Genomic DNA, 144,179 nt, shown 5'->3' with positions numbered 1-144,179 from the left:
TCAGAGACAATGAAAATAAATAAAACAAACTACTTACCTTTGAGAATTTCAGTGCAAAAGCTATGCTTTCTTGACACTGTTCTGATTCTTTTAGTGCTGTAATAAGGGGTATATGCCTCTCTGCAGATCAGTGTCATTAGAAACCCCAACCAAGACTGGCCACAGATAGAGAAATGAAAGCTTGTAAAAAGCACTGGAATTGAACAAAAATGATAGTAATGAAAAGGTAGGAAGACAAACAGCATTTCAGCAATTACATTGTTCTGCACAGGAAGCTGCCCAGCATCAAATACTGGCCTCTTTATGTTGTCATGCAAACATCTAATTGCACCATTTACCTTCTATAGTGCTGAAGAGAGACCAAACAAGCCAAATGCCATTTCTTTACTGTCATTTGCCATGGATTCTAACACTCAAAGAAAGGAGTAGAGATTATATAAAACTGCAAGAATCTACTCTGTTCTAATACTGGTGAAGATAAATATGCATCCCTGGAAAAACCCTTGGCATCCAGATAGAATGTGGGGTTGGGAACAGCAGAAGTGAGTGAAGGAGGCATGGGATGAACTCCCAGGGCCTGACTCATGGAAAATGCGGGAAGGACTCAAATGGCTCCATTTAAAAGTAATCAAATATGAATATTTTTCACAGGAAAAAATTTTACTCACTTTTAAAAAGAAATGCCTCCCATATCTTTGACTCAGCTATCCCACTTCTAGGAATTTACCTAAGAAGGAAACACACACACATACACACAAACACAAACCCATATGTGATCATCTCAACACACATATGCACACACACGCACACACACCTACATGTGATAAAAGTCTTGGTTGAGATTGAGGAGGGTGTCAGAGGAAGACAACGAAGGGTTGAAAGAGATTTAATTTTTACTATAGCCTTTTGTACCTTTGGATTTTTGTCCAATTGAACACCTATAACCTATATAAGAAATTAACTAATTAAACAAAAAAAATTTTAATCCATGCTTCAAATACACATACTCTATAACCCAGAAATATCTCCTTTAAAAATATTTACAAATAAGCCCCAAGAAGTCTATACAAGGATATTTGGTGCAGTAACATTTGTAATACAAAAGATTAGATGGAATCTAACTTCCTTTCCATCAATAGGAGAATGGTTCAATAAATTCCAGCACTTCCATTCAATGTAAAACTCTGCAGCCATGAAAAAGAATAATATATCCACATGCAAAATACTCTGCAAAATAAATTGTTTTTTTAAAGCCAAGTGAAGAACAACATGTATAGCTTACTACCATTTTTTGTGAAAATAGAGAATATATAAATATAAACATTCCTGTATATACTTTCTATATAGAAGGAGACTAAGGAAACTAGTAACAGTGGTTAACAGTTGGGAGGGTTTCTGAGAGGTTGATGGTTTTCGGTGTATACCTTTTTTTTGTTTTTAATTTTTAGTCTTGGTATGCATTAATTTTTCAATCAAAAAAAGATCTTTTAAAAATCAGTGCCTCACCACAATGACACAAAGAAAACCCACAGCAGCTACCTTTATCAGTGAACTTTGTTCTTTATTCACGAATCTGAGTAGACAATCAAGCATTATCTAAGGAACAGCAAGAATCCAAAAGAGAAGGACCAAGACGAGCAAAGAAAACAACTGACCTGATACAAAAGAAAGCTACTTAGTACTCCCAGAGATATTTGAGATGATATTATAACCTTCTCCCTCCAAAAAAGAAAGGAAATAGAAACCAAATTGTTCTTGGAAACTAAAAATATGACTGAGAAATATAAAAAGTTCACACACATCATACAATCAAAAGAAAAGAGAAAATATGAAAGAAAAGTTGATACATAGAGGATAAATCCTCAAGAACACATATTTATCTCATAAAAGCTCCAGAAAGTAAGAAAAAAGAAATAGAGATAAAATAATGAAATATATGATTGAAAAAAATCTCCCAGAGCTGAAGAAAGACATGAGTCTTCATATGGGAGTCCCAGTGAAAGCCAAGCAGAAAACATGAACAAATCCTTATGAAATTCAAGAATCCCAAGGATAAAGAGAAGGTTCCAAAAGACCTTCCTGAGGATGAAACAAACCAACAAAAGTTTCATACACAGGAATGAGAAACAGAATGGCATCAGATTTACCATCAGTCACACTAAATGTTAGAAGACAGCCAAACAATGGCCTCAAATTCAGAGGAAGTAATATTGAACCTGAAATTCAATACCCAAGAATCCTATCAAATATGAGGGTAAGATAGATATAGTTTGAGACATAAAAAAATGAGAAAGTTTATTTCCCTTGTACCCTAATATGGTACCCTTGCACCTAATATGGTTAATCTATATTAAAGAAAAATTACGGTTAAGCAGCTAGGCAATCTTAAGATATGATGCTTTCTTGCATAAAAAAGAAAAATAAAGTGTCAGGAGAAACAAATATGGAAAAGAATGAGGTCTAAATAAACAGTGGCATGATCTTGAAAAACTGACAGTGTTAAAAAAAAAAAAGTCCATCTGAGCTTTGTGCTTAGAACATTCTTTATGAACAACACTAGTTTTGTGACATTAAGATTATATCTTCTCCACAAGTCCAATCATACTATTTGGTTTTGCAAAGAAAATATTTATATAATCATAATATTATCAAAACTCTTTATTTATTTTCCATTTTCAGAATCGACCTACAGACCAACATGTAAGATATAAATATGTATTACCAAACAGAATATAAATATATCTTGACAATGTAAAAGTAATATATGTGATGATAGTTGGGAGTTGGTTATATGGGAAGGGGAATTGGAAAGGATAGGAGTGCTACTTTCCTCATGTCAATCACAGGGAGCATGATTTTGTCTAAATCAGATCAAGAAATAGGGCTTAGGTGTATAATCTAAAGTTATAAAAGTAATCAATAGAAAAACTAAAATGTAATTAACCCAAATGAAGTTAGTGTGGCGGAGGTAGAAAGAAAATGTGAAAACAGACCTACATTCACCAATTTTTATGGCATGGGGTCAACTGACACTGTTCAAAGTTGACAGACCACCTTAATGAATGTTTGGGAGACATTTTACATAAAAATTAATTTTTTTTATTTTTTTATTTTGTGTGTGTGTGTGCTTTAAATATTTGTTTGGGGGGAGGGGAACACACACTTCTACTCAATTAAGAGAAACATTTATACCGTCCAGGTCTTTTATTTTCTTTACACCCATCATGCCATGAATTCATAGGGAATGGGCTCCAACAGTTCAGGCTCCTTTCCATCGGTTCTCACGAAGTGTGCTTCTCTGGGTGGCGCAGGCTGGCGCTTCAGTTGAACCCAAGTACCTTTCTCTTTGGCTTCCTTCTTTTTCTGATCATTTTCCTTCACCCGTTTCAGGAAGCTATCTCGGCTCGTAGAGTGCTTAATATGATCGACACGCACATTAATTCTCTTGGCAAGAATCTTGTCCTTAACTTGTTTGTTTACAAGGATGCCAATAGCATGCTGGGTAACACTGTAGACTCTCTCAGTTTTGCCATGGTAACATTTGTGGGGCATTCCTTTTTGAACAGTGCCCATTCCCTCGCTATCTACAGTATCACCTTTCTTGTAGATTCGCATGTATGTGGCCAAAGGAACAACTCCATGTGTTCTAAAAGGCCTAGAGAACATGTAGCAGGTGCCCCTCCTCTTTCCCTTTGTGTTGGCCATTTTGGCGAATTACTGGAAGATAGCGGTTCTGGCCGAAAGGAAAAATTAATTTTTAAACATTTCTCAGTGGCTTCCTCTGGGAAGTAAAGTTAGGCTGTAGGCCAAATAAGTCTTTTCATTTTTGTTTTATCCACATTTATGCTATTTGAATTTTCACTTCAATGTTCTTACGCTTTTTTATAATTTTTTAAATGTGCTTCTTGTACAAATGGGCTGCCCCATAAACTCTAATCAAGACGTTTATATAAGTATTATTATGACTGATTCTAACAATAATGAATAATAAATATATTTTACTGAGGGCATTTTATGTGCTAAAGGTTTAGTGAGCACTCCAATTGAATCATCACAACAATCATGTTATAGACACTATTATCTCCTTTATTTCATGCACAAGGAAACTAAGACTTAAGAGGTTAAGTAATTTTCCACAGTAACGCATCAAATAAGAAGCAAAGGGAGCTATGGCTTAAACTAAGGACTGTCTGACTTCAAAGTTCATGCTTAAAACCACTAAACCCCACTGCCTGTACTCATACTATGATTTTGAACTAGCAACTTGCAGACTCCATTTTCTCTATCGACTATATCAGCTCTGAGAGATCTTTATTTGAATTCCAGGGTAGCTCCTTTGACTGAAGACAATTTCCAAGACCAACACTTTATATACCAGTTGCAGTAAATGCTAGAAGGTAGCAAAGCAATGGCCACAAATTCTGAGAGCAGAGAATTCTGACTAAAATTCAACACACAAGGATCCCGTCAAATGTAAGGTGAGATAGAGATATTTTTCAGACATAAAAAGGACTGAGAAAAAAGGATGCATTTTGTGCTATCTTAATAATATGTCTTATCCTGAGGCTTGTTTGAAGTTGGTAAATAGAAACATGTAGTTCCAAAAGAGATTTTGGTGTATATACCTATAAATTTTATTTCCTTTGTACCCTTTCACAAAAAATCACATGAAGATTTATTTCAGAAAGGGGGAATACACATCTCTGCACAATTGGACCATTAGAGTTAAAAAAAAAAAAATTCTGTCATTCCACTTCCTACAAGCTTTACAATTAGGAATACAAAGAAAAAGTCAACACCCATTACTTCATGTGACAAGTAACTTAGTTTCTGCTTTTGGCAAACGGGAATAGATTCTGGTTATTCGGTCATTCAACTAGTGTTTGGAATCACATTGCTTTGTGCTAGGAGATGACAGTGAACTATGGACATAGTTTTGAGTTGCTCACCGTAAACCAAGAAGTGACTGGAGGGGTGCCTGAGGCCCCACCATCTCAACCAGCACCCTCATGCTTACCCTCACTGCCATTCTTCTGATTGTTCATGATGATTTTAGTACTGGGAAAACAAAACTTCAAGCCCTCCATACATTCTTCCCCTTCAAAGAGATTGCAGTCCCAAAGCCATCCTATGTAAAAATTCAGAGACCATCAGGAGAGCTTAGAGTCTTGTGGGGATACACAAGCAATTAACCAGAATTACATAATCCATTACACATACATGGGTCATGAGGTAAAGGGTTCTGAGGGTTTTTTTTTTTTTATTTATAAGGTTTTATTGTTATATTAAGTAGAAGAGCAGGAAGTTATGGACCAAGCTATGCAACATAGTTTCAAAGTAAAGGATTAGAATAATCAGTCACATTTCTTATCTACCATATACTTTGATAAGCTATATATTGTATTTTTACATTTCAAAAGTATTTTAAATTTCCACGTGTCTCGTATAGGTATATACACCAAAATCTCTTTTGGAACTACATGTTTCTACTTACCAACTTCAAACAAGCCTCAGGATAAGACATATCGTTAAGATAACACAAAATGCATCCTTTTTTCAGAATCCTTTTCGTAAACTCCACAGCCAGATATTTTGCAGAAGTCTCTTCAGCTTAAAATAGAAATTCTCTTCTATAGATAGCTAAAAAGATTTGAGATGAAGAAGGTTAACTGCTCTTTTGTGGGTCACAGCACTGATGTGCTTCAGCCCTCAGAGCACAGCTGAACTTTTACTCATTGACTGAGTTAGTTACCACTTTCTTTCCCTCAATGTCTTTAAGCTGAGTTTGTTTTGGCACATTGGTTTATTAACACATGGACCCATATATGATAAATTCATTTGATAGCTCCTCCCAATCCCTTGATACTAAATATTGAAGTTTGATTAGAGATGGAAAAATGATGGTACTCATAGTAGAAGAGACGAAAATCCAGTCCTCTCTTCCCCTTTTGCTAAAAAGATGCGTACGTTATTTGGGTGTCTCCTCTCCTCTGCACATCCTGGTGCTCAGAAGAGGGAGGGGGGGCCCACTCCACACTGCCTGGTTTCCTGTTCTTATTATCAAGGATTAGTTTGGACATGGGCATGAGGTATAATTCGAGATACTATGATGTGTGGGAAATCTGGGAAAGGCTCTCTCTCCTTACTAACAAAAAAGATAGTTGGGGATAAACATCCCCTGTGCCCAGTGTCATTGTGTTCATGACCATTCCTGGAGCTGTGGCAGCCATCTTGCAACCATGTGGGGAACTAAGTCAACAGGTCCAAGAGGGTAGAACAGAAAGATGCAGAGAACTTATATTCCTGCTCTGTTGAGCAACTGAATCGACCATTGAGTCAGTCAACAATCTGCAGCATTCACATTTGGACTTCGTGTTATGTGAGATAATAAATATTCCTCATGTGTAAGCCATTTTGAGTCAGGGTTTTCTGTTACTTAGCAGATAAACACATCCAAACTGGTCCATATAGATTAGTTCTCTCTGTTTTCCCTTTCTTCCTCCACCCAGCCACCATTCTTAACATAATTTAATTGGTATTAACATTTTTACACAGGTAGATTTAGCTTTCTTCGGTGATAAATTTAAATTTCTCCTCATGTTTTAAACTTTACCTTGGCAATCTAGTTTAAGAAACTGGTCTTATCAAAGATGTCTGGTTACCATACCCATGGGGCACTAATAATATTCTTAAGGTCATGGAAGTAGCAGTATGAGGCTACAATGTTTTTTGATAGCCTAACATATCTGTTTTGACCAAAGACTCTTTTCCCTATTTAAAAAAAAAAGAAAAAAAAGAAATGAAAAAACTGAGTTATATGTGGAAGATTTCTAATTCTTATCCCAATTTTTTTTTTTTGATAGACTTTCATTACAGCTACTCCTTAAAGCCTGACTCTTTGGCTTTCACAGTTTAATTTCTCGGCTTTGAGTTAATATTATTCCCTTAATCTCACTAATCCTCTAAGAAAGATGAACATAATGGTGAACTTCATGTAAGAAATATTCTATTAAATTTTTAAATGATTAAATTGTACACATAAAAATAAAATATGAATTTACATTGAATTTACATAACTTCCTGCCCAAATTCCTGAATTTTAAGCCATCTTTTCACCAATACCACTTCCAAATGTCTCTCTACGTGAGCTTTATCAAGACAAGTGTCAGAATTCATAAAATCAACGAAAGCAACTGAAAGGCCTATGCTAATAATAAATCATAACACAAGTCAAGGTTAATTACAATTAGATTTTAAATATTTTGCTTGAGGACACTAAGCTTATTTAGTCTGGAACATAGTTTTAAAATGAAATGCTTATATATTGATATAAAAGATATAACAGTATAGTACAGCTGCGGGGTAGAGGGAGGAAACACTACGTAGCACTATTTAAATACTACATATTAATCTCAAAAATAACAAAAATAAGCAGTTTGACCGTAAATTATTCTCAGGACTTTAGCTTTAAAAAAAAAATAAAAGTAAAGGCCATAATCTCTTAAGCACTTCAGGGCAATGACAATTTTTTAAAATTGTAACTGGGAGGAAGCTAAAATGCCAACATTCATTTCTGGATTTTGCAGCCAACTTTGTCATACAAGTGCTTTGCTAATACTTTTTTTCATACTTGTGTTCTAAAAGGCGTTCTCCGAAATAAAGCCTTAAGTTTAAATCAAAGACAAATTATTCAGAACCCACCCCACCATATTTGTAGTGGCTCTCTAGCTCCTTATAAGGAAAAATACTGGAGATGAGGTTAGAAATTTTAAAAGTAAATGTGAGGATGTGGTAAAGAATGATCTTATCCAGTCTGTAAAGTGGGTATGGGATTTTTAAAGTCCAAGAATAGTGGATAGTCTAATATGAAAGTGAATAAAGATACTCCTTAAGCAAAAAAAGAAACCCTTTTTTTTTAAGGAAAGCTTGAAGGAATTTTGAGAATTGTACTTTGGCTAAGGAAGATATAAACATCTGGGGGATCTGAGTGGAGGATATGCAGAGTTCTTATTTTTAGTAATTTTTCAAAAAGTCTAAAATTATTACAAAATGATAGGTTTTAAAATATTTTAAAATTATTACTATTTGGCATGAGAAATTAATTCAGTTGTCTAAAATGTTTATTTTCTGAGCAGGGTCATAATAGTTAAGAAGATTATTGTGCTGGAAAAAGCTTCAATAAGTAGTCCATGGCCTCAATTCCTATCCTGGTTCTCAGTGATATTTAAAGACATCAATCTCCATAGATAGATTTTTACTTTCACACAGCTGAGTTCTACATAGAAGAAATAATTTAAAAGCTCCATGTAACATATGTCAATTATTTTTCAATAAAACTGGAAAAAAAAACTCCATGGACATTCACCTGAGTTTTGTTGGTATTTCAAAGCTGACTTAAATACACTGCTCTTCTATTCGGTGGCTTATCAGTTCCTGTCAAATTCCTTCATAACATTTCTATTTTTTTGGTTCCTTAAAAATAAAATGCAAAATTATCGACCTAAAATGCCCTATAATTATAGACTCATAGACTCTCAGAGCTCAAAACAATATTATAGATAATCCTACACTACACAGGGATGTAAAGGAACTTACCCAAAGCCACACAGTACAACCTAACATATCACATCACAAAACACAACACACCAGCCAACTGCAATGTGGGAACCTAGACTGGCTTATAAAAAGACATTCTTGTAACAACTAGAGAAATTTAAATATGGAATGGCTGCTAAATAATGTTTATGATTACTATTAACTTCCTTAAGTATAATAAAGTATTTCCATTGTCTTTATTCTTAGATGATACATGTTGAAATATTTATAACTTTTGAACTTACTACAAATTTTCAAATGGTACAGGATATGTGTTTGTGTGTGTTAATATATGTGTGTGTTACTACACTGAGCGGGCGAGATAAAGAAATTATGGCAAAATGTTAACAATTATTTAGGTGGAGAGCATATGGGAATTCAAATTTTCTGTATGTTTAAATATACACAGTAGTCAGGAATTCCCTGGTGGTCCAGTGGTTAGAGCTCTGCACTTTCATTGCTGAGGGTTCGATCCCTGGTCGTGGAACTAAGATCCCGTAAGCCGTGCGGAGCAGACAAAAAAAAGAAAGAAAAAAAAAAAATACACAGTAGCCCTGTACTTCACCAAAAGCTATAGCTCTCACAAAAATTGTACTAAGGACTTTGTTTAGAGCCTTATCGACTCTTTTTAAGCAGGCAGTTCTTAATGAAGTTGACTTTTCTGTTTTTCTTTAATACAACAGACTAGAAGCAAAAGTTAAAAGAGAGAGAAACGGATATTAGAGACAGTCACGATCCACTTGACAAACATTTATAAACAGTCTACCAGATTTGGGAGACAGCAATGGCCACAATATGATCCTGGCCCTAAAGAAGCCCACAGTCCAGCTGGTGACAAAGATATGCAAACAATTAGCCATAATGATAACTAAGATACCTGATACAGAGAAAGAATATGAAGCAGTAGAAACAACTGTGTTAGTAACCAGTGCACCAACTCAAAACGATCACCACAAGCCATAAGGAAAATGTCAAATTTTATTTCATATACATTGAGAAAGTTAGAGAAATTAACATTACACTTTATAAATATTATTGTGAAAGTATTTTATTATGTAAAGTTTTAAAGCTTACAGAGAAATGTTTACATATCAAAAAATTTATTTCCCTGGTTAGGAAGAGTCAATATTCTTAAGATATCAATTCTTCCCAACTTGACCTATAGATTCAATACAATCCCAGTCAAAATCCTAGCAAGTTATTTTGTGTGGACAAAAATATAAACTAAAGCTCCTATGAAAAGACAAAAGACCCAGCATAACCAACACAATACTGAAGACAAATAAAGTCTGAGGATTGACATTACCTGACTTCAAGACATACATTAAGCTACAATAATTACCAAGACAGTGTGGTATTGGTGAAAGAACTGACAAACAGATCAATGGAACAGAACAGAGACCCCAAAAATAGACCCACACAAATATAGTCAACTAATCTTTGACAAAGAAACAAGGGCAATTCAGTGGAAAAATGACAGTCTTTTCAACAAATGGTGTAATAATGGACATCCACATGCAGAAAAAAAAAAGAATCTAGACACTGGCCTTACACATGTTGCAAAAACACTCAAATGGATAATAGGCCTAAATGTAAAATGCAAAACTATAAAACTTCTAGAAGATAACACTGGAGAAAATCTAGGTAACTTCGGGTTTGGCGATGAGTTTTTATATAAAACACCTAAAGCACAATCTATGAAGGAAAAAATTGGTAAGCTGGACTGCAAGAAAATCAAAAACTTCTCTTATGCAAAAGAGACTGTTAAGGAAAATAAAAAGACAAGCCAAAGACTGAGATAAATATTTATAAAACATATCTGATGAAGAACTTGTACCCAAAGTATACAAAGAACTCTTAAAATGCAACAATAAGAAAACAACCTAGGGACTTCCCTGGTGGCACAGTGGTTAAGAATCTGCCTGTCAATGCAAGGGACACAGGTTCAAGCCCTGGTCCAGGAAAATCCCACATGCCGCGGAGCAACTAAGCCCGTGCGCCACAACTACTGAGCCCATGTGCCACAACTACTGAAGCCCGCAAGCCTAGAGCCTGTGTTCCACAACAAGAGAAGTCACCCGAATAAGAAGACCATGCACTGCAACGAAGAGTAGTCCCCGCTCGCCGCAACTAGAGAAAGCCCGCACGCAGCAACAAAGACCCAATGCAGCCAAAAATAAATAAATTAATAATTTTTAAAAATTTTTAAATAAATAAAAAAAAATCCCAATCACAAAACAGGCAAAAGATCCAACCAGATAAACCAGATCCAACCTCACTAAAGAAGATATACCGATGGCAAATGAGCATATAAAAAGATGTTCAACATCATATGTCATTAGATAATTGCAAATTATTATAAAACATCAATTGGATACCACTACATACCTATTAAAGTGGCAAAAATCAAAAAAATGAACAATATCAGATGCTGGCATGGATGTGGAACAATAGGAATTCTCATTCATTGCTGATGGGAATGCAAAATGATACAGCCACTTTATAAAAACAGTTTGGCAGATCCTTACAAAATTAAATATAGTTTTACCATACAATCCAGAAATCACACTCCTAAGTATTTAGTCAAATGAGCCGAAAGTCACATCCAGACAAAAACCTGCGTACAAATGTTTATAGCAGCTTTATTCATAATTGCCCCAAACTGGAAGCAAACAAGATAGCCTCCAGAAAGTGAATGGATAAACAAACTGTGGGACATCCATACAATGGAGCATTATTCAGCAATAAAAAGGAATAAGCTATCAAGCCACTAAAAGGCATAAAGGAATCTTAAATGCATATTGCTTAGTGAAAAGAACCAGTCTGAAAAGTCTACATACTATATGATTACAACTATATGACACTCTGGAAAAGCCAAAACTATAGTGACAATGAAAAGACCAGTGGTTGCCAAGAGTTCAGGGAGGGGGGTGGGAAAGGGATGAATAGGTGGAGCACAGGATTTTTTACAGCAGTGAAACTATTCTGTAGGATACTATAATAATGGACACAAGACATGATGCATGTGTCAAAACCCATAGAACTGTATGACACAAAGAATGAACCCTAATGTAAACTACAGACTTTAGTTAATAATAATGTACCAATATTGGTTCAGTTGTAACAAATGTACCACACTAATGCAAGATGTTAACAAGAGGGGAAACTCTGAGCAGGGCAGAGAGGGAACTCTGTACTACCTCCTCAATTTTCTGCAAACCTAAACTGCTTTAAAAAATAAAGCCTGTTAATTTTTAAAAATTTTTTTTGTGTGTAATACTCATTTGCCCCAAATGCCAAATAACGAAGCTCTATTAGAGTAAGCATGTGTTGCTCGCGGTTAAGTCTTTACCTACACTAAACTGGCTTTTTGTGAATTGTCAGTCACTTTCAGAAATGCTCAAATAATGAGCACATAAATTATGGGTAGACCCTGGGCAGGGTTTCGAAAAGTGTGGTCTTCAAACCACCCGCACCAAAATCATTTGGTTGCTTGTTAAAAATCATATCCCTACTAAATCATAACCTCGAGGGGTGGGCAATCTGCATTTTTAACAAGTTCCCTGGGGATTGTGATGCATGACAAGTGTGAGAAGCACTGCATTAACAGTGTATAAGGATACTTAAGGACTACTTTTATTTTACTGCTTATAAAAAGCAAACAATTAAAACATACCAGCTGCCCAGTAATTGAGAACAGGTTTCCCTTCATCTCCCTGGCACAAGATGACAACCAGTGACTTATTTTGCAGTTTCAGGAATTCCAGCCATAAGGACTAAATTCTCCAGAAACACTTTATTATATAACACCATGTTTTTTAAAACGCTGGTTTTTCAAGAAAGAAATAACGAGACAGTGAAAACTAGTATGATGCTTATGGCCCTTCTGTGTTTTTTTTAACTGAAGACTTTTGAATCATACTTTTAATAAAGGATTAAAGAAGAAGCTTTCTGAGGCTTTTATCATTTATTATTCCCCAAATTGAAAAAATATTTTTAAATAAAATTCTCAGAGGACATTGTCAATTCCTTTTATCTGCGAAAATTAATTTCTTTGAAATAATTTTGGTTTTGCCCTTTTCAGGAAGGTATCATTTTACTGCATCTATATCAAAGAAGGTCAGTCACAGAGTCAGAACACAGGGCAACGCTTCATGACCATGTCCCACAACAATCATAGAGTGTGCCTGATCAATCCTGGCTGTCATCATTTCTTTGACTCTCCACCTTGCCCTTTTGTGACCTTGGCAATCCAGCTTTAAGCTGTATGATATTGTTATTGCCCCAATTTATCCAGTGGTCAAACTTCAAGCAATCTTAGCCATTCTGAACACAGCAGAGACATGTGTCTTTTAAATCTTTGCCTTGTCTTTCTGCATCCTTTCCCTCTTCAGCCAACAAATCATTTATAGTCCTTCCTTAGTGGAAACAATCTGATGTTAGTCATTTATACTTATAATCTAAGGCAGTGCTGGCTCAAACTTGAGCATGCATCACAATCATCTGGAGGGCTTGTTAAAAGACAGATTGCTGGGCCCTACCCCCAGCTTCTGATTCAGCGGGTCTGGGATGGGGCCCAAGAATTTGCATTTCTAATGCATTTCCATCAGGTGGCGCTGATGCTGTTAGTCCAGAGACCACGCTTTGAGAACCACGGATATAAGATAATTTGCCACCTTACTTCTGGTATTTGCACCAGATCATGTTGTGACAGGTACGGTAATTATATAAGTTGTTCCAAGACTCATCAGAGTGAGAATCCTAATTAACCACCCATAGATAGTATATGACAGACGATGCAAATTGACAATTCCTTTTGACAGTGGTCAAGGCCACCATATATAATTGCTTTTCTACTGTCCTAGAGAAGATCATGCAACAAAAATCTCAAGTTAGCATGTGAGCGCTCTTGCCTTTTATCTATTAATCAACTCTTAACTAGCTAAGCTGCTCATCTGTCCCTGCCCTAAGCACTTTCACTCAACTTTCAATTGCCTGCCTTGTAGTCTTGGCTAATCTATTGGACTTGGACCCACTCCATGAAGACCTACCTCTTCCCATCAGAGACCCACACCCCCACTGCCACCCTGCAGAACCCAACCTGCCTTTCTGACCTCTAGTCATGGATCCTCTCCATCTTGGCTCCCAACCTGCCTTTCTGACCTCTAGTCATGGATCCTCTCCATCCTGAGGACCTGAGGAGTTTCAGCCCAATTCCTTCCTGGTCTCCTAGGCTTCTAGATGTGTGATATACCTCTGGCATCAGTCCTCTTGGCTGCCTCCCTCGGCATGACTTGGAGAAGAGAGTTTATTCTCTTTTAAAGGTTACTAGGAGAATGCCAGAGCCAAGGTGAGGCCAGGGCCACTCTGGGACCTGGGTAATGAAAGTGTCCCTCAGTAGATGGCAGGAGAAACGGGAGCCTTCACACACAGGAGTATATGATTGAAGAAATATCAAATCCTACATTCTTTGATTTTCTCTGATATTTTCCTTAGTGCAGTGCCAACCAGAATGGTTTCTCACCTTCAGATAAGAGTTGCACACTCTGCTGAAAGATGTTGCGCTAGGAAGATCAAGATTAAATCCAGAAGAAACCAAGCAACGAGAAAAATGGGCTACTTGGCCAGCAGAGGGCGGCAGACCACATCACAAGAGGGACGCCATCCCCAAGCAGCTCTTCCCATAGGAAGTCCAGGTCTGTAACTGCCGGGCAACTAATGGGGATTCTAAAGGGAGTACATTGGAATATTATTAATTACTTCCATGTTATTACTCCTCATAACAAGATGCTAACAAGAAAATGTCAACATTGTATAAGAAAAGAGCATCGGACCTGGAGTCTGAAAAGCCAGATTCTAGCATTTTCTGTTTGACTTGGCCAACAACTCAGAGCTTCCATTTTCTTACCAGTGAAATGGAGGGAAAAAGTAATAAAAGCAATCAATACCAATCACCTGTGGCCCATCAACCTTACAGGTTCGTTGTGGGAGCGGATAAGTAAAAGGAAAAAATCTATATGCACAAACATTAGTCATTTCCCAGGTTGTGAACTCAAAACAAAAGAAGTATGTTAACCCCAAAAGGTCACCTCAGCTCTTCGTTCCACAGGTCCCGATGCCGAGGAATACTTTAACCTTATCATCACAATTGTGGAGAGAGATTTTAGGCACTGGTCTGCAGGGATAGAGGGGATTTCTGGAGTAGGAGCCCATTCAGGGAGGCACTAAACCCCACTCCGTAATTAATGGCACAGACCACTCCACCCCAGTCCCAGGTACTTAAGTGAGGCTGGCAAAAGAGAAGCCAGGAGCCACAGTGCAGAGAATTGAGGGAGGAAAGATTAAAGAGAGAGACTAAATCTAGGGCTGTCTTTCCCAAACAATTACTGGAAAATTGCAGAACCAGTCTGCCCCAGGGAACCTCAGGGAAAATATTACTTTGATTGTGTGATGGCATCTTTCACAGAGCACACAAGAGCCCTGGCCAGCATGGCAAGGCAGAAGCTAAGAGCTCTGGTAGGTATATTATGCCTTTATGGAGTTGCTATGCTAAATGTTGAAAGACGCACAAAATTTAACTGTCAAAGTTAAAATCACAAATTCTGGACTAAACGACAAGACAGAATTCCAGATGATTTCATTCTATTTTTGTGTGACAGGCTATTAATTGCCATCACTGCACAGAATTTTTATTTTAGGACAGCTAAGATTTCTCTTGCCTCAAGTCCCAACCAACACTGTCCTCTCTGCTGCAGAAATTTCTCTAACCAATCTTCCTGTCATTTGCTTCACGGGCTTGTTCAAATTGACACTTGAGAGTTAATTTACACCTTCCTATTTCACAAAAACAATCCCAGAAGAACGTACCAGATGATCTATCCCATTTGAATTAAAATTCTGATTTTCAGTCTCTGCTATGGATTATATACATGGGAATCCTTGAGGGGGACCCTCACAGGAACTAGGAAATGTTTTCTATCCTTTAAATTATTTTCTCAACATATCCATGCTGGTTACTTTTAAATCTATCTATTCTTTAAAATCTAGCTAACAAACAAATCATTATAAATACTGCCATTTTAGGGAAACAAATCATAAAACCATTGAATTCTTCTACAAGGAAGTCATTAATTCAGATAACTAAATTCGAACAAGTTTTGGAGCGGTCATATCTTTTCTGAACCTTAGAACAGATCTAGGGCCCTTTTTAAGTTGTAGCTAATATGTATTGGAATTTTTTAAAGCTAACATATACAAAGACAACATAGGTTTCTTTTGAATACACATGGTATTAAGCTATCCACTGACACTGCCTGTTGCCTGCCTGCCTGACACATGGTAATAACACATTTCCCTGTCCAAGTAAAATGAGACAGGGCCAAGTGAATTGCTTTGGCCAATGAAATGAGAGAAGACATGCGCTCATCACTTTCAGGGAGAAGGCTATAAGAGCCCATGCCCGATTGGCCCGTTCGCTCTCCCAGTCACCCTGTCCAATTATCTAGCCTGGATTCTGAGTGAATAAACCATGAATCAGAGACCCCTTGGAGGCAAAATGGACATGTGATGCCAAGGGTTAGAAACAATAAATCTTTGCTGTCTTAAACCACCGAGATTTTGGCATAATCCAGCCTAATCCAGCCTATCCTGACAGGCCAGATTCAAAATCTGGCTCTGATACTTATTATCCTTGACTGCACAGGCAAGTTCTTAAAACTCTCTGAGCCTCAGTTTCCGCCATCATAAAAATGAGGATAATAATACCTTTCTTAAATGAGAAGCTACGCGCAAAATACCTTTTACATAGTAAATTTTCAATATAGATTAATAATAGCTGCTATTATTACCACTTGTTCTTATAGAAGAGAATCTGAAAACGGGCAGTGCAAGAGCAGAATAAACATTTCCACTTGTTCTTCTTTGAAAAATGTTAGGTTAAGGACTGCCACTTACATTTTCTAGTTAAACAAGCCCTGTACAGGAAATACAAATATTATTAATAGCAGTACTGGCATCTTATGAATGCAGAAAATAATGAATATATAGATGTTAAGTACACAGCAAGTCAATGATAGAGAGGGATTTATTTATTTACTCAATTTATGACATTGTGACCTTGAAACTCTTATGCAAAAAATCCATTAATTCCAATTTGTAAAGTACATGAAACTAGCAACAGGGTGGTAATATGGATAAAGGACAACACATGAAGAATTAGAATGGCTTTTAAAGCAACATTTGTCTGCTCGCTTCTCATTAAACCTGTTTTAAAAGGTGAGGTATGTCCCTGACCCTAAAAATTAAAATTCTTCGCCCCAATCAGTCTGGGTTTGTACATTGAGATATATTGCCTTCCTCCACAAGCACTAAAAGATTTAATAAACCCCAGGGTAGCCAGAGATAAATTTCTTAATAGAAATTCAATTTGCAGGGTTTAGATATTATTTACTTCCTGATTGGAGAGCAATTTGTGAACCTTACCCAACATGGCTGCATAACTTCTTCCTCTGGCAATGGGAGTAAAATTGATTGGATCTTTTCATGGAATAATATATGGATTGATATAAATTTTTTGCTCTCACATCTCAATATCACCTTGCTATTTACTTTTTGTCAAAATAATCCTAGCATGCCAGCCACCAGGCAAAACATAGATTTTTATGTAAAAATTTTCGTCTTTTGTTTAGCAAATGATTCTGTCTGTAACAGATTCTTTCTGCTCGCCACATTCACAGAGGAGAAAAAAAGATAACTGAGGCTTGTCCATTTATCCCATCTTTGTCAAAAATCTGCTGACACAAGTCCTTGCTTCTCATTTGTACTAAGAACTCCGTGCCTCATTTTGCACTTCCAGAGCTATTAGTTCTCTTCAGTAATCACTCAGGACTTAATTATACCCTCAGAGCCAGAAAAGATGCATCTACTAGCCATGACCACGTGCCTGCCTGTCAGTTACACAGGCCAGTTGGAGGCCTTGGCTCTTTGGACCTGGCTGTGTTTCATGCAGCACTGGCAAGACAAGATAGTCCATGTGGGCACTGCAACACAGGACTTTCAGAGCCTAAAGGAAAAAAAATCCTATTACGTTCTCTCTGAATGTATCAGTTCAGGTCATAAATACTTGGACACAGCCTCTCTTTCCCATGAGGGAGTCGCTGCTGGGAATGGGAAGCATGAACACATGTGGCTCTGCAGTGCCATTCCCAGTAAGCTGTGCCCCCTGAATGACCTCTCTGACCAACTGTTAATCATTCAGCTACACTTAAATTGAGAGGGAAAATAACAATAATAAAACTAAAACACTCAACTTTCATAGCACATTATAGGATAATTTCATGCAGGACCCAGGAGCCCGATAACATGGAGAGGGTATTTCAAAGTTGAAAACTGCCTTTGATTCTCTCTGGGGATAGGACAGAGGACACAGTAAAGGAGACACCTAATTGAAACTGCCCAGAAGCCTCCAAGGGCTTCAGGCTGAAAGTCACCAAGCACGATGTGGAAAATGGCTGGGTAGCCTGCATTTCCTTTGGACCACACACCCTGAATCTGGTTGTAATCATGGTCATTACTGATCAGAACCGGATTTTAGTTGATGGCATACGAAGTGGTACAAGGACATGGGCACTTGTGTGCCAATGTACACAGTTCATAGACTTTACACTCAAATTCCCACACTGTGCTCATCAAAACAGTATAGGAGCTGACCCAAAGAGGAATATTCATCCAAAACAGTCAGTTACAAGATAGGCCAAGGAAACTGCAGCCAGAGGAAGGAATTCTAACATTACAGATGTTTGACTGTTGTAAGTGCAGAAAAGCAAAGAAAATAAGAAACAGAAGCACGAAGCTGAGGTTGGAAAGTTTTCTCTCCTGAAGGCCTTGCCCACAACAGGAGCTCTTCAGAAAGCACAAACTGCCACAAAGGCACCTCTGAGAAGATAATCAACAAGAAGGGTTCACCCCCACTGCTAAAGATCGGAAAGCTGCAGACATCCTGGTCCCAGCCTAGAACATCACAGATCAGAGAGACCTGGCTTAGAAGGCTTAGGTAAGAAATAATCATAGTTCATTTTGAAAACATACACCCCAAATAAAGATGTGCCTCCTCCTGCTTTAGGACCAGCATCATTAGAGACCTATTTTTAAAACAATCAAACAAAAGCCTAACTCTGAAGGTTTTCATTAAGGGGAGCTGTTTGGGGAGCCACAGAGGTATAAATTACAATATACAACACACAGTAACACTCTAAAAATTCTCCTGACTCATCTCTGTCCCCCAAGTCCTACTTCTTGGAACAGCTGCCCCTGTTCTTATTCTCTCTCTTAAAATATTCCAGCATCAGTAAGCTCTACTTCTCACTAAGCTGTCAGCATCTTTCCTTTATTACTCAGATAGTTTCAGGCTCTGTCTTACATTCAGTCCACCAATCTTCTGCAGCTTCTTCAGTTTTTATCTCCAAACATGTCCCCAACTAGATCCAGTAGTTCTACAAGGAAGAATCTTGCTTCTTGACAAGACACAAGAAGGAAAAGTTTTATATAAATTGCATTTTGAATATTCATTTTTCGGTGTAGAAGATACACAGAGACTCTCATACACCACAGTTATAGGCTATATGCAGAAGCTAAAGTCATTAAAATATTTACTGATGAACTGATTCTGTTTATCCCACACTTCTCACAACTTCATCTATCACTCCCGTGCTCTCTGAGGTCAGGATTTGGGGTATCTGGCTGTATTCGTTTCTTATTACTACACTAAGTCCCTTAAAACAACATGCATTTATTCTTTTACAAATCTGGAGGTCAGAAGTCTGAAATGAGTCTTGAGGGGCTAATAACAAAGTGTTAGCAGGGCTTCTTCCTTCTGGAGGTTCCAGGGGAGAATCCGTTCCTTGCCTCTTCTAACTTCTAAAAGGAGGCAGGCTTTCCTTGGCTGGTGGCTGCATCGTGGCAATCTCTTTTTTTTTTTTTTAACATCTTTATTGGAGTATAATTGCTTTACTACTGGGCATATACCCTGAGAAAACCATAATTCACAAACAGTCATGTACCACAATGTTCACTGCAGCTCTATTTACAATAGCCAGGACATGGAAGCAACCTAAGTGTCCATCGACAGACGAATGGATAAAGAAGATGTGGCACATATATACAATGGAATATTACTCAGCCGTAAAAAGAAACTAAATTGAGTTATTTGTAGTGAGGTGGATGGACCTAGAGTCTGTCATACAGAGTGAAGAAAGTCAGAAAGAGAAAAACAAATACTGTATGCTAACACATATATATGCAATCTAAAAAAATATGGTTCTGATGAACCTAGGGCCAGGACAGGAATAAAGACACAGATGTAGAGAATGAACTTGAGGACACGTGAGGTGGAGGGGAAGGGGAAGCTCTTGCTTCCATCATAGCAGCTACTACTAACACTGATCTCCTGCCTTTCTCTCATAATGACCTTTGTGACTGCATCAGACCTACCCCAATAATCCAGGATAAGATCCTATCTCAAGAGCCTTAACTTAATCATATCTGCAAAGTCCCTTTTGCCATATAAGGTGACATTCACAAGTTCTGTGGGTTAGGATGCAGACGCCCTTGGTGGGGGACGTGGGAAGGGGGGCTATCCACACTATCAGATGTCACAAACTGTATAAAAACTCAGTACAAATTCAGTGCAAGACAACATAAGTTGCCAGACTTGCAAAAGATGAATGAATTCATTAAGTCAACAAAAGTTATGATTGAGAACTGCTGGAATTATGAGCAAAGCTATTGACAAATCATAATTCAGCAGAGATAGAACCCTTTACAATTGAAAAATATAGAAAATCACTAGGGATAATAACAGCTGGGTACAGCAAAGAAAAAATTATTTAACTACCACCCGATTAAGAGAGAATCTTTGGAAAACTGATAAAGCTGTCAAATTTTTTTGTTCATGATGCAAAAATGTGAAATGAATGATATCATGTATATGATCATACAGTTGTCTTAGAAGAAAATTTTTTTACCAAAAATGAATCAATCTTGATGAATTCCTTGTTCATTTTAAGTTTATAGTTGTAATTATTGTTAATGTTATTCCAATAAGGAAACTTATTTTCATAAGTTTTAGTTTCAGTTTTCAAAACAAGTAACTAGTTTAAACTTTTTTCACTAGGTACAGAATGTACATTCCAGGAACAGGGGAGGAAATAGCAAAGTCATGGAGGAGGGACTTCCCTGGTGGCACAGTGGTTGAGAAACTGCCTGCCAATGCAGGGGACACGGGAAGATCCCACATGCTGCAGAGCAACTAAGCCTGTGTGCCACAACTACTAAGCCTGTGCTCTAGAGACCGCAAGTCTCAACTGCTGAGCCTGCGCGTCACAACTACTGAAGCCCACACGCTCTAGGGCCCGAGTGCCTCAACTACTGATGCTCGCACGCCTAGAGCCTGTGCTCCGCAACAAGATAAGCCACTGCAATGAGAAGCCCCCGCTCGCCGCAACCAGGGAAAGCCCACGCGCAGCAACAAAGACCCAACACAACCAAAAATAAATAAAAATAAATATTAAAAAAAAATTTACCAAAAAAAAAAAAAAGTCATGGAGGAACTGAAGTCTTCCCCACCCTAAAGCTATTTTTACTATGCTGTGTTTCTGAGCATGGTTGTATGCCATGACAGGTGTACTCCAGGACCTGCCTCTCCCTGTCATAAGGGGATAGATGAGACTGACTAGATGTGTAAAGAGTGAACTGTGACAGAAAGATCAACAGTATAAGGGAGAAAATCTGGTCCTAGGCTCTTTTCAAGACTTGTCATTTTTGTGACTTTGAGGAATGAGGATGTTTGGAACCTCTCAGAAGATCTCTGCTTCCTCTATAAAATGAGAGTATTATTCATACTTGTCTTCATACATTTGTTAACTTCAAGAAAATTCACCTTAGGACTTCCCTGGTGGCACAGCAGTTGAGAATCCACCTGCCAATGCAGGGGACATGGGTTCAATGCCTGGTCCAGGAAGATCCCACATGCTGTGGAGAAACTAAGCCCATGTGCCACAACTACTGAGCCCGTGTGCCACAACCACTGAGCCCGTGCGCCACAACTACTGAAGCCCACACGCCTAGAGCCCATGCTCTGCAACAAGAGAAGCCACCACAATGAGAAGCCCGCGCACTGCAACAAAGAGCAGCCCCCGCTCGCCACAACTAGAGAAAAGCCCGTGCAGCAGCAACAAAGACCCAATGCAGCCAAAAATAAATAAATAAATTTATTTTTAAAAAAAAGAAAACTCACCTTAAAATTCAGATGAATAGCTTGTAAGACTCAGTATTAAATTAAAGATGCCATTTAATGCTACCCCAGTAAAGACACCAACAGGAATATTTGGAATGAAACAAGCTAATCCTAAAGTAAGTAAAAAATAAACTCACAAAATAGTCAAGAATATTCTGAGAAAGGACAGTAATGAGAAGGTAAGCCCAACCAGAGAGAAAAAGATACTATAAAGCTATAATAATTAAAGCAGTATGGTATTACGCCTGAAAGTACAGAACAATAGAGCAGAACAGAGAGTTCTGAAATGGACTCAAATACATACAGGCATTTAAGATATAATAAAAGCGTCCTTCTAAATCAGTAGGTGAAAGATGAATTGTCCAATAAATGTTGTCAGAACAACTGAGTAGCCACCTGGGGAGAAATATATTTCTACTTTTTACCTTTCACAAAAATAAATTAAGGATGGATAGAAGCTTTCAACATACAAAATGAAACCATTATAATTACTAAAAGAAAACATGGCAGAAATTTTTACTATCTCAGATTAGGATGGTCTTGAAACTACTTTAAAACTATAACATAAAAAATGATGAATTTGACTATATAACAATTTTTAATTTCTATTTGAAAAGAAATCACAAAGCGGAGAATGATAGCCCCACTGTTCTTTCTATTCTTCTTGCATGACTCAGGATATTTTCACTTTCTATTCCCTCTGCCTGAAAATGCTCTTTCTCCAGCTCGCAAATAACAAACAGAACACATTTGCAATACATATAAAGACTCTAACAAATCAATAAGAAAATATCAACATCTCAAAGGAAAAAATGGACAAAAACAGTGAGTCACAGAAAATGAAATACAAATAAATGGCTTTCCAGCATATTAAAAGGTAGTCAACCTTACTGAAAATAAGTGAAACTCACTTATGATTCCACTTTTTAACTATCAGACTGGAGAAAAACAGAAATTTGACTGTATATTATATTGAAGAGGTGAAACAAATACTCTTCCACAATGTTGGTGGGCATATAAGTAAAACAACTGTTGGTTCGTAACCTCGGGAATTCCCAGGTGAAATCAGACATTGGTCCCTGTACAGGGAGGGCAAGGAGAGACTGAAGAAAGAGGCAGACCACTCCAGATTAGTAGGTGGCAGGTTTAATAAGCAAGGGAACTTACATATGAGGCTTGTCTTGGGTGGCCACAAGACAAGTGGATCTCCACACCCACCCACCAGATTCTTAAAAGTTTATACAGAGGCCTTAACTGCATTCAGTCACACATAATGTCCAGATGTCTCAACAGCCCATTACTCTTTCAAGGCTGCGCTGCGTCCTTGAAAACAGCTCCAGCTATGGGAACAGTGGGCAGAATGTATGTTCCAGGGACATGGGTGAGGGTGAGGAGCCTGCTATTGCCCAGGTCCAGCTTGCAGGTCAACCAGTGGTCACACCCTCTCAATGACCTCTTCCAACAACAACCTCTTTACAGAGATATTTGGGAATATCTTTAAAAACATAAATGCACAAATTTTTGACACATTAAATGTCTATGAAAATTTTACAGATACAAATTCTGACACTAATATACCCTATAAAAATACTCTCACATGTATAGAAATAAGTATGTAAAGGAAAATTAAAATGTAACATTTTATTGGTGATAGAAAACAATCAGATAAAAATCAAATATCCTGGGACTTTCCTGGTGGAGCAGTGGTTAAGAATCCACCTGCCAATGCAGGGGACACAGGTTCAAGCCCTGGTCCGGGAAGATCCCACATGCCGTGGAGCAACTAAGCCTGTGCGCCACAACTACTGAGCCTGTGCTCTAGAGCCCACAAGCCACACTACTGAGCCCACGTGCTGCAACTACTGAAGCCCAGGTGCCTAGAGCCCGTGCTCCGCAACAAGAGAAGCCACTGCAATGAGAAGCCCGCGCACCGCAACGAAGAGTAGCCCCCGCTCGCCTCAACTAGAGAAAGCCCGCGCGCAGCAACGAAGACCCAATGCAGCCAAAAAAATAAATAAATAAAAAATAAAAAAAATCAAATATCCTTCAGTCAAGGACTGGTTAAATAAGTGATAGCACATACATACAATGAAATATTCTGCCGTTGATAATAGGAGTGAGATACCTCTAAGAGAATAAGAATATTGTTATATGAAACAAATCAAGGTGCAGAATAGAACATATGGCATGCTACCACATTTGAGTGTTTTTAAGGGATATATGTATACAGTTACATGTGTACATTGTAGGATCAAGGATGGAGGAAAACTTTTGAATTTTTAATCATGTTTATATATTATCTATTCCAAAAATTAAGAAAAAAATGTTCAAGCAAGGCCTTGAAATATTTAGCCAATTATCTGTGATTTAGCATTGCTGGCACAACTGAGCCCGGTTGTTGACATAGATAATGAGGAACTGACTATATATAATCTTTCATTGTTCATCAAGCACTGAATTCAGTGAAGTCTGAAGTTCAGTGGGAGAAAGAACGATGCAGTACGAATGCACAGCAAGTATTTGGAGTTAGAAGACGTGGGTTCAGTTTCCAGCTCCATATCTTAAAAGCTGACTGATCTGGAAAACTCACTTACATTTTGAACCTCGGTTTTCTCAACTATCAGGAGGGACAGATACTGTAAGGGTTTCTTGTGAGTTTCCAATTGGGTAATGATAAAATTGAAAGTGACAGGTAAACAAAGTGACATAAACATGCTAGTTAATATCTAACTAATACCTAAGAATTCAGTGCCATATAAACAAAGTAACATAAACAAGCTAGTTAATATGAAATTAATTTTTAAAAATTAAGAAACTCAGTGGCCTGAGTAGAAGACAATAATGTGGAAAGTCTTGATGAAGATCACACGACAATGAGGAATAAATAGAAAAACCCTCCTCGGTTGCAGGCAAAGATGTTCAATGTGCCCAAGTAGAGGGCACTGTTCACATATTTGGCCAAAGAGTGGCATTGTGTGTGTGCCTGTGTGTGTCTGTGTGTCTGTGTCTATGTTTATGTGTGTATTGAGAGCAGGGGACATATATATTTTTTCCTTTCAGCTTGAACCCCACTCAAGAAGTTTTTCTTCCTCTTGGAGAAATTCAATGAATTCAACCCCTCCCTCTGCCCTGGCAGATGCTGAGCACAAAGGGACACAGCCCAGAGGCAGCTGGCCACACAGCCCAGACCTCAGTGAAAGGCAGGAAACTCTGACAAGCCATCTCCAGGTGGGCCAGAAGCATTTCATGAAGTAAATTTGAGAGTCATAATTCCATATAATGGCTAAAGACATATTGCTTAAAATCTATATTTGACTAACCTCAAATAAAAACTGAAAAAAAAAAATCTACAAATAGTACTAAGGACCCTCATCTAAGGAAAGGATAACACACATGCAGCAAGAATGAAGAGAATGATGCGCAGAACACAGAAAAGTCCAAAAAATGCGGAATCAGAGGAATCTGGATGTGAGCATTTTAGTTCATGTCTGCAAATTCTCTGACACTCCTGTCATCACAAGGCAGGTTTCTATGTTCCCTGCCCTTGAATCTGGGTTGACCTTAGTGATGGGTTCACCAATAGTGTATGATGAGAGGGACACTACGTGACTTTCACAGTTGTGGGACCTATGAAGTCATAGAGGGCCACGTGCTTAGAAGGGCCCCTCACTTGGTTTACTGCTCTGCTACTGCAGTCTTGACATTCTTGTAATTTTTGAACAAGGCACCACATTTTCATTTTGCACAAGGCCCCACAAATTATAGAGACAGTCCTGCCTCTGACCCTGAGTCATAAAGGCACTTGTACTTGGTTTGCTCGAACATGCATGCCAGAGTCCTAAGCCACCACATGGGCATTATAAATTACCCTGAGGCCACCATGCTGTGAGGAAACCAAACTATCCCAACCAGGGGGACCACAAGTGCTGAGGCTACAGGAAGAGAGAGGTGCCCAGCCAGCACCCAGCTACTCTAGGCTCCTCAGTTCCAGTTCCAGCTCCAGCCACTGTCTGATGTGATCACATGAGAGACCCAGAGCCACGACTGCCCAGCTGAGCCCTCCCCATATCCCTGATCAGAAACTGTCAGATGATAAAATGGCTGCTGATGTTCTGAGTCTTTACATTTAGGCCACATTTTTTTTTTTTTTTTACAAACCAACAGTTAACTGGAACACTGGAATATTCTAGACTAGATTTACTTCCTTAAACCATACCTTCTTCATCTTTTTTTATGCAACAAAGGGGAGAGGAGCAGGTAAGAAAGAGTAGAGACACCTTCTCTAGACCTTTTCTCTAGCTATTAGCCATTAAACAAGAAAGGGAGGTAGTTTAGGGGAGCAACTGGGCCTGGGACGCAGGAAACAAGGCACATCCTGACCAGTCAGTGCCTGGTTGGAGCCCTGACCTGGAGCCTGGTGAGCCAGGGGTGCACAACTCCATGAGCCTAATTGAATGAGGTAATGAGAGTGAAAAGAGACCGCATCCTATTAACCTAACTAATCTCTATCAGGTTTGTGTGTCTCATGGGATCAACCATCACACTGCTGAATCCTTCTGCAACTCCAACCTCTGACGGGGTTTGCAGGGCTCAGGGATAATGGCGACCATTCACCAAGGACGCAGCGTGAGCCCGACTCTCCACCTACACCAGCTCTAATTCCGCGAACAACTCCACGGAGAGGGTTTTACTGTCCCCATTCGAGGATTTAGGAAACGGAGCTTAGAGTCAAGAAGTAACTTTATAAAGCTGACGTCTATCGAGTGTTGATTACATGCAGGCTCTACCGCCACTCCATATGCAGTATCCTACGGACTGCTCACAGCTGCGCTCTAAAGTAGGGAATAGCATCATCCCCGTTTGCAACAGATGATACCTAGTTTCACAAAGGTTAGGTAACTTGCCCAGGGTCACAGAGTAGCCTTGAGAAAGCAGGGTTTCGCTGTTTTGATGTCCTGCTCAGAGCCCCTCTGCTATGGTAACTGGCCCCAGGGGACATGCCCCTCACTCCCAAGGTCCTGTAATTAGATTATTGAAATGCACAATCTTCACAGGTTGGGAGATGCATGAGGCCTATTTTATAACAGATATCAGCGTGAAACTTCAGTGAGTTCATCTTGTGCCCCACAAGTCTCCCATCAATGGAATGTGCCATTCAGATTACATGTAGCAAATAGTATAGTATACGATTTGGCAGTGGCCCGGGGAAAGCGCTCTGGAAACACGGGCTCACCTTGCCTGTACTTGCATAAAATGTCTTTCTGTGTCTATACACAACTGTTGTTTGGCTCCACTTCTCTCAGGCCAGCAAGGCAGTACTGCTTAAAACAAGCAACCACCTGTACCACTCAGGCCGGGGCCTGTCACCATTACGCGGGTGATGTGGAGCCACACAGAACCTAAGCTTTTCCTGTCTTTTTGGCTTATATTCACAAGTGTTTGATAGCTTTCAGAGCCAATTTTGCTGGCAGTTCCTAAGGTGAGCAATATCACCCCCGTCAGACACCTCTCTTCCATCTCCTAGATGGGATCTTACACCATCTGTTCCCAATCATTGCTTCTTGCTCATTGTGTAAATTGCATTTATCACTCTAAAAGGACTTGAGACATCTTGACTGTTTCCTTCTATGTGGAACTTGAAATGCATCGATTTCTGTTGCTACAGCCCTATAGCTACATGTTTACTATCTGTCAGTTCTAGTTTACTCAGAAGTTGCCTCTACAGAACTGAACAGTCTAAAACCAGCTCACAAAATAAGAGAATCAAAAGCCATATTTCATCCACATGTGGACACCTGCCATCCACCCTCCCACTTCTACTCAACAAGATTCTACCAGAAAGGTCCCCAGTATCCATCCTTCAGTGGCCAGCAGAAAAGCCCTCTAAAAGCTTCCAGTGCTAGAAGAGAACAAAGTTGTCACTTCTTGAGATCAAATTCAGCACTTCCTGTTATTCCTGCCACCATCATGAATGTATGGGACACAGAAAAGCCATGTGGGCCTGAGTCCCAGGACTCCCATAAAGCCAGGAATAAAATGATCTCCAGGCAGGTCTAGAGGGCAGAGGGTGGGCTTTGGAGCCACACAGATGTGGTGTTGGAAAAGTCATTTAACTTTTCTTGAGGGGTAGTTTTCTTCTCCATAAATGGTGAAGATCATACCTCACTTGCAGGGTTCATGTAAAAATTAGAAATAATGTCTGAAAAAACTTCTTTTCATGCCTAACAGAACAACCTCAGTAAACAGTAGCTATTATTGTTAGGAAAAGAAACTAACATAATAGCTTTCTTTAAAATAGTTTTTTTTTTTTTAACAAATTTACACATGTGCATATTTTAAATGGTCAAATGGGGAAATCAGCCTTCTTATAAAAAAACTACCCCTTACATTAGACCTACTTTCCCCTCCACATGTAATGCCAAATTGGTTTGATCCATTGATATTCCCACAAGTCCATGGGCTCTCTGAACCTGGAAATTCTTGCCCTTCAATACTGGAATGTTTTAAAAATTATTTTTTGGTCTACCTTCTGGCTTATTTCCTCAACTTTATCTTTCCACCCTTGCACTGAATTTTCATTTCTTCTCTCATAGTTTAAATTTTTAGGATCACTTATTGTTTTCTGAATGTTACTTTTTATAGCCACTATTTTTTGTCCACGGCTGCAGTATCTTCTTCCATCCCTGACTATAGTAATTTCTTCTGGTTCTATTTTCTTCTTCTATTGCTTTCCTAGTGCTTATTCCCTCCAAGGTGCTTTTTTAGGTTGTTTCTGTCTCTGTCTGCCTTACTGGACGCTTTCTTAAAATGTATGAACATCTCTGGTTGTCTGCCTCTATTTAGAAGTGTTGTACTAACAAGTTTATTGAAGCTCTGTATGCTTGGAGGAGGTTTGGTAACTTTGTTCTTCTGTGTAGTCATCTGCCAGAGGCCCATTCACTGACTGTCAGCAGATGAAGGCCTTTCTCTTGGGCTGGTCAGATTTTTTTGGATAGGACTCTTCCAAGTCTCCTGCATATAGGTAAAGCCTGACTCTCTATTCTGGGAACCGGCAGGAGAAGAAGTGAAGGGGGAATTGGAGCCACACTATCAGTATGTAAACATGCACTTAATCTCCCTATTTTTAATACAGTCCTGGATAAATAAACCTCCAGTCTTCTGCCAGGGTAGGCAAGAAACAGTCACCCGGTTGTGCAGAGTTGGAGAGAAGGTCCAAAGATCTGTTTCTATGTTAATTAGGAAGATACTTTATTTTTCTCTCAAAAAATAGTTCAGAAGTAGACAGATGGTCCTGGATGGGTAGGCTGTGCTTCATGAGGAGAAAAAAAAAAAAAAAAATCCAGGTGCATTGTATCTGTCGCTCCACCTTCTCCTAGGAGGTCCTCTTCATGTGTATGGGCACGGTCAAGGTTAACTCATCGCATGCTATCTACATTCCAGCCCACAGAAAGAGAGAAGAGAGAAACTGAAGGGCAATTAACTTCTTTTCTAAAAGCCTGACCCATCACATCCCATTAGCTAAAACTGATTCATGTAGCCATCTCTCCCTGCAAAAAAAAAGCCCAAGAAATGTCATTGCTAACTGGGCAGCACATGCTCACCTAAAACTTGGTGATGAAGGGGTTCTGTTCCAAAAGGAAGCAAGGGAGATTGGATCTGAGGACAGCAGCTTTCTCTGCCACCGCTTACTAGATAGATTTTCAATCAGTCTCCCCGTCCTTGGCCCACCTCCACCTCTCCTTCTAGAACATGTAACACCACTTGGGGGCTTTACTGGGGTTTTGCAGTGCTAATCAGAATGCTTTTCTTTTTTTTTTTTTTTTTTTATTATTATTTTTTTTTAATGCTATTCTTGTCTGCTTACATTCTTTTTATGTATGTTTGTATGTATGTATGTATGGCTGTGTTGGGTCTCCGTTTCTGTGCGAGGGCTTTCTCTAGTTGTGGCAAGCGGGGGCCACTCTTCATCGCGTTGTGCGGGCCTCTCACTATCGCGGCCTCTCTTGTTGCGGAGCACAGGCTCCAGACGCGCAGGCTCAGTAATTGTGGCTCACGGGCCGAGTTGCTCTGCGGCATGTGGGATCTTCCCAGACCAGGGCTCGAACCTGCGTCCCCTGCATTGGCAGGCAGATTCTCAACCACTGCGCCACCAGGGAAGCCCCAGAATGCTTTTTTAACTTTCGCAACTCTGGGCCAGGGTTCAGACTTCCCAAATCTGCTTCAGCGTTTGCAACGACTCCACCTGCTCTCCAGCGTCCGGAATTTCATGGCTGTTGTCTCCTCCTGATGTCCTTTCCCTTGAAGATGTATTCCTTGTTAAATAAAACCTTTTACTCTTATTATAGTGGAATTGGGGGAGGGAGCGATGGTTAAAAATGTGTGCTCAGGGACTTCCCACGGTCCAGTGGTTAAGACTCCACACTTCCAATGCAGGGGGCATGGGTTCGATCCCTGGTTGGGGAACAAAGATCTCACATGCCGCGTCGTGCAGCCCAAAAAAAAAAAAAAAAAAACCCACAATGTGTGCTCAATCAGCCAATTTTAAATAATTCTGATTTCACCAATTCTGATTTTTAATCAGGATGAAAGGTGACGGACATCTACTTTTGGTCCATTCATTGGTCATATTTCATATACTCATTAATTAATTCCACAAGTATCTATTAAGTGTCTGCCATATGGCAGTCATTTTGTGCTAGACACTAGAGAGACAATGGCTTTATCAACCACATAGCCCAAGGCAAAAAGAGATAATAAGTAGATTTTTAGGAGGTAAACATGAAGTAAAAATTAAGAAACATGTAATAAAGAAAACAAACATTACAGTGGGATAGAAAATAAAGAAGTAAGAGAAGGCCTCTGAAGTGATCACATTTGAGATGAGATTTGCAGAAGACCTAGAAGCCACCAAAGCAAGGAACAGGCACTAAATGTGCTTTGTTTTAGGAACTAAAAAGATGCTACTATGTTTTTATGGCTTCTTATCTTTACAACGTCTTACCTGGTGACTTCTAAATAGTCCCATAAAGTTTTTCTTGCTTTTTTTTCTCAGCTTACAGTTGGTGATGGTATAATAAATAGAACATTATCCTTTGACTCAAAAGACAGGGGTTCAAATTCCAGCTCTGCCGTTTTCCAGCTGTGTGACTCAGCCAAATTATTCAACTTCGTTGAACTTAATGTCCTCAGTTGAAAAGTGAAACATTATAAGAGGCTTATTTCTAGCGAGACTCAAATTAGATAATTCATGTGGAAGTGCTGGCATTTAGTAGGAACTCAAATTGTTTGTTGAAACAAAATCTGAACATTGAACAGGTTCTCTGCTAACATTAAACTTGGATTCTCCCCAACACTGGCAGAAGACTCATGAATTAGTTTTCCACTCAGATAATAAGGAAAATAAATAAATACCATCAGTGCATGTTACAAACAAGTATACTAGGTAATGAAATCAGAATGACTGGGTCGGGTCCCTGGCTTCCCCCACTTAGAGCTGCATCTGCTGGTGACATCCAGATCCAGTTTGTGTGAGGCAGCGGTTATGCACCCTGACATCTGTTTCAAGGGTAGGGATGTAACATGCCTTAACACTCTCCCCTCCCATAGCCTATTACAGAACTACAGCTAATGGACTTACCTAATGTGTTTTTAGTAATTCTGTTTTTTCAGCACATATGAAGTCTTGGAAGGCATAAGCTCCATAAGTTTGGATTTGGAGTACTCTTGTTTATTTTTCCATAACTTAATGTCTTGAATATCATGAAGTGTTCCTAGTGGTATTATTTAGACTTAATTCAACAAATTTTATCCTTTGCTTCCTCGACACACAATACTGTGTTGATATAGTGGGAGGAATACAAAGATGATCTGAATATTTGTGGTCTAGAATATAATAAAATACAGATAAGTCTAAGGTCTGTTTTCAGTGATTCAGAGGGAGCTTTATGATCTTACAACATCCCAGAGTCATCATTATGGACGTCAGTTACTATTCTATATGATCACGCTTATAAGGAAAGGCTGAATAAGGTCTATAAGATACAAAATAGTGGCAAAAGAGTGAGTTGCTTTCTTCATGCTCCCACAGAGAGCACTCAGCTCTGCATGGAACTTGGAGATTTGTAGTAACTCAAATACAGAGAGAACTGTCCTCCAGATTCTGATGTGTTTAATGGCCAGGTCTCTGTCCTGTCCATTTCTGCATCCTCAGTACCTAAAATCAGGTGAGGCACGTAGTGCACACTCAATAAATGTGGAGTGTCGGCTAGAGGGATGGATATATAAGGCTTTCTCTATTTGTTGCCCTAGAAACTATACAATGGTAAATGTTGATATTAAAGACACTCTACTAGCACACTGAAGCTTGGCATTAGCATCGCATCTAGTGATGCTACCATTTCTACAGCAGCATATATGACTGTGAGTAAAGGGTTAACGTCAGGCCTGGCTGAGGCAGGCCTGCCTGAGAATGACCTCGGTCTCCCAAGGCCCTGTTTCCTAGGAAACAGTGGAGTTAAGATAAATAGGGAACAGTTGTGTCTCCCTCTGTATTGTGTGAAACAAAAACCTGGGGTGGGAATCTGCAAGCTGGCATGCAGACCTCAGGCTTGATGAAAACCATATACCAGACTGATGGGGGAAGGGGGCTGTGGCCTCTTTGTGACAAGATGACCCCACACACCTTGGCTCTCACACCTTGGCCCTGCGTGGGTGAGGTGGCAAAAAAAAAGCTGCTACTAGGGGAGCTGCTGCGCCTCCCCATGAGTTGATGATGCTGCATCTCCTTGCTATGTCTCCTGCTGTCTTCCCTTCCAGAAGGCTCAGTAAGAGGAGTGTTAGATTAAAGCCTGTCTGTGTCTCCCGAGTTTGATTTGCCAACTCGGACTCATAACGGCAGCGGATGCGCTGTCACAGTCAGTAACCTTCATACCTGTTCTCCTGCTTCCAAATGTCACTCTCGGCACAGAGAAGAGGCAGTTTAAAAGGAAGAACAAAAGAGAAGCAAAATCTTCAATGCTATGCCCATGAGGATGAAAATAAAATGTTTATATATTTGGGGTTGCTGTGAACCCCGGGCAAAACCCAGACCGGCTCCCAAGAGGTCAGCACACTTGATGATCGTGTCCCAGCAAGACCAGAATGGAGGGGATTATAATTAATGCAAGTGGCAATGTCTGGAGTAGGCACTGCACAATTTAAACTGCATCACCAAAGAAAGGCCATCTGGGAAAGGAAGCGCAAAAGAGAAAAAGCAGGATGAGGGTAATTTGATGACTAGGAAAAGGTCAAAGGGGCATATGCGCTAACGGTCCCTCTGGATCAGTGAAACAGGATGGAATAAAAGCATATGCATGTTCATTGAAATTAAAAACCCTTTCAGGTTGTCCTCTCTGCTAAATTCTTATGGCTTGAAAATGACTTTAAATTCCTGAAAGCAACTCCTTCCCCTCTGAGTGAATGCGTAGCCACTTTAAGATGCTTTGCCTGGGAGTTTCATATGTGCCTTCAGCCAGGAAAAGTTTTAACGGGGTCTACTATTCCCTTCAGACATACGGATTTTTTCAAGCACCAAACAGAGTCCACAAGCTAACAATGCCTAAAAAGGCCACATGGGTGACATCAGACAGAGTACCACCCAAAGCACCAGGCTAAGAGCCCTCAGAACTCACGTCCACTAGGCTGACCACCTTCACTATCCTTCATTATCATTCTTTTTTTTATTGCATTGAGAGCCCACCATGAGCAAATCAAAGTGGCCCTACCATGTCTTTTACTTCATTTATTCCATGTGTTTATTTCCAAAGAGAAGTGTACTACAGGTCATTACTCTCCGTATATTTTAAAACATCTAAACAACTTTCAGTAGGTCAATTCTAAAAAATATTGATAGTTTTAGTTACATCAACATAATACTAAGGTAGATGTCTGTGAAATCATGCATCCTCCTCCAATAAAATCCTAAATGCAATATATTTAAAGTAGTCTACATATACTAATATTATTTTAAGTAAAATTGCTTATATTGCTGTAGTCCTTTATATGTCTAAACATTTTGCATAAATCATCTCATTTGATATTCTCAATAACCTGTGATATAGTAAGGCCAATATTTTTATTACTATTCAGCTCTCTTAGAAAGAGAAAGTGGTTTAAAAATGTCCGTAAGACACAGCATTTTTGAATGACCTTAAACTACATCCCAGATAGTCTGACTTCTAGCAAAATACTCTATTACAGAACTTAATAAAAATTAATGCAAATTTTTTTCAGTTCATTTCTTCAAAATTTCAGTCAGTTAAAACAATAAAAATTGTTAAACACATTTCCTTCCCTCAGTAATAAGGTAACTAATTCGTCTGTAAGTAATTATGTAAAAATTCAAACTTTTGAAAAACATGTAGCCATTTTTGTGAAGCTACTGGGTAAGGAACTTACCCTATTTCTTTTTTTATTTTTCAGGAGGGATTTGTTAGACAAATACCAAGTTTAAAAATTCATATAGCTCAAGCACAAGTTCAAAAAATTTAATCCCAGCAATATGAATACTCTAACTTCCTTGGAAGAAAAATTTTTTTAAAATCAAAATTTGGACCCACTTCCTTTACTACTCATTCTAATAGTTCACCAAGCTTCAAATTTTGTTTCAGAACAATTCCAGTGGGCAGTCCAACCCGGTGGGGTAATCTTGAGATTTGATTTAAATTCTTCTGGAAGATTCATACTTTTATAGTTGGGAAAGGAAATTAATGACTTCTATAAAGGATAGAAAAAAAGTATTTATAATGGGATTTCGGGGCAGGAGCTTTGCAATTAAAAATACGATTTAAACATTTTACTTAAATCCAACCAAACTGGAGTGTCAGCAAAATTCTATTCGTTAATTTTGACATGATTTACTGAGTATAATCCCCTTAAGTCAGAAGCTGACCTCCACAGCATTCAAGCTTCCTGTGGGATCAAAAGGAATAATAAGAAACATGTTACTACTGTAAAATAAGCAAGTCTGGTGCTGTGTGCAGGTTTGTTCCTATGTTGTCAAATAGACAAGCATGCAGCAAATACTCAGCAATAACAAAATAAATGTCCGGAGACCTTTTCCCAACCAACCAAGCCGACAACTCAGCAACTTCAAACAGAGTTTTTTTCTTTCAGAGCCAATTCACTTGCAGTGTAGGCTGATAAAGCAGTATTAATCTCCTGCTTTAAATCAAGTTTCTGTCACTGGGCTCCATTAATCTCCCCCCTGTTATCAAGTGTCTCCATGGCAGGAAATTATATTTCTAAATTGAATTTTGTTCTGTTTCGATGTAGTAAGAAATATTTTCCAGACTACTAATAGGTTGCATAAAGATTGTGACTCTGACAATGCCGTTAAATAAATACAAGCTATAAATTAAAACCACCTTCACTCACTATCCAGCAGAATAGAATAGAAAGCATTGATTACCTGGAAAGAGTAATCAAATAAAAGATTTTAAATGAAAAGTGAGGTAGCAGATGGTTAACTTTTTAATTTACCTTTTTATAGCAATTGCCCATAAAGGTAAAAAGGAAAAAAAATCAATCCAATGAGTCTCTCGGTGCTAATAAAACACATATTGATTCTTAGTGCATATGCTTACTCTACAAGATGCTAGAACTTGGTTCTACCACCCGTAATGGAAGGAGATACTGTTTATGAGCACTTCAGTGGAGACAAATTTACAGTAAAGAAATATCTTTGGACTAGATTTATTATCAAAGAACAAAAACTTATAACCACAAGAACAAAGAGATTTCATTTTACGGGCAGGGATCCACTCATAGTAGGCCAGGACAATTCAGCCAAATGGCAGTTCAGTCACTGGAAAAGGTCTTCAAAATTACAGTCTCCTTTTTTTGTTCGTGAGCAATATAGTGATTTCAACAAAGTTTAGATTTTTTTCATCAATATAAATTGCTTTGTACTACCTCCTTTAACACAGGTCTAGGTTCTCCTTGACAGTAGCAATGTGGGGAAAGTCTCTTCAACCTGCTATTGAAAGGATGCTCCCAAGGTGGGCCATTTAAAACTCCCCATATTTAAAGGAACATTGCATGAAAGAAGCTTTTCATTGGGCATCAACATAAGAAGCTTGTGGAACATGTAATGAATGCTACCTATCCTAAGATGCTTGAAAGATAAGTAGGATTTAACAAATGTACAAAAGAAAGGTGGAAAAGTTTTCCAGACAGAGGAGAGAGGAATGGATACCAGCACCTCTTTCCTACTCTAACCTATAGATTTGGCCTGAATAGATAAGATATTCAGAGCAAATCACATCTACCCTCTTTAAGTTCAAATTCAGAATATTTCAAACAGAATTATCATGGTAGACTGAAACCACTGTTACACATACTATCTTCATCAATTTAAGTATTTTGAAGCTCCATTAGATTAAATACATAAAGGTTATTTATAATGGGTAAAGAAATAATAATCTGAAATCATGGATCTTAAGGTTTGCAAAAGTAAAACTAAGAATCGGATGAAAATTATAAAGAATACCTTCAAAATAAGAAATAAATATTAACCAGAACTGGAAAGCACACTGAAATGGAATAAATTACTTTCAGAAGAGGAAGAAATACAACATGTTCTTTTTTATAAATAAAAGCAGGTGGTAAAACGGAAGTCAGCATTTGAAAAACATACATCCTCCTCCTTTATCCTTTGAGCGGATCTTACCTATGCGCGTGAAAAAGAAAGAAACTGCAGCATCACAAAGTAGAGATAAGTCACATTCCCTAAGAACAACCAACTGGTAATGGTAGGTTTGAAACCCTGTGAAGCTTATCTATTATTATTATTATTGTCATTTAACATAATTTTGACTAGTGAGCAGAAAATAATATGCTCCTGGGAGGAATGGCAGCAAAAGAGAACCAACGATCATTATTTTTCTATAGGCTGCAATTTGACAATATATTTTGCATAAACACCACCACCAGGTGTCTAGCCTCTGGGCTCACTTTTTATCAGAAATGTCAGCCAACTCATCCAGTGTGATGTACATTTCAAACATTAATACCATGCTCCATTTAATGCCAAAAGTTTTGGTGGGGTTCCACATGGAATTAAGATCCTGAAAGCTAGCTTAGGACATTCTCAATTTTAATCTAAGTCCAGCTGCTGAAGAGTTGCTTCACACATGAAATGTACTTGCTAGTGGCTAATTTTCAGAGGCATCTCATAGTCACCTTACTGGCACATAAAATGTATACTTCAATTGCTTGTTCATTAAGGGAGAAAAAAATCTATATTGCCTAAATGGGGTACAAAACAGAAGTCACACACAAGGGAGGAAAAGCACTTCAGTCTTTCAGCAAGAGAGTCTTACACCACATTTTTAAAAAATTTTCCAGCACCAGGCATTCTCCTGGGCTAATTGTTCAAGATTTCCATTTTTACCATTAAACAGTCCCATTTTAAAAAGACTGCTTTACTTGGCAAAACATATTTAGACACCCAGTTGCGTTGGTTCAAAGGCTTCTAGTTCTAAATGTTTATAGGTAGAAAAGAGAAGGGTTAGGAGCCTACTTCACCTTGCCTTTTCCTGAGATTTGTAAAAGACTGGCCACACACCAGAATGACAGGATGTGGCCAGAGGGCTTCATTCTTTTGCTATGAGACAAAGTTTCCCCAGGAAGGAAATCTCAAGTAAGAAAGGAATCAGGAAACTAAGGACCATGGCAGTCATCTGTAAAGAGCTCAAAACACTTCCGAGAGCAAAATGCTCAACCCAGCTCTTTTTCTGAACAGAGAAATCAAATCCCAAGATCAACCAAGAAGAAAAAGATCACAAGGGATATTCTATCTCTAGCTATAAAAAAAAAAAAAAAAGGACCCATTCTCAATTTTTTAAATGCATCTTTAGTCACTTCCAAGTATAGCTTTAAATATATTGAGAGCTTTAAATATATTGCTTTGAATAATGGTGCTGGATTTTCCATGGGCATGTATCCCAGGCCGTTCACCTTGAATGTCAAAGTGCCCAGGATGCTTCTTTACAAGAGCCTCGCTTCCAGAACATACCAGTCCTTAAAACTTGAGCTGAGTAGGAGAATAAATGCTTGATTTTAAGGCATTTTGTCAAGTTCCAGCTGAGTAAAAGGGACAACTCCCAGGGCTAACATAAAGAGTCTTTAAAGATCCAACTTTATAAATAACTGGCTAATCAAGTGTGAAAGCTTAAAGAGGGAAGAAAGTTCACTGACATAGCTTCTTAATACCTATCTGGTTCCAAATAGCCAATATTTATACTAAAAAGCTAAAGCTAATAATTTTTTTCTTGTCTGTGTCAGTGTTAAGATATAATCTCCTAGAACTCCTTCAATTATATTCTTTAGCTACATCTATCACCAATCCACAGCATGCTGAAGACAAAGCAGGCTACAAATAAACTAAAACAGCAGGGCCCCTGATCTTAACAGAGTTTTAAAAGTTTTTAATTCATTGCTGCCATTTAAAAATTTGGAGATTTCCCATAAATTTCCAGATTTCCTTTTTTTTTTCAATTGGAAGATCCAGCATCACTAGGCCCTCAGTCCAGTCTAGCAATAATTGACTGGCACTGAGCGGCTGCTGTGTAATCCCTGAGCCAGATAATCTCCAAAATCCTTCCAGAAACAAAATTCTGAGTGTCTAAACATGACTGTAGAAAGTTTGTTAAACTTTCCATTCAAATTGCATTAGCAAAATCGACTTCATAAGTGTGAAGCTCAGTACACTTCTTTGAACTTGAAGTGAATTCCAGAATTGTGATTATTTAAAATGACTGGGCAGTTCCTCTTATACTAAACAGGATTACCATGGCAACAACACATCATCAGTAGGGTGAAACTCACCTGTCTCACGACGGAGAAATCCCAGCTCACGTTCCCTGTTAGTGGGTGAACAATCCAATGCTTGGTAAATTGTGCTTCACAATGATAGGAAGAGCCAACGGCAAAGGACGGAAAAGCAGCATCGCTATGAATGCTTAGCCACCACAAGTCAGTTATATACCTCTGGTAACTTTTCTGACACCTCCTACTTAAAACTCAAAAGGTCAGGAGGATTGTGAGGCCCCACTTTCACAGTCTGTATTCATACTGAAAATCAAGATCAAGCGAGTTTTTGCCCCTCTGCCCTGCTGGCCCCAGTGCCGATGTGCTTGTTGAAGGAGATGCTGGGGGATGGGAGGCCAGTCCTAGTACTGGATCATGTCGAAAGGGGTCTGAGGCATCATGTTCATCCAGGCTCATCTGCTCGTCTACTTGTTCCTCTTCCTGCTCTGCTCACCTTCCTCCAGGTCTACTACAGCCTGTGGCAAAAGCTGCTGAAGGTAGCTGGAGGGGCCTACGCGACGCTGGTACTCATTGCTGTCTACACCTTCCAGCTCCGGGGCTTCCCCACGATGGAGCACATCTGTGCCAAGCACGAGAAGCACAGGCAGGGCCGGGCTGGCCGTGGCCCCTGCAGATCCCCTGGACCCCAGCCAGGAGCCAGGGCCCGACAGTCTCCAGGGGGATCTTCCCTGCCAGAGATAGCGGTGGCGGCTGTGGCTGGACCACGCCACAGTCATCCACTCCCGGGCGTGCTTCCTTTTCGAGTCTGGAGGAGAAAGCCCAGACCGAAAACCCCAGGCCATCGGCACAGAGCGCCTTCCAGATGGACTACCAGGCGTGGGTGGCCATGGCCCAGAAGGTGCCGAGGCACCGCGTTAGGAGCGGCCAGGGCAGCTGCCCGTGGGAGCCGGCCTGAGCCAGGAGGCGGAGCCGGCGGTGGGCCCGGAGGACAAGGTGGCGCGGGCCGCGGCCACCTGATGCAGCGAGTGCTGAGCACCGGGCAGCTGCTGGGGCTACTGGGGCGGGCGCCGGTGGACCGGGTGGCGGGCTGGCTGCCCACCTTCACGCGGCACCAGGGCGTGGGCTGCAGTGAGCCTCCTCGCGGGAGCCCCTCGGGGGCGATAGGTGCACAGGACCAGCTGTAGGTGAGCGAAGCGGCGGAGGCCACGTTCCTAGGCCCCGCGGAGGCCACGTTCCTAGGCCCCTCGGAGGCCCGCGACGCGCCGAGCTCTGCGCCCAGAGGGCTGGAGGCCGAGGAGCTGCTGAGCAGCCCCCCTGAGCCTCCGCTACAGCCCCCGCAGAAGCAGCAGCAGCAGCAGCGAGGAGACAGTCCCCCAGCCCTGGGCTTCCCGCGCGCCTTCCGGGAGCTTTGGGCCCCGCACTCGCACGCAGACGCACTGGGCCCCCGAGCGGCTCATCGCAGGGCGCCTGCGCATCCAGAGCTGGAGGAGGCCGAGCGGCTCGTGGAGGGGCAGGGCCGGAGCTGCCGCTGCGTTGGGCGGTGGACGAGTGGGTGTCGCGCTTCTCAGAACTGCTCTGCTACTTGGTCATTGTCCTCCACCACGTGGCCACCGCCTCGCCGCCTCCCTGGTGCTGCCCGCACTGTCTGCCCGCGGGCCAGGCTGTTTCAGACTCAGTGAGTGGTCCTTTGTTCTGCTCAGTGGCCCTCAGGTGCACCCCCAGCTTTCAGTATTTCAGACCCACAGAGGCGGGGTTGAGGTTCTTCTGCTGTGGGCCGAGATGGGTGTGTGAAGGCCGACTGCCGTGTGTCAGCTGCTGCAGGGGCAGCCCTAGCCAGAAGTGCCCGGCGTTTCCTGTTAGAGCTCGTCTCGCTGCTCCATCTATGCTGTGTGAGTAAAAGCTTGGCTCCGTGCAGCACTTGACAGTGTTGTGTTTTCCTTGGTGACTCTGATACCAAGATGCAGTGGGCAGAAGTGTTTGGACTTCTCTTCCCGGTGGCTGGCACTGTGATGATCTTTGCTATGCTCCGTGTAGATGGCGCTCTCCCCTGGCATTCATTCCTGGTACACAGTGCTCCGCTCAGCACGCTGCTGATGGATGCCTGGGTTCCTTTGGGGTGATGAAGATGGTCTAAACGCAGTCATCATGATGGTCACACAGCTCGACACATATACTAATAGATGGACGTGGTAATGTTGCTCTTTGTTGACAAAAATTCACTACAAATTCACTAAAATTAAAACTGTATAACCAAGGCTTTCTGTAGCCTAGGTCCGTGTGCGGATTATACTCTCAGGGGACTTAGACTCCTAAGAAAGTAGATAGGAGCCCATCAAGCGAGGCTTCTCATCTCTTCTCTCAGGCAGCCTCCACATTCAACGAGATCAGGGAGCCTAACTATAAAAGGAAGCTGTGATAAAAGCGATGGTATGAGACTTTCCTCTTACTCATACTCGTGTCACTCTATTTTGCCCATCCACCAGAGATAGGTTGGATGTCAGCTTAATGTCATCTCAGCCTCTTTTTTTTTTTTACCTACAGCTCACGCAGGCTGGGAATGTAATGTCAGGCATTAGGCTTAAATTTCACTTAAATGAGATATTCCACTCATTTTTTTAAAAGATGATTTAAATCTTATCATACTGCTATTTCATTCTCCTTGATAATATTGTTTCTTCTATTAAATTCCTGGGTCCATTCAGAAAGGGGGAAGTGTGAGACACCTGCCTGTATCCCCAAATAATTTCCATTGTTCAGCCAGAAGATGAGTCCTTCCTACTCCAGTTCTAACGGTGGTCAGTGTTGTATGAATGTGGAGCAGAGTGGTACCTCACACATCCATCACCACCTTCCCAGTACATTGGGCACAGATATAGTTGCTATTAAAAGCAAAGTACCCTTCCCCCCCTCACATATGCCTAGGGTCACTTTCGTTTGGCATTTACACTCCTTCATGTTATTACAAAACCATACCCCGGAGTACTGCTAACTCAGTTTTCTCTTCACTACATTCAATGTAATTTTCACATCAAGGTGTTTCTATAGACTGGACAGAGTTAGAGTTCAGCTTCTTCTAGCCAAAGTGCTAAAATTTGACTAGAGAGCAGCAATTGCTTTTTAATCTAAGCAAACTGATCTGTCAAAGGCAATCAACTCGGGGAAGTTATTCCTGGAGGATCCTAAAAATCCTGATGAATCACACTGCCCTATGTGAAACTCAGCTGCTGAACTCTTGACATAGCATGTCACGAGTGCTTAGAGGGATAAGTACATACAGCCGAACTCTGTGTTGACACACAAACTCTAGCCTCTTGTGCATAGGTTAATGATCACTGCTTTCGGTCTGGTGGAGGAGTACCCTCCTGTGTGTGGTGATGTCAATTCATATTTAATGATATTCCATCCACTAGGCTTCATGTCATATAACCCACTATCCTCACAAGCACCTACCAACAGTGTGCTCCATTCCTCAAGATGTAAATAAACCTTTGCCTTGTTTTTTGTTTTTTTTTAAAATTAATTAATTTATTTATTTTTGGCTGTGTTGGGTCTTCGTTTCTGTGCGAGGGCTTTCTCTAGTTGCGGCAAGTGGGTGCCACTCTTCATCGCGGTGCGCGGGCCTCTCACTGTCGCGGCCTCGCTTGTTGCGGAGCACAGGCTCCAGACGCGCAGGCTCAGTAGTTGTGGCTCACGGGCCCAGTTGCTCCGCGGCATGTGGGATCTTCCCAGACCAGGGCTCGAACCCGTGTCCCCTGCATTGGCAGGTGGATTGTTAACCACTGCGCCACCAGGGAAGCCCCCTGCCTTGTTGTTTTTAATGACCTCCTATCCTTTAAACAAGGGTTCCCAACCTCTTAATAATGCCCGTACCAATTTAGGGCTTTACTGTTTCCAAGATCTTTAAGTACTTTATCTTGTTTAGTTATCACAACAACACTAAGAGGTCAATAGAGATGGTAGCATCATTTACGTCATTAGTAACTCACAGGGCTGAGACTCAAACCTAGATCTGATGACTTCAAGTTTTGAGGTCTTCCCAATGCCAGAAATCTTGTTACTGGAGCTTTTGTGCTAGTGTTCGTCTAGGGTGGCTGGGTTAGGGAGGGACAGCAGTGGTGACGTCCTGTCCTGAGTAGGGCAGCACTGTCAGGGCCCCTCTGCTCCCTACAGAGAACTCTTTCACACTTGAGATAAGGAAACAGCAGATGTGGAGGCAGCACTAAATGTGTGGGGTCTGGTAGAGGGCAGTGCTGAAAATTCTCCAATTCTCCCTAAGTGATAGGACAAGTGTTCTTTGAGAGTGACTTCCACTTATTAACAGTTGGAGGAGAGCTTTAAGAAAAATACTGACACGTAGTCAGTGTAATCAAAGGGCAATGAAAAAGTAGATTGGCTAGAAGGTATATGAAAGAATGATAATAATGGGAGTAGTAAGAGCTAGGGAGTTCCCTGGTGGCCTAGTGATTAGGATTCTGGGCTTTCATTGCTGTGGGCCTGGGTTCAGTCCCTGGTCGGGGAACTGAGATCCTGCAAGACATGCGGCATGGCCAAAAAAAAAAAAAAACTTATGTATAATGTATCGAGCACTTAATGTTTTCCACTATTGTAAATGCTTTATGTATATTTATTAAATTCTCATCATAACCCTATGAAATAGCTACTGTTCTTCTGAGGAGAAAACTGAAGCAACGAGAGGTTCATTAACTTACCTGTGACCACACAGCTAGTAAATGTTAAAATTAAGATTCCAGTCTAGGCAAACTGATTCTCCAACTTGTGCTCTGATTATTGTGTGGCAATAATGATGAATTTGGGAAGACTTCTGAATTCTGAGAAATTTCATTAATTTTTCTGACTAAAAACAATAATGAGTATTTCCACGTCAGGCCATAGTACAGCCTAGATAGTCAGTCTAACTGATCCTCTCACTGAAAAACACCTAAAATGGATGCATAAAATTAAAAGGAAAAAACTTTTAAAAACATGCTAACAAGCTGGCAAGAAAGTAAGGAGGGGCCTCCCTGGTGGCTCAGTGGTTAAGAATCTGCCTGCCAATGCAGGGGACACGGGTTCAAGCCCTGGTCCGGGAAGATCCCACATGCCGCGGAGCAACTAAGCCCGTGCACCACAACTACTGAGCCTGCGCTCTAGAGCCTATGAGCCACAACTACTGAAGCCCGCATGCCTAGAGCCCATGCTCCGCAACAAGAGAAGCCACCGCAATAAGAAGCCCGCGCACCGCAACGAAGAGTAGCCCCCACTCGCCACAACTAGAGAAAGCCCGCACACGGCAACGAAGACCCAACACAGCCAAAAATAAATTAATTTTTTTTAATTTAAAAAAGAAAAGGAAGGAATACTGAGGTGCCTACAATTACAAGAAAATGTGGGCCTAGAGAGGCAAGCTGAATGGTAAAGTCTGACAATATTCACCGATCCTGAGGACCTGGCTCTCTGATTTCATAGGGTCGTGGGGTTGGAGACACAAGTCAAAGTGCAGGGCCTGACCAAGGTGGGGAGTGGGAGACCTCAGTGACCCGCAGATCCACTGCCCCCTACGTCAGAGATAATAAGAAAGACTAATTTCTCAATCCCTAGTGCTAGGAGAGGAGGAAAAAAGTCTCTGCTAAGAATTCATAACCACAAAACAGACCTTCATTTGGGTTTCTAGCCCAAATGCACATCACTGGAGTGGTACCAAAGAAACGTCAGGATAGGAATAGGGTTTAGAACGGTTCTGGGTTGGTGGTGCACCCAGATGCCTGGCAGAATCAAAAGCAGCCCCACTCTAAAGGAGCCAACCTTAGAGTCAGATGCCACGACATCGAAGTGTCCCTTGAAAGTGAGAGTAGCTGTCTGCAGAGACACCTGTAACTCAGTGGCTCTCAACTAGAGGCAATTTTGTCTCCCAGGGGACAGTTGGCAATGTGTGCAGGCATTTTTGATTGTCATGACTCGGGGGCAGATACTACTGACGTCTAGTGGGTAGAGGCCAGGGATGCTGCTAAACATCCTACGGTGCCCAAGACAGCCCCTATAGCAAAGAAGTATCCAGTCAAAAATGTCAATAGTACCAAGGTTGAGAAACCCTGCTCTACCTGGATATATACTCCATATGTAGCCTGAGAAGAAAAATACAGTATGACTACTATCTCTCTTTGGCAAGAAACAAAGATGGTTATTAATGCAGCTAGATACTTCGCTGACTATTTAGCATTCATCCGTGTCACACTGTTGGCTTTTATGAAGCTACTTAGTGGTCACCGAAAATCCTCAGGGTAGTTTCCCCCTCATTAATTACTCTCAAGCCACATGTTCCCTATATTTTTCAACTTTTGGAATCAAGATATAAAACTTTACATTTAGCTGTTTAAGTTTCATCTTGTTTTTTCTTATTTTTCCAATCCAGAGATATCTTTTTAAAAATTGAGATGTAATTGACATATAACATTATATGTTTCAGATGTAAAACATATTGATTCAATATTTGTATATATTGCAAAATGATCACCACAGTAAGTCTAGTTAACATCTGTCACCATAGTTACAAATATTTTTCTTGCGATAACTTTTAAGATCAATTCTTTTAGCAACTTTAAAATAAGCAATACAATATTATGAACTATAGTCACCATGATGTACTTTACATCCCCATGACTTATTTACTTTAGAAGTTTATACCTTTTGACCCTCTTCACCCATTTTCTCCACCCTCCACCCTCCTGCCTCTTGCAACCACCAATCTGTTCTGAGAACTTGTTTTGTTTTTCAAGACTCCTCATATAATTGAGATCATACGGTGTTCATCTTTCTGGCTTACTTCACTTAGCATAATGCCCTCAAGGTCCATCCATGTTGTCACAAATGGCAAGACCTCATTTGTTTTTATGGCTGAAGAATATTCCACTGTATATATGTACCACATTTTCCTTATCCATTTATCCATCTATGGACACTTAGATTGCTTCCATATCTTGGCTATTGTAAATAATGCTGCAATGAACATGGGGGTACAGATTTCTTTTCGAGTGTTTTAATTTTCTTCAGATAAATATCCAGAAGTGGAACTGCTGGATCATATGGTGGTTCTATTTCTTATTTTCTGAGGAACCTTCATACTATTTTAGAATTTGACTGAGAATATTAATTTTACTTGAATACTGTATAGACATCACTTCAAGCACTCTTCCCCACTTTTTCAATAAGCTTATCAAAAAGAATCAGATATTGCCACTCTTCTCAGAAAAATGTAGAGCCATGTAGACACAACAGCCTCCAAATCATGAAAGCCGCCAGATCAGAATTCTCAAGGAATAACCAGAACATGGAACTGAGCAAGCTAATAATACACTAATTAAAAATTTTAGAACAACTCAATGACTAGCACACATTAGTTTTTTTTCTAAGTTTATCATGTTTAAGCTTTTCAGTTAGTTGCTCAATCAACAGGCTAATCAATTTATTTGTCTCCAAATCTAGAGGGCAATTTAATAATTCAATTAGGCCAGATGCTTAAAGCTGCCTTGGACACTCAGTCTATATTAAACCCTTCTTCCCCTGCACCAATACTTTTCTGTAGCTGGTTTTTACACTTAATCATATGCTACACAGCACAGTTTTAAAACCTGGTCAAGTAAGCCTTCCATCTGCCCAACTGAATTTTATTTCCTTTGAGGGGAGGGCCTGGTCACAGTCCCTAACCCAGTATTGAATACATAGAAGGCATTAAAGGGAATTTGTTGAATTGATTTGAAAAGTTTTCTACACTAACTGTATAACCAGCACCCACCTAGGACTACTTCCCCTCCATTTCACTCAGCTAGACTCGATGCACTCACACAAGTACACCATTATAGTCATTATATTCTCAGTTTATGGTTTTAATGGTTTTGCAACATTAGAGGCACAATGTCTTTCCAAGCACCAAGTATGCTTGAAACTGAACATTTTTATAAAGATAATAAAAGTTAATGACTACCCATGATCTACAATCTGATATCTGTTCTTTTTCATCCTGAGATGGTAAAATACCCGCCCTAGCTTATTGTGGCATAGTGGGAGAAAAGAAATATAGTCCAATTAATCACTCTTAACCATCAGCTTATTAAGTTATAGTTTCCCAACAGGTTTGTCTTACATGTAGTAGGCTGCAGGTGTTTTTCTAAAAGTGTTTTTATAAATGCGGTTATGTCATAAAGAGACAGCATGGAGTAAAAGAAAACCTAATGGACTAAAAATCAGAAAATCTAGCTTCTAAATCCTAGCTTGGTTAAGTAGTCATGAAACGTTAAGGAAGTCATCACCTCTCCGGTCTCAAATTTTCTCATCTTTAAAATGAAAGGACTGATTTTAAATTAATTTGTGCCGATTTGCACCGGACCAATAGACAAGTAACCATAATCCAAGACCTAAGAATTTCACAAAGGACATTCTAACAGAAATCTTGTCCACATTAAAATATCTTAAACCAAACCATAAAATTGGGGTTTCTGTTACTATTGTTAACCTTAAGTTTGTTGCCTAACAACTGTGAAATACGTTAGGAAACGGGGGAACATGTTTCACACAAAAAAACAACTGTGACTATAGATATACATAGATATGCCTAAATTGTGGTGAAAATAACCAAAATTTTAATATTAGCTAAATGCCCACTCATAAAGACAGCTATTACACTTTCTCCAGTTGACAAAAAGGTTGCACTCCAAAAGACTGTAAGTCCATTTTGGGGAAACTTTATAAATGGAGGCTAAGTTTTTAGTTTAACCCATAAGCACGTAAGTGACCCTTGACGTAGCTGAACTATATAACATAACATTAAATGCTTGAGTTCTGGGTCCTGCGACTGGGGCTTGTATCACATAGAAGATGAATTTCCTTCCCTATTCTTGGGAAGAAGACTGGAAGTAAGCAATTATTAAAACTAATCTACCTTTGTCACAGCTTTCTACCTCCTTCTAACCCTTCTACATTCTGGGAGGGTACATAGCCCTAATCATGCTGTTGGAACAATCGTATCAGTCCTGCTTAAGGGTTCTCTGTTCCAACAGCCCCTGCCTGAGCCTTCGAACAGTAATTCCACAACTATGGAGCAATTGATGAACATTTCAACAAATAACCCAGAAAATGTTACTACTCTGAGACTATAACTAGTGTTGAAAGAGGCCACCTTTTATAAAAGCAAAAACTATTAGAAATCTAAGTGTTAAAAATTTTAGAGATATGATCAAGTAAATTATGAAACATCTGTATAACAGAATATCATGCCATCATTTTTTAAAAAGTTTACAAATAAGCTGTAATAACATAGGAAATGTTTAATATATAATGCTGAATAAAGAAGATACTAAATGCTATGTTCTTTATGAACACAACTATTGAAAAAATGCATTGAGAAAGATTAGAAGGAAATACAATTGTTGGGTAGTATAATTTATTGCTTTTTTCAAGTCAGTACATGAATCCATGATTTCCAGATTTTCCCATGTTAAATAAGTACCACTTTTTGTTATTTTAAAAAAAGGAAAATTGGGGGAAGTGTAAATTCAAATAAATAATTAATAGAATTTGAGAGAGCTATGAACAGTGCTAATTATCAGGCAATATGGAAACAGTTTTGTGGGCAAAGGAGCATTCCTTTCTTTGACTATGTTACCAAGAGTTTAATTAGGATACTCATTTTAAATTAATCATATTATAAAATAAGTTTGGTGATTATGAAAATATTACTTATCACTACTGCTATGGCATTTTATAGATTCAATAAAACCTATTACTGAGTCTTCTCTTGATTTAGGATTCTGGACATTTTATATATATCATATAGAAAATAACACAGGGTTGTGATTTAGACAAACAGGAAAAAAAGGTTATATAGTGAAAAAGTCTTAATCCCATCTTACGTTTTCCCAGATATTGCAAGTCTCTGGGCCACAAACTTTTCTTGCATATAACCCTATGTATACTGTATTTACACACTAATAACACTTCTATACACCTTATTTCACTTAATGTACCTTAGAAACATTTACGAATCAGTATGTATACATCCACTGCATTCTTTGTAAATACTAATTTTCTATTGTATTTATGTAACACAATTAGCAACCCCTTACCGATATTTAAATTATTTCTATTTTTCTCTATAACAAACAAGTCTTTAGTGAACATTCTTGTACAAATATGTACGGGAATAAGTATCTCCATAGATAAATTCTTAGAAGTAAAATTGTTGATTCAAAGACTATGGTGTACATTTTAAAAATCTGATATTGCCAAATCACCTTCCAAAGAATTTGTATCACTTTACACGCCAGGGGAACATTTCTAATCAACACAGATTTTTTTTTTTAAAGCAAACTCCGATGCTGTCAACGGCCAGGAAAATAAATTAGTGAAGCAGGCTGGGGTAAGAAAATGGCAAACTGGAGAGCATGTTCAGTCATTGCAAGAAGCAGCTTCTACTCAATTCCAGCCTACTAATAATGCCTTCTAGGAATCTCTGCCCAATGTTAAACTGTCTGATTTCTCAAAAGCCAAAAATCTGGACTTCTGCATGAAATCTCCAGATTTTTAAAATGTTGACAACTCATGAAAAATTTAGAATTGGTGTAACAAACAAAACACATGTGTGAGTGGGACTCATCTGTTGAGCCTCCAACGTGTGACCTCTGTTTAAAGCTATCATTCCCCCACCAAAGCCAACAAAGACGTCACCACAACCGGCTGTGTTTAGCATCCTGTTGTAAAACTAGGATTTCATTAGATTACATTACATTTTGTTTTTGGATGAATTAGAAGATGGGTTTTATTAACTACGTGGTCACTATCCCCACAAACTATTTAAATAACTTAATCTACTCTTGCCCAGGTGTTTTCATTAATCAGTTTCCTACAGTATGCTCCCTTGCCTTCTAGTTTCATTCCTGTAAAGTACTGTACTTCTGTCTTCTTCCTTATATGAAACTACCACATGTTGTAAGAGTTATTTTCCTATTAGTGTAATCTTCTTTTACCCAAAGGAGAAGAAAATCTCTAATCATTTTTTTATATTTGCATTCAACATATCCATCTACTTACAGAAGAAATTGTGGGAATAGAATAAATTAAAAAGACTTGCTGCCTCTAGTTTAAATAGGATTTTTAATCCATATAAAATCTTTCTATATTAGCTAAATTCTTATAGTTTAGAAACTAAAGATAATATAAAAGAATAAACCCTAAAATTGCTAGCTCTATATAAAAAAATATTCATATTCATGGATATAAAACTATGAGATTTTTAATGTTTTATCTCCTCTCCATAAATACTTGCAAAAGGACCAATCTGACAAAGCCAATGTATGATTATAAACAGAAATAAATGTTTGTAAATACTAAAATTATAAGCAATGTAATATTAAATAAATCAGTTACCTATCTGAAGTTAGAAGGCAATGACCTCTTGTACAATTAAATTTCAAAAACCAACATTTTAAAAATTATTAGCTTCATTTTATGTAAATAATGCATCTGAATCCTAATTTTAGGGCTAATAGTAATTTTAAAAGATTTCTTAGTTTTTAATGTAATCTGTTGAGAGATGTTTTCTTAATATTAAAAAAAAAAACACACAATAACAAGAGGACCAAAAAACATGTATTAAAGAAGTTTTATGACTTAGCAAAGCTTTCAACGTATATGCCTATATACATGTATATACAATACATATTTGCCTATATTGACATATACATTGTCTACATTTGTCAGTGACAAATACAGTGGCTGCTCATATGAGAAAATATGCATATAAGAGTCATTTTACCAATAATGATGCCACTGGATAATCTATTTTTAGTTTCCAAAGGCAAGGTCCTAAACATTACAAATTCCCCTATTAGCATTTTTAAATGTCTGAGTGTTCCTACTTCCCCTAAAAGGTATGCTGTAACTACTCAACTGTGTCTTTTCAAAGACACCCTAAAATTAAAAAACCCACTGCTTTGTATTACGTATACATCACTTGAACTCAACATTCTAATAATAAAAAGCAAATTTAAGGAAAAATTACAAACTTAAATTGTAATCTGCACATCAGATTACGTTTTCAAATGTATCATTAGCGCTCACAGATAAAACAATAGTAACAAAAAGAAACCCAGTAAAATACCGTATTTTAATTTTATCTAAAATATAAATTAAAATAAGGCATAAGAAAAACTTTGAGACAATATATGTATGTGAAAAACTGACCACTGAAAGATGCAAATAATTCATACAATATAGCATAAGCTTTAATATATAAATTAGATGTCATTTCATCAGCTGTTTATTAGTCACCAGTCTAAACTTTACATATTAAAATATTGAAAGGCTAGAAAACATCACTGCAATATAGATTCAATATGGGAAAATACATATTTGTGGCTTTATATACAATGTAAATTAGTCCATTCTATACAATAGTTTTCCAAAATATAAACGGCACTTTACATGCAATAGGACATACCAGGCTGGATGTCCTAATATAATTTACTATATAGAAAAATAAAAGAGACAACACCTTTTTAACAGAACAGTTACATAGCAGACATGGAATGTAGAATAAGATTCTGCCTTAACACACTCTTGGATAAGATTAAAGAAATATGAAAAAGGACAGTTTCTACTATTTTCAATTAGCATTTTTTAAATGAAGACTACTGTGATTTATATTTTCTAATTGTATCACAAACTGAGAAAACATAAAAGGGAAAAGAGAGGGGGAAGAAAGGAAACCTGATCCTTTATGAATTTTAAACATCAGCCCTGCCTATGGGCTGCATTTAGGCTGCTTTTCTGTTGACGGTTTCCTAAATTACTTCTGCGACTCTGCATTGCACATCAGCAGTCAGATGAATTTTCCAGACTTCATTATGCCATTGTGTAACCATAGCTGCCACAATGTAGTGCCACAAGAAGCCTGTCCTTGAGTATTTCTTTACTTGGGTATTCAGGTAACTTGAGCATGTTGATGCTTTAAAAGAAAAATATACCACTATTAACAAAGAAATCTCTGAAATTTTTTATTGTTTTGTCTAGCAGTGAAAACACTACTCAAAATTAATGTAAGACCACCCTCTTAAATTTGCATTCAAATTGGAAAACCCTGAAGTAGTATTTAAAAAGGAAAAAAAAAACAAAACCCTGCTGCATTGCAGTTTCCTTTAGCATGCAAATGTAGTAGAAGAAAATAAGTTCCCTTCAGCCTAAAATAAATAAGCAATAGGGCAATTTAGTTTGAAATGATGGTGTAACTCAGTGATACTTATGCCAGTGTAACTTTAGTGATACTTGAACTATATATATTCAATTAGAGTATAGGTAGGTAGTTTCCTCAAACATTTTCCCTACCAAAAAAGGGGAAGGCAAGAAACTATGTAGCTACTTATTTATCAGTGATTACAAAATGTTGAATAGAGATCACTGTTGAGATTTTCCTCTCAATGCAGCAATACAGTAGTTAGACCTTTGATCATTCAAAATTAATCAGAACAATTTGCAATGCATTTAAATAAACCAATTTAACATACCATGTGCTTGAAGTCGGTAGAAGATTTGGAGTATATGGCACAGCAGCAATTGTAAAGTTTTGCAATCCACTTCCACCCATGATATTAGCAAATCCACCATGTGGGACCCTGGAACTAAGAGTTCATATCTTAGTAAGTTGTAATCATGCAAGGAAAACCTTGGTAACAGGTATATTTCAAATTAGCAAAATGACTAGTATCTAGTAGATGTTCATTAAATATTTGCTGAATAAATAAATGGCTTACTTGATTAATTCAAGCAACAGAGGCTGTTACATGTTATCCAAATGATCTCCCTGTCTGTGAAAAATATCTAGAGTCAAACGGTTTTTGTTTTGTATTGTTTTACATGGTGGGAAAACTAGAAAATTATTTACACTTCTCTTTCCAGAGATTTACATCGGTTGTATTTTTTTTAAATGTCCCCTAACATAGTGAGACCACAGGAAGGTGAACAAACTCAGAAGTCTCACAGTTCCTAATTTCCACACTTAAAACTACAAAACTGCAGTCACCAAAACAGTGTGGCACTGGCATAAAGACAGATACATAGACCAATGGAATAGAGAACCTCAAAATAAACCCTTAAATATATGGCCAAATGATTTTTGACAAGAGTGCTAAGAACCTCCAATGGAAAAAGGACAGTCTTTTCAACAAATTGTGTTGAGAAAACTGGATATCCACTACAAAAAAATGAAGTCGGACCCTTACCTAACACCATATACAAAAAGTTAACTCAAAATGAATCAAAGACCTAAATGAAGAGCTAAAGCTATAAAATTCTTAGAAGAAAATACAGGGGAAAAACTTCATGACACTGGATTTGGTAATGATTTCTTGGATATGACACCAAAGGCACAGGCAACAAAAGAAAAATAAATTAGACATCATCAAAATTAAAAACGTGTGCCAAAGGACACCATGAACTGAGTGAAAATGTGAGCCACAGGAGAAAATATTTTTAAATCATAAATATGACAAGGAATTAATATCAAGAAAATATATAGAACTCCTACAACTTAACAACAAAAAATAGGGACAATTTTTAAAAGTTAAAAAATAGGGACAGGACTCAAATAGACATTTCTCCTAAGAAGATACACAAATGGCTTATAAGCATTCGAAAAGATGCTCAATCAACATCACTTGTCATTAGGGAAATGCAAATCAAAACCTCATTGAGATAACCACCTCATAGGCATTAAGATAACTATTAAAAAAAAAAGATCACTAGAAAATAACAAGTATTGGAAAGGACATGCAAAAATTGAAACCCTTATGCAATTGCTGGTGGAAATGTAAAATTGTGCAGCCACTGTGGAAAACATTATCACAGATTCTCAAAAAATTAACCATAGAATTACAGTAAATATCCAAAAGAATAGAAAGTAGAGACTCAAACAGATATTTGTACATCCATGTTCATAGCAGCATTACTCACAATAGCCAAATAGTGGACTCAACACAAGTAACTGTCCATGGATGAAAGGATAAGCAAACTGTGGTAAACATACAATGGAATACTATTCAGCCTTTAAAAGGAAGGGAATTCTGACATATGCTACAATATGGATGAATCTCGAGGACATTATGCTAGGTGAAATAAGCCAGTCACAAAAAGACAAATAATGTATGATTCCACTTACATAAGGGACCTAAAGTAATCAAATTCATAGAGGGACTTCCCTGGTGGCGCAGTGGTTAAGAAGCCACCTGTCAATGCAGGGGACCCAGGTTCGAGCCCTGGTCTGGGAGGATCCCACATGCCGCGGAGCAACTAAGCCTGTGCACCACAACTACTGAGACTACTGAGCCTGCGCTCTAGAGCCCACAAGCCACAACTACTGGGCCCATGAGCCACAACTACTGGGCCCACGTGCCACAACTACTGAAGCCCATGCGCCTAAAACCCATGTGCCTAGAGCCCGTGCTCCACAGCAAGAGAAGCCACCACAATGAGAAGCACGCGCACCACAATGAAGAGTAGCCCCCACTCAACGCAACTAGAGAAAGCCCACGAGCAGCAATGAAGACCCAACACAGCCAAAAATAAATAAATAAAAATAAATAAATCTATTTAAAAAATTATAAAATTCATAGAGACAGAAAGTAGAACAGTGGTTGCCAGAAGCTGGGGGTAGGGGAAATGGAAAGTTAGTGTTTAATAGGTACAATTTCAACTGAGAAAGATAAAAAGCTCAGGAGATGAATGGTGGTGATGGCTGCACAAATATGTGACTGTACACAGAACTGTACACTTAAAAATGATTAAAATGTTTAATGTTAAGTATGTTTTACCACACACACTAAAAAAAACTGTCGAATAATGCACCAGGATTTTCTGTCTGAAATCACAGATGATATGTTTACAATCACAGGGAAAAAAAACAATCCAATATAAATAGATCTCTTCCCAGCATTTTTCTTTTCTAGCTGGGAAGTAGTTTGGTTGCTATTAAACACTTTATTGATGAAATGCCTAAGCTTACTTTAGAAATCCAAGTCAATGTTAAAAGGATGCCTGCATCTTGCTAACAAAACACTAACACATGAGCAATTCCTACGTAGGGAAAAAGAATATCTAAAGACCTGAGTATGTCTGTAAACTGAAACATTACTTTCTGCATATTTACCTTTGCCTAAAAAATTAACAAAGGTGACCAAAAATGAAAAGGAATAAAAGGCAAGCTGTTTACAATTTCCTACAGAGGCAGACTTTAAAAACAAGTATTCCACTTCACCAGGACAAGGTGAGAAGATGAGCCTTGACACTGATTCTTACACAAATTATAGCACAGTATTTCAATAACAGAATGATCTAATGTCTTTCATATAAATAAATTTTGAAAAATAAGCTTAAAAAATCAGATGATCCCCCAATTTTCATATCTAAATTGAAATTATTCTGTAAACTGATATTCACAAACAATCTCTGAAACCTTACTCCTCTTCCTCTAAACTACAATGACTGGGCCCCATACTTGAATAACCAGTGGATCTTAGCTAAGATTATGGCTCATCAAGCTTAAGCGTGTATGAGAAAAATAAATGGTCTTTGGTTGAGTATTATGACACCTGACTTATACAATGTAAAATTACAGTTAATAAAAATGAAATATTTCTATTTTATACATAAAGAAATCATCAAGTCTGACTTTCATTATTCTTAAGAGATAATGAAACAAGAGTAAGACATTTAAGACAGCCTTGTAGATAAACAAAATATTGTCACCACCATAAAAATATTTTAAAGTTACTGTTGATACAGATTCTTGCTTCTACAACTGGAACACATTTGACTCTTTAGTAAGATTGTTCTAAATTATACTATGGACACAGAGAAAGACATTTTACAATCTAAATATAAATGATAGAATTTTCCAAAAAGTGGAAAAAAAAAAACACACTCTAGGTCTAGAATGGCAAATGCTATACCTATTGATAACTGGGTCTAGTGTAAAAGGAAAGTTAAGGTTTAAAAGAACTTAAGACTTAGTTTGAATTCAAAACAAGGACTCCATGTAGACTAAGTGCTGAAAACTGGATTCTTCAACCTGAAGATAAAGCTTAGCTCCGTGTAGTTTCCCCTCAGCTTCCTTGGCTTCTACTCTTTTTTTTTTTAACCTCATTATAATTGCTTTACAATGGTGTGTTAGTTTCTGCTTTATAACAAAGTGAATCAGCTATACATATACATATATCCCCATATCTCCTCCCTCTTGGCTTCTACTCTTTACCCACATCCTTCATCTCAGTTTAAATGGACTCGCAGCTACACTTCTCAACCAATTAAACAGCAAACAGAGCAGTTCTTTTCAGCATTGCTAACTATGACTGTACTATTGACACAGGAGACGTACTGTGTATTACTAATCGAAGTGTTTTTTATTCTACAAGAGCAGCAATCTAACAGACATTTTTAGTACTAAAGAACTTGAATAATTGTTTCCTACATCTTAAAGATTCATACCAACCGAATCATGAAGGAAAATATAATAATTTAGTAAATGGTGTTTAAATATAAACTGCTTAGAAAAATAATCAAAGAGCCCTGCCTTATAACATAAACCAAAATAAAGTCCAGATGGCTTAAAAATTGGTATGTAAAAACAGAAACTACAAAAAAGTTACAGAAAAAAAGGTAGATAAACATATATATACAAAATCTTGGGAGTAGGGAAGAATTTATTTAAAAAAACATAAGGAAAGTACTGATAATCAACTTGCAACCTAATTTAGCACTTTCATTATATAATTTTTATAAATTAAATTTATAATCTAAATTACAGGGAAATCTGTATGTTTAACTTAATATAATTAAAAGGCAAATGATAAACTGGAAAAGATATTTGCAGAGTTAATGTCCCTATATATAAAGAACATTTAAAACCAAATTTTTGAAAATGATGGTAGAATAATGTGTAAAAAATAAAGGAAATCCACACCACACAAAGTATACATATATGAAATTATGAAAATAAAAATGATTACATCCTGTATTGATAGAATAAAAGAAATAGGCTGAGGTGAATACTGATATCTTTCTGAAGGTTAAATGAACAATGTCTCAAGGTAATAAAAATTTATATACTTTTGTATCTAAAAATTTCCCTTCTAAGAATTTATCCTATATTTTTATCCTATATATCCTATATATTACATTTATCCTATAATTTATAAATAATCAAACTGGGCTGCAAGTGTATAAAGCACAAGAATTCCTTATTTGTTCAGCATTATTCATAAACAGGAAAATTTAGCAATAAAGGACAATATCAATTAAGGGAGGTCCATAGACTGAAGAATAGACAGCCATTTAAAAAACTAGATCTATAAATGAAACAATTTTTAATGATACATTGCTAAATTCAAAAGTTATAAAATAGGAACAATGTTTTTTAGAAATAAAAATTTATATATGAGAAAAATTCTGGAAGAATAACCAAAATGTTAAGTGATTATATTCAGAGACGGATATTAAAGGTGATTTTTTTAAAAATTTGAATTGTCTAACCTTCCTACATAGAAAAAATAATTTTTGTTTAACGCTTTTTATTAAATTACTCAAATCTCTAGGTATTTCCTGGCACTAAGTAGCCAAAAAAAAAAAAAAAAAAAACTGACAAGATTTTCTTTCATATCTTTAGTCTATAATCTGTGAATAATTCATGTTTTATTTATTCTTTGAAATTAGGTATATAGTATATATTATATAGGTATATAGTGTATATTTTTCTAATTATATACCTAAAAAACTAAGAAAATACAGCAAAGTATTAATAGTGTTATCTCTAAATAGTGTAATTACTTAATGGGATTTTCATTTTCTTCTATCTATAGTCTCCATTTTCAAAATTTTCTATAATGGTTATGAACTACTTTAAAAATAAAACAGTTGACTTTAAATTACATATATATAAGATAGATATATATTCACACTATGTTTTTAAAACACGTAGGAAAAAATACATCAATTTATTTACAGTGCTTATTGCTGGCAGGTGATGGTTTTTCTATTTCTTCTAATTTTCTGTGTTCCAACTTTCTTAGAAGAACCATGTACATTTATAATGGAATGACTGAACTATATTTTCATAAATAGAAGGACACAGATGAAATTCTAAGTTATCAAGAATGAAAATCAGGAATTCCCTGGTGGCGCAGTGGTTAAGAATCCGCCTGCCGGGCTTCCCTGGTGGCGCAGTGGTTGAGAATCTGCCTGCCAATGCAGGCGACGCGGGTTCGAGCCCTGGTCTGGGAAGATCCCACATGCCGCGGAGCAACTCGGCCCGTGAGCCACAATTACTGAGCCTGCGCGTCTGGAGCCTGTGCTCGGCAACGAGAGGCCGCGATAGTGAGAGGCCCGCGCACCGCGATGAAGAGTGGCCCCCGCACCGCGATGAAGAGTGGCCCCCGCTTGCCACAACTAGAGAAAGCCCTCACACAGAAACGAAGACCCAACACAGCCATACATACATACATAAAAAGAATGTAAGCAGACAAGAATAGCATTAAAAAAAAAAAATTAAAAAAAAAAAAAAAAAAAGAATCCGCCTGCCCATGCAGGGGACACGGGTTCGAGCCCTGGTCCGGGAAGATCCCACATGCCGCGGAGCAACTAGGCCCGTGCACCACATCTACTGAGCCTGCGCTCTAGAGCCCGTGAGCCGCAACTACTGAGCCCGCACACCTAGAGCCTGTGGTCTGCAACAAGAGAAGCCACCGCAATGAGAAGCCCGCGCACCGCAACAAAGAGTAGCTCCTGCTCACCGCAACTAGAGAAAGCCCGTGCACAGCAATGAAGACCCAATGCAGCCAAAAATAAATAAATAAAAAATAAATTAATTAATTAAAAAAAAAAAGAATGAAAATCAGACCTTTTCTTTTACATCTTTCAGAACTGTAAGTTAAAAGAGGTTTAAATCATCTAGTTTTCTAATATCTATGATATTTAATTGGTTCCAAAAGTAGACTTTTCAAAGTGTGGTATCACAAATTATTTTTCAGGCCACAAATCTTAAGACTTTAAAGTTTGATAAGAATTGGAGAAAAACTGCTGTGTATGGGTATTATTATGTATTGTGTGCATGTGTGTGTATGTTGTCCCAGCAACAAATGTTGGCTACTATCATTGACTTACCTGCAGAATGAAAAGACTACCAAGTTATAAAATATAATATACATGCTGATAGTCCTGACTGGAACAGTTTATCTTTTATACCTTAAATAAACATTTATTGAACACTACTATATGTTTTAACTTTAATGCCTAAATAAACCTTTAATATCTAAAAAAATGGAAAAGGAGGTGAGAAATTGATAATTCAGAGTAATAATTCATTTTGAGTTATGTCTAAGCCATTAGAAATGGAGTCTATTAAATTCTTTCCACATTATCATAAAAACACTTCTTACCTGCCAGTAACAAACTGCAACAGAAGAACTCTCTCCTCTGGAGTAATATCTTCCACAACTTCCCAGAACCACTAAAAACAACAATAAAAAACTTAGCTCATATTTCAGACCAACTGCAGGCTTCTTAGTACCAGAGAAATATGCAATATTCATAAAGCATATTTTATTCCATGAAACTCATTTATCAAAAAAGATTTCATACAAAGCATTCATATGCAATTCCCATGAGAAGATTTAGGGAAAAACTAAACTTTGTTAATTAATGTAGGTTTTCATCCAATAGTGCTGAAAAGCTTACAAGATTAAATAGCAAAACTTAACTTCATTCTAAGCTCTAGAGAGACTTTACCTGAATAACTGGATCTTCTCTTTCATAGCCACTTGTGTATTCAGTATTTTTTATCCAATCACTCACATCAATTTCTGGCATGCCAGAAAGCAGTAGCTCCTTTGGGGAAGAAGAAAAATATTTCATTAATCTTCTCTGGGAAAAAAAAGTGATTACATTTAAATAGTAAATTTGCCTTAATTAGAAACTAATCCCATGTAAAACTGATTTATTTTTGTAACAGTGTCTGCAAGTCATCAATAACAAGTACTACCTGAGAGAGAACCCTTGATACTAATAATCTCAAATATTGTGAGATGTGGAGATGTCTCTACACTGATACAATTTAATTAAAACATGAGATAACAGTTTACCTTTATATAGAAACACATATGCCACAACAGTTTATATGTGCAATAATTTTGTGAACATTATTATCTTTGGTTTATATATATTTTATGAATTTGTTAAATTCTATAAAAATACTGTACTCAGTATGAAAGTGAAAACAAAGACCTAAATAAATCTGGGTTAAGCAATGGAAAAGATCAAGAAACCCTAATCACTAGAAAAAAAAGGAGTTATTATAATAAAAATAGTTATTATTTTTTAAAAAACCAAAACAGATTTAGGCCTTTGAAGAACTCTATTCTGGAATAATTCCAATCCAACTTTCAAGTCAAATTTCTCCAAGGTGAAAAAAAAAATGCAATTTTCCTACTAATGACTTTTGGTATCCTTTTTTCCAGGAAGATCATCAAACAAACAAAATATCAATCCAATAACTAAGAATGAAATTAATAATGGCAAAAGTATTTACCATCATGTTCCCCAAAAGAAAAGAGAACATGAAAAAGGCTTGCCCAAATCTCTGAATCAGCCAGTATTTCACAGTTGGACGTGTTTACACAGTAAAGCGAGGTAATAACTAGCCTAAGCTTAACACCGACAAGCCAGAACAGCAGACTTTGTTATTGCTGTTAGATGAGATAGATACCATGTGGTTCAAAATCACTTCTCCTACAGCAACTCCTCATAATATATACCTGACTAGTATAGAGTATGCTCTAAAAAATACTAATGAAGGTCAGTCTAAGGTGGTGTCTCAGAACTCTTGGGTGTTTCTGGGATCTATTTAAGGAGTCTGCAAGGTTCTCCCTTTTCCAACTTATCTGAGGCTGGATTTTCTCCATATAGTTCAACCAAGCAACATATCACAACAGATTATAAGCAGAAGCAGATATGAGAACCCAGTTTCTCCTACTAAGCCAGACGTTAAAGAAACTTGCAAAGATGTAAAACAATGCCACTTTTCCCACGATTTCTGTTTTATTCTGGAAAATGCAGTTTTAATTTCTTAAATGTTTTATTTATGTTAATATGTAATGAATTGTTATTTTTATGTGAATTAATAAAATACTTTACTTTCTGTTTGAATTTCAAATACAGTTAAGTATCAATTACTATAAACCACATAAACAAACTCTTTTCTTGTAAGGGGTCCTAAGACCAAAAAGTTTGAGAACTGCCTGTCTAGGGTGTGTTTTAGTCCTCCTTGCCATAGTATTATAAAATACTTTAACTAGATGAAGGCATTCTGGTAGGGTGCATTTTATCACCCCCAAATACATTCTCCATCTTCCTTTGCACATTCTGTGCCCCAAGAGGCTGATCCCTGCAGACTGGCTCTCTTGCCTGTTGGTTTCAGGTTGGGTTCCATCACTGGGAAACAGGCAGGAGTCTGCAGGTAAGAGTATTTTCTGCTCCCTCCCTGCTTCAGTACATCTTTGCAGTAGCTATGTCTCCTCAACTAGAGCTGCCACCTGGTGGCCCCTGGTGGTTCAGGCTCTCACCAGGCTCCTCACAGTAATTCCTCCACTTGTCTTCAATTCTAGGGGTGATAAAGGCTTTCCACTGTTGCTATTCTCTGGATGCCTCAACCATATCTTGTTTATTCTTAACCTGCCCATGCCTCTTTAAGTTCCTTCATTAAAGTTTCTTTATTTGAACCATCTGGGGAAATTCTGTTCCCTGGCAGTACCCTGACACAGATCTGCCAAAAGGAATATGGATGATTGTTACATGTTTCTTACAACCCATGAGTTTAATCCTCTTCTCTTCTAGGCTGAAGATAAGCTTTTAATAATATTAAGTATGCTTTCATTGTTAATAATTGTGAATAAAAATGAGACAATATTCTCTCAAGAAATTTGAAGCATTTCATGAACATCATATGTTATGACCTTGTGAAGAGGACAAAAGATCTTTATTATCCCATTTAACACCTGGGCAAAAAAAGTTATTAAACTGACTGAAAACAGATGAAATGGGAAGTCCACAATACAAAGTACATATGCATATAACAAAAAGATTTTAAATCCCAATTTATTTATTATTTTTTTTAATATATATATTTTAAAGTTATATATTTATTTATTTTTGGCCGTGCTGGGTCTTTGTTGCTACGTGCGAGCTTTTCTCTAGTTGCGGCGAGCAGGGGCTATTCTTCATTGCAGTGCGCGGGCTTCTCATTGCGGTGGCTTCTCTTGCTGCGGAACACGGGCTCTGGGCGCGCGGGCTTCAGTAGTTGTGGTGCGCGGGCTTAGCTGCTCCGCGGCATGTGGGATTTTCCCAGACCAGGGCTCGAACCCGTGTCCCCTGTATTGGCAGGCAGACTCTTAACTACTGTGCCACCAGGGAAGCCCCTATTTATTTTAAGATTTTTTTTGATGTGGACCATTATTAAAGTCTTTATTCAATTTGTTACAATACTGCCTCTGCTTATGTTTTGTTTTTTTGGCCCCGAGGCATGTGGGATCTTAGCTGCACCCCCTGCATTGGAAGGCAAAATCTTAACCACTGGACCACCAGGGAAGTGACAAAATAACTGAATTGGTCTGTTGGAATTAGGTACAACATATATAACCCATAAACTAATAGTCAGAAACTGAGTCATGCAGGTGTTCACAGCTCTTAGCTTACCTAGAATTTACATGACTCAGTGTTTTAATATCCTGGTACTACCATGGATAAACTCATAAGCAGCAGAGTATGGCAGGACAGTCCCCCAGACATTTGAGGAACCCCTCAACTGTAATAATGTTATAGATATAGTAATCACAAAATGTTGTCACCATTTTTGAACCTGATGATCATCTCTTGACTTGAGACTGCGTTCTGTCCACAAATGGATGAATACAAATCCAGTTAAGGACACTGATGCTACTGGATACCTTGTTTTCACTAAAACTCTAGAATCTAACCAGTATCCTTTAACTCTGATGAACATCTAGCTTAGATGTTTGCACCGACTTTTTAAAAAAGTTTTCTATCCCAGTGTAGCAGAGCCCTTTCCTACGAAAGACACAAAGTCACACCAAAGGTTCTAAAACCAAGTCCTACTTATAGTTCACGCCACTGAGAGGCAATACTGACGAAGAGTGACTGGGCTGTGGTCAGAGACCATGGGTTCACAGTCTGGCTGTAACACACACATACTCTGTGAACATGAGCAAGTCCCATACCTTCTTTGGCCTAGTTTTCCTCATCTGTAAAATGGGAATAATAAGTTACCTCAGGGGTCTGATGTGAAGGTTTTACATGTTAATACACATGAAGTACCTGGCAAATACTAAGTGTTTAATAATAATAATTATCATCACTGCATAAGTAAGCGTCATGCCAACAACACTGCTCTTCCAAAACAATCCCACCATCTGAATCAGCTCAACTTAGTAAAGCCAGAGTAGAAGACAGACTAGGAATCCTGACCTAACTTCTAATGTAAGAACCACAATTAAAGACTTACCAGTAGCAAACCTAAATGTAAAAGACAAAGGAATAGAGTTTTCAGAAGAAAATACAGGAAAACACTTTTGTGACCTTGGAATAAGAAACAATTTCTTAAACAGGACACAAAAAGCTCCATTCATTTTAAAAAAAAAAAAAGGGAAGAGAAAAAACAAGTGATAAACTGAACTGCGTTAAAACTAAAAACTTTTATTAGTTAAAAGACACCAGAGTAGGAAAAGATCTTCATAATACATATATCTAACAAAGACTCCTATAAAGAATATATAAAGATTCCTACAAATCGGTGTAAAAAAAAAAAAACAGAAAACACAACAGAAAAATGGACAAATTACTTGAATAAACACTTCAGAAACAGAGTATACAAATGGCCAATAAACATACACACTCAATCCCACACTCAATACCAGGGAAATACAAATTAAAATCACCAGGAAATACCACTACTATTCCACCAGAATGGTAAAAATAAAAAAGACAAAAATATCAAATGCTGTTTAGGATGCAGAATACCCAGAACTCTCATAACCTGTTGGTGGGAGTGTGAACTGACATACTACTTTGGAAAACTACTTGCTAGTATCTACCCTAATGGAATAAATGCACCCCATAAATCTCAGGAATTCCACTCCAAGATATATAATCTACAGAATAGCCTGAAACTGAAAACTACCCACCAAATGTTCATCAAGAGTAGAAAAGACAAAAAAAAAAGTATATTGACACAATGAAGTACTACAGAGCAATGAAAATGAACACATGACAACTGCTTGCAATAATACATATGATTCTCACAAACAAAAAGCTGTGCTAAAGAAGTCAGATATATTCTAGGTGATTATTCCATTTACATTAAGTTCAAAAACAGGTAACCTAGTCTATATTATTAGAAGCCAGGAGAGTGGATACCCATGAGGGGTGAGAGTGACTGCAAGAGGACATGGGAGGGATCTGGGGTGTTAGGATTTCTCACTTTCTTGATCTGGGTGCTGTTTCATGGGTGTATACAGTTTGTGAAAATTCATCAAGCTATACATTTACGATGCATGTACTTTTCTCATGTATACTGTAGTTCAATAAAAAGTTTCATTAAACTCAGTATCAGTAAATTATGAGGCAAAGTTTTTGTCAGTTATTTGTGTTGTTGCTATTTGTTTTTTATACATAGGTCCAGAAAATAATGTAATTTTCTGCTTAACAATTCATAAGTACTCCTCCATTTTCAAATACTAAAAATAGTAACTTTTATGGTTATACAAAAACTAGACAAGTCTATGCTAAATAAAACCATTCATCTTAACCGTAAAAATACAACAAAAAACCCTCAAAACTGACATTTAGTGAAACTAAGTCACCATGGACTTCAACATTATTTAGCAAATTTTGTCCACTACTATACTAAGACATACTATGAGTGATAAATTGAAAATACTGGCATATGTAAAATTAACCGGTACTTATTCATGTATTAAAATGAAAAGCATAGGGTGAAACTAATTTTATGAGACAGAATAAAAGCCAAAGGATACTTTTCCACTGATCTAAAATTTATTATTCCAAATCTAAAATTATTCCAAACTAAGAAAGCAGCCATACTCTATTTAAAATATTGTACGGTTTTATTAAGGAGTTAGACAACTCAAAGAGCTTGCAAATAATTTATTACCAAAAATAAAAGAGAAAAAAGGAAATGGGGGAAAATGCAAACATAAATCATATAAAATCAGACATCCTGTTAGATCACAGTAAAGGGCAGGCAAATTAAAGAAGCAAAACAAAACATTCATTAGAGACTAGGGGTCAGCAAAGACAGTGGACTCCATACATGGTTAAAATGGAAAATTATAAAATTATATACATGATGAAATAAGAAGCTGGAGAAGATAACAGAAATACAACAAGAAAAATCCCTCAATCAGTTTTTCTTTTTGGAGGTACAAGAAGTTACTATCAGTATCCTTTACCTCATACAGCCAAACAAAAAATTTAGAAATAATGTGAATATTGCTTTTGGGAAGATTGGCCTTCAACATCTCCCATGTAGAACACTTTGGAAATACATTCCATTTTTGTTTATCACCATCTCACTCCATTCCACATTAAGAAATTGCTAATCTGGTTATTAACCTTAAGAGAAGCACAATCACAAATCTTATACCTCCCTAAAAATCAACATTAAACCATAATGTCTTCTACATTATTCCATTCATCATTGTGCTCCAAAATTATTTCTAAACTACATCAATTGGAGTTTGTGTTGTTGTGTTGCATAACAACAAAAGAACTGATGTTTGGGACTTCCCTGGTGGTGCAGTGGTTAAGAATCCGCCTGCCAATGCAGAGGACACGGGTTCAAGCCCTGGTCCGGGAAGATCCCATGTGCCGCGGAGCAACTAAGCCCGTACGCCACAACTACTGAGCCTGTGCTCTAGAGCCCGCGAGCCACAACTACTGATCCCGTGTGCCACAACTACTGAAGCCTGTGCGCCTGGAGTCCACACTCCGTAACAAGAGAAGCCACCGCAATGAGAAGGCCAAGCACCACAACAAAGAGTAGCCCCCACTCGCCGCAACTAAAGAGAGCCCGCGCGCAGCTACGGAGACCCAACGCAGCCAAAAATAAATAAATAAAAATTTTAAAAAAAGAACTGATGTCTTTCCTTACCAATTCATATTCATCAAAAAGTTGTATGAGGGAAGGTGGAATGAACATATGAAAGCCCTGTAAAAAAGCATTAATCTGAGGCTGAATGGCTCTTGTCATTCGAAGTTCAGTGACAAGCTGGACATACTCCGCCTATTAAAAAAAAAAAGTTTCTGTGATGATTTCTTTTTAATTTCACGTACTTAAGATACTATTGATATAATCATTTCTCATTTAAGAGGTAAAGGTTTAGAATTAATTTGGCAGAAATATTCATACATCTCAGCAAACCAGTAATCTACCACTCACTAAGCTGTTTAGGCCAAAATCCTAAGAATCAATCACCCAGGTTTCTCTCACACCCTCTATCAGCAAGTGCTATCAGATCTACCTGAAAAAACATTCTCAATCAGACCTTGTCTCACCACCTCCACTTTTAGCACCTTGGTCCAAGCCGTCATCATCTCTCACCTGGATTCCTGCAACATCTGGTGTCACTGCTGCCTCTGTTTGCCTCTGTTACTGCTTCTTCTCTACACCAGAGTGACTTTTTAAAAATACGTATATATTTTTTATATATAATTCAGATCACATAACCCTCCTTCTCAAAACCCTACAATGACTTCCTATGACCCTTGGAGTGAAGTCCAAACTCCTTTCCTAGTCCATAAGGCCCTAAATGACCCAGCCTCTGCCTTGCTCTATCATCTCATTTCCTTCCACTTTCCCCTTTGCTCCCTTACGCTATCCCCCAAACACAAGCTTGCTCCGGCCTCCGTGTCTGTATACTTCCTGGTTTCTCTGACTGAAATCTCTTATTAGACTGTAATCTCTCTGCAAGCAGGGGCTCTGTTTTGTTTACCAGTATATATCCTCAGCTCTTAAAAAAGAGGCTGTCACTTTGTAAGTGTTCAACAAATAATGTGATGAATGCATACATTCTACAAATTCATTTAAAACACACTTAGAACTTGATAAAAAGACTCATTTAAGTGTAGCCTATTTGATTCTGAGTTAAGGTAACCTATTTTCACACGTTTTCTTTTTTTTTTTTTTTCACATTCTCTTTTAAAATACACATCATCATCATCGAGAACAGTGTCACTTAAAATTTAACTAGCAATAAAAAATGTATTTTGGCTCAAACAAAATGAATTATCATCACTCTCTGTATATAAACCCTACCATTGTTATTATTCATATATTTTAAATTACATCTAAGTGAAACTTTGAGAGTTAAAAGCAATATGCTGTATATAGTTCTCACCTCCCAGGAACAAATGCTCTAAACACAGAGGGAGAAAACCTATTTTAGGCCCCTTCCTTTAATATTTTTTTTTTTTTTGGCACTAATCTGATGCTCTGTTCCCCCCGCCAAAAAAACGACAGGCACTGAGCCAGCAAGTTATACATGATTCCGGCTATGAATTCTCCATACATCTCAGACCTACAGAATTGTCACAATGGATTACTCACAGCTCTCCCCAAACCCTGCACGGCTCCTTCTGCAATCTGGCACAGGGAAAGCTACCGTCTCTGCTATTCAATCTACTCCCACCCCAAATCCCACTCCCAACCGCCCAAAGGTTTTCTCCATTGTACAGGAATTAATCAGTTTCTACAAGTTACATCCAGGTAGTTACTAGAGAGAGGGAAATAGAAATGTGTGCCAAACAATCAAACAGAAACACAAACTAAATTTTCAGGATCCAATCTAAAAAAATAATATATATAACACACTCCCAAGTAATAACCAGCAATGATTTCAGCATTAACACATGATTATCTTTTAACTGATGTCTGTTCTAACTAAACTGCTTAATGAACATACTAAAATTTTTCTGCTCCATTCATTCATTAATAATTATATATTTCTCTCAAGACGTTTTGCTTTTATAATCTTAAGGTACTATTCACTAATAATTATTCAAGACCTCAAATTATGAAGCATGAACTGCTCAAGTACACTTTATTTTAGTTTGCCATTGTATTCCATATTTATCAGAATAGTACACACTCTTTTCTATCAATTAATTCCTATTACTTCCTCATACATTCTATTTTTAAAAATTAATTTCACAAGTATACTAATGTCCCCTCTAATATTATTTCCCACATTTATTTTTGTAGCTCTGGCCCACAGTTATTGGACATCAATTTGTGAAAAATCAGCTCCTCCAGATACCAGTCTCCATATTAAGTTAATTTAAATATGGACAAATCTTCGTCTAAATTATTTCTCAGTAAAATAAAATCCTAGCCATCACAAATTCTCCTGAGTTGTTTAGTAAAGTAAGAGTTTTCCAGGTAGTTGAAAGACAACTGTGTTTAAGAGAAAAAATCTAAATCCAGCTGCTTCTAAAATGTTTCCCTGCCTCCTTAAAGAGCACATCCTCAGAGAGAATAACACACATTAACATGTTCTTGATGACACAATTATTACTATGAACATCCACCGTTATCATACACTAACATTCTGACAGTTCATACTGTACAGAAATACACTGGTTGCATTCCCACCACCTACGAAGGCATCCAAGGGACTCACCCACACACTTCATGCCCTTGAGTAACTACATCAAATACCTTAAATGCTCTAAGGAAACAGTCAACATGTAGATGACAATCAGTCCACAAAACACTGGCATAAAGAGTTGCTCAAATAAACATTAAATATAAAGGAAACCTAAAATTCCACTTCATTCTAAGGTATTTAAAGAGATGATATAACTTGGGTGTGGGGGGTATTTTTATCCCCAATAGATGCATACGTGCTCCCACCTGAGTTGTACTGTTAATTCTTTGAGGGCATAAGATAATACCAGATGCCACAGAAGTAAACTGGAGAATTAACTAAAGAATCTGAGTTAGTACCTGTTCTGGTGAAATAGTTATGTTTATAGAAAGCTTTCAACTTAGAAAGCCTCAGCACAGAGATAACAAAATAAAAAAGAGCCTTGGCAACTTTTTCCTAGCTCAACCTCTGAGCCTCATAACTGATATAAGATAGGTAAGCAAAGAATAAGTGCCAAGGGAAAAATAAAAACACTAAGATTGAGATTCAACTTTCAGATATTACGTTCCAGTTAAATTGCATGTCTAGTTACAGAAACATTTTGTTTTAATTATCTCCTAGTCTTCTGAATGTGTGCAATGAATAGTATCACTCCTTGGAAATCTTCCTTAAAATTTTAACTTCTTTTCAGGCTTTGAATCTAAATTATGTCTTCTTACGAGGAGTGGTGGTAACATTGAAAATTGACACCTTTTTTTTGAAGCTATTTTTCTTCTTGAAAATTTTTTTCACGATTTCTTGAAAGATATATATATATATATATATATATATACATATAAAAACCATGTTTACTTAACTAATAGTTAACTTCTAATAGTGAAAGCAAAATGTTCTTATCCCAAGTAAGCTGATAAACTTGGACATACTTGTAAAACTGTTTGAAATAGTTATTTTTACTTTTAAATTAACAGTTTAAATGGCATTATGACTGGCATAATTCAATTCACTGTTTGAATATAAATCCTTTAGTAATAAAAGCTTCTTTCCTGGGCTTATCCACTTGATTATTATTGCTCTGGTATGTAAGAGTTTTCATTGAAAATTTCTCCACTGAAAACTCAAAGGATACCAGATTTCTTCTGCAGGAATAAGTAGATATAAGAAAAAAGAGAGGCACATTTTTACGATGTAACATTTTCCAATAATTTATCCTTTACCAATATATTCTTATTTTTAAGGTCACTAATTAGTTATAAAGATTGATAGTCTGATAAAAATCCTATTACATCAGTTTCTGTGGAACAAATTCAGTCATTGAAAATAGTGACTCTTCAGGTTACCATTACAAGGATTTGGTGATTTTTAAAGTGAATTTTTAGAATATACCAACTAAAATGCAAAGAAAAGTATGTTCTCCTTCACTGACAAAAAGATACTAAAGATAATTTAAAACCCAATCTAAAAATACTCAATATGGAGAACCTTAGACCTAAACTGTTTTAAAAGTTTTCAGAGTAATAAAAAGATATCTCATAGTATACTTTTCTGAAGATACACATAGGAATCCACTTTAAGTCAATAATCTATATAGACAAGCTCGTATTTTGTACTTGGATGGGCATCAAATGTGCTTGTATGTGAAATAAATCAAATTAAACTAGCAATATAAGGTACTAACCAAATAAAAATGAAATGGAGGAAAACATACTAAATTTTTTAATTGAAATATAGTTGATTTACAATGTTTTGTTAGTTTCAGATGTACACCAAAGTGATTCAGTTATATATATGTATATATATATTCTTTTCCATACTCTTTTCCATTATAGGGTATTACAAGTATTGAGTATAGTTCCCTGTGCTATACAGTAGGTCCTTGTTGTTTATCTATTTTACATATAGTAGTATGTATCTGTTAATCCCAAACTCCTCATTTATCCCTCCCTCCCCATCCTTGCCCTTTGCTAACCATAAATTTGGAAAACACACTAAATTTGTATTTGCTACCTTGTTCATATTCACTGCCTTAGTAAATGAGAGGCCCAGCAGTTACACAACCATACAGACCTCGATTTAAACTGAGGGTCTACCAGTTACCAATTTTGAGCCCTTAGACAGTTATTTAACTGTCTATATTCTAAAGAAATATAGTGTCATAGTTACAAGCTCAGGCTTGAAATTTATAGACTGTCTGGATTCAAATCCACCACTTATTAGCCTTGTGATTTGGAGGAAAGCTACTTAACCTCTCTATGCTTCAGTTTCCTCACCTGTAGAAAGGGGTATCTATACCTCATAGGATTGTTTAAGTGTAAGTTAATACACATAAAGCACTTTTAACAGTGCCTAGCACATTATAAACACCTAATAAATGTAAGACGCTTTTATTATTAAAGCTGTTTCCACACTGAATGAATAGAAATAACTATCTCAAAAGGCTGTTATAGTAAATGAGAAATGCACAAAGAACACAACTCAAATAAATGAAATATATACAAAGTACTCAATAGGCAGTGGCTATTATCATCACTAGAGAATACAACTATGTGATGAGGTTGATGACTAGGAGAATGACACCACCACCCATCATTCTGGAGCCCATCCACCTAAGTGGCTCATCCTGGAGTCCTTCTTTTTCACCTTCCCAAACAGCTAATTACCATGTTCTATAAATTCTACATCCTCAAAAGCTGTCTCATTTTCTCCATCCTCACTGCCACTGTCTTATAAAATCACTCATGCATGCTCCCCAGAGCAATGCCACAATCACCTATCAGTTGCCCTGACTCCAATATTGCCCCATTTCAACCCATTCTTCACACTCCAAGCTGAGATTGGTGTTGTTTTTCTTAAAAAACAGAAATTCAATCATGTCAGTGCCCTCTACAGCATCTGCAATCATCCCTAAGCCTTCAGAATAATTTTCAAATTTCTAATTGTGGATGCAAAGTCTTTCAGAATTTGGTCCCTGTCTACCTCCCCCACCTCATCTTTTCCCACTCATTTACTTTGCAATCTAAGCTAAGATCTACAACTCTGACCTACCTGTGGTTCCCCAAACATACCATGCTCTGCCATCTCTGTGCCCTTCTATAAGCCCAGAACATTTCCTTCTCCCCTTTCTTACTCCTATCCGACCACTTAATGCTTCTCCTCTATAACTCAACTTCCATGCCACCTCCTCCATTCCCTGATATCCTGTCCCATCTCACCCCGTTTTGTTCTCTCCCAGCCTTAATGAACTTTATGATTAGTATGGTAAAAGTGTTGTTAACACTTAAAAGCCACGGAGCTTACTCTTCAGTACTAAGAGCTAGAACTGAAGGTCTAGCAAAAATGTGTCACTCCTAACTGAAGGTTTTATGGTTCCACAATTTTATCTTTGGTCAAGAATTTAAAAGTGAAAGTGAAAAGTTAAAGCAAAACTTTCTAAAATGCTGAAAATACTATTTAAATGTAAATGTTCAGCTCCTGGTAATTCAGCCATTTTCCAAAGTGAAACCAAGTGATCTTATTTTTTCCTCTAGACTTTAAAACAAATCATTGACAGATATAAAATTAAATTTAAAAGAGAATTTTATTTCAAATATGGAATATATACTGTTCTGCCTACATTACTTGTACTTATTAATATACTTCTTTTTAAACAAAGGTATTTTATCTATTTGGTTTCAGTCTATAATTACCAAAGCCTTTCAATAAAACTTAGGAATAAATGACTCCCCCATGTGGAGATTAGCTTATATCGACTTTTTCTTACTAACACGCTTGGCAAGTCATTTAAGCTTCAATATGCTTAGAAATTCTGAAGTTGATGCCAAATGTGACAATTATAACTTTATACCTAAAGTTAAGTAAGTAAAAGGCTGACCCTAGAGTAACAGAAAAAGTTCATGACAGAAATGTATGTTAAAATATAACAACACCTCTAAAGAACATGGTTTGAAAATTTTATTTGTAAATTGAATAATTTAACAATTCTAAATCAAGTGATCAATTTAAGATGTTAGTATGTTTTTAAAGATTTTTAATTTTAAAAAATCAGGTTGCTTATTGCACAAACATTAAATGCTTAAGCATCAACAATTTGATATACAATTACACTTGACCCTTACTGGTAATATTAGAAAAATGAGGGGCTTATTTTATTGTGAGAAATGTTTGTATTAGAAAAACAAAAGCTCAGAATTAACATATTAGTGATTGAGGTCCTGCTTTTACCTCTATATTACTGAACCTCATCATCAAAGTTAGCCTGTCATTAACAAAACAATGTCAATAATATAGTTAAATAAAAATGTGTTAAATTTAGAAACAAAACTTCCAAGCTCTTTAATGTTACAGCAATATTCCAGCCTCATGCTAGACTCACGATCAAGCCTCAATGTAAGTGTATTCTTATTTGTTATTATTTATTAAATATCTTCCTTCTTTCTAGATTTTAATACAAAAACACAAATGCAAAAGAATAAAATACATATTTTAAAAATCTAAACAAAAATCATGTCATATGGAAGGGAGGCTCTTAGGAGATACAAGTATAAATATAGCTATCTACCATGCAATTGTTAATGAGCCTTTCCACTTTTCATATAAAATATATCTGAGAGGAGTGACAAATCCAATCACCAGAGAGTGTATTCACAGATAGGAATCATGTATGAGATTCTCTCATGAAAAGCAATCACTTGTTTATAATGAAGATTTTATGACTTCATTACCCCTAATTGAGAGGAGGTATCCATTGTAAAATAAAATAATAAATGCACTATGAGGTGTACAATCTAATAATTAGAAGATTTTTAAAAAATTTCCATTCACTGGCAAGTTCATATAGATTCAAACAATTATTTTAAGCATTTTACTATTTTAATCTTCTAGAGTTTAAATTATTATATTATAATAATTATAATATAATTATAATTATAATAATTATATAATTATTATTAAATTATTATATTAACTCATTATATTAAATCAAGTAAGATCTACCTCAGTGTGATTACTTTTACTAACAGGATGAAGAACCTTAGACTTGAAACTAGGAGACCTGGGTTTTGGCCCCAGCTTTACCATTAACTCTTCAGGCTTCAGCGTCCTCATGTGTAAAATGAGAGGGTAGACTAAAACTTTATTAAGTATAAATGTACAAAAACTCAGGTCCTGATTTTATATTCAAAAACTAAATTTTCTTTTTTTTTTTAAATATGTATAGTATCTAAGTTTCAAAAGGTAAAATTACGTAGCTTAATTTAGGTCTTCATTCCTATAGATACGTGAAACCTAGGAACCTATTTTTATAGAAAACTATCCAATAAAAACTAACTTTTGTGTTGTGTTTTTCAGTTTACAAAATGCTGGTACCAATTCTGTATGGGAGGTATTATTATCCCAAGCACACAGAATAGAAAACTGAGGCTCAAAGAGGTTAAAACACGGCCAAGTCTTTTGGCCTTTAAAAAAGAAAACAAAACTATATTTTACTATATCTCTTGTCTACAAAATGATTCAGTGGACATTATTTTTTAAGTTAGCTGATTCTGAAGCTGTCTTCGAATTATAATCCAATGAAAGGAAAGGAAAAAGATTTTAGTCCTGTTTTACCAGAAGTTGCTACTGGTAAGTGATAGAACTGGAATTCCAAAACCAGATTTTCTGACTCCCGATTTCCTACATAATCTATCAAAACATAAAATAAAGCTGTATTATATATTAAAGTAATATAACTTTCAACAGTGTAATTTAAAACATGCACCAAGTTTTTAAAAAATATGTACAAACAGGAGATATAATAATAAATAAAAAGAATCAAGTTATAAAGTTAAAAAAAAATCAAGTTCAGAGGTCCCATAGAATTTACTGCATCCCAAAAGTATGTACAAAGTTTAAACACTGGGATTTCTTCTCTCTATTGGAACTCTTAATATCGTACTTCTAAAACATGAAATAGTGATCTAGTGCAAATATGATATTGAAGTAGGTTTATATTTCTAATCAAATGTTTTGATATGCTGATGCCCAACTTACACAATCAACTGAACTATGCTCTAGGCTGCTTCAGGAACTGCCTCAGCATATCTAACACAACAATGAAATGATCCTTTATAATTCGAAGTCTGGTATTTGATGGTTTAGTTAATTTAAATATTTTATCTGTTATAAATGTTACAAAACTCTAACAGTAAAAGTTTTCCTGGCTAGTGCCAGGAGACTTTAGAATAATTAGCAAACTATCAGGGCTAAGTTACAAACAATGGCTAAGGTAAAAATTCAAATACTTACTTTGTTATTTTGTGTTACAAGAATACTTCCACCCCCAGGTTTCAAAGGCACCTCTTCCATTGCTCCAAACACATCAGTCTCAACAGAAAAAGTTAGTTCTAGACCCAAATCACTAATATCATTATCTAAAATCCACTGCAAATTTTTGGCATATTCTGGATCAATGGATGCCACATCTTGGTAATTCACAGGAATACCTAAAAATGCAAACATACAGCAGTTATATTCTAAATGTTTCTGCCTTTCCTTATCTGTTTAATGGTGAAATACTGCCCTCTACAGATACTCTGTAAAACTGCAAAATATAATCCAATTCACAGCATGATTTAAATGAATGTTAATTCCTGAATTTGGAAGTCTGTAAATTTAAGCTTACATTTCTACAATGTAACCTTTCTTTGAAACAGCTATTCAGGAACTTATTATAAACTTTAAAAAGTACCAATTCTCTTAAGTATATTGATAGTAAAACGCATTTTTAGCATAAACATACACACACTAAAATGGAAAAAAAAAACTTTTTTTAATCAAAAATGTAGGTTATTTTTTCTTTCCCTCAGGCCCCCAAATGCCTTACATACACAGACTGTCTCCAATCAAAATAAAAATTATTCACCCAAAATGCCACCATTTATCTACTTAATTTTCGCTAAAGCCTATAAGAAAAACACTTTAAATAAATGCCTAAGGAAATAACAATGGAGCCATACCAAGAATGTGCTTGTAGAATGATCTCGTGAAGTAAATGTTCACCAGCTGCCTATGGTTCAGAGCTAATCCCAAGATCTGTCCAGCAAACCGGAAATAGTTCAAGTGATCAGGATTTACATAGGAGTTGCTATTAGGTTGAAAAGTTGTTCCTATTAAAATAAAGACAAAATAATTTATTTTTAAGACCATGCATAAGAGAGATCATTTCAATGCAGGTAAATTAGTTCACATACAACTTCAGCAAAGCTAAGGTTACATTATGTATAAACGTTCTTCAGCAAAGAATGTTCTTTGTGGAATATTTAATAGTGGAATTGGAAATACTAAAGATAATTATTAATTCACACATACTTATCAGAATAAGTCTTTGTGCAGAGAGAAAATTTTAGAATACTTTTCACTGAAAGTAGTTGGAAGAGGTGTCAGAGAGATCCTAGAAATACATACACACACACACACACACACACACACACACACACACGTTTTCCCAGGCAGTGTGGAAATAACTACTTAGGCTATGAATTAGGGCAGACATTGTCTCATTCACCTATACATGCCCAGCGTAGCAGGTATTCACTACATTTTGCTCCTTAAGGAATTGAGCACTACAAGAGAATAACTAAAATTTTTAAATGTACAACTGTTTTCCTCATGACAAATAATCAAGTTTGAATAAGTACCACTGAGGTATAAAAGTAAAAACAGCATTAGCAATAGTTATTGACTATTGCCAAACTCTAGTGCAATGGAGGGTAATTCCAGTTACATGAAAAAAAAGTCTGGAAATAGACAGTGGTGAATGTACTTAATGCCACTGAAGCGTACACTTTTAAATGGTTAAAATGGTAAATTTTATGTTATGTATATTTTACCACAATAAGAAAGTCTCAAAAAAAAATGTAGTGCAATGGAAAAACCTAATACCAAGATCTCAACTTTAAATAACCTTCCTTATTTTTTCTGTGTGATCACTACCTCTCATTCATTCAACAAATATTTACTGAGTTCATGCTATTTACTTCTCTTCTAGGCACCTGGGCAAAAAGAAAGACTGATAAATCTAATGAAATAGCATCAAAAATAAACAAAGGAAAAGTGAAAGTATTGGAAAGTGAAATGTTTGGCCATTGAGCATACATATTTTAACTCTTTGTGCTTTGCTGGTCTTTGATTTATCAGTGCTGGCACTGGACTAAATTGCCATGACCAGTAAGTTTACTTAGATATAAGGTACACATTTGGAAGCTTATGGCTGAATGACTTAAAAGGGCCATATGAAGCTAGTCACCCACTGTTAAGTACCTTTTGAGAATCATTCCCAGTCATGATATAAGATTGGGTATTAAAAGTCAAAGCAGGGACTTCCCAGTGGTCCAGTGGTTAAGAATCCGCCTTCCAATGCAGGGGACGCGGGTTCGATCCCTGGTGGGGTAACTAAGATCCCACATGCTGCGCGCAACTAAGCCCACGTGCCACAACTGGAGAGCCCGCCCACCGCAACTACTGAGCCTGCGCGCTCTGGAGCCCACGCACCACAGCTAGAGAGCCTGTGTGCCACATCGAAGACCCAGCACAGCCAAAAAAAAAAAAAAAAGTCAAAACAAAGTTTTGTGAGATGAAGAAAGACTTCAAAGACAAACATAACCATTATTCCAAAAATACAATATTCTGAGAATAATCAGAAATACTTTTACCTATTTCCTCCCCTAGGTCTGTGTATAATTCCTTCTCTAAGTACTTTCTGGGAAATTTGGGTTATTAAAAAGAATAGATACAGAGAAATCAAAAGAAAAAAAGGAAACAAACGGGGGAAAAAGTCTTCAGGAAATGAATAATAATTTTTAGCTCGAAAGTGAATTAAGATAGAATATAAAGTTTATGTCATGTTTTAAGTTCAAAACCAATAAAACTGTGACATTTCATCATCTCAGAAAAACCCTATTCAATAAGAAAATATCATTTTCACAGAATAATAATAATAGCATCGGGCTTCCCTGGTGGTGCAATGGTTAAGAATCCGCCTGCCAACACAGGGGACAAGGGTTCGAGCCCTGGTCCGGGAAGATCCCACATGCCGCGGAGCAACTAAGCCCGTGCACCAAAAGTACTGAGCCTGTGCTTTAGAGCTCGCGAACCACAACTACTGAGCCCATGTGCCACAACTACTGAAGCCCATGCACCTAGAGCCCGTGCTCCGCAACAAGAGAAGCCACCACAGTGTGAAGCCCGTGCACCACAAAGAAGAGTAGCCCCTGCTCGCCTCAACTAGAGAAAGCCCACGTGCAGCAACGAAGACCCAACGCAGCCAAAAAAAAGTGAATAAATAAAATAAATTAATTTTAAAAAATATTTTTAAAATAATAATAATAATAGCATCTAATATTTATTTCTGATTTCTATGTGCCAGGCATTGGGCTAAGCATTTTTACACATCAGCTGATTTCCCACTATATTACAAAACATAGGTTATCACCATATTCAAATAAGGAAATCAAGGTCCAGAAATATTACATTTATTGGCACAAGATCATAGCAGAAAAAGGGACAGAGCTAGGATTCACATTCAGTGGAATACGCCAAAGGCCAAACTCTTAGCTGCTCTACTACACTACTATTGCTCTATAGTAAGCATCTTAATTTAATTAGAAAGCAAGCTTTAAAGAAATTACTACATACATTAGGTCTATCCAAACATTCCCCACATTTAGGAACCCTAAATGTAATTTTCTTCTTGTCAACTAAACATAAGAACATGAAAATATTTCATCTATATTTTATTAATATTACAGCCCCAAAGAGAAGACATACATGGCTTACAAAAAGGACGAATCAGAAACTATGGTCTATGTGCTTCATCATATTATCTGCTATAAATTTGTAGAATAAGCACCTCAACTAATGATTCCACACCAAATCTGTTTTTCAGATATGAAACTAAATAAACAACTCAGAATAAGGGACTATAAAGAAAAGAAATAAATCTAAAATACAATGTTTTAATGCTAAATCTTGCTTCAAAGATTAGGCCTAAATAACTAAACTAGGGCCTCATCATACTTGTCGTAAAATCACAAAGACACTAAGTTCATCTCAGAGCAAATAATCAAAGGTTACAGAATTAAAGTAGGAAGTCCCATATTCCTAAATAATTTCAAATACACCGAATGTGTCTGAGGAGCCCATCACATAGGTGAATATCTGCAGTTCCCAAGCATCACTGCAGCCCACCCCCACTTGCCTCTCATACAGTCATCCTTCTTATTCAATGGAGATTTGCTGCTGGTTTGGTTGGATACAATAAGAAACTACAATTAATAAGACACTCTCTCCTTATAGAAGAATTTAAACATCGGGAAAGAAAAATTTTTCAGAAAATAAAAGCAACTGAACAAAGCATTTAAAAACTGAAATCCCACCTTCACTTGGATGGAAATCTTTATTAAGTTAAAGAACTCTCAGGTATATCTTATACAAATGAGGTGGTAACCATTGCCATCTAGCCTACAGTATCAAATTACAATTCAGTAGGTAGCAAACATCATTTCAATAAAGAGTTTTTTATTTGCATTACATGGTTAAATAACAGCTTTTTAGTTACCAACTCTTAATCTTTTAAAAGGGCTGAAAACAAAGTTACTACAAACAAACAGATTATAAGTTAAGATTTAACACACCATGATTTCTAGACTTTGTTTTTAATGACCAATAACATTTAAGAGTTGGAAACTCAAATAGGGTTAGCAAATTTTAACTTTTCCAACACGGACTTGTATTTTTTTTAAGTTCATCTACTAGCATGATTTTATAAAAGGAAATTTTAACTCAGGAAAGGCAGACTAAAGGACGATCCTTAAATTGAATAAATTTAGTTTTATTTTATACAAAGAACTGATGAAAACTTCTTTGAGGCCAGCACTAGTCCTTGAGGCAAGCATTTGAGAACCAACTGTTCAGAGGAAAGAACGCTAGGCTGAGTCAGGTTCCACTCAAGATCCTACCACTCATTAACTGCTAACGTAAACAAAAACCCTGAATTTCAATGTCCTCTTCTATGAAAAGGGAATATCCAACCACCCTAGCTCACAGGGCTACTACAGGAATAAAAGGATAAAATGCACTGAAGTAGTCTGAAAATGTGACAAGTCACAGAAAAAGTCATCTAGACTGTACAACTTACCATCAGCTGACTGGGTAAACAATGCATAATCAGGATTGACTATCTCATTAGACAGAATATCAAACCACTCACGCACAACACCTTGACCCTGAGTTTAAGAAAATAAGATTAAGTATCAACAGAAATATATGGTGAAATTTTTTTCTAAATAATAGTAACATTAAAATTATATTAGATTTCTTCCATTATCAATTAAATATTAAACTTTATTGAAGGGCATTTCAATCTTTTAGAGACAGTGATCTTAACAACACTTATTTTTATACCCACCATGCCTTCTTCTCCATGAAACCGTACAGCAATTCCTTGCTTTAGCTTTGCACAATTTGCTTTTGACACAACTTCACAGCTACTCCTAAAAATAGAATCTAAATATGTAGCATTGGTTAATTTTACATATTAAAATTTACAATAACTAGTATTTCGTGCCTCACACACACATCACTTTGTTAAACATACCTCTGTGAACTAGCAGGATATCATTTTCATTCACTGGCCTGTGCACCATGTCTGAATCTGGCTGTCCTGAATGCAAATGTTCATAGAACCATTCACAGCGATCTTTAAATGGCTACCCCAACAAATAACAGTGAAATATGTTAGCAGTATTTCAGTCACTTAACTGTCAGATTTACTTAACTAGCATGCTAAATGCCCTTTCTACAAATAATCATTCTTAGACCTTTATTTATAATAAGTAGTTCTAGATAAGGTTCTGACATTTCATCCACTATTCACAAAAAGGCAGATCTGAGCTGAAACACTTCGACTACCTAGAGAGCATATTTCTTTTAATTCCCTACATTATCAACAGAAAAGACTTGATTAATTAAAAGAATTCAATATCAGACATACAATTGAATACACTCTCAATTTCTTTTAAACCCAAGAAGGCTTGTAAGAATGAATTTCCACATCCAGAAAAATTATGTTGCATGTTCATTTAATTTTCTATGAAAATAATCTTTACGCCTAATTTTAATTTCTATCCTTTGAATATATGCAGCAACTAGAAAGGAATTTGTTATCCTTTTTTCTTCCCTTCCTCCACCCTAAAAACTGAAGAATAAGATCTCGTGAACAGTAAAGAAAGTCTCTACCTTTTGTTCTTCTGCCAGATATGCAAACTGTAAGTCATTTGTAATTTTATTCATCAGAAAGTATGATTGAGTACCTAGGATGTGCCAATACTCAGGTAACATTAAGAGTTGTAAAAATTTCATTGCTGAAAACCGTTTAATACAGTTAAAGAGATGAGAATAACATTGGAACAATATAACACATAATGATATCAAGTTCTAAACAGTGAAGTACAGACCACAGTGCACTAAGAATTCAGAGATTGTGCAGATAAGTGGAGTACAAAAGGCTTCATGAGGTCCTGGTCTGAACCAGGACTTAAAGATGGGTGGGTCTTGCTCAAGCAGGAGGAAAAGAAAGCACACCAGGCTAAGGGAGACAAGGAAAAAGGCTCAGAAGGAGAAACCGTGTCTCTGCGGAAGATGCAGTGAAGGCGCCGGCATAACCCTACACATATTGAAAGAAGGAAGTTTTTGTAAGTAAATCAAGGACATAATTATGGATCCTTCGAATCAAGTAAAAGACACAGTGGCCACTGAAGATACTTGGTCAGAGGAATAGCATGGTAAATGCACTCATTAAATGAGAGTAGTACCAGGATAAAGGGAGGCCATCTAGGCAGCAGTTGAAATAATAGGTATAGAGTGATACGGTCCTGGTCATGGTAGGAAAGAAGAACAATGAAGTAAATAAGAAAGACATTACTCCTCTGAATAAAGAAGAAAAGTAAGAGAAGATCTCTAGGGGCAGAACTTAAAATCAGAAACAGCTTAGAGGGGGAACCCCAGCACCACCCCCGTCTACCCCACTCCTAGAAGGCACTGGTGGAAGACAACGAATGAGGTTTTATATATTCTGAATTTAAGGTTACTTGGGATATAACTACTAAGAGCTTAGAAATAAATACTAGAACGTTCTGCAGCTGAGACATTAGAAAGAGAGTCATGAACAAAGCTGAAATTGGAGACAAGGTAATGTCCCTTGTTCAAGAGATTAAAGATACAGGGACAAACACCAAGAACAGAGAAGTTTATGATCACAGGTCAGGATTGAGAATTTGCTTATTAGCAAATGATACACACAGCTAGAAAAGTCAAAGGAGAACCAGGGTGGTGCAATACCACAAAAGCCAAGAGTTTCAAGAGATAAATACGATCCATGTCCAACACCACAAAGAGGTTCTCTCTCACGCAATTTTTAGGATACCAGTAAATTTCTTCATCTGAGCTAAACTAAACATTTGTTTTCTTCAAAAGACTTAAACATCTTTTTATTAATTCTTAATAAAAATATTTTTATGAAATAACTGGTGCAAGATTAATTTTTGCCTTTTAATGTCTGTTCTTTCAATAAGAAAAGAGTAAATGTTCCCTTTTCCAAAGTTAAATGTATAATTATGTCCATACTTCTAGCAGTTTTCCACATTTTGAATAAAATGCTGCTGTTGTTATATATTCATTACTGGTCATATAAATATTTCATTTTTAGTAAACAGGCTAGAATGTTAAGTGCTTGAAATTTTAATGCTGATTATTCCTAAAACTTAGGTAAAAGAGGAGAGAAAAAATATTACACAGAAGTAATGTATTTAAATATGGGCTTTGAAGTTTGATAAACATGGTTTGAAATCCTGGATCTGCCACTACTAGGTTTGTGATCTTAGGGGAATTACCAATCCTCTCAGAACTTTAGTTTTCCTACCTGTAAAATGGGGAAAATAATACCTACTTCAAGGGCTAATTCTGAGGATTAAATGAAATGATGCAAATACAGAACAAAATAATAATAATTATAATCATAAATTAACTAACGTTTATTAAAGCATCTATAAGCCAGGTACTGTTTTAAGCACTTTACATGCATTTTCACATTTAATCCTCACAACACTCTGAGAAAAAGGGACTTTTATTATCTCCGCTTCATAGAAGAGAAAAATGCAGCACCAAGAGGTTAAGTAATTTGTGCAAATACTCAACTCCCAGAACGCTAATAGATGTTGTTCTTATCACTCACAACAATGTTAAAATTATTGCGAATAAGTATTTTAAATGACAGTAAACTTATTTGCCATTATAAGATATTAAATATTAAATTCTATCCTTCATATAGAAAATGTGGACCATTTGAAAATAAATACAAGTGGCAATTTTTTTTAAGTAATTCAAATGTAACATTAAAAGGTACAAAATGCTACCTTCAAAAGCTAGTAAGTTATCTGTTAAGATCAGAACATCCACACACACATCCATATACTTACAGACCCAAAGAGCACATTTCTGAATGTAAACTTTCTGAGTACCTGCATTTCCATAAAATATATCACAAAACAGGACTGATTACAGAGGCTCTTCTTAATAGTATTTGTACAGCAATACAAAATGTCTCTCCCTTTAACTACCAGGCCACCTGAAAACCACCAACAGAAGAAGAAGTCAATCCCTTAGCAGAGGTAGTTGTTTTTGTTTTTACTTTTTTTTAATAGCCTCCAAGTTACAGAAAATTTCTTAGTATAGTACAATGGTGGGTTTTTTTTCCGCTAAGGTGAAAGTAAACTGCTAACATGATGTCCAGTCACCCCTAAATACTTCAGTGTGTATTTCCTACAAACAAGAGAATTCTCCTACACAAGCAGTTTACAATTAGCAAAATCAGGAAATTGACACTGATATATTACTATATCTAATCTTCAGACCCCATTTCAAGTTTTGCCAGTATCCATGTAATATCCTGTATAGCATAATGACTCATGAACTGCGTTTAGTTGTCCTGTCTCTTTCATTCTGGCACAGCTGTTCAGTGTTTTCTTAATTTTCATGACCTACATTTAAAGATTGCAGGTCAGTTATATTGTAGAATGTCGCTCAATTAGAGTTAGTCTGATGATTTCCCATGATTAAATTCAGGGTATGCATCTTTGACAGGAATATCAAAGAAGTGATACCATATTCTCAGTGCATCCTATCAGCTGGCACACTGGTATGTCTGCTGTGATCACTGCAAAGCTTCTCCACTGTAAAGTTCCTTTTTAATCTTTGTAATTAGTTAGTATTCTAAGAGGAGATACTTTGAGACTATAAAAATATCCCACCCTTCATCAAACTTTCCATTTATTCATTAATTCTTTCACTATAGACTTATGGGTTCCGAATTTATTTGCAATATTTGGCCATCATTATTTATTTTGATGTTCAAATTGTTCCAGATTTGGCCAGTAGAATCCATTCAAGTTGGTCCTGAATCGTTTTGACATAACCTCATAATTCTTTGCACAACTTTCTGGCACAATAAGATGATCCAGGCTCATCTTGTACTTTCTCTGAATTAGCCATTTCTCCAACAGGCTCTCGTTCATTGAGAATGGTATTCAGAGACCAAGAAATGGATGCCAGGTTTGTTATATCTATCCAACCACACAGGAAACTATAAGTTCACAATGATATCTCCAATTCCAATCCAATAGTACATGATTCATCATTTTCCTCCATTTTTTAACTTTCTCCAACAGTGAGACACATTATCTTTACTATACTGACTTATTCAATCAACTGCCCCACCTCATACATAATCAATCTTCTGTCACTGACATGGACCATTCACTGCATAGATACCCTATACCCCACTCAAGCTCTGTCAAACTACTCTGAGCAACTGTCACCACCCTGCACACTGGACATCCTCCATATACCGCGCCAACTCACATACTCCGTGCTGAGCTCCTCTTCCACATAAACACCCTCCTTAGCACGTCCAAGCTCCTCATTGGGCCACCACTATGCAAGTGGACACCCGCACTGGTCAGGCAACAAAACCCCCTCTGTGGGTCAAAAAGGTGGATAGCTAACGCAGATGCTCTTTGAATGAATACAGGAAGGGAAGAGGGAAAAGGAAGTGAAAAGCAGAGACAGTATTAAATATAGCAAACTACCTCTTTCAAAAACTAAAAGCTTCTTTCACCTATAATCTCATTTACCCTAGAATGGAGTAATTTAATGTAGATTAAGAAAATGAACTTAAGAACCAGATGGACTTTTAAATTCTGGCTCCCCCACTTAGTAGCTGAATGACTTAAACAAGTTACTTAACCTCTCCAGCTTCAGTAAAAGAGTACCTATCTCACATGATTGTTACAAAAATAAAATAATCTATGTGAAACAAATGTACGGAACCTGACATAAAGTTAGTATTCAATAAATGCAAGTTATTACTACTACCTTATCTTTTACATCATCATTATTAAACAGATGCCAAAGGAGACCTATACACATGTGCATAATTTTATAAAGATTAGTTCTTAGCTTTAATTTCTAAAAGGATCAGTGTCCCTGAAGACAATTTAAAATACCTATAGCATTTATCTTATGACTACTAACCAAACCATTACCTCCAGTCTAGCCTACATTTCAGACAAATTATTTCCTAAAACTTTGCAGGATCATGTCATTCTCCTAAAATTATTAGTGGCTCCTGACAGCCTAGCAAATGGAGAGTCTGCAATCTGGCAATCAACGTTCCATACAGTATAACCCTAATCTACCTTGCCAGAATTACATCTCATTCCACACCTACACAAAATTTCTGCTTTAACCCACTGTATTTTAATATACTTTTCCATCTATATGTCCTGACCCATATCTTGGCTAGAATGTTCATCTTCCCCATTTAGTCCTATCAAAATTTTGCATGTTTTTTAGATTAAAATCCACCTCCTCTTTGAAATCTCCCTTGACTACAGCAGACAAAAGCAAGCTCTTCCTCCCTTCAACTCCTAAAGAATCAGGTCATACTGTAATTACTGTATTTTACGGGTACATTTATTATCTCCCCTTCTAGACTGAATTAAGATCCCCTTGGAGACAGAAGATATCCTTTCTATCTCCAAAACAACTACCATTTATTGAACATATATACAAGTCACTATTTAAAGCTTATTCTTCACCATGGAGGTTTTATGAGGTTGGTGTCATTATCTCTGTTTTATAGATGAAGAACCCAAGGCTCAAGGATGTTAGAAATATGCTCAAAGTCACATAGCTGCTAAGTAGCAAAACAAGCTTTTCCCAAGCATGTTTCACAAAACATGAGATATATGGAATGAACCCTCATCGGGGAAAGCTCTCAGGTTAATTAAGTTTGGAAGACTAACAAAGCTAAATCATTATTTTTACCAAAGGGCTTCTCAAAGCCTTTAGCAAGCTGCTGATATGCTTTATTAATCTCCAACAGGGTATGTGTTATATTTCCCAAATGTATTTGGGGATAAAATCCCCAAGGACCATCAGCCTTATAGGACTAGTGTTCCATTTCAGCAATGTGGCAACATCTTGTCTTTGCACACAGTAGGCACTCAATGCATATTTCTTAAAGTAACTCCTCATACTAAAGTAACATACTAATGTAACTCCATATACTAAAGTAAAGAATAAGGTAATGTCACTCCACTTACAGCAGGTGGTCTCAAGTAATAATTACTGAACAGTATTCAAATTAGCTGAACAGTATTCATTAGACATTCTAAAAACAAGATTAAAAAAAGCACTACCTGTGCTTTTATGATATGCATGAATCTTGACATCAGTTCAGGACATTCAAGGAGGAAGTGAAAGTGGTCAAATATAATCTTGGGATTCCTAAAAGAAAAACACATTGTTTACATGGATGGGAAGGATGAGTGGCATTAAGTGACATGCAAATTTAGATATACAGATACTGAAACAGAATAAAAATACATATTAATCCACACCTACTAAACTTGTACTTGTCATTGAGCATTTTTTGAATAGTAACAGAAGTAACATTTTTTCTGTTGAGATAAAAACTGTAAGAAAAGAAAGAAAAGGCTACAAGAGTAATCCATGAAACCAAGAAAGCTTTACCTGTTAACAAAGCATTTTAAAACTTCATCATGTTTGCAGACAAATTCAATGAAACGGGGTGAAGTCATTCTGTGGGGGGTAAAAAACAATCAGAACACACAGACCAAAGTTGGTGATATGGCAAATGTGACTATGCGTTGAATTGGACTGGCTTCTACACACACAAAAAATGGGGTTTGGATTGTCTTTATGGAATCTGAGGCATGCCTAGTCGATTTATAATATGAAATAAATATATATATATATATACACACACTCATATATATATATATAAAATAACTTTTCATTAACAGATGATATAAACAAGTGACTTATTAAAAACCTTGAAATTTTAAGCATCTGTCTATATGTTTCCAATACATAGTTAAATGATCCTATAGAAAGTGACATTCACCATCCTACATGTTAATAACATAAATGATGCTTAAAACTCAAATATTCTGTACTAATTCCAGATCAGTTCAATGAGTATCCTAAAGATCAGAAAACAACCAAAAACAGCAAAGTATTATTTGTTATTTCTGCAATTACAAAAAAAATTATAGCTTTTCTTCATCTATCAGAAAAGGAAATAATAAGCATGTAGCGTAAGCCCAGATAACTGGGTTTTCTCTACTCTGTAATGCAAGTGCCTGACTTAAGGTTTGATTGGTGAAGTATCCACTTCAAAGATGGCTATCTCGAATAAACACAATGCCAGGCCCACAACTAGATAAAGAGCCAGGATGCCTCCCACTGAGGCTCCTTTGTTTCAGAGATCTTGGTTAATTTTGATAACTGACCATTTGGGCTACTTGTTTTTTTCTCTTCTCATGCTTTATACTCCCACTCTTACGTTTACATTCACCAACAGTGAGCCCTCAAAAACCTAGTCCCCTGCCCTCGACCCCAGGCTTGTGTGTGCTCTTTCCCTCTTTCTCTCTCCCTCCCCCCACTCCCCCATGATGACCTCGCTGTGTGGCCCCAGGTGTGCCATGTAATTTCCAGATCCTGTAAGTAAAAAAAACTTTTTTCCCCCGAAGTTTTCAATGGTTATTGCTGAAGGACATCGTGTAATCATACTAAGAATCACAAGGGCCAGTCCAGCCACAACACTGGTTATTGATAGGCGGAGACTGGCACACAAAACAATTGGCATACTCAGCAGGATTGCATGATTGCCCTGCAGTAAACCAAGAGCAACGCCCTTTAGCTGCAGCTTGCTTACTACCACCTAACTCAGGTAAGTAACATCATCTGGGAAAGGAGCACCACTTGCTGGGGATCTGCCTTGCAGCAATGTGCTTTTGTGTACTGCCTCTGTCATGTGTTGCCTGAGACACAAAACCCAAAAGGTCACAGCTGCCAACAATCTCCTCAGAACACTATGATCAAGGCCATATATGGTCTAATGAGACGATGAGACCACTAATTATACAGGCCTTGAATGACTATTAATGTGTGTGAGGATCCTCTTCGCCTCAAGGCCAAGGAGAGCTAAGGAGAGTGAATTGGACAGCAAGGCTATTACCGCAACCCAAGGAAAGGCTCTGGGCTAAAGGCACGAGAAGATTCCCGTAGGTGAGGAGGGGAGACCTCTGTCTGTAACCACGGTGTCAGTATGTTGTGCCTAGACTAAGTGTCCTAACCTAGCAGAGTAAAATAGCCTCACAATGGAAACCAATGGCACCACCTGAGGGAAAATACACCAGAGGCCTATGGTCTGTGTCACCACTTCACTCACTACCGTCACTCTTTGTCCACTAACCCAATGGGATATCGGGTCCAATCCCTGGTATAACGCTACTAAAAAATGAAGCACCAGTGCCTCCTAAGAACACTGAGGAGGTACACCGGCTCTTTGATAAACGCAAAACCCCTTGGTCGCTTCCTGGGCGTTATTCAATGCTATGCATACTAACATGCCAAGAATTTGATATTAGTGGGTTGGCCAAAAACTTCGTTCGGTTAATGAATACGTTGTTCAATAACATTCTTGGTGAAAATGAAAAATGTGTCTTTTATTGTTACTTAAAACCGAACAAACTTTTTGGCCAACCCAATACATTCCAAAAGCCTGGGGGCTTTTCCCAAAGAGCCTGAGTATCTGGTGCTAATAGAGGCCGACCACAATCCTGGAGTATTCTCTTGGGACACCTGGAAAGGAAAGCAGCCACCTACAAAGGGGCTCACAGTGACATCATCTAGAATTTTCCAGTAACAACACATAAGATTAAGGTAACAGGAAAAAAACAAGAAGTAGAAACTGAGTTCAAAAACCACTCCTTACCTGATATTCAAACCCTTCTCAAAGATTTTATGCAACAGGAGGAGGAAAAGGGAGCAGACTACTGCAGGTTTTCTTGTTTGTTTAGAATGAGCTCTAAATTGTTGCGACCACCAAAATGCATCAACTGGTCAGTATCTCTAAAGACCCTAAAACCCATAACTTTCTTAAAGATCCATCTGGACTACAAGCTTGTTTCCTCCAAGAGATCACAGATGCTGAGCCCCTTTCTGCTTTCCCCTGAACGGGGCAGAACTAAGAAAAACGCCTCACAAGGCATCCCTGCCACCAAGGCAAAAGCTGACAGGCTTAGCAAGCCCTCTAAGTGAGGAAAAAAAATGGATATGAGAAGGCAAAAGCACCCAGAGCCACCAATATTCATACCAGGGCACCTCCTCTCCTCACTTGGATATTTAATGCCGGGCACCATGCCGACTCTTCCATACTGCTAAGGCTCACTGTGAATGGAAAACATTACGATGAGGCCCATCTCCTGCTGTGCAAAACTGGCATGGTCCAATGGGTTTATCATTTCCATGACCATAGTGACCCAAGTGACCCCCTCTTCATTTCCAACCCTGGAGAAGCCCCATTTGACCCTGAGTCCAGGGAATTATTTTTACAGGACACTCCCCCTAATTACAGGTTGGCCCTACTACATTTTATTGGGACTGCCAAAACCATCCAAAAGGCACTAAAAATCCTAGGAGGAAACTTACATTCTTTCTCTGTCCCTTAAGATGTAAGTCTTACCATGTTTTTGAAATACAAATACCCTAGGAGGTAACTAAAACTCTGCCCACAATCACCTGAGCTTGAAGGAAAAAGAGAAAGGGAAAGAGGCCTTTTAAAATATAAACTGTTGTAAAACCTCTTACCCAAAATCTAGTCCACACCCTCCTTAAGATAACTTGTCAAAGACAAATACAAATCTTAAAAGTCTTCTCCACAAATATTTGTAAAAAGCTTTAACCACTGGAGCAGGTAACCTTAACTTGTTCCATCTGCCAGACACAATTTGGACTCAAAGGTAGTCTATAAACTAGTAAGCTGTATATTGTTGTACCTGATCCACAGCTAAAATTTTGGAACGGAAGCTACAGGGTCTCTGTGTCTGGCTGCATGTTTATGTATGTCTATACAGATGTATGTTATATGCAAGTGATTTTTTTTTTCTCTCTACCTCTGGATGGTATTGCCAAAATTAATTTGTAAAAGAGCTGTATTTAATTGGTTTAAAAATAAATACTATGAATTAAGTATTCCTAAAACTCAGTAATAAAGAAACTAACCCTAACGTTTTTCAAGTTCATGTGATCTGGGATAATCTTCTGTAAGTAAAAGGTAGTTTAAACTTGTTGGTTTAATTTAAAAAGGCATATCTCAGATTTATCAACATTAGCTATAATGCAGACATGCAGCTTTTATTCTACTTGGGTTTACAATTCAAATAAGTTCATATTATCTAGGTTACACAATTTGTCAGCAAGAAAAATAGCTTGGGATGACGGCCAATTTTGTCTAATGCCTAATGAGACTTTCATGAGTAATCTAAACATAATTGTTAAGAACAAGTGATTTAAACAGATGTAAGTGGAGTAAGAGTTTAGGTGAACTTTTCAGCAATAGCTATGTTTTATGGTATGTCTACTTAAAAAGAGTTTCCCAAATCTCTTTGGTAACTTAAAAACTTCAGAGTTTTGCTAAGTTAAATTAAATGATGGAAAATTTACTGAATATCTAGGTCATTTCCAAATAAGGTAAGATATTGAAACATTAATTACTGAACATAGGTGTATCCACTTTTGGCTTTCTATTACAGAGGAACTAATGATAAACTTGGTTCTCTTAGTAAACATGTCATACCACACTGAAAAATTATACTATAAGGAAGCACTCTTGTGGATATCAGATTCTAGTCCTGTTAACTGTCTTTGAGGTTTTCTTTTTCTACCTGTAAACTGGACTGGATGCTGAATTTTCATTTCCTCCAATATCTAGCTACAATTCTCCAAATTAATGTTTCCAATTTTTCTCCCACCCTTCTCACTCGGCATCACTGAGAACTAAAGCTGCTCCTTTTCCAAATCCATACAATATAAAGTAGGACAACTTGATGTAAAATTCAGAGAAACAAAAACAGCAGCTCATATATGGACAATCTTTGTGCCTCTTGCTATATGGGCCACTCAGATAAATCACCAGATACATTCAGACTGCAAACCAGGAAAATCTAGCAGATTGCCTCCACTTTATCCACTTCAAAGAGGCATCCGCTTCAAAGATGGCTATCTCGAATAAACACAATGCCAGGCCCACAACTAGATAAAGACCCACCCCTCCATCTCCAAGCTCCTTTGTTTTAGAGATCTTGGTTGATTTCAATAACTGACCATTTGAGCCACTTGTGTTTTCTCTTCTCATGCTTCAAATTCCCGCTCTCATGTTTTAAATTCACCAATAAAGAGTGAGCTTTCAAAACCCTAGGCCTCTACCTTCAACTCCAATAAAAAAGAGAACCCCAGGCCCTCGAGCTTTCTTTCTACTGGCAACCTTGCTGTGTGGCCCCAGGTGTGTCATGTAATTTCCACGTCCTGTAAGTAATAAACCTTTTTTCTTTTTTTCAAAGTTTCCTGATGGTTATTGCTGAAGGGTGTCTTGCAATCATAATAAGAACCACAAGGGCTGCTCCAGCCACAACATTGGTTATCGATAGGCAGAGATCAGCACACAAAACAAGCAGAAACCTTCTTACCCTGGAGGCATCTGACAAGAACAGCACATGTAAAAAGCTTGAATGACAGCACTTAGCCGGTTAGCTGTCATAGAAATAACATCCTGACAGTCTGCACTGGCTTCCTGTTTCCCTCCAAGAGCATCTGGTTTAGATTCCCCTGTGCCAGTGGATAGATTTTCATAGCTCCCAGGTCCTGGAGGTTCAAATGCAGGAATGGAAGTACCATCTTGATCTTGGCCTTTTTGTTTCAGTAAAATAGAAGTGATATCCGTTGAGTCCTTTTTGTTTTTCATTAATTCTGTAGCTATTAAAACTAGCCATTCATCTAATGAGTGCCAAAGCAATTCAAGAGGCTAAGAAAAAAAGAAAAGTGTTTTTTTAAAACATCATTCTTAAACTGCAGGATAAAAAACCCACTCAAATATTATAGAAGAGAATATTTACTCTATCTCCCAAGTTTATATGTCAGCAATGCCTAAAGGTAAGTAACAAAAACATAAACCTCATATAAATGACAATTTCTTCATTTATAGCAAAAACTTAATTTGCATTTATTTATTCCTTAGAATAAAAAAAGGAAAATTAAACTCTAACAAAAAAAAGTATAAGCAATATTTCTTCTTTCAAAATTTTTCAAATATTTAGTTTTAAACCATACATTACTTTTATGAATACAATCCCCCTAACCTTTACTGTATTAATGTGTCAACTATTTTTAATTATGTTGTTTTTCAATTAAAAAAATGAGAATTCATAAAGAGATTAATAAACTTAGTTTACTGCACTCTTTTCTTTACATGGAATCTCTGAGATTTTGGAAATTTATGACGAGAAACTTTAAAATATGACGTGATATTTACATGCACACACACACACACACACACACACACATATACAGGCATACCCAACCACACACAATCCATCTCTAATAACTAGAAACTATCAAATATTGGCTAGCAAATCCATAATTCAAAGTAAAGGTTAACAGCTTAATAAAAAAGGAACAGATAGGAGTAAACAGTTTCTTATTTCTATACTATTTAAAATATTCCTTTTGAGAATAATGAGATGTCTTTTGTAAATTAACAGCAAACGAAATTTTATCTTGAAAATATTATGTGATCGCAAATGCTATAACAGGACTAAGTACTAGCGAAAAATGAAATACATATATCATCTCTAGTAAACAGTAGTTTTTAACACAAGGAGAAATATAAACGCCCAACCACTATTAAAAGACATGCTACTGGGGATCTAATGTACAGCATCATCACTATAGTTATCAATACTGTATTGTACACTTGAAAGTTGCTCTGAGAGTAAAGCTTTAATGTTCTCACCACAGCAACAGCAACAAAGTGGTAATTATGTGAGGTGAAGGATGTGTTACCTAACCTTACTGTACTAAACATTTTGCAAAATATACTTGTATCAAATCATCACACTGTATATACCTTAAAGTTACTCAACCCTATGTAACAGTTACAGCTCAGTAAAGCTGGGGGGGAAAAAAGACCTGCTAGAGCATTTTTTAATCCCAAATAAAGATGAACAGTGGAGGCACAGGGGAGCAGGGGGGATAGTGGTTTAATGGTCTCCCATTCCTACACTATTCTAAATATTCCTATTGAGAGTGATAAATTGTCTTTCTACAAATGAATATAAAAGTTAATCTTACTTTTTGATTCTTATATGATCACAGAACGCTACAAACTAGACCACGTGCTTCTGAAAGACCCACCCTAAATATTTCAACTAAAAGAAATAACCTTACTTTTAAAGACCACTATGTAAAGAGATTATACAACCATATTTGGAACTTTAGGAAATGTTTAAATAACCTGTTCTGCCAAGCAATTCTTTACAATTATTATCTAATAAATCCCCCTGCTGTTATCGTCAGCCTTTCTTCAGATTTCCAGAACACTCTCTATTTGAGAATAATCTACTTATTGAATTTGCAAACAATTAAATCACCCCTAAGTCTTCACTTAAAAATTAAACCAAAAAGCAAGAAGGAAAAAACCCTACCACCATCAACAAAAAACCAGTTTACTCATTCAACAAATATTTAGTTAGTACAGCCTAGGTAAACAGGTAAGCAAAGTGAGAAACTAATTTCTGAGAAGCCCTTTCTGAGGTTGACATGAACACCCTTCTCCTGCACAAAGAAGGCTTTTCCACGGTTAGTCACAGCAGCTGGATACCTAACTTCTTAAAGGGTCCCTGGACTGCTTAAAAGAAGGGCAAGAAGCACCAGCTGCCATCAACACTGACATGGTACCTTCACTGAAAATGTCTTAATTTTAATCATGATCCAAGTTTGGGTCTATAGTCTCTCTTCATGAGAAAAACATTAAACCCTGCTATAAAAGATGAAAAGAACTTCTTATGTCAGCAAAACTATTTAGCTTTACATCAAACAATGAACTTCCAAAAAAGAAAGAACAGGTGGTGATGAAAAACTGCTCGAAACAAAAGGAAAAAAGGAATCATTGGCCTCTAAGTGAGAAGAACTAAAACCCAGAAAATCCCCACACTAGATAGAGATGAAGGCTAAGGCTGGAAGTGGCACCTGCTCCTCATGTGCATGAGAGCGCTGAGCCTGAACTACAACCACCCTATTCTCAAACACTGACAACCTGCAAAAATTAGAGGTGAATTCTGAGTAATTCCAGAAATAATATCCAAAAAAAGCCAGATCTGTGTAAAAATGATAGTGACAATAAAGATACCGAGAAAAGCTACAAAGAGTTTTCAATAAAGTAGCACAGCAAAGAATTAAAAGAGAATGAGGGAAAAAAAGAAGCAGTAAATCATCTTGGGCTTTTCTTTAGTTTTCTCTTTTTCCCACTGTTTATTTCTTCACTCACACATGCACTAAAACTAAATCCCAACCTTAAAGCATTTTTACCTAGGGAGTTGTCCCTTTGAAGACTTGTTCAGAAAATTCATTCCTCAATAACAAAAAGAATACTGTGAAAATAACTTTAATTTCTAACTGTAGTAGCAGTCACAGACAGAAAAGGTTAAAATAAATTTTAAAAATTAAAAATAAACAATTGCAAACCATATCTATGAGGCTTTTTATACTCATACATAATAATGATAAAAAACATCAATACAAAGTACCGTACATATTAACTGTTACAGAAAAATGAGTCAATGACTATGGAAAATATTAGGCTTCTTGGCACTATGAAAATATTACTTCATTTCATATTATTGAGTGATCTTCACCACAGAATTATATTCTACCTATAACAACGATTTGACAAGCATACATGATTTTCAAAACATTTCAAGTTAACAAGTCAAAGCTATAATATATAATCCCAGACTTGTTGGACAATTTAAAAAATTTCAAGATCCATGTGCCAGATGAGATACAAATTTGACAGGAAAGCATTACTAACTTAAACTTATTAATAGCATCTTGAAATTCTGTTAATTGGACTGTTCTCAACTCCATAATGTCAAATGCCACAATCCAAAAGATAAGATCTTAAAGTTAAAAGTTTCTCAATCTTTCTTGGCTTCCAAATTTCCAATTATAATTCTATGAAACCGTTAATAGTCACAGCTTACTACTCACAAAAAAAGAGCATATCAAGATTCAAGAAGCCTAAACTCTCTTCCCCATGCTCACCCTACTTCTATAACCAGAACTACTTTCTCCTTCAGATGTTCCAAAGTTCACAAGGCTCTAGATAAAAATCTCTTAACACTGAAAGAAGGGCTAAGTGTTAAGATTAACTGAAAGGACTTCTAAGATAAATCAGAAAACTAATAACAGGATGTTAAACAAACCTACTACAAACACATGGCCTATAAACCCACTCATTCTTAATGGAAAACCCATTAGCTAAACCCAACAATAAAGTGACACAGTAACTAGTTAATGAAATAGAAAGTAGGGATCATTTGCTACCTTAGACAAAATGTGGTAAAAATTAAAATGGTATTTCCAATCTAAAATTGCAGCAACTCACCAGATGGTTCAGATTTTTACAACTTCAATCATCCCAAAATGAAAAGAAGACCTTAAATACATGAATGACAGTGTAGTTTCTATTTTTATCCTTGTACGTGGGAGGGCAGATCATTTTGCCATCCTCCAAAGAGTCCACATTTAATTCATAAAATTAGATAGAAAGAGATTAATCAGTTCCTTAAGAGTCACACTTGTTAATGTTTTAAAAAACTGGCTGGGTTTGTAACAAAAATGTTTTACCAAAGTGAAAGGTCAAAATTTAAGAGAAAATAAGTGCTCAGAGACAAAGGCAGTTGTCAATGATACAGGAAAAAAAAAAAAAAAAAAACCTTAAAAAGAGAAATAAAGATACTAACAAATGAAATAAAAGAGAAGGAAAGAACTTTATATATTATATATATCATTGATATAGAACAATGAAAACAAAGAGTCTGGATTCCATAAAAGAAAAGCTAAAAGAAAAGCAATAATACCCTTTTCTACTCTGTTTTATCTGTACTGACTGGCTAGATAGAAAAATAACATTTAAATCAAGCACTAAACGCCTATAAAGAGGTTACTTAGCACATAAGTATTTTCTGATATCATTAGCAAGAGGTGGCAAATTGAAATTTTAACAAAAAAAAGAAAAATATAATATATACTCAATTTGTCAATAGTGACCATATCTATACCTGGTTTGATTTTCATTCGTCATTACAGATGAGCATAAGGACAAGTAGAAAAATCAATCAGGGGAAGATTCAGTAACTAACTGCATGAGTCATATTAGAACACATTAAGAACAACTTCCTGTAATATGAATGTTTGAGCAGTGAAACTCACTTAAAACAGCACTAACAAAACAGAGGATCAATAATTCAAATTCAAATTTTACAAAGACAGGAAGCTATTAAAGGAAGTGGTACGTTGAAAAGCTAAAATCTGAATTACAAGAAGATGCATAACTTCCTTCTTCCAGGAGATGGCACAATAGGGGAAAAAAAAGACACACATACACACACACACACACACACACACACACACACACACACACTCGCGCACGCGACTGCGGGGGGGAGGGAGAAGCATGCACATGTGTGGCTGAACAATGCACCAATGTAACAAAAAAAAGAGCCTGAAGCAGACGAACAGATGCACAGAAACTGATACACACCTATTCTAAAAGGTTATCATACCTATTCCAGGTATTAAAGAATTGACTAGTGTCAAAATGCTTGCAAACCATTTATTTGTGTCTGCCAAAAACTTGCCATGTAAGAACAGAATCATTTAGCATACATCATTAATTTAATTTTATATAACTTCAAATTTTATAGATAAGTAAAGCTGTCAATCACAACTAGTTTCTGAGGATGTGGCACATAAAAACATTTATATCACCTTTTGGATAGACAACCTATATTTATACCCAAAAGATTGTTTAAAGAAATATAATTTTTCATGAACCCAAAAGCTAATTTTATACTATGAAAAGCTCTCCAGATAAATTACCTTTAAAAAAATAACATGAAAACAATTATTAAATTACACATTTGTCCAAAATCTGAGTTATTTGAAAATATAATGCCATAAAAAAGCATTAACAATAGCAATTATAGTCATGTACATTTTGCTTACTTCACAAAATTGTAATTTGACATGGTTACACTGCCTTGGAAAACTTTCTTCCAAGGATTCCATTCATAAATGTGCTTGTAAAGAAGCAGCAGCTGAAGCAATACAAAATACATTAAGAAAATACCTCAATGTTTCTTCCTTGAAGTTACCCAAGGAATTGTTAATAAACCCAATAAATGAAAGTAAACTTATTTTAAAAAAACATACACGGACACACACATAACACAAACGATAATAAAACCTCAATAAAAACTGGATGTCTTCTTTCTTTCTGAATAAAAAATATTTTTTAAAAATCGTGATGGCTGCATTTAGGACCTATAATCCAATTTAAAAAAGTAGATTTAATTATATTTAAACATTAAATACCTTTACCCTTAGAATAAAACACTACTGAAATTAAAATTTTACTTGTAAGAAAAACATAGAAAGCTCACCAAATGAGACTTGCTGCTGATTAGACAGAGATGAAAGGAGAAAGGTCTTAGTTTACAAAGTGTCAATCACTGGTATAAACCAAATTTACATCCTGTTTATGAGGTTTCCAATTAATGAATGTATGCTTTGTCAAATTCATCTCTTTTACATCTATCTTCCTAACAACATCATATACTTTTCTGACCTTGAACACCTGGCTTCTTGGAGTTTTATTCCCATTGTAGCCCATATCGATTCCATTACTGGGAGAGGATGGACCAATTCGAAAGACATGACAAAATATCCTCACAATCCTTAAAAGGCTCTTCATTTGAGCATCATAATTACTAGATATGCTGAAAATAAAAATTAAAATATGAACAGATTAGATGGAATAAAACAAATTACATCTTAAAATACTTATTTTAAAACATTTTCATTACATTTACCATCTGTTTCATAATTTAACGAGTAAAATTTCTTTCCTGTCATGATATGGGATGGAATGTTTTGTTTACCAGGAAGTTAGCAAATGTACATTATTTGGATTGCATGTGAATGATTTATTTACTTTTAAGTAACTAGAATATAACCAATGATCAAAGCATAAAATATGAAGAAAATCACCAGTATAGAACAGTATATTTATAAATTAAACTAATTCTTTAGAACTCTGAGAACATTTCACTGACAACCAATAGTAGGTATGTTGATTATGACCTTAGGCCAACCCACAACTGAATTGTAGAGGCTGAACTCTACTATTCTATCCATAACCCCATTTTCCCTAACCCATCCCAGAATAGTAACCAATTGTTCACATACAGAACATGTACAAATTGAATAATCTTAAAGTTACTATCTGTATCAAGGTGGTTCTCCATATAAAGGGTTGTCTTATGACTGTATATAAATAAGGGAAATACATTCTACTATGAAAAAGACTGATCCAATTAATACTAAACTGTATTAAATATAATATAAACTTTCTTTGACTAATCAAAAAGCCCTTCAAAATCCCAGTGCCTGGGGATTGTTCATCATCATCATGAATATCAATCATTACTCTTCCACAGAGAAACTGTAGGAGTTAGGGTAAATAGGTATTGAATCTAATGACAGATCTTAAAAAAAAACTTGTTGTTTTTCAGGGGTGGTTTTATTTTGAAACCTCCAACATCAGTTACCTTGTATTACAATGGTTACACAAAAGCAGAGTAAAGAGTTGCATGACATTTGGGCAGAATGATATGACTGCCTTTGCATAAGTTTAATCATCAAAGCTTACTCTATCTTCCTCAGTTCATTAAAATCTTCCTCTATGGTATTTTTAGGTATCCTCTAACATGAAAAACAATAATGATTAGTTATGTGGAAATAGCAAATGCCTATTCTAAGTATTCGGATTTGATAAGTGAAAAATCAGAGAGTATTTTCTCTTCTGGTGACAACTGAACCAAAATTTCCTGACATTTTTACTTCAACATTCATGTTGTTCTCTCATTCTAAAAATTATTAAATTGTTAAAAACAATACATAAAAATTAGCTATCAGTTACAAATGTTAGTAAAATACAATAGCTATTGCTATCCATACTGTATTTGACTGGGATAGCTACAACACATTAGCAAAACTTTTTCTTTGTTCTACTAACTTTGAGTCAAATGTGTATAGAATCATTAGTTTAACTCGCACTGATTTTTACACATTTGCCTTTACAAAGTTGTTTTTAATTCTATATCATAAGATTGTTGAGACTGACAAAAGAGAAATGCAGTACGGTTGAAACTATTTCCTTCTTTTATTGTGTTGAAGCTATTGGAAAAGTTAACTCCAATGACTCTCAAATTCTTCTATGAGAAAGATGTGAATTTAATTTTCCTCTGTGAAATTACCATATATATAAATACTTGTTTTAAGTACCTGATTTAGGGAACTTCATCAGTTATCTTAAGGTAAGAAGTATTCTCTTATACAATGGAGTCTGAACATCATCAATTATTAATATAGTCTAATAACAATCTAATATTAAGATTATTAGACTATATTAATATTACTTTACCCAGTTTAAACTTCTTCCAAGTTCAGTCACTGATCCAAAAAATGTCATTTTTCACTTTCCAACCAGTGAAATATCTCTTTCGTATTATACGAAAAGATCATAAAATCCAAACTTCATCACAAACTGCTCCAGCTCAGCATAAAATGATAATTTCTTCCCAAGCCACCAGGTCTCAAACTAAAAGTTTAAAAATTAGTTTCCTAATTCAAAGCCCTGTCAATGTACTTACCTTTGTTAATATAAGATTATACTTTCATTCAATCTCTTACTTAGCAAATAGCTGTGAATTCTCTTTTCATTTGCACATTGGTAACTATCTTTACCTTCAATCATAAATATATAGGAAGCAAGATAACTCACTTACTTAGTGAAACACAACACTATGTGCAAAAGGGCCTGCAGTAAATATTTATTATCTTCAGCAAATATTCCTAGAATCACTTAGACAAAAGGCTATCCATTTTTCCGAAAGTATGCTAAATAACACCTCAATCGTCGCTAATTAATACGTATTTGAATTATTTTCTTAACTAAAATATCTATTAAAATAAGTGGCCAAAATCACATCACACTGTGGGTTAAGAAACATAAAATGATTGACAAATGAACAAAAGAAAGACAACCTGCAAAAGTGCCATTAAACTAAATTGGCAGGGGGGAATGATTTGTATTTGAGGTCCTCTTAAGAATCTACTTTGGTAGCTGTGAGATAACAGAAAAATATATATATATTGTTTTCTGCCCCCACCCCTTTTCCTGGCACAGAGCTCCTAAAAACCCTGTAATTTCTGAAGTGATAAGTGCACTAGGAGCACCTTCTGTTCTCATATTGGGTCTTTGACCCTGGTTCCTGACACAGAGCTCCTAAATCCCTTGGAATTTCCTGGGTGATAGCAGTAGCTTTTATTCTAATGAGGCAACTCTTAGCGGGCTTTTGGATGAGGGCTGGTCACCAGAAAGACCAAGCAATGATTAGATGCTTGGAATTTTCAGCCTTATCCCCCATTATCCAGAGAAGGGTAGGGGCTGGAAATGGAGTTAATGATCAACACACCCATGTGATGAAACCTCCATATAAAAAACAAAAATATGGGGGGTTCAGGGAGCTTCCAAGTTGATGAACACATCCACAAACTGGGAGAGTGACATTCCCCAACTCTATGGGGACAGAAGCTCCTGTACTATGGACCCTCCCAGACCTCATCCTATGTATCTATTCATCTGGTTGTTCATCAATATCCTTTATCATATTCTTTAATAAACTGGTAAACAAAAGTAAGTGATTCCCTGAATTCTGTGACCTGCTCTAGGAAGTAACTGAATCCAAAGGGGAGGAGGTCATGAAAACCTCTGATCTGTAGTCAAGTAACAAAAGTTGTGGGTAATCTGGGGATCCACTAATTCCAAGTGGCATCTGTGGTGGGGGACAGTCTCCTAGGACTGAGCCCTTAACCTGTAGGATCTGATGCCATCTCTAGGCAGAACTGAGGTAAACTGTAGGACACCCGGCTGGTGTCAAAGAATTGCTTGATGTGGGCAATAAAAACTCCCACCTCTGGTTTCCAAAGTGTTGTGGGTGTAGTGTGAGAGTAAAGGAGTGTGGATGTGGTAGTAGTGTGAGAGTAAAGGAGAAACACAGCAGGAAGACTAGGTTTTGCCAAGATGGTACCAATACAGTAAATTCTAACACAATACTAATAACCAATACTCGTTACCAATCCCAACAAAGAGATGTTTACAGACCAAATTGGCCATAATAACATACTCTATAAGACATTTGAAAGGTATCATTGTAAATGGTGAGGCAGTAAGTCTAGCAAGGTAATTTTAAAACTTGTTCTGGCATGGATCCCTCTTTCCTACCCTGTTTCTCCTGTTCCACTAATATCCCTGTCATTTTTAAGAGCTAAATTGGAGCCCAGGATCTGCTCTTTATTAATTAGTAAGGATGTAAATCCTGGTTCTTCTAGCCTAGCAAATCACTGAACTTCAATTTTCTTATATATAAAATGGAGATAATATCTAAATCACAAAGTTACTGTGAGGTTTAAAGGAAATAATGTATCTGAATGTTCTTTAGCTTATTTGAACCTGCTTAAGTACGTATTAAAGGTGAACTTAAAATAAAAACACAGAAACATAAATGCTTTCTGATTATTAGGAAGAGCAGAAAATAGGGCAGAGATTTAAGTAGAAAAAACAAGTTTTCTAATGTAGGAAAACAGGTTAAAGGTATTATGAGGAATTTAAAAAAGAACCATCATTATCACCAGCATCATCATCATCTCTACTACAGGCCAGACATAATGGTTGGCACTATGCTTACAGAACCTTATCATTTCATTCTTACAACAATTCATTAAGACATTTACTATCATTTTCCAACAAGGAAATAAAATCCTGACTAGACTGTAAATTAAATGTAGGGTGAGATCTTGCCTGTTTTACTCACTGTCATCCAGCAGATGGCCTAGTGGATAGCAGGCACTCAAAAATATGTATTGGATAGATGGCTGGATGATGAAAGGAAACTCCAAAAAGTTACTTGCTGGGGTCACACAGTAAATGGTGATGTCTGGATTAAATCCAAGTCCAGCTGACTCCAGAGCCCATGCTTTTACTCAGTATGTCTTAGAAAGTCTTCATCATATAAATGGATTAACAGAAATGACTAATAAAAGGAGAGCATCATGTAAAGCTGGAATTCAATGAATCTTATAGACAAAGTTTAAAGTAGCCTCAAAAGTAGAAAGAGAATAATAGAAAAATTAGCAAATGGCATACTGAGTAGGACTGCTGAAGAAAGACTTAACAGCTAAAAAAACACAAGAAAGTAATCTTGGACCATGAAGTGTAAGGGGTCTTCTAAGCAAACAGTACAGAGTGTGATTCTGGTCTGAAGTATATGAAAAGTACGAAGGAAGACAGGAATAAAGGGCTAACATAATGGACTTGACAATGTAGCTGATTTACAGAAGCAGCATAGAGTTGGGAGGAACAAAGTCCAGTTCCACATACAGAGGTGAGAGAAGACCACGACCTATTCTAATACTGTCAATGTATTAAAAGTTGACGTGAAAAGAAAACTATTGGGTTAGCCAAAAAGTTCATTTGGGTTTTTCCAGCTTACGGAAAAATCCAAACGAACTTTTTGGCAAACCCAAAGGAAGAAAGCATCCATAACAGAAGTGGGCCAAATTTAAGCTAAGAAATAACACATTAACCATTTTTAAATGGCTGTTTACTCCTAACTGGGGTGACTAACCACATACAAACAAGCGGAGGTACAGGAAAATATATAAAGGCATTAACTTCATGGACTTAGTGATGAGCCATTAAAACCACAGAATTGGAAAAAACAAAGAACTGAACTGAGGGGGACAGTTCAGGGAGAAAACTTTATAAAGAAGCATGAGGGTATAATACTGCAAGGCTGAACAGTAGCCTATACCCAGTTTTGTAAATTACTGATCAAGATTCCTAAACTACGTTCTTGATTCTTTTTTATGAACGTTTTACTTACATGACTAGTCTAAGCAATCATTTTCTAAAATTCTAGACACATAAGCCCAAATCCACTTAAGTAAGTCTCTATTTTTAGTCTCTTTAGACAGGCTAAAGTCTCCTCAGGAATAGCTGATTGCCCTGATCCTTTAAAACAAAACAAACAGTGATAACTCAACAAATGTTTAGAACATCTTAACACTGACAAACGACATCAACAAAATAATCAACAAAATAAACTATTCCCAGAAAAGCCTAAAAAGTGACAAAGCTGACAGATATTGCTGCCTACTGATTTGCTTATACTGTGAAACACTTACCTAAGCAACTTATGACCATTTGTTGTGGCAACTTCAGCAAGGCTTGTTAGAATCTTTAAATACTGGTTCTCACTTTGCTGAGATAAATGCTCCAGAACTTGCCGTAACTAAATTTTTTACAAATAAAAAAATGTGATTACATAATAATCCACTAAACTTTGTCAAGAAATTAAGTACCTATTAGTTTAGTAAGTATCCCAAAGCTCAATTAGCTGAAATCAAGTCCTTTACAGTTATTTGGTCTTGCATAAAATCAAAAGCTTATAGAGAGATAAGATGACATACAATGTTTGTTCAAAATCACCCAGTGAAAAAGTATAAATAGAGAGAACAGAAATCACCAAGTTTATTTATGGAAAATTAATTCCAAACTTCTAAAAATGTAAGAAAAAAACTCTGTAATTATTCAAAGAGTAGAACTATTAACAAATACAGAGCTCAGTAAACTAGTGATTACTAATCGTAACATGGTATTCCTCCTTAGATTCTTTTCCTCTACCTATGGGAAATATTCTAATTATCTTAAGGAGAGATCAAAGGCACAGAGGACAGAAGACTCATAGGGCCAAATATTAGCATAAAGTTTATTAATTCTTATATAATTCATACTTAACCTATAATGCAGATAAGCCAATTCAAATTTCTTAAATATTTATAATAATAAAATCAATAAACACATTTGTAAAATGCCATATACACCAAACATGAACAAAGCTTGTTCAGGGGCTTCCCTGGTGGTGCAGTGGTTAAGAATCCTCCTGCCAGGGGCACTGGTTCGAGCCCTGGTCCGTGAAGATCCCACATGCCACGGAGCAACTAAGCCCGTGTGCCGCAACTACTGAACCTGAGCTCTAGAGCCCGCGAGCCACAACTACTGAGCCTGCGTGCCACAACTACTGAAGCCCACATGCCTAGAGCTTGTGGTCCGCAACAGGAGAAGCCACCGCAATGAGAAGCCTGCACACCACAACAAAGAGTAGCCCCCGCTCACCACAACTAGAGAAAGCCCACGCGCAGCAACGAAGACCCAATGCAGCCAAAAATAAATTAATTAATTTAAAAAAAAAAAGCTTGTTCATTTACCAGCTACCAGCACAATTACATTACCATGTTTTCTCGGAGATCTTCATTCTGTGTCATTTGAATAATTGTCTGGAAAAGCCTAGGGTGATACTGAATTAATACTTCACAAGTCTCTCCATATCCTCCCTAAAAACAAGATTTAAAATTATCTAGGTTTAAAAACAAAACTCCTAAAGGAAAACATTTCTTCTATATATAAGTCTGACACCAAATATGTGGGATTTACACACCAACCAATTCTCCAATTCTCTGTGGATACCGATTGGGTGTCCTACACTTTAATTCAATTATCATGCTAACTGCCTAGAGTTAGGGCAGACCACACAGTAGGGTTCAGTCCCACAAGAGTGCCCCCCACTTCAAAAGCCAATCACAAGTCCAGGTCACCCATACTTCTGAACAACCAGCTGTAAGTAAGGAACTCCCACGACCTCCTCCTCAGGTTTGATAATTTGCTAGAACAGCTCACAGAACTCAGGGAAACACTTTATTTACCATTACCTGTTTATTATAAAGGCTACAACTCAGGAACAGGCAAATGGAAGAGATGCACAGGGTAAAGTATGTGGGAAGGGGCAAAGAGCTTCCATGCCCTCACTGGGCGTGCCACCCTCCCAGCACTTTGATGTGTCACCAACCCAGAAGCTCTCTGAGAACCACACGGTTTAGGGTTTTTATGAAAGTTCCATTACACAGGCCTGAATGACTAAACTCAGTCTCTAGCCCTTGACTCCTCCCCGGGGGTGGGGGAGGAAACTGCCTTCTAATTACCTGGTTGGCTCATCTGTCAACCAGCCCTGTTCCTGAAGCTACCTAGGGCCTTTCAGCCACGGCTCATCTCATTAATATACAAAAAGACATGCTTATCACTCTGGAGATTCCAAGGGTCTTAGAAGCTCTTGTGTTAGGAACTGGGATAAAGACCAATATATATTTCTTATACTATCACAGGTCCTTTTAAAGATCATATTCTTAACAGAATAAAAATCTTTGCACCCATCCTCTCATTTGAGGAAAAAAAGTGAGCTTATCTGTCTGTAAGTTTCTCTTACAAAGTAAGGGACTAAGAATATACATTAACAACATACCTGTACACATAAATCCAGAGGGGTTACTCCATTTTTATCTGGCAGATATTTGGCTCCTCGCAACAGAAGAATCTGTGCTGTGTCTCTCTGACCATGACTGTACAGAAACAAAGTTTAAACATATAACCTTTTTAATTTTAAGTCTTTCTCTATAAATTATGGACAGTTAGTATCAATCAACAGAGGATTAATAATTTTTAAAAATTGAGAGGAAGATCTGAACTACAACCTCAACCGTCAGAAAAACTTCCCAACGTTAAGTCATAGTTTTACAACTTAGATAGGAAACTGGCCTACTGAATCTTAGAATTGAACTTGGGACACATTACCTACAATAAATCATAATATTCTGGGATAAGTTGCTGGTACTCAGGCTTATGCTTTATATTTTTCTTCCAATCTTTTCCTTCTCAACTCTAGCCTGACCACCTTCCTACCACATACATCCAAGTCTCCAGACTTCTTAGTCCAAAAGAACCTCAATACTCAAAACAAAAGTACATTTTATGACACTTTAATATGTGGTAAGAAAATAAAAACAAAGGAAGGAGAAAACACAAATATCAAAATGAGTAAATGGGGGGATTCATTAGCCAAAAATACTAACTAACTGCCAACCTTAATTTTATCAACCCACTCAGTTTGGCTTCTGCTGACAGCTATTCAATCTGACCTAGAATGAACAACTTTCATCCACATGCCCCATTCTCTCTAATTGCTCTTTCAAGTAGGTGTAACAACCACTCTTTAAGCTAGGAGGAAGCTGCTTTGGGGGTAATAATCACTAGACTCTACATTTCGTCATTAAATGAGCTAATCTGATCCTACACACAGACAATAAAAAATAAATTTATAATGCAGGGACATTAAAGTTGAAAGCTAATTTTACAAAATGCCCAAGGAAGTCATACAGTTTGGAAGAGTATCTGATCAAAGAATTTTATTTTGTAAATTGACACAGTCACTATGGAGAACAGTATGGAGGTTCCTTAAAAAACTAAAAATAGAACTACCACAGCAATCCCACTACTGGGCATATACCTAGAGAAAATCATAATTCAAAAAGACACATGCACCCCAATGTTCATTGCAGCACTATTTACAATAGCCAGGACATGGAAGCAACCTAAATGTCCATCAACAAAAGAATGGATAAAGAAGATGTGGTACATATATACAATGGAATATTACTCAGCCATAAAAAGGAATGCAGTTGGGTCATTTGTAGAGATGTGGATGGACCTAGAGACTGACATACAGAGTGAAGTAAGTCAGAAAGAAAAACAAATATCGTATATTAACGCATATATGTGCAATCTAGAAAAATGGTATAGATGATCTTATTTGCAAAGCAGAAATAGAGACACAGACATAGAGAACAAACGTATGGACACCAAGGGGGAAAACAGGGAGGTGGGATGAATTGGGAGATTGGGATTGACATAATACACTATTGATACTGTGTATAAAATAGATAACTAATGAGAACCTACTGTATAGCTCAGGGAACTCTACTCAGTGCTCTGTGGTGACCTAAATGGCAAGGAAATCCAAAAAAGAGGGGATATATGTATACGTATAGCTGATTCATTTTGCTGTACAGTAGAAACTAACACAACATTGTAAAGTAAATATACTCCAATAAAAATTAATTTAAAAAAAAGAATTTTATTTTGTAGATGAAAAAAATTACTATTCAAGCACAAGTGAAACTAGAACTCAGATCTCTGGTCTTCTAGACCAATACTCTTCCCACAGTACCATTACCTAAAAAGGTATGTTATTTCACAAAGACTACACAGATTCCTCAGAAACTTAAAACAAACAAATAAAAACAACCTATTCTTTCTTTTCCACAAAATGACGCTGCATAAAGTATAACTGGACTTAATTTAAAAAAATAGGATCATACTAGGAAGCTGGTGGCAGACATCAGGTATATCACTCTCTTGATACTTTACTGTAATACTGATTACCTTCCTTAATACAAATATCGACAGACGAAAACTAACTTAAGAACAATATCTAATTTACTCCAGAAAAAGCAGAAAATCAACAAAGCAAGTACATCAGCAATCCCTCCAAAAGCAACAGTAACTAATTTTACTAGTCTACATTAAGAAAAATCTTCATCAAGCATCATTTGTCATTTGTCAGCTGGGCGTGCTGGCCAACACATTATATATTACAGCTAATAGGAATTACTTTATAATTAACACTGTTCTATTCCGTATAATACCTAAGTGAAAAGAAACTAACTTGAGCTTAATTTATTTAAGAAGTCAGTGATTTCTTTGCTAGGACCCAAGGTTCTAAGAAACCCAGATTTGCAAAGTTATTCTGCTCAACTTTAATGACATTTCTTTTACAGTTATTCATTATCTGTGTTAGATGTGTTTAATCTTTCCAACTAAACTATAAACTTCTTGACAATACCCTTGTTCTATAACACCAAGCATGGCTTATAACATGTACTCAATATACTTGTTGAGTTATATGATGGGCTTTAATTTTAGATACCATTCATCTGACAAGTAAGCATTAAATAAGGTACTAAGCTACACAAAAATAACAAAAAGACCTGAATCGTAATTTATTTAGGATTAATTTTGTACCACATATAGCAACAAGAATAACTAATATCAAGAAAAAAATACCACTATGACATTTTTAGAAAGCTGGAGTAATTTCTAAAACTACATTAAAATCTCATCTGTGAACAGGTGGCATTTCATTTCAAAAGTAAATTAAAAGAAATGATTGCTAATAATATATAAAATCTGCATAACTTCATTAGGGCCTCAAGTGCCCCATGTGTAATACTGCAAAAGATAAAGATTATCCTGTTACAGACTGCTCAAAGTGTCGCATGAAAGATTTTTCAGTTCAAATAACTGCAAAAATTTGCTCAATGAATAATTATTCTTTACAATTGAACTTATTTTTTTATATTGATTGAGATAATCCTCCCTTCAAGGAAATGCCAGTGTATTTTCTGGAAACTAAGAAGTTGGCAAAGATTTGACTAATCAGAAACCTGTAGTCCTTCTAAAGCACTTAGAACTGATTTCTCAAGCACTTTCAAGTCTCCTAACTTCAGGCTCTTGCAGTGATACAATTTGAAAACTTGGCGAACAGTGCATATGTACTATATATATAACAACGTTTTTTGGAACTGCTTATGAAACAAAGAGGCCATATTTTCTAATGGTCCTTTTCTATTCTAAAAGTTTGCCATTTTGAATCTATGGACTGTTTCACGTGGCTACTTTGATTGGGAGTTTCCTAATTGAAAGGAGTTGCTTGGCAGTAGCTGCAAACTATGTTCAGAATCTTACCTGTTTCTCACTTTATTACAGACCTCCAAAATTCCATAAAAATCTCACTAATTTACTGTATCTATATAACCCCAGCTAAACCTTGCTTTCCTTTACAGAATAAAAGTTATCTGCAGATACAGAAAATATTTGAAAATCATTATACATCCAAACCTTTATTTGAGGAACCCAGTTAAGGGAATGGGAAGTATTACGACGAATATAAAACCAATCTAATCATTTAAGGACTTGAAGCATTTGCAGATACCACATAAAAGTCCTGAAAACAAAGGCACCTGAAGGCGGGGGTGGGGGGGTAGGTCAATATATGTGTGCCTACAGTCCACATGAAAGAAAGCTAGTGAATTAGAATGTCTTGTACAAAATACCTAGAGAGGAAAAGTGGCTGGGAAATAGTTCCTGTCATAATTTTAGGTCAAATTCAATCTGAAATGACTCACTCACAGAAGCATTACTTTATTAAATAGTGCTCAGAATTAGAATAGAATACAAAGGAAAAAAGAAAAGGCCTGCCTGTATGATGGGATAAGAGTCAAATTTCTTAGAAAACCATGCATTGCAATGAAATTGAAAGAGGACAATACAACTTTGTGCTCACTGGGTGTGGAAAAGTGTGCTAGAGCTTAGTGAGCACCTACCAACTACTAAGTATAAAATCCTCTGCAGGATGCTTTATACAAGCCACCTCATTTAATTATCACTGTAGTCCCACGAGGCAGGTATCAGCATTTCCACTTTACAAAGAAACAAAGCTTCAGAGGTCAAGAAACTTGACTAAAGTTGCATAGCTTTGGGGATGGGATTTGAACCTTGCCTCCTATATATTTCAATACCTTTTCGATTTAAAGAAAACAGTTTTAGCAGTTAATCCCTGAATTAGACATATGACATATCTAGTAACATCCCTCAACAATAAAAATTTACATTAAGTTCAGCTTTTTATCTTAGACCCCTGTAACTTGTCTGCAGGATCAACTTGTTCTATTTCTCACATTCCTTTCCCTTTCATTTATCAGAGACAATACATTGGGAATAATTTATAATTTCTAATGTATACCTATATCTAGATATCATGAATATAATTAGAAGTCTGCCTACAAAATGAACCATTTTCCATGTTCCATATTTATCACCCTGCAACAATGAAGAATTTATATTCTAGTTTCTATTTTAATCATATTTGCTTAGCCATCTTCGTTCAAAGAGATCTAATGTTTGCTAGATTAAAACTTAATGATAGGTATACAATACTAGCAGAAAGTACTTCTAAAAAATTCTTTTACCATAACCCTATGCTTAGACTAACTATACAAATATCACAGTTATGTGAACACTAATATATACCTATATTTTACCAGTATACATGGCATTATTTTATATATTTTTCAAAAACGTAACTATAGTGATTCACTCATTCAAAAACATTTACTAAGCATCTAAGCACAGACCACTGTACTACACATGGAATATAAAGTGATGAATAAAACAAAATTCTTGCTTTCATTGGGCTTTCAGTCTAGCAGGGGAGACACACTATAAACAAGGACATAAACACTATAAAATACAAAGTGCTACGCAAGAAATGATCATGATACTGTGATAGGAAATATGGGGAGAGGCCTACCTAGACTGATCAGGAATTCCTTCCTAAAAAGTAACAGTGAAGCACTGACATGGAGTCAGCCACATAAAAAGTCTACGGAAGAACGTTTCAGGCAAAATAAACAGCACACAGAAAAGCCTGCTGGAAAGAGTCTGATGTATTGGGGGAAGTCAAAGAGAACCAATGTAGCTGAAGCACAGTGAGCTAAGCAGGGTCAGACCATGCAGGTCACGTGGAAGAAGGCAGAGTTTGGATTTTATTGGAAATGCAACAAAGAGGCACTGAAAAGTTTAAATACAAGGTTTAAGCACAAAGTGACAACAGCCGATTCATTTTTTAGAAGGTCACTTTGGCTTCTGATGAAAGAACAGAAGGGAGGGAAACAACAGAGGAATCTGGAAGACCAGTTAAGAGACTACTGCAGTATTCTAGACAAGAAGTAACAACTTTAAGGTGGTTTAGTGAGGTGGAGAGCAGTAATGAGATTCAGAATGTATTCTGAAAGTGGAATTTACAGAACTTACTAATATATTCCAAGTTGAGGGTCAGAGAGAGAGACAGAAATAAAAAATAATGACCTAGTTTCTGGTTTTCATGGTGCGGCCAAAAAAATTAATAAAAATAAAACATAAAACAAACCTCCAGTAAAATGACATAAAACAGGAAAAAGAAAAGAGGAGCTTTCTGGAGAGCATTATATCTAAAATAGAGCCTAAATAAATACTACAATTCCTATAATCTAAACTAAAAAGAAAAATCAAGTGTATCGTGAACTGCTCCTAATTGCAACTAAATTTACATAACATATTATGGGGGGGGCGGGTATGTGTATAATTATTACACTGTTAGCTCCTTAAGGACTGGGGTTTATTTATTACTGTATCACTAATGCCTATAATAATGCATGGCACACAGTGAATGCTAACTAAATGCTTATTACATGAATGAATCAATGAACAAAACGTATGCTTTAGGAAAATGAACCAGAAAAAAAGAAAAAAGAAAATGAACCAAGACAGAGTGTAAAAACAACTTAATGCATAACTCAATATCTAACAAGAATGATTCAAGAAATTTTTTAACGTTACAAATCCAGAGAAAGCAAAGACATGGCTCTGAACTAAGGCATACTTTAATAGCTTATCCCATTGGAACTAACTTGATACTTGATATAGAAAACTATGAAAATTACTGGATTATTGGTATGTCTTTTTTATTACTAAGTAATTCTAAAATCTAAGTAATCAAGTAAATCAAAAGCTCCCACTTACAATATATAAAAACACTGGCAATATAAAACACTTTTCATCATGCAGTTAAGTAACAGAACCGTAATGCTATATACTTCATCTTAAAAGGGAGCATAGTATTTCTAGGAAAAGAGGAGAGTTTTAGAAAATACACACAAATGTTTGTGTTTGGAAATATAGCAGATTCAACATTCTTTAATGAGAGCATCTGGCAATATAAATTATCATACCTGCAAGCAAAGTACAATGGAGTGGCTCCTGATACATTCGGCCTGTTAATATCAGCACCACTGTCTAGCAAGCATTGCACTGTCTGGGGGAAAAAGAAACAAAAGTAAAGCCGGAGAAGTTAAACAAAGACACAGTTATCACAATTTTAGTCCATATAAGGAAAGTTCTTACCACAACGTGAAGCTTTAAAGAAGAAAGAGTAGGAACATGCCAATTATGATGGCTGAACAAATTCCACTTTTTGGTAAGCTCTGAGCCTCAGGCACTACACAGTGTATGTGGAATTATCAATGTAATGTAAATTGTGTTAACCTGGGAAGGTTCTAGAAAATCACTGACATGTGTAGTAGCTACCAAAGGACTTGAAATGTAGCTAGCACAACTGAGGAACAGAATTTTAAATTTTATTTTATTATAATTAAGTTTAAATAGCCACATATGGCAGCACTGCATAGTGCTGCTCTAGATATCTGAATTTAAAAACCAGAGTTTAAAAAAAAAAACAAAAACAGTTTTTTGCCTCTAAAAACAAAGAGTTGGTACCAGAGCTCTAACTTTCTCAAAATTCAAAGAGCATAATTATTAAAGTACAAAATATTAAAAAGCTAAGAAGTCCTTTTGCTACTGACAGTCGCCAATACTGACTCAGTTTCTCTGACTGTCCCCTAAGCTCTACTTCTGCAATCATTTGATGTGTACTAAGGGAAAATAAGCTAATATAAAATTTTAAAAATAAATATCTGATGATTAGGAATACGGCAAGGCTTGCCTGAAAAACCTTAAAAAAGAGAATCTTTTCTGGTTTTAATTCCTATGATCTTCATTTGAGTTTCTCCTGCAAAAAGGAAGACAAGATGTAAAAACTTAAATGTTTTTGGAATTAGACTGTTTAATAATTACTTCTGGATTGAACACACATGTTCATCTTTATTGCTGCTCTAAAACCTAGTACAATGTCAGCAAAATATTAAGACTACAAACTCGAAGGAAGAACAGCAAAGAATACAACACATACTAGATAAGTCAGAAGTTTTAGGGAAATGGCAAGCAAGTGAAAGAAGAGTAACTGACTTAGCAGATCAAAGAAAGCTGAAGTCTTAAGTGTCTGCAAATGCGGATTCCAACGAGAAACCACCAAATTCTCACTACCGAACACACACACACAACACAGGAATTGGAAGTAACAGGTATCTTGGAAGACAGGGATAGTTATATAGAGCTAAGACAGGAGAAGTAGTTGAAAACCTAACAGCTGGGCCCTCCCCCAGGACCCTTCCTCCCCATCCCATACAGTTAGCCACTATCCCTCCCTATCTGTCTTGGAAGTAGGGAGGTTTATTATCTGGACAAAGTGAATAGTGAGGCTCTGGACTGGCAGACAAGAAATACAGGGAAGAGCAGGGATGAGCAGCCATGCTGAAAACAACTAATTAAGTGAAAACCTCCAGCCCCCATGCTCCGCTAGGCTCCCAGAAATCCAGTAGCCAGGCTTAAAAGTTTAAGCAGGAGGGACTGAAAGTTTGCTATCTGGAAAGTGGCACCAGAGAAGAGTCTGACTGATACTGGCATGACAGTCACCAGTGAAATAGCCCGGTTGGCCACAAGGGGACATTCAGCAATGCTGGGAGACTTTTTTGATTTTCATTACTGGAGAAGGGAGGGTCCAATTGGCAGCTAGTGGGTAGAGGCCAGGGTATGTCTAAACATCCGACAATCTACATACAGGCCCCACAACAAAGAATGTTCAGGCCCCAAATATCAATAGTGCCAAGATTAAAAAACCCTGACGTACAGTGAGACCAGTCAACAAACCCAGCTCATGTACACAATGCTTTCAGCCCCATTGCAGTGCCTCACCACTATACATGAATGGACAGACAATGTTTAAGAGACAACTGAAGCAGGCCTCTAACCTGAAAAACAAACAGAAAAAGGAAGTAAGAAAAATAAAGACAATAAAGGGAACCAAAAAAACAGCAACAAAAATTAGAAAAGTAACTGATACCCTCAGAGAGAAAAGAAAAAATACTATCCATGGGACAAAAACAAGATGCTGGGGGAAAAATATTCAGAGAATAAGATATCAAAAATATGATGGAAGAAATAAAAATTCAATAGAAGTTAGAAATACAACGTTGAAAAATTCTACAAGAAACAAAAAGACAAAGAAAACAGGAAAAATGAGAAAACTAGTAGATCAATCCAGGGAGTCATTGTAGAAATTGAGAATAAAGAAAATGAAGGAGGTGGGAGACCAAAAGGAAGTAATCAAGAAATAATACCAAAAAATTTCCCAGAACTGAAGGACACAAGTTGCCAGATTGAAAAGGCTCACCAGTGCCCAGTCTAATAAATTAAAAGACCTTCAACAAGGCACATCAAAGTGAAATTTCATAATACTGGGGATATAAGATTCCAGAGATAAACAGAATTCAGATTGACATTAAACTTTTCAACAGCAACACTGAAATTTAAAAGGTGAAATGCCCTCAAAATTGTAAGGTGAATGACTTCCAATGTAGAATTCTATAGCCAGCCACACTATCATTCAAATATATGCTTTTAAATAAGAAATAGGCTTAGCTATGTAAGATTTCCAAAAAAATTACCTCCAATGTACCTTTTCTCAAGAAGATACTGGAGGATATCCTCCTCCAAACAAGGGAATACATCAAAATAGAAGATGTGGAATCTAGAATACTGAGGATCAAACACAGGAGATATTAAGAAATTCCCAGGTTTAGAGAAAAACAATGGAGTGACATTATCTAATGAATTTGTCTTTGAAGAAAACAGTACTGAGAAAGATTCTGTGGGAGCATATAGGAAGAACTACTGATTCACCAAAAAATAAAAATAAAAAAACTCAGCTAAGCTAATAGTCACCCTAGTAGAAAATGTTATTATAGTTCACTACTTGACTCAGCAGTAAACAATATCTACCTAACTGTATATGCAACTAATATTGTCTCATTAAAATTTATGATATAATTAATTTTAGAAATGGGGCGACAGGGCATGGGAAGAGGATTTAAATGAGTTAAACCCTCACTCACCATAACAAGAAATGATTCAGTGATATCTAAAAGTCATAAATGGAGAAAGAGCAGTAGAAGCATATTATGTGGAAATAGATACCAGAAGAAAAGCTAAAAGAGCTGAAAATTGCTGCCTAGTGATTGTGAATTGACAGAGAAGGGTGATTTAAAGGACTATAATTTTTTATTACAAAGATTTTGATAAAAATAAAATATTTTAAGATACAGTATTCATGTATTATTACTATTTGAATTTACTTCTATCTCAGGAGGAATTTGAAAATCTATGTAATAGAAACATTGTTACATAAAACTTTATTATCAGCTATATAATTCTTAAACTGTGGACAAGCGGTCAAGTACTGCTCTCAAAAATATAAGAAAATAAGCATTTAGGTTATTATTTTATAAGGCAAGGCCCACTTGAGCCTTTTGATCATGGCTTTGCCCTTTTTGATATCTGATCTAGAAGTTGTGTGTATGTGGTCCCAAATCAGAAGTGAGATGGATAGCAGCAATAATTTTCACTGACTGTTACAGAAATTATATAGACAATAAGCCATCTCTCAAAAAGGCTCAGGAGAGATAAAAGCAATTATATCAAAAATACGTTATTAATATTCAATTAAAACCCAGCAATCCAGAGAGAAGCTGAAATAAAGTAATTATTAACAAAACATACTATGCATTCATAAAAATTATATAATTGTTAAAACTATATAATGATATAATAGTTTGAATAACCTTAGCATGTGCCTGGATACTGAGCTAATAAGCATTTATCATTTCATTTACTGCATCCTGATGGGAAGTTGATATCCTTCTCTGCACTTTCACAAGTAGGAAACTGAATCTCAAAGAGGTCAAGTAATGCGCACCCCAACACACAAATAAACAGGGGAGCGGGGATTAAAACCTAAGCCCATGGTCATAACCACTAGGCAATTTACCAAAAAACAGAAATTCTAATTTTTCTAAATTCAGAATACTAAATAGTATTCTGGCTAATTTGGCATATTTTCATAAGCTACATTAATCACAGATGATCTACTAATTCCCTACTAAATAACTATTTGAGAGTCAAGCTCAAGAGCCTAGACAGTTATTTCCGTTTAGATTTTACATAATGCCATTTCTAAATTCACATACTTTTTACAGTATTTCTGTATTTTTATTTATACTGTAGAGCTAACAGTAAAACAAATTAGCCATTAGACTAACATTAGACTAACATATTCCTCTACAAAGTGGTAAGACAAACTTCAGGCAAATCATAGCAAGACAGCATGATTTGTTTTAGCAAATTTCTCACCCCTAAACCCCTACACACAAATACTTCTGTGTCATACGTTTCTATCATACCCTTGTACACAGGAAATATCCTATGAATACATTAAAAATTCTGTTCTTAACAGAGAAAAACACTTGATTATTAAAGTGGAAAAGCTCATTCCAGCATTTTCTTTTACATTCATAAATCTGCTTTTCTGTTTTAACAAAATTATCTCAATTAAGATCCTCAAAATATACAACTATTAAAAGAAACACATATTTTTTAAAAGCTTTCAGTAGTTCACTTGTAGATAAAATGTTGCCTGAAGTCAAAAAGGGAGAAAAACCCATTTCCCTCAGAGTAAGAAGAAAAAAAATATATAAAGGGATTTGAATGTAAAGAGTAAAAAAATTGCCTTGCAGCACTGACATGAGTGAAAAGTCATCAATCTTTGTGATTTAAAAAAATGTTTGCCCATTTCTTTTTGTAAAATCTCTGAAACAGGAGGAGTAAGGATAACACAGAATTCAATTATTGATTAAATAGCATAATAAAAGAAGAAAGTCACATAACTTAAAAGTTTCGTTTTTTTTTAATTTCCAGTCTATGTAAACGAAGGGCAAAATAACTTTGAAACTAGGAGAATTCAGGTGGAGGAAACTATTTATTAAATTAAAAACATAAAAGCCCTTGAAGAAACAATACTACTTGAAGATTTCAAATTATACAGAAGCATAAGGCAAAACAAAATCAAAGAGAATAAATTCTGGATTCAACCACTACAATCCCTAAGGAGTCTCAAAAGCAGAAATTTTCAGCAATAAACAAACCAGATACTATCTTTTATAAGAATCAGCACTATCAATATACGCTTCACTTAAAGGTACAAAAGAAAAAAATTACAAACATTTAGAAATGGAAAGAAAATGGCAGAAAAAACTGCTTGGAATGATACTGCATTTGACTAGCCCATTCCATCTTTCAACAAAAATTTCAATGTTGGTATGTGCTAGTAGTATGTGCTAGATGTTAGAGTCACAGCAATGAACAAAATGGACAAACACCTGCCTTCATGAAGCTTACATTCTAGTGGAAAAGGAAAACAAAGGGACATGAGAAATAAAATATGTAGTATGCTAGATGGTGACTCGTGCTATCCAGAAAAACTGATAGGATTCTCTATGACAGATTTGGATTCAATTTGTTTTAGCAAATTTCTCACCCCTAAACCCCTACACACAAGTACTTCTGTGAAAACTGCATTGTGTCTGTTTAACAGACTATAAGCCATGAAGTCCAAAATAAATCACTGTAATTTACAATGGTCATAAGTTCCTCTGTTTTCAAACTTTTATGGCTTCTGATTTACTTGCAAAAATTAACCTCAGCAGCTTACAATTTAGTAAATGTAAACATGTAAAAGTATACTAACAAATATCTGTGGCTGAGAGCTGATTACCTATATCTTTCAAGTTAATATAACATAATTTTAAGAAGTACACTGAACTAAAATCATTTTATGTGTATAACACAGATCACCAAAATATGTTTTTAAAATAATTCAGACCTTCAAATTCCCTGTCCAACCCTCTCCCCCTTAAAAAACAAAAACAAAAAAAAACACACTATTATCCTATTCCTAGATAATCTACAATGGGAGTCTTCCTCCTTACAGAGTAAGGAAGAGCTGGGAAGGAATACTGAAAGAAAAGCATTGAAAGGTGATTTTCACATGGCCTTCAAGAAATCCTTAAGAAACAACACACTTTCAACAGACGTCATGACCTTTCAAATGATAAAACAACATCCTGAGTGGAAAACTAATGTGCAAAGCTAATGTTTGGGTCAATCTCAAAAGTCATTTAATTGAAGGCAGTGACTAACCAAGACCACCTGTACCCAATACACTGATAAGTTACAAAGCAAGAAATCCAAGGCAGCTCTACTTTATCAATGTCAACTCTCTGAACGACACTGACCAAAGTAGAAAGGAATAGATATTCAATATTAAACCGTAAGTAAAAACCAATATTAAACCATACAACATAAGTTGTATTCTCATTTACTAAAACAATGATAGCCAAACAACAAAAAAAGCATCTTTCATCTCTTATTAAAAGTAATTCTGATGACAGGACAGCAATGCACAAACAACTTATGCACTAAGAAAAATGGCCAACTCACTAGTCAGTGACTGGTGTTCATAGGTCTTCTCTAGAAACCTGTCCACCTAAGCCTATCAAGACTTTGAACCCTTATGTAATACCTAGCAAAAAATCAATATTACCCAGTTGTGTTAGAAAAAGAATCACAGTAATAGAACTTCCTATTATTTGCTCACATTTCTCAGAAGTGATGAAAGGAGAATTCTAACATTAGAATAAATAAAATTACTCTGAACCTAAAAACATATCCTGAAATGTTAAGTACATCTACCTTCGTGCTTCAAGGCTGAATCTAGTTAATGTTTTTGCAAAAGCTTTCAATTAAGTTTGCATGGCTGCCCTGTAATTCTCTGGATGAAAAGCTTGGAAGTTGGCTAAAGATATCAAGAGAGCTGACTGAACGTAGATGAGCACTGTTCCTTAACAAGCCTACAATTTCAGTTAAAAAAAAAAAAAAAAATGCAGTCAGTTCTATCAAAGATAATCTACTCTAAGCAGGGTTCAACTATCATTTCATATTGTTTGTGAACCTTCATATTCAGTTATCTAAATTTAGCAATATGAAGTCTATTGTGATAAAATTTCCTTAAGTGAACTGAAATTAGTCCAAAAACTAATCCTGCTGTGTATTTTAACTAATAGAAATTGAGATTGAACAGTTTGACAGTTCTCTAGAGTTTCTAAGTCCAAGTTATTCCAGGAAAACAGTAATCAACCATTTGTGGCAATTCAACACATCAATAAATCTTAAAGACCCAATGGCAAAGAAAAAAATTACCAAAAAGTAAGTTCAATTTATGACCAAAAAAAAATGGAGTAAATTATACCTATGTAGATAATATTAGGTTTTACTACACTTCCTAAAAATGAGATTAAAAATCAAACAACACATTGGGCCTAGCTTACTGCATAAGAGCAAATGAATGAAGAGTCCAGGTACTGCTCTTTGTACTGTTCTTACAGAATCATATCATCAATATTAATAATGGTAGTAACAGTACCAATACTATCATCACTCTTAAGTATCTTCCAAAATATTCAGAACACTTTCCTTAATTGTGTAATCAGCAGATTATACCTTAAGAGGTAGATAAAGGCAGGGGAAGAAAAAGTTGCCACAGACTATATAATATGCCAGATGAATAACCAAATTCTCAAATTTTTTTTTTATTTTAAATCAATATCCAAAGACAAACCATAATTCTGGTATTGTATAGCTAGTAACAGCTGACCTAAGGAAATTTATAAAAAATTAAATTATTAAGGAGTTGTTATGATCATTTCTTTCATCTGATCATTTTAAAATAGGAATAGAAGTCATTTAAAATCATAGAGCTATTATGTTACAAGGACAAAAATGGTCACGCTGCACTCTTCAACTGCCCAAATCACTTCCTTCCAACAAGATGATGAACAGACCCTTATCTCGGTTTACCTCTAATTAAACAGATGCATCTATAGGAAATCATGGCAAAAATTACTCAATTTCTTAGTTATGACAAAATCAATCTTTCTTCCAAATCTTTTATCTGTAAAAAAGTCATGTAAAAAAAAAAAAAAAGTCATGTAAATCTAAAAATTTTTTGTCATCAAAGCAAGAATACAGTATTCAATTATAAATTCTACAAAGCTTTAGAGCTCTTAGCCAGTTGTTCAAAATCTTTTCATGCATTCTTGAGATTTACCTTAAAATGAGAATAGAAAGTAAATTTCAGAGGATTTCTTTATCATATCATCCTCTTTAATTTGAAATGAGCTGATGTGCTTTTGAGAATATTTTTAAGGGAGTTTCTTTCCCCCTTTAAAGTTTTACATTTTATTCTATAAAATATATATATAACCAATATATATAAATCTTGAAACCTATGTGCACTGGTATATGTCTACACGGACACAAGTTTTGAAGACCTTTTAATGAATTTATGCAAAAACTGACTACTTTGAGACAATGAAAAGACCATTTTCATTTGCTGATATCTGACAAAGCATTTTAGACTCAGTGTTCAACTTATGGAAAGATATACAAAGGGTTAAAAACAAAATCAATAATATCTACCCTGTAATAACATATCTCAGAGCTCTTAAATCATATCCAACTCAAGATAAAAGAATATTCTCATCACTGAGATCTGAACATGTCCCAGAAATACATGAGTAATTATGACACATAGGTAATAATAGCACAACTATCAACACAGATTTTTAGACGTATAATTCAGCCTGGAGGCTAGGAGATGGCCTAATTTTTCAAGATTCCTTTTTGCCCTATTGAAGGATTAAAGGTGCATACAATGAATTGGAAAATAGTGCTAAACATTCCCTTTGTATACGATCCTCACAGATAACTATAATGGACCAACTATGACAGAAAGGAATCTCACTCACTAATACAATCAATCACAAGTCAACATGACTTTCTGTCCTCTTCCTCCTGCACCATACCTGCAAAATCTCACCCTGTGAAGCCCATCACCACAGTGAATTCAAGCCCCCTATAAATCTTCTGAAAATACAATTCTTCAAAGGCATTTGACTATGAGGAATTCTCCCTTACTTTACCACGCCTGCTTTAGGTTGTAAACCATATGGAGTGTATTATACTTATACTAACTACTCTTCAATAACTTCAGAAGGCAATTCTAAATTTTTAATGCACCCTGTAATGCACATGTTTTAAACCAAGGTTTTTTGCGTAATTCTTGTTTCTTCACTGGCTTAAGGCAGCTAAAACTAGCCTTTGTAGATAATTCCTAATCTGAATTCCAGTTTTTTACTACACAAGTTCCCGGGCAATAGGTAGGTTTACAATCTTAGTAAATGACACGCCACTCATTTGTTAACGGCAGAGAGTATTTATATTAAAGCGGGTGCTTTTCTGTCCTGTAAGAGCTACCAGCAGGACTCTTTCTCTAATAGGCAGCAGTTACTTACTGGGGCCAGTCAAGATTAGAACATTTCAGATGATTTTTTTTTCCACACAGAATACTTCTTAAATTTAGTAGTACTGACGTGGAGAAAGTAAAAGGTAATGAAAAGGAATACTCCTTGAATACAAATGGGTTAGTTTTCAGATGATAAAAGACAAAAGAATCAAAACGAACATTGGTGTTCAGAAGAAATGCCAGGAAAGAAAAAAAAAAAAAGCATGTATCTTTCCTTTTATCCAACTCTTATTAAACATAAGACAATGTCGACCTTGAGCTCACTATCTTAAAAGAAGTGCAATATTCTACGAATTGAGGTCATACATAAAGCATCTAAATACGTAGGATCTGACATCCTGAACCTAGGTTAGGAAAAAAGTGTTTGCAGAGGCAGAAATCCAGATTCCACTAGGAATTCTCCCAACAAAAAGATAAGACTCAGAGTGTATACAAAAAAATAAATATAAACAAGCAAACTTCTGTATCTTTGTAGATGCTGGTGGTGTTTTTTTGCTTTCAATTGGTTTTTGTTGTTTAGTTAGTAAATAAATAATATTCTATTATCAATAATGTTAAATGTGGGAAAAAAATGAAAGTAACCAGGATAGGAAATTACAAAAAGCAGAAATTCAATCTAAAAGCTTAAGCTAACAATCTTTAAATAAGGCAGCAGTCTTCTAATGAGAGAGAAAACTATTAGCAATTTTAAAAGCCAAATGTTTATACATAGGGATAACAGGAAAGTACTGCCTAAAACAAATGCATGATTTTAGAAATCAAAAGTAAGGAAGAAAACAGCTGTGACTCTAGCATTTAAATCATATTCCAAGAGAGTAGAAAAATATGATAATCCAAGTTGAACTATTTAAGCAATGTCAGACCTCACTTTCTTCACTAATTCCAAAACTTGAGGCTTAAGGGTAAAAATATGCAAATGGTAAAAAATATGAAAAAGTTATTTGATAAAACTGAGGACAGAATAAACATTATAAACTGTTAAAATTATTATATGTGAACATACTACATTTAAAATTTAAAATATTCAGCTATTAGAATCTATGAATCAGAAATAAAATTGAAATCCAAATTACAAATACATTAAACATATTTAAAAACACTATTTTCTGTTCCTTTTATCCACATAGAATATGTTAATCAGAAGACCACATGACACAGAAAATGTTATAAGATTTTGCTTCATGTTTCCAATTATACACAGTGGAAAACTTTTCATGAATTCAAAGTTTAAACACATGCAACTTAATTTAAAGTCCTCGAGGCTTTATTTACCGTCTTGTGACCGTTCTGGCAGGCCACATGCAGTGCTGTCTGCCCCATCGCGTCCTCAACATCGACGTCACTGACGTGTTGTACAAGGTCATGGAGTAGTTCTGTCCGCCCATTCACAGCCAGCCAGTGTATCTGTGCAGCCATTTAGGTTACTTAACATTTGTGCAAGAGTGTTTCATATAAAAGCAGCAGATAAATAATGCAATTATTTCTCAACTGTGAGCATGATGTGCACACTAAAGATTAAAATTAAAATTTAAGCCAATATGCTTTTTTCCTATATTTTTATATGGGGAAAAAATATGCATGAGGATGTAGGTTACACCACCATGTACTTCAAAATCAAGCATTTCATGGTTTCAAAGCAGTTAAAAATCCTAAACTTAGGATCACCAAATACTCTGCTTCTTAGATGACCATGGACTGTATGTATAGATTATCTCTAGAGAAGAGGTACTGGATATTTTTCCTCCCCCAGAAACAAACATAAGTTAAAAAGTAATTAATATGACAGTAGATGTCATATTCTTTACTTCCTGTATTTTACACATAATGCATGTAACATATATAAATAACATATATGGGGAGGATTAAAAAAAAATATAGAACACCTATAAGTCTACCACACAAAGATAATCAATGTTAAAACTTTGGACTATGCTGTCCATGCATTTTTCATCTGACTTTTTTTCCATTAAAAAAATATATCATGGGGCTTCCCTAGTGGCGCAGTGGTTAAGAGTCCGCCTGCCAATGCAGGGGACACGGGTTCAAGCCCTGGTCCGGTAGGATCCCACATGCCGCAGGGCAGCTGGGCCCTTGCGCCACAGCTGCTGAGCCTGCACTCTGGAGCCCGCGTGCCACAACTACTGGAGCCCGTGCTCCGCAACAAGAGAGGCACCGCAATGGGAGGCCTGCACGCCGCGGCGAGGAGTGGCCCCTGCTCGACGCAACTAAAGAAAGCCCACGTGCAGCAATGAAGACCTAATGCAGCCAAAAATAAATAAATAAATTTAAAATATATATATATATCATGAAACTTTTGTTTTAAAATGGTAACTCTGAACCCATGCATCAGCTCCTACTTCTTCCCCAAACATCACTGAAATGACAGTAAAGAGTACTTTTTCTTAAAGGACAGACCTATTAAGAAAAAGAAAAGGAGAGAATACAAGAACAACACATTTTGGAAGCTGGAAACTTTTGTCTGAATTGTCAGAACAAAGAGCTGAATCCTAAACCAGTAATAGAGCACCAAGAAGGTAGATTCAGATCACAGAACTCCCAAAAGGCTCAAGAATAGGTAGTAACACTCTGCTGCACTTCTTGAAGTTACATATAACTTTTATATGCACTAGGAAACCAAAATATTTGTATGACTTGCTTTATCGCAGTATTCATTTTACTGACATGGTCAGGAACAGAACCCACAGTATCTCTGAGGTATGCCTATAAATTAAAACCCAAAACAAGAGAAAGGCAAAGGAATCTCCAGGATAATGGTGAAGAGATATTCCAAATAACGCTGTAAAGCAGGCCTAGAAATCAACCAATCTCACTTAGAGAACAGCAGTCTCCATAACAGACTCCTTCAAAACTATTCAAGAAGCTGAAAGGTACTGAACACATGCTATGAGGATATTTACAAAGCTCAGGGAAGTCTAGTAATGAATTAACAACACGTATTTAGAAAACAAAAAAAAATGTTAAGGTTCAATAAAGGAAGAAACAGAAATAAAAGACATACAGATGGGAAAGGAAAAGATAAAACTATCTCTATTTGCAGATGACATGACTGTCTATGTAGAAGATCCCAAGGAATCTACCAAAAACTCCTAGAACTAATAAGTGAGTTCAGCAAGGTCACAGGCTACATGATCAACACATAAAAGGCAACTGCATTTCCATGTACTATCAATGAACATGCAGAAATAAAAATTAAAAACAATGTCACGGGACTTCCCTGGTGGTGCAGTGGTTAAGAATCCACCTGCCAATGGTTTGACCCCTGGTGCTGGAAGATCCCACATGCCACGGAGCAACTAAGCCCGTGCGCCACAACTACTGAGCCTGCATGTCACAACTACTGAAGCCCGCATGCCTAGAGCCCGTGGTCCGCAACGAGAAGCCACTGCAAATGAGAAGCCCGCGCACTGCAACAAAGAGTAGCCCCAGCTCACTGCAACAAGAGAAAGCCTGTGCGCAGCAACGAAGACCCAACGCAGCCAAAAATAAATAAATAAAATAAATTTTTAAAAAATTAAAAAATAAAAATAAAAACAATGTCACTTACAATTGCTCCAAAGAAAATACAATACCTAGCTATACACTTAAAACATGCACAAGATCTTTAAGCTGAATAATACAAAATTCTGATGAAAGAAATCAAAGACCTCAATAAACGGAGAGACATACTGTGTTTATAGACTGGAAGACTCAACATAGTAAAGATGTCAATTCTCCCCAAATTGATCTATAGGCTTAATGCAATTCCAATAAAAAATCTCAGCAAGGTTTTTTGTCATAGACAAGTTTATTCTAAAATGTATATGGATAGGCAAAGAACCAGAGTAGCTAACACAATCTTGACAAAGAAAAATAAAGTGGGAGGAATTACTCTACCTGATATTAAGACTTACTATATAGCTAGAGTAATCAAGACAGCGTGGTATTGGCAAAGGGACAGACAGATCACTGGAACAGAACTGAGGACCCAGAAATAACCCCATACAAATATGCCCAAAAGATTTTTGAGAGAGAGACAAAACCAATTTCACGCAGGAAGTATATAGCCTTTTCAACAAACAGTGCGAGTAACTAGACTCCATAGGTAAAAAAAATAAGCCTTGACTTAAGCATCACAGACAAATATTAGCTCAAAATAGATCACAGGCTTAGATGTAAAATGTAAAAGTATAAAATTTTTTGAAAAAGATAGGAGAAAATCTTCAGAATGTACAGCTAGGCAAAGAGTTCCTAAACTTGATACCAAAAACACAATCCATAAATGGAAAAACTGATATACTGAACATAAAAATTTAAAACTTCCATACTACAAAAGGCTCAGTTAAGAGTACTGTAAATCATCTATGCTTCAATTTAATAAATAAATAAATAATAAAAATAAATAAAAACATAAAAGTGATAGAAGAGTGATTTTGAAGGTGAAGGTGGGAAGGGCAAGGTGTTCTTGAGTAGATCAGCTTGAGGAAGGAGCACACGTATAAAGTCTGAAGCCCTGGAAAGTGACCCCCTTAACTATCCATGCTACAGACCTTTGGAAGTCTTCATAAACCCCCTGGGGTATCTGAACACCAGTTAAGCTCACTGCTCCAATATAGCATGCTCTCTTGCATCTCCAAGCCTTTGCCAACCTATTCCACAGAGCTAGAACCCCACTACCACTCCCAACCTCACAATCACCACTTACACTAGTCTAACTTTTGTTCATCCCTTTGGCCTCAGCTCTTGTGATACTTCCCTGGGATGCCTCCTCCAATGCCACTGGTGAGGATGGGTCCCCTGCTCTGACTTCTACAGCATCTCCATCACCTATGTTAACATTCATTACAGTGTGTCACCATTGCCTGTTGACTATCCTGACTTCCTTGGAAGTTTGGGGAAGACAAGGACTTGGTCAGTCAAATTACTGCTCTAACCCCATACCAGTGAAGTGCCTAGCACATAATAGGTATCCAAGAAAATCCTGTTCAAAGAACAAATGAATGAAGAAACATGAGGAGTCCTTTGTGAGGGTGATCAGCCTACAAAGTATGCAGTCAACAGTTCTCTACTTTTGTATGAAAAATCCTGGGGATCTTGACTCCCCACTGAAGGTTCTTCCATCTCAGGAGTGCTTGACTTTACTGCCCCACATGCTTGGCGGCCACTATTCAATTCTGCAGCAACACATTTCCACCATCCTAGCTAGCTTCCTTCAGCTGATGGGGTCAACGTGCCTGGCTGTTGAATTAATGCCATCATGTGATCTGGGACTAGGCAGGAACATGCTTGGTGGCCAGAATTGTTTCTAAGAGAAGGAGGCACACCACACCAATCAGGGCCACAGGACAGAACACTGAGATTGGTCCCAGGCAGAAAAAGAGCTGAGACTGTTTTTATATAATAAGCCTTGTAGAATCATTTGACTCTTTAAATACATGCATGAATAATTTTTTAATAAAAATTTTATTTTTAAAAATTTTATATTCCACTTCCCTTAAAGTTCAGGAGTGAAGGGGGAAAACTAGCAGATAAAAACTTATGCGATTAAACAGACTATGTTAGTACTGAGCATCTTATCTTGCCTATACTAGAGAGTGTCCTAAGGATAGAGCTATGTCAATTCCATAGTTTTATAACCCTCTGTGGTACCTACCATATCACTATAGCATCCTGCAGATATTTGGAATACAGTTTTTCTTTACAGAGTAAATGGTGTTATATTGTTACTATGTAACAAAAATGTAGATCATCACAGGAATTATGAATTCCATATAATAATCATGATTGAACTTAATCTTTAACAAGTCATTCTCAGAATAACTCACATCTTAGGAAAGCTGGTTTTTTATGCCTCAGCTCCCTCCCTGCCCACTGAAAAAAAAAAAATTTTAATCAGAAAGGCCTTGAAAACTAGCATGGTATGTAAATACTCAATATTCTTCTTTATTCACAAATTAAAGGATTCAAAATCTACAAAAACTACCAAAGGAAGGTTAAAAAAAAAAAAAGTTCAGCTTTATTGAGGTATAATTGACAAAACTGTAAGACATTTAAAGTATACATCACAGTGATTTGATATACATTGTGAAAGGATTTCCACTATCCAGTTAATTAAAATCTCCATCACCTCACATACAGGAAGGTAAAATTTAACAAAATTTATTTCTGTCACAATGTCAAAACAATTTCTCAGTAATCACATAATTCTATTTTATCTCTACTTCTAAATCAAATATGCTCCATTAAATGACAATATGATTAAAATTTTTGGATTTCAACAATCTCTTCAGAAATATCCCACACCACCCTCCCTATAATATCTATGTGGATCAAAAAAAATAATCATATTTTTGAAAAGAAAGTGACATGGCAAAAAGGATAAAAATACTAGTTTAACTAAGATATAACAAGTCTGAAGGGATACAGGCTAAAATATTAACAGTGATTATCTCTGAGTGCAAGGAGTACAGGTGAGTGATCATTCCCTTAGTTACCTTTTATTTCCTTTTTTTTTTTCATTCCTTTCCTTTTTAAAACTAAGATGAGTTATAAAAACATAGCCATCCAAATTTTCCTACCATGTACATATTGAAAGAATTTAAAAGGACATAATGAAAAACAGCTGTCCTATAATGAACTCATAACACACCTTAGCGGAGATGCTCCTACAAACTCCCTTGAAAGTCAGTGACAAAAGCTAGGGGATCAAGACTTCAAAATAAATGAAAGGTCATAAAGTTAAAAAATAAGGGGAAAGGAGAAACATGGTGAACCATAACTTCTCTTAATAAATATAGCTGAGAACTGTGTCTCAAATCATTCTGTATCTTCCCAATTACCACAAAGAAGTAACTGCACAAATACTTGTACTACACTTTGCATTACTATCACCTTCAATATTATTTTCTAAAAAGTATTTTTAAAATCACAGATAAAAATTCTTAGCACTTACTGCTGTAAGGCCTTCATTATTACAAATGTTGACATCAGCATTGTATTCTAATAATTTACTCATGCATTTCTTCTGCCTGAAAAGAAAGAGACAGTCACAGATAACTGGTACTAGAAAAATAAACAAATGACAATTATTTTACTGAAACAGTAACTATACTCAACATTAATTAATGGCAAATATCAACTTCCATCTGCAATATTTAAATAAGTACTGTAACATCTGAAACAAAACACAAAATTTTTTCTATGACTCAAAGATAATAGGATAAAGAAAAGGCACAATGAGGTTTTCATGCCATTGGGACAAATTCATCATTCAAAATGCTGAGAAATTTCTCGAGTTGACAGAATATTTGGAATAGTAATCTTCATTAGAAATGTCAGACAATATAAGTCTAATGGAAGGGGAATGGACAGAGTAAAATGATGTCTCAATGTTGTATCCTACATTCTTGATTGCAAAATATTTAAAATACTAAGATGAGTTATAAAAACCACAAAATTAATAAAATGCCTATCTATTCATCCCCTTACTTCACTTTTTTTTCAATTTATTTTACTGTGGTAAAATACACATAACATAAATTTATCATCTTAACCATTTTTAAGTGTACAGTTCAGTGATATTAAGTATATTCATATTGTTGTGCAACCATCACCACCATCCATCTCGAGAACTCTTTTCAGCTTGCAAAGCTGAAATTCTATATCCATTAAACAATAACTCCCCATTCCCTCTCCTGCTAGCCCCTGGCAACCACTATTCTACTTTCTATATCTATGATTTGGGCTTATCTAAGTACCTCATAAAAGTGGAATCATACAGTTTGTCTTTCTGTGATTGGCTTATTTCACTTAGTATAATGTCCTCAAGGTTCATCCATGTTATAGCATATGTCAGAATTTCTTTCCTTTTTAAGGCTGAATAATATTCCATTGTATGTATATACCACATTTTGCTTATCCATTCATCTGTCAATGGACACACAGATTCCTTTTGTTTTAGCTATTATGAATCATACTGCTATGAGCTCAAGTATACAAATATTTCTGCAAGAACCTGTGACAAATTTTGGGGAGTTATATACCCAGAAGTGGGACTGTTGGATCATATGGTAATTCTTTTTTTTTTGTTTTGGCCACGCCATGCAGCTTGTGTGATTCCAGCTCCCTGACCAAGGGATTGAACCTGGGCCTTCAGCAGTGAAAGCGAGGAATCCCAACCACTGTACAGCCAAGGAATTTCCCATATGATAATCCTATTTTTTATTTTTTGAGGAAACACCAAACTAGTTTTCAGAGCATCTGTACCATTTTCCTTTCCCACCAACAGAGCACAAGGGTTCCAATTTCTCCACATCATCATCAACACTTGTCATTCTGTCAACACTGTTTTTCTGATAGCCATACTAATGAGTGTGAGTTGGTATCTCACTGTAGTTTTAATTTGTATTTCCCTGATTAGGGGTATTGAGCATCTTTTCATGTTCTTATTGGCCACCTACGTATCTTCTTATTTGGAGACATGTCTACAGAAGTCCTTTGCTGCCTTTTGAACTGCCTACCACTTCATTTTGCTCACAATGTTTCCTCCTAGCCTGAGCCATTCCTAGTCACTCTTCAGTATTTATCTCAATTTCCCCTTCATTAAATAATTAAATGAAAATTCATGCTTTGGAAACAAAGTGACACACACACCATATATATATACACACACATATATATATGTATATATATACAAATAAATAAATAAAATATGTTTTTTATGTATATGCTTAACTATGCTCAGTATTGAATTAAGGAAATATGATTTAATCCATGGCATGAAAAAGTTTATGATCTAGTTGAGTAAATTATATATATATATATAAAAAATATAAAATAGGGTATGTGTAATAGCATAATATATATAATGTTACACAATATAGTATATATAGTATTAATATGAGTATTGAGTATTGTGATTTATAGGAAAAACATATATCTGGTCTTAATCCACACTTTTTGGGTCACAGCTCCCAAACCCTTGGAATTTCCTAAGCAATTAGGGGCAATGGGCCTCGTTTCCTGAAAACGTTTCAGGGAAGGTGAATTTTGGGTCCCACCCAAGGGTGGGGGTTGGTTGCCAGGAGAACCAACCACATGACTACAGGGTACTTTCAGTCCCACCCCGATTTCCAGGGAGGGGAGAGCACTTGGAGGTTGAACCAACTGCTAGTGGCCAATGATTTAAGTCAATCATGACTATGTAATGAAGTCTGCATAAAGACCCAAAAGGAGAGCTTTTTGTCCCTGTCAGGGAGAGCTTCCCGGATGGGAATCAAAATGTTTCCCCGTGTGACCATGCCGGGACCTTCTTTGTTCAGGACCTCACCCTGTGTATCTGTCTCTTCATTTGGCTATTGATTTGTATCCTTGAATACCCTTTTATAATAAATCAGTAATCTAGTGAGTAAACAAACAGATTTTCCTGAGTTCTGTGAGCCATTCTAGCAAATTAACTGAACCCAAGAAAGGGATCGTGGGAACCTCTGATTTATAGCCAGTCAGTCAAAAGTAGTGGTAACAACCTGGACTTTCGACCGGAATCCTGAGTTGGAGGGGGTTGTCGGAACCTCCAATTTGTAGCCAGTCAGTCAGAAGCACCACTTGTGACTGAGCTTGCAAATGGCATCTGAAGTAGAGAGTGGTCTTATAGGACTGAGCCCTTTACCTACAGAATCTGCTTCTACCTGAAGGTACATAGTGTCAGAATTGAGCTGACTTCTAGGACACTTTGCTGGCATCCGAGAACTGCTTGTTGGTATGGGGAAGCCTACACGCACGCGCGCACATACACACACACACAGTGGAACTGGGTCCAGGAACCCTTTGCAAGTATGTTATATATATATATATGACATACAGAGAATATACATAATACATGTACTATATATAACTATTTACTCAGATAATAAATATCTTCATGCCATGGATTATATCATATTTCTTTAATCAACTCAGTACTAAGCACAGCTAACTGATTACTAATTATTAAATCTTATAATCAATAGCTAAAATTTTTATTAACTGAATAAACCTTTTAAAAGAGAACAAATTACTTTCCTTGCTTTGATTTTTTTATATATAAAATGAGGTTAAATGTCATTTAAAATCAGCTTTATAATCAAAGAAATGGAAGAAAATAAAGCTCTGAGTAAACTTTTAAGTTCAAAAGTTTACAAAGTTCCTTCATCTAACACATTGTTATGAAAACCTTAGAAAATAAATCTTCAATAACGTGAGGCAACAGACCAGAAAGTCTTATTAAAATTAATATTGCATTGTTTAAATTGTGTGTGTGTGTGTGTGTGTGTGTGTGTGTGTGTGTGTGTGTCTGCACCCATATTGCTGGATTTCTAAAATCTATTCAGAAGCCTGTCGTGGACCACTGGCATATTGTCAAAATAAACACTTAGGTGGGACTGTACCAGGGAAAAAGCTCCAAAGAAGTGTTTAGGGTAGAGGTTGTTGAAGAAAAGCAGCAATCCATAATCCCCCTCCCAAAAATGAACTGCAAAAGGTACGGGGCAATATGAGAGAACTATATCCTTTCTCTTACTTAATAATCATTATTGCTATTTTCCAGAACCCTGAGTAAATCAAAAAGACCAACTAAGTACACACCAATTTTGCTTAGAATGGAGCTAAAATGTTAACTAACACATGAGTTCTGCCCTTTATGAGCTCACAATCTAGCCCAAAAAATAAAGAAAAAATGTTTCTGGGACTTCCCCAGCAGTCCAGTGGTTAAGACTCCACACTTCCACTGCAGGGGGCGCGGGTTCAATCCCTGGTTGAAGAACTAAGATCCCACATCCTGGTGCGGCAAAAAAATTTTAAAAAAAGAAAAAAGGAAAAATGTTTCAAATCTGACCAATATGCAACGTAAGGATACACAATAATTTTTAAGTCTTCCTTTTTTATATTCTCATACAATCATAAGCAATGCTGGATCCTACTGTACAGGAAACAACTATTTTCCTGCCCAGACACTGCAACAATTATAAGAAGTTTATGGTAACCCAAATGACACAGGGACCAGTCATCCACGTGCTCAGAGGCAGCTTACTGGGTTTTCCACTGGAAAGGAGGGCAATTTAGTATTAATGCACTGATGGCTGAAGACAGAAACACTAAAGCAGGCCAAGAGAAATACTCTACCCCTCTGACAACGATAGACGAGGGGACAAAACAAAAACCCCCATAAACCAGATAGACCAGCAAAAGGGGTAGAATTCACCTATGACTTCTGCTTCAGTCTAGACAAATTTGAACTTATAGAGAAATTAGAGCCAAAGACTATTTCTGAAACCATCAAAAGCTACAGGAAGCAACAAGTAATCAAGTCACTTAATAAACATTTACTGAGCACCTCTAAGTTGTACAAGGCATTCATTCAATATATAAAAACCAAAATAGTTAAGTATGGAATATCAAAAGTAATCTTTATAGAAATAGTAAAGGCATCCAAGTTAGATGTTATGTTAGGGTTATGGACTCTTCTTACTCCTTTTCTCTTCACTGATTTACCATGTGAATTATGTAATAATATCTGTTATATTTCTTCATCTTTAAAATGTAATGGTCTCCAAATTCAATGTCTCACCAAAAAAAAAAAAAAAAAGAAGATAAATATGTGAGGTGATGGATATGTTAATTAACTAGATGACAGAAATCCTTTCACAATGTATAGATCAAATCATCATGATGTACACTTTAAATATATTATAATTTTATTTACCAATTATACCTCAACAAAGTTGGGAAAAAAAAAAAAAGCAATGGTCTCCTAAATGACTAAGTCTCCTACTACAACAGCAGTAGACATTTTATCCCTGCTGTGCACCAATCTGTCCTTTCATTTACAGTTGTTGAGACACTGTACTAAGATATTTTTCTATATGTAACTTTTTCAGAGAGCTTTGTCACTATCCTACCAACATTTGGGACAATGTATCTAGACCTGAGATCACTTCAACAAGGGAATGAATGATTTAGTCTATGACCTTGGGCGTGACACCCTACAACATACCTAATGTGGCCAATTATTAGAAAAACAATTGTTTAATCAGCACGTTACCTCTTGCAACAGTGGACAACTAAACTGGTTCACGTGCTAAGTCAGGAAATGGGACAGACCAGACAGGGTCAAAGGGCTATGCTTCTCCTCTGTCCAACTGAGACATCACTATGGTTCTTGTCTTTCTGGTTCCACTTTAATCCTTGTCTACAAAAATCTGGCCTCAGACTGAGGCAGTGGACAATTTTAGTCCCATATCCATCTCACTTAGGCAGCCACCTCAACTACCTAGAATTCCTGTTCAAAACAGTCAACAAAAATACTTCCAAGAGTAATCAAAAGAAGAGACACATAGGAATAGCCTTTCATAGAGAAGTTTTCCAGCATTCAAAAAATGTTTATAAATGTAAAGTTCCTCAAGCCCTGAATCAAAAACTACTTATTTTCATTTTAAACATAATTCCAACTATTTTAGTCTGGTTTCTCAGTCCAACAGAATTTTAAGAAGTGAAAAATATTGTGGAGGCAGACACAGAGACGTGACTATCTGAAATTCTTGACAAAAAAACTAGGTACAGGGACTTCCCTGGTGGCGCGGTGGTTAAGAATCCGCCTGCCAATGCAGAGGACACAGGTTTGAGCCCTGGTCCGGGAAGATCCCACATGCCGCGGAGCAACTAAGCCCGTGCGCCACAACTACTGAGCCTGCGCTCTAGAGCCCGGGAGCCACAACTACTGAAGCCCACGCGCCTAGAGCCCGTGATCTGCAACAAGAGAAGCCACCGCAATGAGAAGCCCGTGCACCGCAACGAAGAGCAGCCCCCGCTCGCCGCAACTAGAGAAAGCCCGCGTGCAGCAACGAAGACCCAATGCAGCCAAAAATAAATAAATTTATTAAAAAAAAAAAAAAAAAACTAAGTATGATGTATTTACTCTGTCTTTAATTGCATTAATAGAATTAACTAAACAATGTGGAAAATAAGCCATGGAGTTCGACATGGCAAAAGACTACCAGGAAAAAGGACACTAAAACAAAGAGGTGAAAATTATGCTTTTCAGAAAATGTCATTATCATACTAGTAAAAATAAACTTTGACAAATATATCTTCAAGAAGAAAAATATTAGTAAACTTAATAAATTATTAAAATTATAGTTATTTAAAAGTGTAACATAATAATCCAAGACCCTCTTCCCAAGGCAAATACTGGGCAAAAGAAAAAAAAAAATTCCCAAATGAAGGTAGAGTGCCTTGACTACTCTTAGTCATAACTGATAATACAACTTAAGCTACTTAAGAAAAAATATTTACCCATTTCTAGCTGCCAAATGAAGGGGTGTACAGCCTGAAATATCTTGATAGTTAGGATTTGCTCCTTTCTTTAAAAGCAGAACCAAGCATTCCACCGATCCACAACTAAAACAATATTAAAAAAAGTTCAGACACATTTAACAAACAGCCATAGTTGACATAGCTTAATTAAAAAACAAAAAGCCCTATTAAACACATTATTTTGGGGGTCCATACTGACCTACAATTTAACTCCTGTCACAAACAGTAAATATCCTCTACTTTCAAGATGGTACATTCTACTACAAAAGCTATGGAGTATTTGAGAAGTTCATATAAAGCAAAATAAAGTATTAGCACATAAAAGAAACCATATAGTACTCTCAACTTTTGGCTTTCCAGAATCCAAATTTATATTGAAAAATCAATTTTATTTAGGTAGAGTAATCTCTACCTAAATCCTAAAGGGTGATGAGATATCAACAAATTGATTAGTTACACACTGGAAAATTATGAATAAAAATCATTCCCACAGCTAAGTAAAAAATATAAAGCCAACAACTTCACATGTAATTAGCATATAAAATCTTATACTGGTGGGATAAAAGTAAAATTTTGGTGAATGTACCCTCTTAAGTATATCCAGGAAAGATAATCCCCGTGCCTAACCTTCTCTAATCTGATCTAGAGCAAGCTAAAACATCAGATATTAAGACTTGAGTCCAACCCCAAGATTAACAATCTATTTAGTGAAAGAATGTAAGCATAGCACACTATGCCCTCGACAAAACAAAGAACCACTCAGCTGTCTGTTCTCATCTCTCCATAATTACTATGGAACACACTGATTCAAAGCTTACTGATCATTACTCTAGACCAAAATTTAATCCAAAATGTCTTAGTCTTACTTTGCTGCAATGTGAAGCAAGCTTCTTTTCACACGTCCAAATGCATAATTGACATCAAACTTTGAATTTGATAGTAGCTCAGAAACAGACCTATGCCAAAAGAAAATTGAGTCAAGGTTAAAAAAAAAAGTTTTTAAAAACATAATAACTCAAGTTAATAGCTGTTTAGTGCTACTCTTACCAATTATTCAAAAGGTTTTGTCCCACATCAGCCAAAAAACAAGGCACTACTCTCTAAGCGTAGCACAGCAGCCAGTGCAGCATCATCCAAAAACCAACTGCCCTCACCTATAAACTGGTGCTGAAGGGTTCCTCGTCTGCCGCTCTGACTATGTCACCTGCTCTGAGGACACCTAAGTTGGCTTCAGCTCCCACTAGATTCTTGAGAAACAAAGAGAGTAGGACTGGCTGCTCCCCCTGCAGAAAGTTGAGCCTATCTATATTAATTTTGGTCAAATAAGAAAAGTCAGACAAAAACATGTTTTAATTATATCAGACAGGAGTTCAAAGCAAAAAAATCATTTATATTTTAAACATGTTTCAAAATACAGTGTCTCTTTACTTTCTCCTCATAATACCAAACTACCCAATGGCTAACCACAGCAGAGCTGTCTGTTACAAGTATAAACATCTCAACACACAGCCAGAAAACCACACCACACGTGCGCCCTGTAAAAAAAAAGTGTCAACACTACATCAATAGAAAGAACATCAAAGCAGTAGAATATTAGGGAATAACTTGTCCATCAGCCCTAACTTTTTGCTATAAAGATCAGTAGTGACCTCTAACAGAAACCATCATAATGTTTTTGTCCCTGTCAGTGACCAAGCAAATACTTGTTTTAAGTTCTGACTATGCATTTAGAAAATCTCTTATCACAGAATTTTACAGTTGATATGGATCTTAGAAAATCTTGTTTCTTATTTCACAGACAGAAAATTATAATAGAGGTTAAATAACTTGCCGCAGGACAAAACCTATGTCCAAACTCTATGGTGTCTTTGTGTGTGTGTGTACACAACATTTAGGTAAATTTATATTCTTAAAAAATATAAACTTGTGGAAAAAATATATATAAATTTGTAAATAGGCACTCACCTGTGTTGATCAGCCATAACCATTGGCATTAATGTATAAACAGCAGTTTCATTATCTAAGTGTTAAAAAAAAAAAGAAAAGGAATTAATTTATCTCCTACTTTTTCCAAAGGGTGATACTTATGACTACTTTAGAGTTTTCTTAACTCTAAATAAAAAGCTAGGAGAAGAGGTGGAAGAAGATTACGGATAGTGAAAAACACCAGAGGTATTGCAAGATTTGCAATAATGCACAATGTTTCATCGTACTTACAAGTACTTTGGAGGAATGTTAAGTATATAAGAATATCAAAGATATATACGCTAAAATTATTTTAAAACATTACATATACATAGTATTTGCTCCTTGTCAATAACACAAGAAATTTTTAGAAGCTTTTATGAAACAGCATTAAAGTCTTATTTTTACTTATTATTTATCTCACATTTTCATTTATTATCTTTTATAGAATAAATTCACAGAAATATGATCCAAAAGAAGTTAAAATTCAGTAACATCTATAATCTCATGCGATACTTATATAAATTTCAGGTAGTGTTTGAATTTTTTTTTTTTTTGATGTGGACCATTTTTTTTTTTTTTTAAAAGAACACTTTTTTTTTTTAAGTTTGATACGTACATATGTTGTTCATATCACCGCCATTTATTTATTTATTTATTTATTTATGGCTGTGTTGGGTCTTCGTTTCTGTGGGAGGGCTTTCTCCAGTTGCGGCAAGCGGCGGCCACGCTTCATCGCGGTGCGCGGGCCTCTCACTATCGCGGCCTCTCTTGTTGCGGAGCACAGGCTCCAGACGCGCAGGCTCAGTAGTTGTGGCTCACGGGCCTAGTTGCTCCGCGGCATGTGGGATCTTCCCTGACCAGGGCTCGAACCCGTGTCCCCTGCATTGGCAGGCAGATTCTCAACCACTGCGCCACCATGGAAGCCCCCGATAGCGACCATTTTTAAAGTCTTTATTGAATTTGTTACAATATTGCTTCTGTTTTATGTTTTGGTTTTTCTGGCTACGAGGCATGTGGGATCCTAGCTCCCTGACCAGGGATCAAACCCGCACCCGCTGCTTTGGAAGGCGAGGTCTTAACCACCGGACCGCCAGGAAAGTCCCTGAATTTACTTTCATGTATTACTAATGGTCATTCCTCAATTCAATGCATATTAGAGCTTTATGTTTTTTAATAAGTTATTTACAGAGAAGTAACCCTGACAAGTCCCATTTAGCCCTTAAAAAGTTAATAGCAGTACTAAAATTTATGAGTTAAAGTTTGAGAAAAAGGATATTTGCATAGTATCAAAGTATTTCCCCCATAGTGAATTTACAGTGGAGAACCCAGCAGATTATCACCTTAATCATCTGATAAAGGGTAACATCACCAGAAATAATACATATCAATATCTTGTAGCCCTTGAGTTTCCACAGAGAAGGGCACATCACTTTTGTAGTATTCTTGCCAAAAATCTGTAACTTTAATCTACTCATGGGAAAACATCAGACAAACCCAAATTAAGGGGAATTCCACAAAATACCTCATCAGTCCTCTTAATCAAGACCATTAAAGACAAGGAAAAATTGAAGAAATATCACAGTTCAGGGAAGGTTAAGGAAACATGACAACTAAATGCAATGTGGTATCCTCAATTGGATCTTAAAACAGAAAAAAGACATTAGTGGGAAAACTCATGAAGTTCTAATAAAAGTCTGGAATGTGGCTAACAGTATTACACCAATATTAATTCCTTAGTTTTGATCACTGTTCTTTGGTTGTATAAGATGTGAACATGAGGGGAAGCTGGGTGAAGAGTATACAGGAACTGTGTACTATTTATGCAACTTTTCTGTAAGTCTAAAATTACTTAAAAATGGAAAGTTAAAAAGAAAAAGAAAAAAGAGGGGGAACTGTTATTATTAAAAGATTCTTAAGAGACGAGTCAACCAAATGTAATGTGTGGACCTGACTGGATACTGATTCAAACAAACCAACTGTAAGTGAGTATTTCTGAGAGGAGAAAACTGAACATGGACTGGGTATTTGATGAGAATTAAAATTACTGTTACTTGTGTTGGCTCTAATAATGGTATTGTGATTATGTTTGAAAAAACATTATATTTAGAAATATATCCTGAAGTATTTAGAGGAAGAGAAAAAAAGTTACCATTTCTTCACATTTTTGTTCATTATTTTACTATTTTTGAATGTATACATGAAGAGCAATTTAGTCCTAGTCAACATTCACAAGTACAGTATGCAGATGCAACAACTCTTTCACTGTAATAATTTAATAACCAAAGAATCCTACTAGTAACAGCCAACATGTTTTAAACCATTACCTTAAAGACACTGTTCTAAACACTTCACATGCATATGCATCACCTCTTTTATCCTCACAGCCACCTTATGAAGTAGGTACTAGTATTATCCCTATTTTACAAATAAGAAAGCTGAAGCACTAAGTAAAGTAATAAGCCGTGTGATGGTGGCATTAAGTGGCTAAACTGGAATTCAAAGCTGGCTGATTCCAAAGCCCCCACAAGAAAAATCTTTCACTGCCCCCAGTATACACTATATAAACAGCCAAAAGGTCTACAATACTATTCTTAACATGTACAATACAGTCTAACTTGTTTTATTCTCTTCCGTCTCAATTTTTTCAAAATGCTGACTGCAACCACTAAATTATTCTCATTATCTAACAGTGAGTCACCAAAAGGAGTTGAAAAGCACTGCACTAAGCCTCACTCAGCATGGCAACATTCTTTCTCTCTCATATAATACACGCCCCAGTAAAAATCTGAACTTCTAAACCATGACAATTTCAATTAAGTAACTCCATAATAAACAAAGTCATAAACAGGAAATACCCTTATTTGTGAATTTAAACTTATAAATCAAGATAGTACATACTTTTAAGTGAGCACCATAAGGTTCGCATGGGTTTTACTTACAGGGTGTTTATTATATAAAATTTAGAGGTACATCTTGTTTTTTAAGTAATATCTAACCTTATTTAAAAAATAGCTCACATACACTAAAAGGTACGAAGACACAAATATAACCACAACTATGATGCTAGAAGGAGACTATCCAGGAAATACTATACTAAGAAAGTACTGAATAAAATTTGCTGTCAGGTGCTTCCTTCTCCACACTCATGAAGAAACCTTGAGAACTAGGTATATAACAGAAGTTTTCAGAGTGGTAAGAAAAGTTTAATCAATCTCTCATTTTATCAGATATGTTGGCCATTTTTATTAATAACATTTCAGAACTCAGCAACTAAAAGGAAAACCTCAAAGAACAGGAAGCTCAGATTCACTATGCTATATTCAATGTCTCCTCAAACCATAAAATGGGAGAGATTTTTTTAAAAATTGATAATTATCCTAATCATCATTCAAATATATGCTCAAATGGGCTCAAGTTCTATTATTTTATTAAACAAATTACATTCACTGTAAATGCAGTAGTTTAAGATTTTTTCCACAAAAGTGAATAATATAAGCCAACTTTTTAAAGTCCACAGAGAATCTATATCCCTAAAATAATTGTTTTCCCTTCACTTCCTCTCTCACAAGAATACTCCTGTTAGCCCTGCCTAAGATGACTCAACAACCTGCACTCCATTACTTAGTGGGAATACTCAGGTTTTCCTCATCTCAAGGAAACATAAATATGTCTTCCCAGAATTCAATAAATAAAATATCTGCAGGTTAATCCTATGCAACAAAGTTAATTTTAGAGTGAGAGCTGATTAAAAACTTTCCAACCTTAATAATTAGTTCCAATCTAGTGCTTATTAATCACTGAAGTCTAACAAGGCAAGATAAACATTTGATTATTTCCTAAATTTAGACAGATCTCAGAACTTCTGCTTAGCCCTTAAAATGAAAGCACAACAATCTAGATTTTTATAATTAGAATGTAACACACGCACACGTGCGCACGCACACACACACACATTTGAAAGAGCCAATCTCAGAGATTTCAAAAAGACTTATCAGAACTTAGGGACAAAGATAAATTAAAAGGACAGGATGAGCAAACTCACTATAATCAAAAGAAAAACAAATGTAAGCGACATGGGAAAAAGTTTTATTTTTAATTACTCTAGTTTACAGGGACTCTCAGACTGTTGGTGGAACTTTCTTTTCCAAAGAGTTAGTTGAGAGGTTGATACTCAGTCTTAAAAATGTTGATATAATTAGATCTATATTCTTCTATGTAATAATGCTAAGGAAATATTTATAAAGGCAGACTGAGATTTAAAAATGTACAAAGCTGTTCCTCATAAAATCTATTATAAAAACAAAAGTTAGATTCAATATTTGTTACATATTAACCTATTAAATCCTACAAAATAATTAAGCATATTTAAAGATATAAAAAATGTTGTTTTCTAAAAGCAAAATAAAAGACTATATGCAGTATGATCTTAGTTTCAGTAGAGAAAGAGAAAAAATAATAATAGAAGGAAATAAAGAAAATACTAACATTGTTTATCACTGGCTGTGAAATAACAGATTATTTTATTTTTCTTTCTTTTCAAAATTTTCCACAATGAAAACACATTACTTTTAAAACAGGAAACATTATCAAAGTCTTCTAAGTCACATTTACGTAAAAAAAAAAAAAAAAACGGGATTTAAACCGAGCAATACAAATACCGTGTAAATGAAACTACACACGTAGCAACGGATACCAATAATTTGACTGCGGAAAATGAGTGAGACCAGCACTTAAGAAATGGACTCAAAGGTGGAAGGTGGAAAGAAAACAGAGAAAGAAAACGTTGAAGCCAAAAGTCTTGTTCCTAAAATCAGGATCATTTTCAGTCTTTTACACTAGCAAGGTACCAAGTACAAAATTATCTTTTGAGAAACAGTCGCCACAAATCATCCTGTTCTGAATCATAAGTAGAGACTAGGGAAAATTTTTTTCAGAAAAATTATCCCCAGGTCTCCAGTCCCACATATCTTTTATGGCTCTCACCCAAGGTCTCCTTCCCTAACCTTACAGATCACCTCTCCAAGAGCAATTCAAAGAAATTTTTTAAAAAAATGATATAAGATAAACTAATGCAATGCATTAAAAAAAAAAAATCACCAGACTTAACTCCTACCCTTTCTCTCAGTTGGGCATACAAAATCAAGCCTCTTAGAGACAGCACTGCCCTCTCCCACTACCACTAAACCATGTGAATTCATGAGGCTGCAAACAAAACGGCTTTCTTTCTCATTTCTTTTATTACTAGTGTTTTACCTATTCTGAAGAAATCCTGGCACACTGAACTAAAATTCCTAAACGACAGAGCTCATGCCTTACTCCTCTCTGTAGAAGCGCCCCAGCCCCCTCCGTCTGATGAATAAATGAAGGCAGACATGAATATTAAAAGAAAGTGTATATATGTAAACACACACAGTACTTCAAGTACATGTTTGATATCTGACACCGTTTTATTTATCGTCAAAATACAACAGCGTTCTACATTTAGAAAAAGAAAAGACTGCTTAATTCCCCTCAGCAGCTTAAAGTAAACAATACTACTTGGGGAGCATCTCTCTAGCCCCAGCAGGCAGCGACTGTAAAATGGCCCACAACTGTGATGTTTTCTGAATCCGATCTCCGCCCTCCGGGTGATATTTCTGCTCCTTCACCAAAACCCCTAATCGATAGTCTGAAGAGACTTGGGTCTGTCCTGCTTCTTCTAGCAGCAGGACCCTCACAACCCGGGCCCCTCCCCCAAACTCCCACCTGCCCCGGACGGGAGCGGCGGGCGAGGGGTGGCAGGGGGTCCCAGCCCGGCCCCTCCCTGCCAAGGAAAGTAAATGTGGGCGTTTGTTCAGCTTTTGGTTAGTTTTCCCCGCCGGGCCTCCCCGCGCCCCGAGCCCCGCCCCCGGCGCCCCTAGCCCGCGGCCAGCTCACCGTCCGGCAGCTCTACGGTGCGCGCGCGGCGCAGCGAGCGCGTCAGGCGATTGAGCTGCTCCATCGCTCTCTCCATCCTTGGCGCGCCCTAGGCGCTACCCCTGCCGCGCCCGCGGCCTCCGCGCCCAGCGCCCTACATCCCGCCCCGCGCCCGTCCCGCAGGCGGAAGCGGCGGTTCACCCGGGCCAGCACCCGGGGCTACGGGGGCCGTTTAGGACCGCGTCCTCCGTCCGGGTGCCGGGAGCTGTCTGACGGACCACCGAGTGGACACCCACCGCCGGAGACGCCGCTCGGGCCCTTCCTGCCGCCGCCACCGCCTCTTCCCTCCCGGACTCGCACAGCCTTCTGGGAGCGGTAGTTCCGAGCCGTGCGCCCGGGGCGGAGCCACGCTGGGTGCGCCCGTGGCTTCGGCCCCTGCCACGCAGACGCTGGGGCAGGGCGGTGTGTGCGGGAAGCTGTGCGCAAGCTCGCGGAGGGACTTCTTGGGTGTCCCCACGAGCCCCTTCTCCTGCACCGCAAAGGTGTACGAGAGCAGCTCCCTTCAATTCTATCACTCCCCCCTGTATAGCCGATTGGGGATTTGCACGGTTGTTCTTAAATCCATCGTCAATCATCCCAGTTTTGGTATATTTGTTTTCCAGATACATGAACTGTTGAAATATTACATTTTCATATGTTAAAGAATGATAAAGTCAAACAAATGCAAACGCAGAATACACTTTTTCCTTCGTTGCAAGTAACGTAACCGTAGCTTAATTATTTGTCCCCCCTGCTGGGCAATTTCGTGAGGGCAAAGCCGTCCCTTTATCTTGTGCCTTGTATTCCCGTACTCACCACGGCACCTGACACAAAGTTGAAACTTTGGGGAAGATATGGATGATGACATCCTAAAAGAAAATTTTAGTTTATTTGGGAACAATGCTTAAGTGTCAAGATGATGACAGATCCCAGTGGGAAATCCAAAGACTGATTTCGTGAGTTGCAAAAAAAAACTTGACAACACCAACAAGTGTGGAAGAAATGAATTATAAGGAAATCAGTGGGGAAAAATCATATTTGTCAGCTCTACACAGAAGTAGAGCACAAGTCAGGATAAAAACAAATTTGAAGCAGCTGAAACATGAAAGAATTAATCCAATCCAGGTGAATATGAGCCTACCTAACACCACTGACAATGAAAAGAGGAATTTTGTCTTCTTGGACATAACCAGTGCCAAGATGATGCTGGAGTTAAGAGAGAACCAAAGAGCTTGGTCTTTCTCAGCTTCTCCTTCCTCAAAGAGGCAAAGCTGTTCCTGCAATGAATGGGCACATGTATGTTGGTGATATATATTAGCTGGCCCAGAAGGAGAAAGAGAATCTCACCTGCCCTTCCAGGATATGCAGGGGCAGATGGTGGCTGGCATGGGTGTTCCCTGCCAATGCCATCCTGAATCA

At 36.7% G+C, this 144,179-nt stretch overlaps 2 protein-coding genes across 5 annotated transcripts; both read right to left on the bottom strand.

Moving 5' to 3' along the window:
* Positions 1 to 3,185: 3,185 nt before the first annotated feature.
* On the bottom strand, positions 3,186 to 3,708 carry LOC133102414 (large ribosomal subunit protein eL21-like). Its single transcript, XM_061207400.1, has one exon. It carries the CDS (start codon positions 3,703 to 3,705, stop codon positions 3,223 to 3,225), a length of 483 nt encoding a protein of 160 aa, XP_061063383.1. The 5' UTR covers positions 3,706 to 3,708; the 3' UTR covers positions 3,186 to 3,222.
* Positions 3,709 to 51,064: 47,356 nt separating this feature from the next.
* On the bottom strand, positions 51,065 to 143,058 carry HACE1 (HECT domain and ankyrin repeat containing E3 ubiquitin protein ligase 1). Of its 4 annotated transcripts, none has more exons than XM_061207685.1 (24): positions 142,743 to 143,058; positions 136,824 to 136,878; positions 135,725 to 135,814; positions 134,838 to 134,942; positions 128,464 to 128,539; positions 122,787 to 122,918; positions 112,096 to 112,178; positions 105,675 to 105,771; positions 104,611 to 104,712; positions 103,504 to 103,610; positions 97,823 to 97,973; positions 91,605 to 91,939; positions 86,584 to 86,652; positions 86,250 to 86,337; positions 80,090 to 80,201; positions 79,901 to 79,998; positions 79,631 to 79,718; positions 75,453 to 75,602; positions 74,743 to 74,939; positions 65,967 to 66,098; positions 59,513 to 59,611; positions 59,164 to 59,234; positions 52,246 to 52,359; positions 51,065 to 51,689 (listed from the first exon to the last, which is right to left on the bottom strand). In XM_061207685.1, the coding sequence occupies exons 1-24, from the start codon at positions 142,816 to 142,818 to the stop codon at positions 51,587 to 51,589; spliced, it is 2,730 nt and encodes a 909-aa protein (XP_061063668.1). In that variant the 5' UTR covers positions 142,819 to 143,058; the 3' UTR covers positions 51,065 to 51,586. The 4 variants fall into 4 exon arrangements, with proteins under 4 accessions (XP_061063668.1, XP_061063669.1, XP_061063670.1 ...); XM_061207686.1 differs by having other exon boundaries at positions 143,018 to 143,057; XM_061207687.1 differs by lacking the exons at positions 134,838 to 134,942; positions 136,824 to 136,878; positions 142,743 to 143,058 and having other exon boundaries at positions 135,725 to 135,746.
* Positions 143,059 to 144,179: the final 1,121 nt, after the last annotated feature.

This window comes from Eubalaena glacialis, chromosome 12 (genome assembly GCF_028564815.1).
Source record: "Eubalaena glacialis isolate mEubGla1 chromosome 12, mEubGla1.1.hap2.+ XY, whole genome shotgun sequence".
Lineage (NCBI taxonomy): Eukaryota > Metazoa > Chordata > Mammalia > Artiodactyla > Balaenidae > Eubalaena > Eubalaena glacialis.
The sequence above is the reverse complement of the archived record's forward strand: the minus strand, read 5'-3'. Positions and strand labels throughout refer to the sequence as shown.

Bases quoted from the DNA above. Each gene is read 5' to 3' on its own strand.
- LOC133102414 (XM_061207400.1), bottom strand. From the start codon at position 3,705: ATGGCCAACACAAAGGGAAAGAGGAGGGGCACCTGCTACATGTTCTCT.
- HACE1 (XM_061207685.1), bottom strand. From the start codon at position 142,818: ATGGAGAGAGCGATGGAGCAGCTCAATCGCCTGACGCGCTCGCTGCGC. The intron at 112,179-122,786 runs GTAAATAAAGCC...TTTTTCCCCCAG, and splicing joins GCCAGAACGGTCACAAGACG to ACAGTGCAATGCTTGCTAGA. The intron at 51,690-52,245 runs GTATGTTAAATT...TTTCTTTTAAAG, and splicing joins CTACCGACTTCAAGCACATG to CATCAACATGCTCAAGTTAC.